This window comes from Lipophrys pholis, assembly GCF_963383615.2.
Source record: "Lipophrys pholis genome assembly, chromosome: 22".
Lineage (NCBI taxonomy): Eukaryota > Metazoa > Chordata > Actinopteri > Blenniiformes > Blenniidae > Lipophrys > Lipophrys pholis.
The window spans coordinates 1423299-1551247 of NC_137644.1; the positions used below are offsets into that span (position 1 = coordinate 1423299).

Genomic DNA, 127949 nt, shown 5'->3' on the forward strand with positions numbered 1-127949 from the left:
GGGACACAGAGAGGCTGAGTTGCCCCCTTCAGGCCAGGATGCAGCTCACTTTCACACTAACACAGGTGCAAAGGAAGAGTTGACCCACAGACTGCAAATCTCCAAGGAGAAACTAAGCTGAAGATCTTGTTTTATCAATGATTTGATCAATTTAAAATTTTAGCTATTTAAGCGTTTTTACTCTTCAATGTAGTTTTTTTAGCTGATCAATTTGAGCAATATTACCTTTTAGCCATTCCAGATTTTTTTCAGCACAGTTTACATTATGTATGTATAGTATTACATTATGACCATCCAAATATTTGTTTACACTAGGATTTCTTCTCAGAAATTGATCCAATTTTTTTTTACTATGAAAAAGGCATCCCTCTGACCCCTTGGATTGTTTTCTATCGCTGCATCCGTCACTGAGGTTCATGGCAGTGGCGGCTCAAAAAGATGAAAACAGCATGAAAAAAATACTTAAATTTTTTGTTGATGTTCATTATAGTGAAATATTTTGGAAATATTTACTCTGCCAACAAAAGTTTGGGAAAGGTTATGTTTTTGTCTGTTTGTATTTGTTGGTATATATGTATGTATGGATTTTATCAACTTTTTGTGAAAACTTTTAATCTGAATTGCATGAAATTTTCAGGGATGATTTGTCATCATCGATGGACTCTTAGATTAGATTTCGGGATCTTAACGGTTTACCACTTTCAAATAAATCCCCAAAAACGGAGTAAAAAAATGTCCCATACAAAGCGGATGGGAGAGGCACTTTATGGAGGAGATCAAAGGAGATCAGCGTCTGTTGCCATGGAGATACTCCGGAGCTCACAACTAATGTCTCGGTTCGTCAAGTATTTAGAAACACCGATGTGAGCGCGTTGACTTGGGTAGTGGTTGGTCTGTGTGCCTGTGTACCTGACAGGCTAGCTAGCATTGATATGAGCTAACGGCTAACATGCCAAGGATGCTAACTCTGTTCTACAAACAAAGGAGTTATTGGTGAAGGTCTGCAGTCTAGCGTGTGCCCGTTCTAGATTACAAAGATTTTATTGATAATTTTATTTAATATCTGTAGTTTGGGTCACTGTGTGCAGACAGTGGTGAAAGATGAAGAAGAAACCATTGGAGCTATTTGTTCTTGAAGCTTGCAGTCTGAGTATGAGTCTTGTCTGAGTGCTATGATGACTCAAATAAATCCTGAATAGTTTGATGCACACCCACAGTGATTTGGCCACACTTTCTTTTTATATGATATAAGGTAGGAGTGATTTTCCATCCTCCTTTTGTGCGAGCTGGCTGTAATATTGTCCTGTCGTGTGTGTGGGACGTGGGAAAGCGGCTGGACCCGAACAATTTATCCGCACTCTTTTCGCTAATTTGTCACCAGAGTGCCCAGATCTCAGCAGCTAAGTTTGAGAAGAAAAGGCTGGCCATAACAGTGAAACTCAGACTCAGGGTGTTATAAATGAAAGTGATCCTCACTAGTAAACATTGTTGAGAGTCTGGAGTGGGTGAAACTTCACAGGACCAAAGTGAAATGTTGTGAGGCTTGGGTAGTGTGTGATGATTCACAGATTCAGCCTCCTGCCCTTAGTTTAATATTTAACAAACAACAACATTGATTCAAACAGCTTGTAAAACGCTTATAGTCGCAGCATCTCATTAATGCCATCGCAGCTTCTCTGACATTGTGTGCTTTTGCTTGTTTTCTGCCGAGACATCTCACCCTCAGTACATCTGTTTGTGCAAAGGTTCACACACATCACAAGATCTCTCTCAGAGCTCCTTCAGCTCGGGTGCAGAAATCTTTCATGAAAATCTGCCGAGAGCAGTGGAACAGTTAATATAAAGAACAAAGGGGACACAGTGACAAATTGGTTTCCTCTAGTTTGACAATGTGTTTAAAAAGTCAACAGGAATATTGTTCTGCCTTCACAATAATAGTAGTAAAGTAAAATTAATGTGAATGTGGAATGTGAACTATTCAGTAAATGATCAGTTGAAAGTAAAACCATGAAAAGGCTGAAGAGACAAAGCAACAGGAAAAGGACTCACACAAAAAGCATTTGAACATGAAGTGAAATGTGTAGAAATACAGCAGCTACTAAGTTAAACTAATATGTTGAAACTAAAGAGCAGCAATCATAAAATAAGTGTTACCATGAAGCGTTTTAGATTTAAACCACCATTTCGCCCAGTCTATATGTCAAACTGTCCTTGGACAAGACACTGACCTATATACCAGTGTGACTTACAGTCCAGGAATGATGGCATGTGAGGATTTGTTCGAGACAGTGCTGCTCAAGTGTAACACACGACTTCTAACATATTGTCTTGCCTCTCAGTGTTGTCTGTCTCCTTGGGGTACCAGCAGGACAAGTTTGTTAAATCAGGTTAGAGGTCCTCCCAGATGTGTGAGGGACTCTCTGTAAGAAATCAAAGTGAATGAGATACTAGGTAGGGAGCTGCTGGAGGAGGAGGAGGAGGAGGAGGAGGAGGAGGAGGAGGAGGAGGAGGAGGAGGAGGAGGAGGAGGAAGACAGGGAGGAGGAGGAGGAGGTGCACAGCCTGGAAACACAAAGAGACAGAGTGAGAGCCAAGGTCAGTCGTTTTATCCTGCACTCAAAAAAAACCTTTTCAACTTGCAGTAATTATTCAGAGTAATAGGAAGTCCTCATGTTGGTACAGGAGTCAGCCATGAGATTATGACCACTGACTGGCTGGATATGAGGCAGCAAATAAACCATTTCTCCTCAAACTGGGTGGAGGAAGCAGAAAAATGGTTTGGAAGAGGGTTAAATTATGATGGCAAGACGAATTGGGTTCTTTTTAGGTGTTCCCAGTCAACAACCCATCAAACGTGGTTCAAAGTAGGAAAAAATGTGACGAGATCATTGGAGGTGGAGTGTGAATGATGCAGGTGGTCCTTCGAGGCATGTAGAGACGTGACTGTCTGTCCATGTAGTCTAAGAGACGAGCTCCTGAAGCTCAAACTGCTGCAGAAGCTCATGCTGGTTTTCATAGAGAGGTGCCACAAGACACTATTTGTTGTGTCATGATCCCCACTGTGACCAGCGTGAACCACGAAAAACACCAAGAATGAACATAAGAGCATCAAAACTGGAGTACAGAAGAATGCAGTATGGTTTGGTGAATTACAGGATACATTTGACGATGATTCTTGAGAACCTGGCACTACTTCATTGCAGAGTATTTCCAACCTGTTTCGAGGAACCCATCGATCATTTCGAGGCGTTAGTCTGGCTTCTGCAATCTGTAGATCTCAATCCATCTGTGGGATGTGATGTCTGATCCATGAAGGCTCCACTCCACAGTTTGACCAGCTAATTTGCTTTAATGTCAACCTGTGGGCGAGGCGGAGGTGTCTGGGTAAGACCAAAACACAGCAGCCTGAACTGATCCCTGCTAACAGGGACAAACTAACTGCAAATTACATTGATTTCTTTCTTTCCATTTGACTTGGTATGAAATTGTCGAACACTCCCAGCATCGTCACTTTATTTTACAGCGCAGTGCCGTATATGAAGTGTGGCTGGTGGTAAAAGTGTTATCGCCTCACACTCTCAACAACTTAGCTGAGCTGTCGCACCTATCCTGACACATTTTATAGGCTGAGGCAGCGCAGGCTCTGACCGGAGACAATGGAGGCTGGCTTCAGACGCTTTCTCGCCTGACCGCAGAAACAAAGTATGCATGTCCGACAGGATGTGTAGGCCGAACCGCTTTCACTGTAGGTGTGAACAAGCTCAAGCGTATATAGTTGCAGAGCACATGGCAGCCGCAAGCATAGAATCTGTGGAAAGGGCTTCTTACTTTTTCTTCTTTTTTTTTATTTATTCACACATAGATTGATTATAGACTAATGATGAAGTGGAAAAGTTTTGTGCAACAGTCCAACACGTCGTTAAAACATGCAAAGCTAGAAAAACAATACAACAAGTAGACCAGAAAGAAAACACATAAAATATACTGGTGAGACAGGTTTGTTTAGATGTATTTTAATATCTTTTCAAGAAGGGGAAGAGTTTGAAGCTGAAACGTTGAAGCTTTTATGATATGAGGAGCTTTAAATCTGATGAAAGGCAGATGGACGTACCAGTTGAAAAAAGCTTTTAGAGACAGTTCATGGCTGGAAGAGTTTTCCAACTGGACTTATTCTTAGAATGCAGGATTTATGAAGAAGTCCAGTTGAGCTGATTCGATGGTGTTATGGTGGAGAGTTATTCAGACCCCAGAGCTGGCTCAGGGAGTCGGTGAGCAAAGGCTCTTTCTTGGTGAGTGAATTGGAATGAGTGGTGGATGAGTGGAGGCCGGGGAGCTGGAGCCGAGGACAGGACAGGGGAGTCCACATACAGCCGAGCAGAGGAGCTGCAGCGCAGGCTGGAATCTGAGAACACGGATCAGCACAATGGGGCCCAGACATTCACAGCATCATTCCCAAGATTTTGGTTTTGCAAAGTTTCTATTAAAAAGAGGATTTCTTCCTCCGTAGTCACTCACGCTTGTCAGGTGAGGCCTTGTTCTGTCACTACGGTCCACGTTAGTGGGACAGCCTGCCAGCGGGCCTCAGAACCACAGTGACTGTCCGTGTTTTTAGAAACTGGCTTTTTAATTTATCTTTTAAGTAAGTAATTTTTTTTATGTAATGAGTGTTTTAGTTCAGTCTCTTTTATTTTTATTTATCGATTCATTTTCTAATTTCTTATTTCTTTTTACCTCGTGCCTCTCCACATGGGGGCCCTCTGCATCGGGAGGTGTGTCTGGGGTGGGCTGTGGCACCTTTCTATGTGGATGGCCCCTTAGGGTGGTGTTCCTTCTCCTGGTTCATCAATGGCCAGCCATTATTACAAGTGTTTTTAACTTTAACTCGATCTGTTCACTGATGTGGGCAATGTGGGTTGGTAGTGGGTGGGCCGGTTATTGACTTGACATTTCTAACATATGATGCCGTAGTGTATGAAAGGTGCTTTGTGGAGATTTGACTGCTACTTTGACGAGTCTCACTTTTTGAAGAGGAGGTCAGAGAGGCAGATGCCGTCGCTCCTGAACAAATTCCTCAGGTCTTCCTGTTGATGTCGCCAGAGAGCCGAGGGTCACGCAACTTCAGATCTGCTGACACGGAACTGAGCTGCTCACACGGCTTGTTCATCGTGACACGCTCCACCTAAACATACTAACACATGCAAATCAAAGGAGGCATCAATAATGAACCCTTTTCTTCTCGCTGTTCCTTCCCTGTTTCCGTTTAATCCCGTGTGTGATGTTTGATCACATGCTCACTGTTCTCCACGAGCCAGATGCCACACACACTTCATCAGCCCACTGAATGGTCTGCTTCTCATCTACTGCTTGTTGCTTCTCCTTGAGGAAAAAGGGAAATCAGTATCCGACTATGATGGCTGTGTCTGCACACTGTGGAGGATGGCTTTTAACCAGCATACATCACGTTCCACCTCAGCAGTCTGCTAACAGGACAAGGTGGTGGTTACATGCTTCTCAGGGACCAGAGGTCCTGGTGTGGTTGAAGCTCTGCAGAAGTGCCGGCTGGATGATACCGGCGTGTTCTGGATCCAGTACGTCCAGCACATCTTAGATCTGTGTTTGAGGAAACAGTCACCCAGACTTTTCAAGAGAAAAGCACAGCTCTACTCAAGTGACTCAGCCTCCATTGTTCTGAAAAACAAAGCAAAGTGTCTCACGAGGGACTTTGCTTTGACTTCTGTCATTGGGAATGACAGGTTATTACCAAAGTATCAGTGAGCAAGTTACTTTTATATTGAACCAGTTACTTTGCGACCAGATGCAGAGCTGGTGTCTCTCCATCGATTTCACAAAATTAATAAGACGAGAGGTTTATTGTGATGAACTATCTTCCAACCTCCCACCGCTAAGAACATTAGCTTTAGCCTGTAGCAATGCTAGTTGTTATTAGCATCAGCAGTCTTAAATAAAGGTCAGCCTCTAGTTAACTCATTCAAATAAATCTTGTGTGTGTGTGTGTGTGTGTGTGTGTGTGTGTGTGTGTGTGTGTGTGTGTGTGTGTGTGTGTGTGTGTGTGTGTGTGTGTGTGTGTGTGTGTGTGTGTGTGTGTGTGTGTGTGTGTGTGTGTGTGTGTGTGTGTGTGTGTGTGTGTGTGTGTGTGTGTGTGTGTGGTTGTTTCAGTTTGTCTTGTGATAAACTAGTGACACGTCCAGCGAGAGCTGGGATCGGCTCTCGCCCTCTGAATAGGATGAAGTGATGTATGAGTTGGATGAATGGAATGGTTTTAGGAATATGGCATTAAAAAACTATTTAAGCCTTACTTTGGTATAAACAAGATGGTTTCACCAGAGGAAGTCAGGTTTGAACACAAATTACAAGTTTCCAGCAAAAAGAAAGTGTGAAGGCCGTTATCATCCTCCTGGGAGCTGTTTTCAACTTTCAGTGGCAAATTTACCTTATTAAAATGGTTTCAGTATAGAAAATAACATTTCAAGCCATATTAGGGCTGTTATTCAAATTAATGAGTCTGTTTCAGGCATAAGGACGCTGCTTTTATTCTTTCTTCTATGTGACGCGTCAGGTTTTCTTTTTTGAATGCAATGGCTGTTTTCTCTGAATCTTACCAAACACAAACTTTTAGATCGGTCTCCATCTTACTACGTCCATTTCCATCAGATAAAGACAGCATACTGGGATTATTTACAACATGAAATAGATGATTATGACCATACACAGAGGATTGTTTCAACATGAAGAACGTAGTTCAGCATGTTCAGTAAGAGAACTTTTAGTTTTTCCTCTTTATATTCCATTTTCAAAGGGATTTCTTGTCAGAAATCAAACCTAAACTCATCTTCGCCCCAGGTGGAGATAGTAAGAACCATGTTCTTCTCTGTGAAAGCACAATCATTCCCACATGTGGGTGAAAGCGCCGGCTCCAGGAAAATCCCAGACCTTCTCGGTGTTGTACTGTTAGACACTGTTAGATGACCCCATGAACACTTTGTTTTAACAAGACAGCTTGTGGCCTTTTGTTGTCCTTGTGGTGTGTTAAATATTTGAAATGACCCCGATGATGAGCACAGCCTGACAGCAGTGGTTGGACAATAGAGTAGCATCACACTGCCAATATAATCTGTTCGAAATGCAAAAGAATGAAGAATTTAGAGTATCTCAAAGGAAATGTTTATTAAAAGGTGTTAAAGTAAAATAATACACTGCGTTGCTGAGCTTTCACACTGGATCCATGGTTAATATGCTGCTGAACTGTGTTCAGCCTCTGTTAAGGCGATGATGGAGCCGGGACTCCATGGAGGAGAATCACCGCCACCTCAGCGGCAATATTTTCCTTTTCTGTGTTTGTTGGGAGCGACTGGAAGCCATGAAAAAAAACTGATCAACACACACACAGACAAAAAACCTCCCCTCAAAATATACAATAGTACTGCAGTTTATGTGATTATGCACCATAATATAATAACAGTACTCATTATGGCGCATCCATGTGAAGTATACGTTAGATTGTGAGTCGAACACAAACAATGAGAATCGTCCCGGCTGCCAAACGCTTCCCCAGAGGCAGCCGAAAGCCCAGAGCTGGCTTAAAACCTGCCAGAGTGAAAAAGCTGGTTATTGGCTGGCAGTGTGAGGACGCGCTCGTTTGATCTACTCACACAATAGATTTTTAAAACAGTTGATGGAGGGAGCTTTTTTTTTTTCCCTCCCTTGCCATTAAAAGGAGGAGATTCTGGCACACAGATATGTGTGATTCATATCTGGGAGACGCTTCACACGTGTATGCACACACACACACACACACACACACACACCCACACACACACACACTTTCTTAAACTTGGAAGCTACTACGTTTTTTTTAAGTGAGTGGCGGCAAAAACATCAAAAGTAACTGCGAATTAATAGGAACCCCCCCCCTCTTTTCTTTCACCCAAAGTTTAGTCAAACTCCAAAGTTTCATCCAGCTGAAGAAGACTGATTTGAAATTAAAGAGGCATAACTGAATGCGGAGGCGTGTTGAAGGGGACGGCTGTCAGACGAACATATGGCTAGTGACTGAGTGGCTAACCAGTGGCCATATGCAATCATCTAATCATGTTTATCGCCATCAAAAAGCTGCGGATGATGATTGGCTCATCTGTAAAGCTGTCTGGCTTTTATATTTAAAGTGTACACCTGAGCATGTGCCTTTGTCGCTTAGCAAGCTGCTGAGATTACTCCCGTGTCCTGTTGGAAAACACAATCACTTCTGTCTCCCTGAACCGAGGGTTCTGCACTGCTGCATGTATGCATGTGACTCTTGGATCTCTCTTTTCTTTTAAAAACTGATTATTTCCTCCCCCCATGGCCAGGGGGTGGCGATCTGTTTCAGAAGGGGGTAAGAAGTGTGCAAACACATGCAAGCAGTGCTATTGTTTGGATGTCTGAAAGACTCCAGGTCTGAGCAGCATTCAGAGTTAGAAACTCACGTGGTCCACGTCTTGATAAACAACATCCACATTTTCACCGGTCTACTGCGGGACAGTTGGGGTTGAGGTAACAAGACAAATCAGAGTCTCGTCACGTGATGACGTTTGGACCAATAACCTTCCACCTTTCCACTTTCAGAAGTCAGCATCACACTGATGATCAATGCTTGCTGCCAACGTCATCCACACTGTAGTGTAAGCAATGGCTCTGAAGTCAACAAGATTTCACATTGTCACAGCAACATTGGGATTTTTTTTAACTAGTTTTGGAATTAAATAGGTATTGATGTGAAGGATACCCGACAGAACTAGTTTAATGACTGGAAAACAGGATAATAATTCATATGACCAAAGATGATCACTTTAGATGTGTTTCATTTCAACAGGATCCTTTCAAGGAATTCAGTCCTCAACAAATTCATACTTTGAATGGAATTTGGACTTTAAATAAAAAGAAGATTTTACTGCTTCGGCTGTTGAATACTTTACTATGAGTCTCATCCAGCCAATCACACACACGTCACACACTCTGATGGCTGCCATGCCAGGAGCCTCCACACCATGGTGATTAAACCAACGTCTCCAGAATGGAAGAAGACGAGACCCCCCAGGACCAAACCCACATGAAACTTCAGGGACTGTTTGTTGACAGGCTTGTGTTGTTGATAGGTACAGAGGTGTTTCTGCAGCTTTGCTCATTACACAACAACAAACAGCTTGTTTTTCTTGTGGTGACAGAAGTATGCTCATGTTTCCTAATATCATTTCAAACTGACCTTTGAGAGTGAAGCTCTGCATCACTCCTGCTGAAGTGACCCAAGATGTGTTTCCACCTCTCCTGCTGCTTTCACGTCGTAGCTTCAAACACACACACACACACACACACACACACACACACACACACACACACACACACACACACACACACACACACACACACACACACAGTGATAATCCATACAAAATCATGAAAATCATGGCTCGATTTTAAGATTTAAAGAGTAGAGGCCATAGAGGTTGAGTGGAGTTGAATAAATAAATAAATAAATAAATAAATAAATAAATAAATAAATAAATAAATAAATAAATAAATAAATAATGCATTGCCTTCCCTACCGGCTGCTCAGGTTTTGAAAGGAGAGGTGCTTCACATGGGAAAGATGAAGCTGTTCAGAACGGCCCTGAGGACCTCCAGGTACATCAGACCATAGTGAGCAGGGTCAAAGTGCTGCAGCGTTTCCCACAGCGGCATCAAGTTCATACACATATGAGAGGGAGAAGAAGCGCACATTACATTCATATTCCAGCGATAACCCTGCTCCTGTTTTGTTTGGCCACCTTTAGCTCTGATTGCCTCGGAGAACATCCCAGAGCAAAGCAGAGCCGGGTCTTTCAAGCACATTAGCAGTGATTAACACACTAACTAAGGAGTGGGTTTTTCTCGGGCAAACATTTTAATTAGAAGTGTTCCCTTTGCCGTTTGCATTCGGACGCGCCACTTAGAACCAATTTATCTATCCTCCTTATAAGAGGATAATACAGAGAAGAGAGCCAGATGGTGACATGCAAACAGGAGAAATATAACACACAAAGTCCATCCAAGATGCCTCTACCTTGTCGTGGAAGAGAGCCTGCAGCATTCTGTGACAGAACTGATTCTGCAGCACATGGACGGGTCTGGGAGTCTGCTCTTGGTCTGGTTCTACGGCTGAAAACATCTGTGAGGTACAAGAGGAAAACAACATTCCAATCCCACCATTTCTGTCAAATTCATGTGATAAAGACGGTTTAAGATGAGACTTTATGGAGCTTCTTGTCATGCGCTGACACATATTGGGAGATTCTTGAAATAAAATCTATTTATTGAGAAATCAGCTGTTAGAAAATGGTATCGTGGGTTGTTCCATCCAACCATGATACCATGATGGTACGATGGATGGACGGGAACAGGATAAGTGGCATAGAAGATGGGTGGTGTGTGTGTGTGTGTGTGTGTGTGTGTGTGTGTGTGTGTGTGTGTGTGTGTGTGTGTGTGTGTGTGTGTGTGTGTGTGTGTGTGTGTGTGTGTGTGTGTGTGTGTGTGTGTGTGTGTGTGTGTGTGTGTGTGTGTGTGTGTGTGTGTGTGTGTGTGTGTGTGTGTGTGTGTGTCCTGAGCACTGAAACCAATTAAAGCCACTGTAAATCTGTCATGCACAATTCTCCAGAGTCGCGTCAGAAAAAGTTGAGGGACGTTTCTGGAATAGATCCGACTGCAGGGCCTCAGGTTTTAAAAGTCAATTATCTCTCTCGCTCATCCAGGGACACAAGCTGACCACCAAGTTTGTGTTGGACTGCCTTGCTTCAGCTCTCTTCCACAGAGAACATGGAAACAGTTGGGCCAGGGGTGGGTTGACTCTGTGTGTAACACATGTTTAAAAGGAGGATTTAGGTTCATGCCTGATGATTTATATTAAATCAGTATGTACTCATTTAAATCTTTTCCCAGCTTTTATTTCTTTGGAATTCTTGTGCGAGTCTGAAACAAAGCCTCTTATTTTCAAAAGGAGATGAAAAAGTGAATTAGTTTGGTGAAAAGTTACGAAGCTGTTAGCATTAGCAGTTACACCTAAGCTTTACACGGTCAGTGTTGCTGCATTTAATAAAAACATTTTCACTTTTGATTGGTTTTAATTAATCTCACTCACAATGAATACAGTTGAAAATCACAGTATTTACAGAGACTTTACAGTTCAGGGCTTCTTTTTTTTTTGTTGTTGTTGTTACAGTTTTAATGTAAAAATTTTAGCTTTGTTTGGGCACAACATTAGCACTATCCTTGTTTCAGGTCACAGATGGTGGATACCACCACAGAAACATCTCTAAAATATAACTGGACATTACAAATTATAGCCTAAAAGCTGGTGTTGCTTCACAGTGAGAATGTTGTGGATTCAAATCCAGAAGAGAATTTTTTGTGTGGAGTTTGCATGTTTTTTTTTGGAAATGTGATTTAAGGTTAATTGTTGACAATAATATGCCTGAAACTTTGCTGACAGGAACCAATGTGAAAATGAAGCTTTTCCTACTTTGTTTGGCTTCTGGGACGTCAAAGAAAAGGTAAAAACCTGAACGGTGCCTTAATATTCCACTTTAAAAGCCACTGTCATTGGTTGTCACATCAGACTGTCCTCCAGGATTTAGTTTCCTTTACAATTCTTCTATTGTCTGCCAATGAGAAGCTTTCCAGCATGATGCTGCCACCACCATGCCTCACAGAGTGTCTATTGAAATACATTGTTTATGTCCATGTGGAAGATATCCGTTACAAAAGTACAAAGCAGGATGGAAATGATGAGATGGAGCTGATATCAGGAGCTAACAGAGCTGGAGTTCAACTGGTTCATATAAAATACCACAAACTATATTTCCTGAAGGTAATTTATGTGGAACTTAAGCTTTTCCTGCTTTTGTTTTGCTTCTGGGACCTCAGAAGAGGCTTAGGCTCCTCAATGTTATTTTAAAATTCCACTTCACAAGACAGGTTTCTCAATGTGAGTGTGAGCTGCTGGTTTGATGTGTGTCGTTACAAAAAGGAGCAGATGTAGAAAACAGACCCCCACCTGTGACGCTCCTCATCCGTCGGGCCGGTGGAGCAGCGGTCCACGACGTGTCCTCTCGGGTCGAAGTCCAACATCTGGAGTGCTCTGAACGCAGTCCTCGGGTGGCATCTGATCTGTGGAGTTCACACACAGTGACCGATAGCAACAGTAACCCCACATGGTGGCGGCGGCGCTGAACCCCTGAACCGGAGAGTTTTATGCTTTACAGGAGAGGTTGGACACAGAAGGTCCCCTGAGCTTCCACATTAAAAACTGAGTTTATTTACACGGTCTCTGATCAGAAGGGAAGAGCAGAACCAGAGTTAGTTCACCTCTTTTTCTGAACCAGTCGTTCACACAATTATTGTTTCGGCTGGAGAAAATGATACACGGTGCCTATAAAGGTTTGGTTGAGCTGGAGATATTTAGTTTTCTTATATTATTACAAAAACAACTGAATAGATCAACGATTTATATTTTTAAAAAATGTGATCAGGAACCAAAACTTCTGATAGAACAAACTTAATAATGAATTCAACTCTGCCGCTACACAACCTGGTTGGGTCATTAAAGCCAAGGTTCTGCCAGTGAAAAGAAGCCCTCCAGCATGATGCTGCCACCACCATGCCTCCCAGAGAGAAGGTGGTGTGTCTGTGCTGATGTAGTCTGTTGTGTCTGTTTATGAATTTATAAGCAAGTCTTAAGTCGTAACTCACAGAAAGAGACACAGTTGTTATCCAGGTGGAAGATATCTGGTAAGAATGTTCAAAGCGAGAGGGAAACGATGAGACAGGAAGTAACTGAGGTCCAGAGCTTATCAGAGCTGGAGTCCAGTCCCTGAACTAGAGGAGAGATCTGGGTCAGAGCTGCTCTGACTTATGTACATGAGTTGACTGAAATGAGGCCAGCCTCATTAAAAATACATATCATGAGACGGGTAATCAAAAAGTGTTGAGCTGCATGAGGCTGAAGTCCGAACCTATTGGAGAAGATGTGGGGTGACCTCAAGAAGAGGATTCACATCAGTACTCCTGAGCATGTTAGAGGCGAGGAGGTAAAATATAAATCATGCTGCTACTGCACACTCTGACTTCTTTTATTCAGACGGCTTAATGCTGAATCAAAGATCAAAGATCAAAGATCAAAGACAAAAACAAGCTAGAGGAAAAACAACATGTATGATTTCATCCATCACAAGAGGAATATTATGGGGTATTCATTCGGTATTCCACCTAATTGTTTCTGCATGTGTTAGCTCATGCTAATATTAATGCTCTCTCATTAAAACAAAAGAGGTTAAACTGCTAAAAAGTAATGCCGTACTGTAGCTTTTACCAGTTTAGGATTAGGAAATGAACGGCATGACTGTTGATTTCATATGTGATGTCACTCTATTCTGCTCGTAGCTTGAGCTTTTAGCTTATTGTGAAAATTAGATCATTGTTAAATTGGCACTTAACAGGCTAGCTTTTAGCTAAAGCTATGAACTGTTTATTTTGCTCTTTAAAGGGGTTATATTATCCACAATTCACTTTCTAATGGTTTTCCAATAGTAATATGCATCCCCATACCTGGACTGACGTCCCAGAAGTGAAGACAGTCTGTCCTCTCTGTCTCTGGCTTGTTTCAGGTTTTAAAAAGTGTGTTGCTCCAACCAGCCAATCAGAAATCAAACCCTGTATAGTGTCATCGGGGGTTTAGCCAATCCCAGTCAAGGTATGCTTTGACCCTCCCACAGGAGCTCTGCTCTGGCACATGGCACCACGAGAGGAAGTACTTCCTCCTCTTCACAAGATGGGCATGTGTGGGCGGAGCCAGTCCAGCTCACACAGACACAGCAGATTCTGAATGCAGCTCCTAAGATCCAATATTCAAATGGAGGAAAATTTAAGAAAAGCTGGATTGGGAGTAATAAACTTTGAAGACAACATTTTTGGACCAACGACACCATGAGGAAGTGTTAAAACTGCGTTTAACATGACCCCTTTAACTCCTATTTCATACTTTTAGCTAAAGCTATCGGCTATGAGCCGACTGTTTATTTTAGAGTCAACCTCTGTTTAATGGAGGAGGAATGACTCCTGAATCCTGAACCAACAGGAAATGATCCTGGCCCTCCAAGTTTCATTTTTGGTCAAATTATATTTTTTAAACAAGCTCCCTTTTTTCAGGTTTATATTTATAAGTTTCAATTATTTTTTTAGAATAGAAAGCAAAGATCTGGGTACTGAGTAGGATAGGTGCCCGAATTCCATTGGATTTGTAAAAAAAATTAAATAAAAAAATTAAACTTTTTTACATAATCTGCACAGTCGTTTTAAATAGCATATTTGGTTTCATCCATTTAAGCTGTTTTAGCTTTACACAGGTTCAAATGGGAGTTTCCTTAGATATTCTCAGAACATTTGACTGTTAACTTCAAACTAATAAAGAGAAAAAGACCTACATTTCAGTTTTCTGTTTTACATAAGCCCAGTATGTTCGCCTATTATTGTGATTTTGAACACAGAAACCTTGACATACTTTTTACTTGAAGCCACTAAAACACTTAAAGGTTTTGTTTCAGTGTAGAAACTTAGAAAATAGATTATAGAAGTATGCCATGATCAGGTTCAGTTGACAGCTTGACAGCTCATTAATTGCTGGGCTAATGAGAAAATTGGTATATGGGGGCTTGAAGAAAATTGGGAAACAACTTTATTAACGCTTCATTAAGTTAAATCCTTATAGCAACCATTGGAAACAAAACAAACAAGCAGAGTACATTGATGAATATATCACATGTTGTGTTTCTATGCTTTGTAAAGCCAGTTAGAACTCCTGCTCTTTATATTCACCGTCATCTCTATCCTCATTGAAAGCTTTGCTGTTCCTCCTGCATGTCGTTCACTCTTCTATAGGTTGAATGTGATCAGCAAAGGAAGGTTTCTAGGAACAGTCGCTGGTGATTTGTAGATTTGAAGCAGAGCTCGTTTCCTCTGCTTCCTGCACCTAAACAAACGCAAAGATTTAAAGTGAAGGGAAATAAAACATATAAAATCTAGAAAAGGGGCATGTTTTGAGACTTTAGTGAACAAAATGTTCATTCCTGTGGAATTACAAAGAGTACAAGTTTGATTTTTTTCTTTTTTTTAATGAAGGTTTCAGCTGTTGTGGATTTATTTACAGGCCTGATCACACTGTTAGTGAAAGTTGGATGTGGTAGTGTTTTCTCTATTTTGCAGTGTTTTATTGATACGGTAATGTTTTCTCTATTGGGTTGTGTTTTCTCTATTTTGTTGTATTTTTGGTATTTTGTAGTGTTTTTTTGGTATTTTGTAGTGTTTTCTGAAGTTTGTAGTGTTTCACACTTCCAGGCCACCGTAGCTCAATGCCAAAGAGTTGTGCAGAGAGGAGGAGGATGCTGGAGGAGCCAAACTGAGGGAAGCTTGTGCTGTCACGCACCCTGCCACGGACCCTAACCATCAAGAATACGTTATGAAATCCAGAATCTGTATAAGGCTTCGTCACGCATCACAACTAATCAACAAGGCTCAGTTCTCAGTTCATTCTTGATATTGGTGGAAGATTTTTTTGGCAGCCAAAAACATGCTTCACAAATACTGGGAATGCCACGCACATTTAAGAAACCTATTCAGACGCGTTACATGTCATATAGATTGTCAGGACTGTGCCACGAATGATGGGGAAGTGATATTTGTGACGCTTTGTGCCTATGTGTAAAGGCAGCATCACTCATTGTGCTTCCATGTCCCTGGTCCGCTCCCCTCCAGGTGGAATTGGGCTGCATGTTGAACTGACCTGAGTTTACACTCCTGCTGAGTTGATGCGTTTGAGTAAAGACAATAGGCGGCTCCAGGATGACGGTCTGGCCCCCGCGATGCAGCAGCTCGCTCCGTAGCTCCAGGGTAACAGCAGAAGAACTAAATTTACCCCTGGTGACTCCTGGGTAATCAGAGTCCTGTGCCGCCCTGAGAAGTCTCTGTGTAATTGCGCTCTGATTAGAAGGAGGAGGAAGGATCCCTCACGTCCTGTTACACTGACATTGTCTTCACGCAGAGACTCCAGATGGCGCAAAGCAGGAACGTAGACACTGACCCCCGAAACCACCATTTCTACTACATTTCCTTAGTTGAATCTAAGAAAGGGTTTTTTCTTTCTTTTTTCCTGTTCCTCCATTTGACAGAAACTTTTTAAAACTCAATCTTTTTTTTTGTAATCTAACAACTTCCGAGCATAACAACTATCTTACGTTTACTCCACCTTTCATTCTGCTGGAATCCAAGAAGGAGAGGAAGAGGCGCTGCACGGCAGCTCATTTAAAAAAAGATCAAATGGAAGTGAATTTATTAAAGGCAGATATAAATATGATTCTATCCCCTTGATCCCCCCCATTCTCCAACTTAGAGGATTCTGTGCTAATTAGAAATGTGTTAAAATCACAAAGGAGGGAGAGAGGAGATCATACGGTATTAATGAACAGAGACAGAGGGATATCATCCAATCCCCATCTCTATCTCCATCTCATCTCCACACACACACACACGCACACACACACAGGCACACACACACACACACACGTTTCAAGTACACTCTTTTTATCTGCCTTTGTTTCGACCTCACTAACTTTGTTTCCCTTTTTTCCTCCTTTTGTTTTTCAGCTCTGCTACAAATACCTTGATCATTTCGTTTTTTATCTCTAATTTCACCGCCCCCACCCCTCTCCACCTTGCTCCCCCCCGCTCGCTCCCGTCCTTCAGCAGTGCCAGCGCTCCATTAGGCAGCTGTGTTCTGGTTGGCGTGGTTGGAGGCCTGGCGCTGAGCCACACTCGCACTGTCTCAGCAGTCCTCGCCAGTCCGTCTGCCCGCCCAGCCCCGCGCTCCTTAATTAATGAAAGCTCTGTTGTTTTTGTTTACCGGCCTGTTATATGTGTTGGGGTCAGCGTGTGATCAGAATATGCAAATTACCCTAGTGGTAGGCTACCGGAAGGTTCTACCCTGTCAGAGGTAATTTACATATAAACGAATCGCCAAACAGAAGTAAATTGTTATTTACGGGTTGACAATTACTGATCACTAGCGGTAGGCCACCAAAGTAATGGATTACTGGAGTAATAGATTACTAAGGTAATGTACCAAGTGTAAGTTATGCAAAGCTATAAAGGTTGATTGGAGTAAATAGTCAGTTATCGGCCAACAGCTTTGAGCTAAAAGGGGTCGCCTGACGGGAGGAACCTCCACGGGGTCCAATCGCGAAGGCGGTCCACCAGTGGCACGACCGGTCAACAGGCGTGACGGGTCACTCCTTTGTTGACAACTGCGGGTCAGTGGCGTGACCTACCGAAGCGCCTGTGGACCCACAGGAGGCGACTCGCTGGAGTAACCGGGGAAAAGCTCAAGCTGCGAAGGCGTCACAAATGGCTATTGACCTATCAATGAACAACGGTACTTGATTACGAGTGATGATTAAATTACGGAGAGCAACCTATGATTCAAGTTATCAATGAAACAAACCTGCGATTTGTAAGTCAATAACTGAGGGGAGGCTGAATTACTTCGGTGGAGTGGACCACCGAAGGTGATCTGCAAGTAATTTAGAATGGATTGTTAATCAAACAAGTTTGGTTATTTATCTAATAACAATCGGGAGTAATCAAGGAGGAGTTGGAATTAATTAAGTAAAGTCGGGGTTTACTAATTAAATACAATGAGTTATTTGAATGAGCTAAACCATTGAAATTGAATTAAATGCAGTTAGGATTATTAATTGGATAAACTTGCGCTTTATGAATTAATAATACTGGATAATTGGATGCTGAGATGCACGAAAACCACTTAAAAATGATTAAAAGCACTCTTGAGTATTAATTGAATAAATTGACTAATTTATTAATTAATAAAGCATACAAATTATCTATCTGCAACAAAAATAAATGAACAATAGCTTAGAGACAATTCAAGTTGTGATTAGGTTAACTGGGTAACAGATCAATCAATAATAGTGCGGGTAATTAACCACAGAAAATGCGATGAAACACTTAAAATTATTTAAAAGCAATGCGGGTTATTCCCGTGGAAAACCTGCATTCATTCGCCAACGCCTCCTAGGTGTGTTAAATTACCCAAAGCGTTAAAATCATTGAAATTGATTTAAACCATTCAAACTATTAATCAATTGAATATTACCGTTACTTAATCAAAGTCGGGGCACCAGCTGAAGTTAGGGTCTTAAACGAAACATCAGTCTTAAAAAAGAAAGTTCAATTAAAATGTTTAAATTATTATTTCTGATTGAAATGATAATCGCAATTTAACTGAAGCAGGAAAGGAAGGCTGTAAATCCGAGCACTGACTGTTACAACCAGCAGTTGTCGCTGAAAAGCACACAAAAACCACCAAGAATCGTTCAATTCAACTATTAAGTGTTTATTAACAAACGTCTATTCCTAAATCATCAATCTATGAATCACATCTAATCAATAAACATCAAGCAAGATCTCATAAAACAACACAATACAAAACAAAGCCAGCTAATAAAGTGTGTGTGTGTGTGTGTGAGTGTGTGTGTGTGTGTGTGTGTGTGTTCGAGTGTGGGGGAGCGATGTGTGTGAGTGGGTGTGTGTGTGTTCGAGTGTGGGGAGCGATGTGTGTGTGTGTGTGTGCGGGTTTGTGGAGCGAAAGGGGCGTGACTTGGTGAGAGGGTAATGACCACGAACGTCCACCAGAGGGAGGTAGACGTCGGCGGTCCGGTGTAATCACCCGATCTGGCCACTAGGTGCGCGTCGGCGCGCGGGGCAGTTGTGATGACTTAATGCAACCACCAGATGGCGGTACGAGCGGTTGCAATTACCCACGCGACTACCAGAGGGCGCCAAACGGCTCGGCGACCCGGCGAGGAAATCGATGTGATTACCCACCCGGTCACCAGAGGCGCTCGGCGTGCTCTGCCTGGGATAGCGTGACGTCACTGAGCTCCGCACGGGCCGTAGCCGTCGGGAGCGCGCCGGATTCCTTGTGGCCGAGAAATCCGAGCCGCAGTGAACTACACACGGTCCCAGGGACGCACTGAAAGGAGGCGCTTGGAGGCAGCGGCGGCCGTACCGTGCGCTGGTTAGTGAACAGGGAAACAGAGGAGAAGAGGAGAGAGAGAGAGGAGAGAGGAGGGGGTGTCTGACTGTGTACACTGACGCGACCGCCTCAGCTTACACGTACAGAGTCCAAAAACGGCTGTTCAGGCAGATATGGACTCTGGGAGCAGAAGCGTGAGCTGAGGATGAGGAGGCTCGCGCGTGCGTGCGATGATTCGCGTGGATGGCCGTCCACGCGTAGACACAAAAGTACTCAGAAACAGGGATCGGCGTCCCAAAGTTACAAGTACCAACAATAAACACACAGCAATAATAATATCACGTTATTCTAATTCCTGCCCAGACTCTAAGCCTTACTTGGTTGGACGAGGGGGAAACGTGCTTCCGTGGCCAGGTGAAATCCGTCGATTTGTGGCCGCGGGCGGTTCTCTGGCGTCCCAGAAAATAGAGACCTGACGTGGACTACGGAGGGGAAACCCGTAGTGTGATCCGAGGGGCGATCAGCAGCTTCTTGCGATGAGGGGGGGAGTGAAGAAGCGATGCTCAGGTCGGTCTGCAGACGAGCGTGCGGTTGCAGCGCGCGCTCGGGGTCCGGAGGATGCAAACAAAAAAAGGGAAGAAAAAAAAAGAAGGGGAAACCAAAAATAAGGGGAATTCCCGCTTTTCTTGAGCTCGTCCAGCGAGGTGAAGAAAATTCAGGCCCGGTCCAGGTGCGTTAACACGAGGCGCTTTGTCTCCTTACGAAAAGGTGCGTCTGGGTTGACGCGATTTCGTTTTGGAAGAGGCTGGATCTCTTCCCGGGCCTGAATTTATACCGTTATGATGTCTTCCGGGCTCCCCGCGGCGTTGGCCGTGGTTCAGCCAATCCACGCGGGGTTGGCTTGCGCGTCACCGGGCCGGTGACCCGGTGATGACGGGATTTTGGGTCCCCCTGCCGTCGAGCTGCAGTGCCGCAGCTAGAGGAGGGGGGACCCGGGGGCCCCCCAGGGGGGGGTCATGTGATCAATGGCGAATTTTCCAGGGTTGAGCACATGGTTTCTTTGTTCTCAAAGAAACGTGGCTCACCCCCCTCCTCGCCCCCCCCCCCTTCCTCATGAGGGTGAGTGAACAAAGGATTTTGGCTCCAACATCCCCCCTTTGTTCCGAAGAGTGGGATGCAGGTCACAGTCTTTGGAGCAAACCTGGGCCGAACAATCCATAGAATCTGTGAACGTCCCCATGTCCTGTGAAACATACTGTCCTTCTCTGTCCACCAGTTCACATGTGAGGTTATTTCCTGAGCAGGCTGGGCTAGTCTGGGCAGGCTAAGGCTAGTCTGGGCAGACTTACTATTTCTATTCTAACTATCTAAGCACACATACATTTCATTTCTTAAGGGTCGTCACCAGTGAACATGAAAGAGGTAGGAAAGGGACAGGAGAGTGAGAAATAGGAAGGGAACGGGTGGTTAGGAAAAGGGTTAGTAGGCCGTGCCTTCACCTCTTGGTTGGGTGAGGGCTGGCCTATTGTGTGTTTGTGGATGGGCCCACAAAACGTGGCGAGACCAGGGTCAGGGAATCCAGTCGGGCCTGTAGTTTCTGGATGTACTTGTACATCGCGTACGCCACTACGGCCGTGATGATCCAGCCACTGAGCAACATTCCGAGCGCTGCCATGCTGATGGGATGGTCTTGGTATGGGTGTCCACCTGCCCGCCTAGGGAAAGTGGCTGAGAGCCCTGTGGGCTTTAAATTGAATTTAATCAATTTGGTTCCCTCAGCCAGAAGCTGGCTTTGGAGGGTGGCATCAATTGTGAAATTGTGCCCGACGAATGCATCCATCATCTCAATCTCCACCTCGTGTCGGTCGGCATCGAGATGATGGAGGATTATGTCGTCAATGTGTACTGTAGCCCCTGGTGGGACATTGAGGAATATTGTTTGATTGGGCAGGGTGAGCTTGGTGGCTATATCATGGCGGTCGTAGGACATGGTCGCTTCAGAATGAGGTGTGTTGACGAGCCATCGACTACCTGCTCTCTCTACTCTGGTCTCGGTTCCTTCATCTTTGATGGACAAACTACCTTGACATTTCTGCTCCGGGGCGTCTGCCCTCAGCCCACATAGATAGTTGGTGACATCTCTAATGAAAGGGTTGCTGGGACAGATCCAGTGAATGTCTTTGGTGTTTGTGCACATGCTGAGATTGGGGACCAGGTAGAGTGAGGGGTTGTCGTCGTGGTAGGCGAGTGTGGGTGGCGTTCGGAGGTGTACGTGTGTGTTACCCTCCCAGAATCCCACATTCAATACGGTTTTTAAACGGTACACATTCTGCTTTTCAATGATTGGTAGGTTTAGGATAAATCCTAACTCTAGGTTCTGTGGGTTCACAGAGATCGGAATAGCACTGCCGAGACTATATGCCAGATGTACCTGTGAAGGTTGTACAACAGTGGTGGTAGTGGTCTTGAGAATCTGTTCAACCAGTGTTAGTGGAACTAAGTACGTGGGGATCTTCCCGGTACTGAGGCTACTCACGGAGGAACTGACTTCTCTAAGGAGATCTTGCATAAGATCCCTGACTATTCGCACATACGTTATGTCCTCACTGACGATACTTGACAAGGTTGTTAAGGCATGCAAGGTGTTATTGATTAAAGCAGAATGCAAGTTTACAGTGAGTATGGTTCCCTGAACCGTTTTGGTCAAGCCTTGTAACTGTTCACTCTGTATTAGGAGTCTCTGTTGGATTTCCGGCATTTCTTCTTCGAGTTCCCCGACATGTCTCTGAAGGGCCTTCAGGCTGACCGAGTTGGCTGCGGAGAGGCCAATCGAGAACAGCGAGCCGATGCCTGCTGCTGCGGAGAGCAGTGCACCGAGGAACCGCTTGGGTCGCTTACCGTCGCTGAGGTCTTTCTCAGTGACCATGAATTTGTCCAACTGTTCAAGCATGTGAACCGTTGCCTGTTTCGCATGCTCGATGGTGTCGGTGGTCTGGATTAGCAGGTAGGCTGAGCGGTTGGTTAGCTCTAGAAGGGGTGTGCCACAAATTGTCAGGCAACGGTCAGAAAAGCACGGTAAGGGTTGAAAGAATGCTTGTGGGCCAAGCATCCTCTGCCCCTTGAGCAGTGCGAGACGGATTGGGAACCCGGCTGTCCGTGCTGGAATTGTGGCTTCCAACTCACTAGCAGCGTGACACGCCTGCGGGATCGTCTGACCGGATGCCATTTGCTCCGGCTCGGTCGTCAGATGCTGCGTGTCCGCGCTCGCCAGTGACCACAAAACCTGGTTCACGGCGTCCAGCTGGACTCCAAGCCTGACAAGGAGATCCGCTCCTATGTGACAAGGAGGGCGGAGCTGCGGGACGACACTCATATAGTGCATGGCTTTCTTCTGCCCTATCTGCACGGAGAGGGCACATACACCAGTTGCTTTGATTAGTGTCTGCGGCGACCCTGCAGCAAGCAGGCGATGGCTGTGCTGCACTTGGACAAGGAGTGCGTTGTGTTGGCACAGATCCTTTAGAAGATCGGCATCAATGGCAGATTTCTCTGACCACAGAGCCAAGAGTGTCTCTGGGACCAAGGTCCCATTCAGGTGTACCCCCCCCACGATGTGGGGATTGTATAGTGGAGATCCATCGTTCGCCAGTGCGCATAGGAATGATGGATGCTCTCTCAGAGACTGATAGCTCCTAGACTGCCGCGACTGCTGGCCGTCAGGGAGCATGACAAGAGGGGTGTTTGAGCCAGATTCTTTGGAAGGCGTACACATGGGATTAGAACTTCTGGACTCGATGGCAGCGTTCATGCTGTCAGAAGAGGGAGGGTCCATGTCTGGACCGATTCGAGTCGGGTTGCGTACTTGGGCCCAAAGGTACCCGCGACGGCAATCGATCAGTGGGGCTAATCGGTTAAGGAGATCTTGGCCAATGAGTAATGGTTCTGTGTCCAGCGTGGTGACATAGATGGGATGCACCAAAGACATCTCTTGGAAAGTGACATCCACCCAGACGCGTTGGGTGATGGGTGAAGTGTCCTGAGTGAAGCTTCTGATGTTAATGCTGCAAGCTTCGACCTGCAGTGGCTTTCCAAGAGACAGCAGAGCTCTCGCAAGCTCGGCGAAGGTGGCTGAACACATTAGGCTTATTTCGGACCCGGAATCTAACAGCGCGAGGGCGTTTACACATCCTCCCACCACCACGGATGTGTAGATGCGGTTGGCGTTCTCTCGGTGCACGAGATTGCCTAAGAAAGTCAGGAACGGCAAATCGGTGGACTGGGAAGCTGTCGTTCTTGAACGTTCTCCCGCCTCACCTGTTTCTCCCCCCCACCCGACAAGGTAAACCTTGTTTGTGGTGGGTCGGGGCCGCCGCTCTAGTCAGGAGGGAGGGGGCCTACGTCCCCGTCCCCTTGAGGGGGGGTGGCGCCCCCTTTGGTTGGACAGGTCCAAGTTCTGTACAGCCTCTTTGATGCAGGTTTGAACCCACTGCTGTAGCTCAGTCTTTAACTGGTCAGCTCTGTAGCGACCGTGGTCCCTTTCCGAACCTTTCATTTTCCACTTTGAATTCGGGTCGGGCCCTTTCTTCGGTTGGAAGTTTTGTTCTGACCTGGCCCATTTTCCACCCTTTTGATTCGGTGGAATACCCTTCTGGCTCTGTTGTCCCCCCTTTTGATTTGGTTGTGCGCCTTTCTGCTCAGACGGAGAGGGTGTACCAGACCCTCCTCCAGCATTCGTTCTGGGTGTCGGCAACTCATCGCCCTCAAGCCTCAAATCCGTGTTTTCCCTTGGCTCCATTTCCAGGACCCTCTGGTCAATGTCAGGCTTCTTACCCGGGCATTGACGCAATTCCCACACCATCTGCGCGTGCTGGCGCAGTTCCTTCATGGTGGGTTTGGCGGTCCTGCAAAATAGAGCCACATCGAACCTCCCACTGTCGTGGAGGTTGTTGACAAACAGAGACTTGAAGGCGTGATCTTCCTCCAACCCCGGTGCATTGCGGCCTTGGAAGTAGGCCACTCGTAGGCGCCTGTAATACTCCTTTGGAGGTTCAGACTTCCGTTGGGTGATCGCGAATGCACCAAACGTTGCCGAAGCAGGGTCATTGTACAATGAATACTCTTCCCGGAGAGCCTGGCAGAGGGTGGAGTACCGGTCTCGGGTGTCTGGCGGCAGGGATTCCATGAAAACATGGACTGTTCTGGACGTTGTTTTCCAGAGAAGCTTTAGCTTCTCCCGCATGGAAGGACGTGCGATGTCGAGGAGGCAGCGTTCAACCTCACGGAGGTAGTCCTCGATACTCGCGTCCTTGTTGCTCGGGTCAAAGCGTTCGATGTCCTTTGCGAGGGATTCGAGCTGGCGGGTCCGGACATCCCACCCCCTCACGGGACTGGGGCCGTCAGAGTCCTCTGACGACAGTTCCCCGTGGACTGCTGTCTGACGCGGGTCGGGGCCGCTAGGGCCATACAAGGGAGGTCTACTGGGGTGTAGAGGCACCCTCCTGGACCCCTGCTCCCGACTGCTAGCGTCGCGTGGGGGCTGCAGATGGGAAGGAGTGGCGGAGTCGTCGAAGCGCACCGTGCTGCGGCTGCGCGTGGGCTGAAAAGAATCACCATCTAAGCTATATGAGGCGTCATACCTCTGCGTTGTGGCGCATGAGGAGTCGATAGTGCCAGACCTCTCTGGCGAAGCCAGATTACGACGACCCCAATTAGGGTCACGTTGCGCACCTAGGGTGGCAGTGTAAAGCTGGTGTCGGAGATTTTCTTCCCTCTCCATGCCCATCGCGATTAGCGACTGAGCTTCTTCTAGGTTTTCCTTTAACTCCTGGATCTGAGGCTCACTCTCTAGTGTGCACTCATCGACCTTCGTCTCCTTATGAGGAGGCAGAGCCCGTTGCTTCTCGGGCTCTGAAGGCTGATCCTCGTCCTTGGAGGCGTCCAGCTCCTGTCGGAGGCGAGCGTTGTCCTTGGATAGCCTCTGGTTGTCCAGACGCAGCCGATCCGTACGCTCCTCCGCCTCCTTTGACTGTAGCTCTGCTCTACGCTGGTAGAGCAGGCTGATCTGGCCCAGGACGTCCGGCACTGTACGTGCCGGCTTGTCCCCTGGGTTGTTGACAAAACTTACCAGCTCTCGGATCTTTTCTTCGCAAATCTCAACGCTGTAGCGTTCGAGATTTGCTTTCTCCTCCAAGGAGAGACGGACGAGGTGGGACACCACGTCTCGTATGGCCGGCTCAGTTAGCACCGGCGGAGCCTCGGCTCCCTGTGCCCGGGAACTCTTACCCTCCATTGAGTGGTTGAGATTTACGCCCGAAGTCAACAACGTTAGCTGTGGTTAACGGCAAATTAGCTTTGCTACTGCACAGGTAACGGCTGTACCTGTGTCTTACAAACCTCTCGGTTTCGTTAATTGCTCGAGCTGCACCCTATCCAAGTTAGTCAGATGCGTCTAACACCTTGGCGAGCAATATTGTTAGTGTCTATTAATCGTAGTCAGAAATCTTAACACAGCGTGTTAATCATGCGTAGAATGCAGGGAAAGCAAGGCACTAACCACTTCACAACTGATTTCACACCACAAGTGACTTTGTTCGACAGTGCTGAAAAAGTGTATCTTGAAAACCAATTCTGGGAGAATAAAGTTAACGGCTACACCTTAAGTGAACGATTCAGGATTATTTTGTGCAGTTATTCGTAACAATGCTGGTTTACAACAGCCTCACACGGGGCACCATTATGTTGGGGTCAGCGTGTGATCAGAATATGCAAATTACCCTAGTGGTAGGCTACCGGAAGGTTCTACCCTGTCAGAGGTAATTTACATATAAACGAATCGCCAAACAGAAGTAAATTGTTATTTACGGGTTGACAATTACTGATCACTAGCGGTAGGCCACCAAAGTAATGGATTACTGGAGTAATAGATTACTAAGGTAATGTACCAAGTGTAAGTTATGCAAAGCTATAAAGGTTGATTGGAGTAAATAGTCAGTTATCGGCCAACAGCTTTGAGCTAAAAGGGGTCGCCTGACGGGAGGAACCTCCACGGGGTCCAATCGCGAAGGCGGTCCACCAGTGGCACGACCGGTCAACAGGCGTGACGGGTCACTCCTTTGTTGACAACTGCGGGTCAGTGGCGTGACCTACCGAAGCGCCTGTGGACCCACAGGAGGCGACTCGCTGGAGTAACCGGGGAAAAGCTCAAGCTGCGAAGGCGTCACAAATGGCTATTGACCTATCAATGAACAACGGTACTTGATTACGAGTGATGATTAAATTACGGAGAGCAACCTATGATTCAAGTTATCAATGAAACAAACCTGCGATTTGTAAGTCAATAACTGAGGGGAGGCTGAATTACTTCGGTGGAGTGGACCACCGAAGGTGATCTGCAAGTAATTTAGAATGGATTGTTAATCAAACAAGTTTGGTTATTTATCTAATAACAATCGGGAGTAATCAAGGAGGAGTTGGAATTAATTAAGTAAAGTCGGGGTTTACTAATTAAATACAATGAGTTATTTGAATGAGCTAAACCATTGAAATTGAATTAAATGCAGTTAGGATTATTAATTGGATAAACTTGCGCTTTATGAATTAATAATACTGGATAATTGGATGCTGAGATGCACGAAAACCACTTAAAAATGATTAAAAGCACTCTTGAGTATTAATTGAATAAATTGACTAATTTATTAATTAATAAAGCATACAAATTATCTATCTGCAACAAAAATAAATGAACAATAGCTTAGAGACAATTCAAGTTGTGATTAGGTTAACTGGGTAACAGATCAATCAATAATAGTGCGGGTAATTAACCACAGAAAATGCGATGAAACACTTAAAATTATTTAAAAGCAATGCGGGTTATTCCCGTGGAAAACCTGCATTCATTCGCCAACGCCTCCTAGGTGTGTTAAATTACCCAAAGCGTTAAAATCATTGAAATTGATTTAAACCATTCAAACTATTAATCAATTGAATATTACCGTTACTTAATCAAAGTCGGGGCACCAGCTGAAGTTAGGGTCTTAAACGAAACATCAGTCTTAAAAAAGAAAGTTCAATTAAAATGTTTAAATTATTATTTCTGATTGAAATGATAATCGCAATTTAACTGAAGCAGGAAAGGAAGGCTGTAAATCCGAGCACTGACTGTTACAACCAGCAGTTGTCGCTGAAAAGCACACAAAAACCACCAAGAATCGTTCAATTCAACTATTAAGTGTTTATTAACAAACGTCTATTCCTAAATCATCAATCTATGAATCACATCTAATCAATAAACATCAAGCAAGATCTCATAAAACAACACAATACAAAACAAAGCCAGCTAATAAAGTGTGTGTGTGTGTGTGTGAGTGTGTGTGTGTGTGTGTGTGTGTGTTCGAGTGTGGGGGAGCGATGTGTGTGAGTGGGTGTGTGTGTGTTCGAGTGTGGGGAGCGATGTGTGTGTGTGTGTGTGCGGGTTTGTGGAGCGAAAGGGGCGTGACTTGGTGAGAGGGTAATGACCACGAACGTCCACCAGAGGGAGGTAGACGTCGGCGGTCCGGTGTAATCACCCGATCTGGCCACTAGGTGCGCGTCGGCGCGCGGGGCAGTTGTGATGACTTAATGCAACCACCAGATGGCGGTACGAGCGGTTGCAATTACCCACGCGACTACCAGAGGGCGCCAAACGGCTCGGCGACCCGGCGAGGAAATCGATGTGATTACCCACCCGGTCACCAGAGGCGCTCGGCGTGCTCTGCCTGGGATAGCGTGACGTCACTGAGCTCCGCACGGGCCGTAGCCGTCGGGAGCGCGCCGGATTCCTTGTGGCCGAGAAATCCGAGCCGCAGTGAACTACACACGGTCCCAGGGACGCACTGAAAGGAGGCGCTTGGAGGCAGCGGCGGCCGTACCGTGCGCTGGTTAGTGAACAGGGAAACAGAGGAGAAGAGGAGAGAGAGAGAGGAGAGAGGAGGGGGTGTCTGACTGTGTACACTGACGCGACCGCCTCAGCTTACACGTACAGAGTCCAAAAACGGCTGTTCAGGCAGATATGGACTCTGGGAGCAGAAGCGTGAGCTGAGGATGAGGAGGCTCGCGCGTGCGTGCGATGATTCGCGTGGATGGCCGTCCACGCGTAGACACAAAAGTACTCAGAAACAGGGATCGGCGTCCCAAAGTTACAAGTACCAACAATAAACACACAGCAATAATAATATCACGTTATTCTAATTCCTGCCCAGACTCTAAGCCTTACTTGGTTGGACGAGGGGGAAACGTGCTTCCGTGGCCAGGTGAAATCCGTCGATTTGTGGCCGCGGGCGGTTCTCTGGCGTCCCAGAAAATAGAGACCTGACGTGGACTACGGAGGGGAAACCCGTAGTGTGATCCGAGGGGCGATCAGCAGCTTCTTGCGATGAGGGGGGGAGTGAAGAAGCGATGCTCAGGTCGGTCTGCAGACGAGCGTGCGGTTGCAGCGCGCGCTCGGGGTCCGGAGGATGCAAACAAAAAAAGGGAAGAAAAAAAAAGAAGGGGAAACCAAAAATAAGGGGAATTCCCGCTTTTCTTGAGCTCGTCCAGCGAGGTGAAGAAAATTCAGGCCCGGTCCAGGTGCGTTAACACGAGGCGCTTTGTCTCCTTACGAAAAGGTGCGTCTGGGTTGACGCGATTTCGTTTTGGAAGAGGCTGGATCTCTTCCCGGGCCTGAATTTATACCGTTATGATGTCTTCCGGGCTCCCCGCGGCGTTGGCCGTGGTTCAGCCAATCCACGCGGGGTTGGCTTGCGCGTCACCGGGCCGGTGACCCGGTGATGACGGGATTTTGGGTCCCCCTGCCGTCGAGCTGCAGTGCCGCAGCTAGAGGAGGGGGGACCCGGGGGCCCCCCAGGGGGGGGTCATGTGATCAATGGCGAATTTTCCAGGGTTGAGCACATGGTTTCTTTGTTCTCAAAGAAACGTGGCTCACCCCCCTCCTCGCCCCCCCCCCCTTCCTCATGAGGGTGAGTGAACAAAGGATTTTGGCTCCAACATATGCTAATCCATGTGAGTGTGTGTTGATTAGTCTGAGCTCAGCAGCTACGAACCAGAGGCAGGTCTGATGGCCATTTGATCACCCTGAGTCCGCCCTCCTCCTCTTTCTAATGACTTTTAAACATTTTCACTCCAAACGCAAACCAACCTATTTCCCCACTAAAGCCTTTAGGGATTTAGCCATCCATCCATCTTTTATACCGCTTCATCCAGTGAGCAGTGTTCAGAGGCAGAGTTTACTCTGGAGCATCACAAAACAAACACACCTACTGGCCATTTTGGGCCCCAGAGGACACAGGTTTAGTCCTTTCTGCAGAGCTTTTCCATCGGATCAGGATTCTGACCACACAAACAGGATGTTTTAATTCAATTCAGTTGAATTCAAGTCAATTATAGTTATTTCTATATAGCGCCAAATACAACATAGACATCTCACAGCATTAAGAAAAAAAGAGACAATTCCATATGAGCAAGTATAGGAACCCTACAGAACCAGAGGAGGAAGAGGAGGAGACCTTCTACAGAAGCTTACTGGATCATAAGGTCACATGGTCAGAGCTGTGGAAGGCAGAACCTTTCCACATCAGCTTCCGTATACAGTACTTGTAGTACTTATACATGATGTGCTGCCCAGCCCATCCAACCTTTTCTGTTGGGGCAAGGTTGAATCATCATCATGTACTTTGTGCCAGGGAAGAGGTACTCTGGAGCACATCCTCAGTGCTTGTCCTAAACCACTTGTGGAGGGTCGTTACCACTCGAGACTCCATCTGCAGCACCGTCAACCAGAGTAAGTGTCACCTACCATCAAGACGAGAGACTGTATTCGTATTCGGTAGAGCTTCCGAGGCAGCCGAGAAAGCGTTTAGATGGCTGTGGATCAAGAGGGACAAGCCGTGGGTGAAGGCTTCTTGGACACCAGCCGGGAACTGATCACTTCCAGTCGTGTCGCCTGGTCCAGGGGGTCCGACGTTGAAGGAACCAACACACCCGATGACGCCAGGTACTATCACTGATGATGTATCTCATCTCCTCTCATCTCATCTCAATCTGGCTGGGTCAGTGACTTCCAGGAACAGGCTGGATGACTACGACAGAGAGCGTGGCAACTGCTGGAAAAACATCTGGCAGCAACTGGGGCAGGAAGGGCCAGCAACCAAACCCTGTAAGACCTTCTACAGAACTGGAGTCAGAAGAGGAGACTTTCTGCTGTTCTAGTTGGAGGTTAGAGTAGTAGTTAGAAAGTAGTAGTTAGAAAGTAGTAGTTAGAAAGTAGAAAGTAGAAACTTACTGTTTTTGTAATGTTAGTTGTTTTGGTTTTTTTAACTAGTCCACTGCATAAATGAACCTAAATTTGACTCATTCAACAGGATCCAAACCTCACCAGAATTAGCATGCACATCATGACTTCATTTATTAAATTTCTTTTTAATAAAATCAAGAAATACACCCCCACAGTGCCAAAATGTGCTCTATAGCGCCATCTAGAAACACTAAAAATGGCAATAGCGGCCCAGAAGAATGTCATAGAGAGCAAACAAAAACTGACTAGTTTGTCTCATCAAGACCTAAAAATCACACACTGACACCCTAAATCCAACAGGAAGTCTGCTAGTTGCCTTTCAAAATAATCGTGTCAATTTTGACCTTGAGCAAACATCATCAGATCAGGATTCTGTCCACACAAACAGGATGTTTTAATTTAATTCAGTTGAATTCAAGTCAATTATAGTTATTTCTATAGCACCAAATACAACATAGACATCTCACAGCATTAAGAAAAAAAGAGACAATTCCATATGAGCAAGTATAGGAACCCTACAGAACCGTTTATCTTAGCTTAAAAGAACTATTACATAACAAAAGAGACCCTGCTGATCAAGAGGTTCACCTCTGGTTCATGGTCTCGTCAACCTTGTCTGGCACAAAACCAGTAACCAACAACTTTTGGAGTAGAACTGCCTCTACATTTCTTTCTCAGCACTCACAACTTTAAAGCTTCGCCCCCTGTACACCAGGGCTGGAGATCCTGTGTCCCACAGGTTTTAGGTCGGTCCCTGCTGTAACACAGCTGATTACATTTGAGGAGCTCCATCCATCCATCCATCAGTGGCAGTCTGAGCACCGTCACCCAGATCACATTGACCCATTAAGAACCTTCCTGCAGGTGGAGAGCCCACAGGAAGGTGGTGAGCCCACAGGAAGGTGGAGAGCCCACAGGAAGGTGGAGAGCCCACAGGAAGGTGGAGAGCCCACAGGAAGGTGGCGCCCGGCATTGGACATGAACCCTCTACCTAGAGATTGAGAGTCTGATGCTCTACCAGCTGAGCTAGCCCAGGGGGCGAAGCTTTAAACCAGGTTGTAGTTCAGGACCAGTTCTTAAATGAGAACCTCCAAAGAACCGGTTGTTTTTCCATTGTCAATGGAGCCAGTAGAGCCACGTCACTGATTTCACCAATGTAGCACTGACAGAGCTCATCCAGGAACCAGGAGACGGACTGTATTCATTGGTTTAGTCCGGGTCGCTCCATCTAGTCTGACCTGAACCTCGGATGCACCAAAGAGCCAGAAAACATAGAGTCTCCTCGTCGCTCTATTGCTGTTTGTTCACGTCCGTCTTGATTTAGTCCAGAGCACTGGAGTGGACATAGAGGGAAATAATAATAATAATAATAATAATAAAATAATAATAATAATAATAATAAAATAATAATAATAATAATACATGAATGAGTTTGGGTCTTATTTTTCACCATTCCAACATTCCATAGTGACTTTCTGCTCCTTTCACTTTATTTCTGGACGTGTCTGAATCAAAAGCTTCAACATGGAGGAATGGAGGTGTAGAATGATAGAACGCTGCTCTACAGCCGTTTCCATGGTAACCTAGGTAACCACTCTGATTAAAGTTCTCTTTCACATGAAGCCATTAAAAGGCTCATTTTAGCTCTAAAAACTCCAAGTTTCATTTCCAGTAGTTTGTAGTTTGTTTAGTAGTTCCTGAGGAACCAGAAGTCTGGCTTCATTAGAAAGAAGTTCTGTGGAGCGTCTCATAGCAGAGCGCCCCCTGCTGCCTCATGCAGACCTCAGCCTGCGGTCAGAAGGTGATACAAGACCTGGAGGTGGAGTTAGTCACTATGATGTTATGATGAAAAGCCTGAAAAAAACAACAATGGAAAACTGCTTCTAATCATATATCTGACACAGCTGACTGCCAGGAGGAGTTCTGCAACAGTTTGAGAACCGCGGCTCCACGATCGCAGATTAAATTATCTTGTTCCCTATTATTATTAACTTCAGGGAGAGACTTATATCGTTCCCACATGTTATTTTTTTATTTTTTTCATATAACCACTCTGGGGCCTGGGCCTCTCTTCCACCTTGTAGGTAGTGATAACTCCAGCGATAACTCCGCCCCCACCTGATGACATGTCAGGCTCTGATTGGCCGGGGCTGTGGCAGTGGAAGGACAAAGAACTGGTGCTAAGGCTGGCCCTGGCTCTGAATTAGAACCTTGTTCTTTCTGGTGGAAATGCCCCCATGGAGGACTTGGACTGAGAAGTCCTTTAACTTTTTGGTTGAAAACGTTTTACCAAGAAGACCAACATCCTGCCCATACTCCCATTCTGAGATAAAAAAAAAAGAAAAACAATTCGGCTGAGCACAGAGAACCTTTCCTTCTGGAATGAATAAAGTATTTGTACTTTATTCTATTTTATTTTAATGTATTCTATTCTAAATTTACACAAAATAATCAGTGTGACAGCAACATAATCTATCTAATGATACACACCAATCCTTCCAGAATACTGTTCTATGGATGATTTAAATGGACTCTGGTACTGAAGGGACCAAACATACTGACACAAGAATCAGAACATTACCAAGAAATTTAAAACAACTGTGATGGAAAGTTTCGGAAAACTGCCTTTGGGGTGGAGATGTTGGTCTTTTATCATGTTTAGATGAGAGGAGTGCTGCTGGACATTTGTTCCCTTTTGTAAAAGATTGAAGGCTGCTGATCACTTTCTAATACAACCAAATAACACAACCCACACAGTGCAGGCTTGATAAATTAGCAAATTAAAGCAGATAAAATGAGTGCGTGACATGAACGAATCCTTCCACTGCTGCGGCTAATTTAGCTGACCGGTTGAAACACAGGAAAACGTTGTCAGTGATTTGTTAAGCATGAAACCACCTCGGCTGGTTAATTAGAACAATGATTAATGAGTAATATGATGCGCTCGCACAGGCAGACTCTCACCTCACCTGTGCGTTTGCATTACATGAATACCACTCAGCTCGACAGCACTAACAGGTACACCAGGCTGACGAGTCGAAAACACACTTTTTCTCATTTCCGATGTAAAGAAACTGTGAGGAGAAGACTGAGACGGAAAGATGAGAGGATACAAACATGTCAGGGAGGCAGAGTTGTCGTGTCATCAACACGGCTTTAAAAGACACTCGAGCTCCAACGTGCTCGCTCTAACCTTTCCTGTCAATATGAATTATGGGAAGGAGACGAGTGGAGGATGTCTTTGAAGCAGGAGAGAGAGCAGAGGAGGGGAAGCCAAGCAAGAAAAGAGAGAAAAGCAAGAGATCAGACAACAAATCACCACAAAGCGCCGGGATGGACTTTCTTTTGTCTGTTGATTTGAGAGCTAATTTCTCTGTGGTTTTGTGGTCCGGAGTCCACGAGGGACTGCTCTGCTGCCGTCACTTACCAAATATTAGCAGGACAAAAGCTCTACATAACCTGACCAACATGGGGGGGGGGCAAGAGGGCTTTCCAGAAGCACTCACGCTGTGGCTCCTGGTAGAAGCAGATTAGCCCGGGGACCCCCGGTTTGATGGAGGCGTCCTCCAGGGAATCTCCAGATGGACCATTCCTGCTGTTGTGCTGCTTCATTCAAGCAGGGCTCAACGATCAGGAAAGCCTGTTGAAATCACGAGATGGAAACGTTGTGACTGGGCCCCACAACACAACTTGGAACTCAGTCAGTTTTCATTCTTTGTTTGGAGAAGTCAGGTGTTTTGGGGGGTTTTCTTTTCATAGAAACCCATGGTGCCTTTATTTTGGAAGGCTTGGAGGACCAACACGTCTGGTCTTCATTGCTCCACTTCTGCTGCATGACTTAAGGCCGGCGCACACTACAGGATAATCAGGTCGATGTTAGTTCCGATCCCCTCCTCCAGAGCATCGGGAGCACAGGCCTGATTGTCTCATGTCTGCAAAAACAATGGTGTGGTTATCCTGTGGGGTGGGGGGTGTTAAGAGGGAGTTTATATGGTCCGATCTGCTCAGAAGGTCTCGGAAGGAGAGATCATAGATAATGAACATGTTCAATATTTGCAACGAGAAACCCTGTAGTGTGTGTTCTGCTCCGAGAGCAGCCGAGCGATCGGTGTGTGAGGTTGTGTGTTCTGGTAGGAAAGCCAACCTGACGAGAACCAACACTGCTGCTGCAGCCAAAGTCAGGAAGGATTGTTTCTGTATTGAAGCACGATAAAGGTTCTCCTCGCTTGGAATCACCAGCAGCAGAGAGGTGTTGTCTATTTAACCACGTTAATAAATTAACTTCCACGCAAAGTTAGAAAAATGTCAAAGCTGGAGAAGCTCCTCTCTCCTGATTGGCTGTGAAATCCATCAAACTCAGATCAGCACCGCCTTTTTCTCTTTGACTGAACACACTGGTAGTTTTTCACCAGGATCTCAGCTGAGAGCTGCGATGTTTGATTTGTAGTTGAAGGAAACAGGATCTGTGACTCGTGGGGAAAAACTGATTCAGGAGCACTAATATATTTTTTACCAACAATTGAACAAAAAGTGTGAGCATGTCAGTTTTTTTAAATCTGTGACTTGTAAAGGAGGATTTGTGCACCTGTAATTAAGAATGTGTGAGTGTTGTGTTGTATTTGTGGAGAGAAAAAACATTCTACAGATACACAACTACAAGTTCCACTTTAACAAGTGTTCAAACCTTTTTCACCAATAAAACCTCCATAGAAAACCCCAAAACCCCAAAACGTGTTTCTTTGTTCTTATCTTGTGTGCTTAAGCTAAAAAAAACTAAACAAAACACACATTTAGGGACTTTAGGGGGTCCGTACAAGATATTGGTGGAACTAATTATTAAAGAATAAATAAATAAAAATTTGTAAATCTCGATTGCTATTTATTAATTCTAAAACAATTGTTACACTATGATGAAGTTAATATAGATGCTTTCTATGGATGGATATTTCTGTCAGGGTCAGTCAGACTCACACACAAAGACTTGAGTTCTCAGGAGACAAACAGATTGACGAGCGGCGTTCAAGAGCAGAGGGAGGTACACGGGAGAAATCCAAACACACGGGAGTACACACGGGAGTACACACGGGAGTACACACGGGAGTACACACGGGAGTACACACGGGGACAGGGGGCAACAAAGACAATCGACCACAGAGACCAGAAGGAGCAGGTTTAAATACATGAGAGGGAAGTCACAGGTGAGTCAAATCAAGCTGATCACACACACACACACACACACACACACACACACACACACACACACACACACACACACACACACACACACACACACACACACACACACACACACACACACACAGAGGAGGACACAGGAAGGGCAAGTGACCGAGACGCAGACAGACGGAGGATTACACAATAAAACAGGAAGTGAAAACTGAGTAAGAGACGTGGACTTGACGAACACACACACACACAAACACGGACCTTTAGAATTTCTAGTATAAAGTTAAGCGACAGATCTGAATGCAGTAGAAAAACATCTACAATGTTGTGATATTTATTGAAATCGTACTTTTATTGTGCCGTCACTATGTTGGTGTGCTGAAACAAAAAAAAAAGGTCTTAAACTTAAATACGTGAAGGTTCTCTGCTCTGAATAGTGTGGCTATAGGATACTAAATAATCATTGCACCTTTAATTATATTGCAGTACTTTTCATACAGGGTCTTAAACTTGATTTACTTGTGGTATTAGTTTGGCCTGGATCCTCTGGTCTAAGACTGTCTCCTCCCCCACATTACTGCTCTTTCTCAGTGTCACTTTATTGTAAAGAAAGCCCCTTGAGATGCAACATCTCGTTTACAAGGGGGACCTAAAAGCAGATTAGATAAACCATTTTTTAATTATTCGTTTACCTTATATATATTTTTTATTTTATTTTATTTCTTTGGTTCGTATCTTGAAAGGCTTCAATTAGATTTTATATGTTTACAGTTTTGTATCATTCTACAACGTTTTGAGGAATAAATGTGTGTTTCTCCTGTGTTTTCAGATTCTTCTGAAACGCTGACTCAGCCCTGCTCACAGCTGCTTTTCAGGAACTATTGATTGAGTGTGTAACGATGTGATCGTGAGGTTTACACGTTAATTAATGTGTCTAAGTATTTCACATGGTACACACAAAGGGTATGTATGAGAAGTCCTGAGTGACGTGAAGCAGCACATCGTTGAATTAGAAATCCAGAGCAGCTCAGTCTTCTTGACACACGCATGTTCGCTTCGCAAATCAAAGTGCAGACAACGATTCAGTCCTGCATATTTCCAACAAGACGGATTCCGACACAGAGATTATCTTAAAATGGGATTAAAGTGACACCAGTAAGACGCCGATCCATCATAAAGAAATCACAAGTCTGATCGGGCTTTGCTGCTGCATGAGTCGCTTTTAAACTCAAATTAAAGTATAAATGGTCAATTTTAAAAACTTTGACAGGTGGCAGATCAGTTCTTTTTCTTTTTAAACACAATAAACTTGTCTGGTGGGATTTCTGAAGAACTCAGAGTTGTAAAATATAAAATAATCTTTTTTCTGTCCATACTTTCCCTTCACCAATGTTTTAAACACATTTAACTGACATGCAATCATTTTCATAGATGATATACAGTAGAACCTCTGAGGAGCGGACCCGGTCAGAGCAGAACCTGTTCTGGGCGGACACGTCACTGTACACGGACACATTTAACTGTTAACACACCGTGATGAGGACAACCCGCCTGACGAGGACAATGGACAGGCTCTCCTGGCAAATTTAAAGCTGAGCGACTCTGAAACGGCCAGAATACCTGGTCTGGACCTGATTATTGGACTATTCAGATGTTGGGGTGGTGTCAGGTGATTAGTCTTGAGATCTGAATATTCGCCGTTTCCCCGCAGCAGAGTGCTGCACTGCTTTCCACATTACGTGTCCACAGACTGTGCACGGGCCGCGGGTGCTACACGATTACACTCCTCTCTGGGCTCGCTTCCTTAATGTTCCATAACGTAACATAACGTAACATAACGTTCCATAACGTAACATAACGTAACATAACGTTCCATAACGTAACATAACGTAACATAACGTAACATAACGTTCCATAACGTTCCATAACGTTCCATAACGTAACATAACGTAACATAACGTTCCATAACGTTCCATAACGTAACATAACGTAACATAACGTAACATAACGTTCCATAACGTAACATAACGTAACATAACGTAACATAACGTTCCATAACGTTCCATAACGTTCCATAACGTAACATAACGTTCCGTAACGTAACATAATGTTCCATAACGTTCCATAACGTAACATAACGTAACATAACGTAACATAACGTTCCATAACGTTCCATAACGTTCCATAACGTAACAATGTTCCATAACGTTCCATAACGTTCCATAACGTAACATAACGTAACATAACGTTCCATAACGTTCCATAACGTAACATAACGTAACATAACGTTCCATAACGTAACATAATGTTCCATAACGTTCCATAACGTTCCATAACGTAACATAACGTAACATAACGTTCCATAACGTAACATAATGTTCCATAACGTTCCATAACGTAACATAACGTAACATAACGTTCCATAACGTTCCATAACGTTCCATAACGTAACATAACGTAACATAACGTAACATAACGTTCCATAACGTTCCATAACGTAACATAACGTTCCATAACGTAACATAACGTAACATAACGTTCCATAACGTAACATAATGTTCCATAACGTTCCATAACGTTCCATAACGTAACATAACGTAACATAACGTTCCATAACGTAACATAATGTTCCATAACGTTCCATAACGTAACATAACGTAACATAACGTTCCATAACGTTCCATAACGTTCCATAACGTAACATAACGTAACATAACGTAACATAACGTTCCATAACGTTCCATAACGTAACATAACGTAACATAACGTAACATAACGTTCCATAACGTTCCATAACGTAACATAACGATCCCCAAACTAAATCCACTTCTGCTGCCCGGCGTTCTCCACCTTTCCTTAAGTAGTTTATGTTTCACTTCAGGAGTTCTGAGCCTCTGGATCTTTATTTGCTTTTATATTGTGATTGTTCAGACGGGAGACGGAGGATCTCCTCACACCAGAACCCAGTAGTTCTGGAGCAGGAGCAGTCTGCGTACAGATCACGCTGTCGACCTCAGAGGGGCGGAGCCTAGCGCACAGGGTGGATGACGACTTTGACGTTACTCGTCCTCTGCGCACACGAAGACTTCCCTTTCCCTAAACAGCAGAGGACATAAACCCACCAGGAGGCTCCAGTCTGGTCCCACCAAGCAAGGAGGTTTTATAGGATTCATACAAGTTGTTTTTTTTATATTTCATTGTATTTGGAACCAGAATGTTTCATTAAAATTTACTTTGTTGAGATTGTAATCATTTTCAGTAATAACTGTTTGATCTTGGAAAAATATAGATAATTCCATTACACACTGTGACCACAACAAAGAAAAACTTTGAAGTGTAAATTTAAAGGTTATTATAGTAATATTTTACCAGTCTGGTCCACTCAGGATGAAACTGGACTGTATGTGGTCCCTGAAGTACATTAAATCTGATTTAATAATTATCTAGTATATATTTTATATACATATGTATATATGTATTTATATTGTATACATCTTGTATTGGTTCAGTTATGTGCTTTTAAATAATCCGAACATATTTGGTGTTTGGTTCCTTCATATCAACTTGTCCTACAATTTGTCCTCGTGACCCGTCCCTCCACTGAGAGGACACCTGTTTTCAGGGGACACTTGCCTTTAGATTTTAGGGCGTCCCTCCATCAGAGGATTTACTGTATTGTATTTACTGGCACTTATGAGGTGAGTTCATCTCTTACCAGGCCTTCTGGAATATATGACGAGTACCTAATACTTTTACATTCATCATGATTTCTTCAGCTTTCTTCAGCACTCAAACCTTTCTGTGTAATCTGTGTATGGATTGCTTTGCTCGAGATATCATCGTGGTATATTGGTACTGTATTGCATGGAATATACACTAAAGTACTATATCTGTCCTAATATCAGACAAGGTTTTTCCTCTGGGTAACACAGCTTCCTTCTACCAACCAACGGCATAATTGCTGACCATTGTTAGTATAACCCAGGTATCCCAAGTATAAAAGATAAAGAATATAGTGATCTGTGTGTGTGTGTGTGTGTGTGTGTGTGTGTGTGTGTGTGTGTGTGTGTGTGTGTGTGTGTGTGCGTGCGTGCGTGCGTGCGTGCGTGCGTGCGTGCGTGCGTGCGTGCGTGCGTGCGTGCGTGCGTGCGTGCGTGTGTGTGTGTGTGTGTGTTGCAGTGATCTTAATTGAATATTGATAAGTGAGGCAAGCACATAGGGTAAACAGCTGTGACTGGTACTTCATCATATGTGTGTGAGCATCACTCATTATCAGGCCCAGCTGCTCCTCCCAGATGAGTCATCAGAGAGTGACCGCACACACACACACACACACACACACACACACACACACACACACACACACACACTGTAATTGACAACAGTTTTGACAGAGATGAAAGTCACTAAAAGTGAACACTCCAGAGAAGGAATCCCTGGCGGCTTTGTTGTTCGTTCAGTAAACAGTCCTCTGAATATTTGATTTATTCCTTCCACCTTTCTCTCCAGCGCAGCTTCCCCCATCCCCTCAGAGGGGTCGCTACCTGGTTACACTGACATCTTCGTTCCGTTGCCTTGACAACCAAAAAACACCATTGCCTTAGCAACGGAAGTTAGACGTGGCCCGTGTACAGGGGATGGCTTTATAAATGAGCGGTTTGTAATGTAAGACTTCTTCTATGTGCACAAAGGGCTTAGTTCTCTCAAATATTGTTCACAAATTTGTCTCAATCTGTGGTAGTCAGCAGTTCTCCTTTGCCGAAATAATCCATCCACCGCCCAGATGTGGCATAACAAGGTGCTTAGTAGACAGCAGGATTATAATCCTGCTGCACAGGTGTGCCTCAGCCTGACCACAATAAAAGATCGTTCTGTAATGTGCAGTTTTATCACACAGCACAAAGCAACAGATGTCACAAGTCTGGAGGGGGCGTGCGATCGGCATGCTGACTGCAGGAACGTCCACCAGAGCTGCTGCCTGTGAATTCAATGTTCATTTCACTACCATAAGCATCTCCAAAGGCATTTCACTGAATTTTATATTACATTCAACTGGCCTCACAACAGCAGACCAGAGGTCTGTAGTACGACGCTGGATTTTCTCTTATCCAGATAACTTCAGGATTAACTCTGGTTTTCTGTACTACGACACTCGCTCACTTCTCACCAGGATAAATCACCACGACAACTTATGCTTAAAGTCTAACCTGCTCCAGAGCAGGATATGTTCTGGATAAGAGGTCAGAGCTCCGCCTCCTGACCAATCAGATCCCTAGATCTCCCTTTTAAATAAATAAAATAAATCCTGGTCTCTGAGGCTCTGAAGGAGGTTCTGGTTCTGGTTCTTGACTTGTTCCAGGTCTGTTTATCTCCACGAGGGTTAATCTGGAATAATGAGGTTCATGATCACACCTGACAGAACGGAAGGAACGTGAATTTATGGAACCAGAACTCCTCCTGTCGTCATGATGATGAATTAATATTCACACACAACAAACTCACACAAGAGAAACTCAGCCTCAGAACAACTGGAGGGAAAATCTAAAGTAAAAGAAGAGAAGTGAGGAAGTTCAGCCTGAAACGTTTCTGCTGGAATAAAGAGAAACTGAGTGATCACGGTGCTGTTCCTTTATATCACTGATAAATTAATCTGCTCTAATCCCACCAAGTCAGCATTAACAAGTCAGGAAGGTTCTGGTTCTGGCTGCAGCAGCAGTGTTGCTTTGAGCTGCTGGATGGGTTTTAATTCTTCATAATCTCAGAGAATAACTGCTCCTTCAGTAATCTGTAAACTGCTCTGCAGGATCTCTCCCTGTGTGATTGGTCAGACGCTGCAAGCTCCGCCCCTTTCATGTGAACGTGCACACCTGGTCTGGGTTGAACCAGAGAGTTGAGAACCTGCTTGGTAGTAAAGGTGACCAGGATCCAGAGTGTCTGGATCAGTCAACCAGGAGACAGAGATCCTGGGTTTGTTTATCACAGTTCGTAGTACAGACCTCGGGTGGAACCACGTCAGCCCAGGACCTCCACATCCACCATGTTCACCTCCAAGATCACCTTTTTTCTGTTTATTACATCCCCGTCTAATTTATCAGGTTTAAATTGTCCATTTCCTGAGATATGAGTAAATTGTGATAGGAAATCTTGGTTCACCAATGTAATTGTGTACTCACTACTGTGCACCATACTGATATTGTGCTTTGTGACAAAATTATTCTTTGTTTGCTTTTTAACATTTTAACATCTGACAAATATAAATGTTGATTTATTGGTTAACTTGAAACTAATCTCCAGTCAATATCTGCTCAGGCGGAGATGGAAAACTAAACCTGAGAGCAGACCTCAGTTGGGTTTGGGACCTGAAGTCCTCCTCTTTTCTAAGGTACTGCAGCTTTAATAACTTAATATCTCTGAGTTGTCCTCAATTGTGGCTTCATGTCTGTTCGATCTAATCCCGACTAAATTGTTTAAAGACATTTTCCCCAAATTAGTACATCAATACTAGATCAGCTCAACATATCTTTAGTAAAAGCTTATGTCCTACAAGCCTTTAAGGCCTTTAAGGTTGCTGTTGTTAAACCTCTTTACATCCAACCTTTCCTTTATTTTCAAAATCCTAGAAAAAGCTGTTGCAAGTCAACTACGTGACCATTTATGAACCAACGACCTTTTTGTCACTTGGGTTTTAGAAGTCGTAATAAAATAGAGACAGCTCATGTCTGCATCGCTCCACACTTGTCCTCCCTGTCAACTCTCGCTCTGTTCGTCTCATTATGTCAATGTGTCTCACCTGTGTCTCCCCGTCCCCGGTGTATATAAACCCCTTTCCGTCCTGTCTCAGTGTCACATCGTCATCACACCTCTGTGTCGTGACGTCCTGCTTCTTTTCCAGTGTTCCTTTGTGTTCCTGGATGTTCTTGTATTTGTACTTCTGCCTGTGTTTTTGGATCGCTCCCTTGGATGATGTTTCCCGATTCCTTTACCTGGATTTTAAATTTATAAATGTTAAATTCCCAAACTAAAGAAAACCAGTTTGAACCCAGTTAAAACTAAAGACCATCTGTTTGAACCGAGTTCAAAACTAAAGAAAATAAGTATAAATCTGGTCCAGAACTAAAGACATCCAGTTTAAACCCAGTCAAGACTAAAGAAAAGCCATATAAATACAATCCTGACAATAGATAACCAGTCTAAACCCAGTCCAGACTACAGGAAGCCAGTCTAAACCCAGTCCAACCTACAGGAAGCCAGTCTAAACCCCGTCCAGACTACAGGAAGCCAGTCTAAACCCAGTCCAGACTACAGGAAGTCAGTCTAAACCCAGTCCAACCTACAGGAAGCCAGTCTAAACCCAGTCCAGACTACAGGAAGCCAGTCTAAACCCAGTCCAACCTACAGGAAGCCAGTCTAAACCCAGTCCAGACTACAGGAAGCCAGTCTAAACCCAGTCCAGACTACAGATAACCAATCTAAACCCAGTCCAGACTACAGGAAGTCAGTCTAAACCCAGTCCAGACTACAGGAAGTCAGTCTAAACCCAGTCCAACCTACAGGAAGTCAGTCTAAACCCAGTCCAGACTACAGGAAGTCAGTCTAAACCCAGTCCAACCTACAGGAAGCCAGTCTAAACCCAGTCCAACCTACAGGAAGCCAGTCTAAACCCAGTCCAACCTACAGGAAGCCAGTCTAAACCCAGTCCAACCTACAGGAAGCCAGTCTAAACCCAGTCCAGACTACAGGAAGCCAGTCTAAACCCAGTCCAGACTACAGGAAGCCAGTCTAAACGCTAACTGCATTAACAGGTTTGTCTCCACCTTGTCGATATTAAAGAGAGACGTTAGAATTGGTTTGCACCGCTGGATGTGCCTCTGTTCATTTAATAAATGCAAATAATTCCATCATCTTTTAAATATTTGATAGTAAAGTCCAAACCAATTCAAATCACTGTTACCTGAGTTTATCTTTCACAATCCCAGGAATCTGGAACGCCTTTTAACAATCGATCTGCAAACAAAAGAGGAGCAGCGAGGAGGAGGAGGAGGAGGAGGAGGAGGAGGAGGAGGAGGAGCGAGGAGGAGGAGCGAGGAGCGTCTCCTGGAGCTGCTGGATGGTGGCATCTCGCTCCCTCAAGCACGAAGCAACTTCTACATCAAAATGTCACCAGAAACAACAGCTGCAACTCCACTGATCCTGAGTGCTTTAAAGTAAACTTTCCACCAATCTTCTGAACGCACACACAGCCACTCACCCACAGAGTGTCTTTAATGAAGAACACACACACACACACACACACACAGAGTGCTGATATTATGGGAGGGAATCTGTGTGGGGAAGACAGGCAGACAGACTGTCAGGCGTGAGCGCTGAGACAGAACAAAGAGGAACAGTGGAGACGATTACAGTGGCGACGCAGAGTGACAGAGGCAGGGAGCACTGATGAAGATGAAGGCAGAGAGGATTACTCCCGCCACACACGTTTGTGTGCACGCCTGATTGATCCAAGCCAAAGAGGAGAAGAAATCCCCCCCATCCAGGGGGCGCCACGGAGCTCCTGTACTGCCTCGCCTCCACTGGGAAACGTCTGCAGGGCCGGAGAGGAGGCTGGGAAATGAAAGTCAGCCGGAGCAGACGAAGGAGGGATGAAACAGGAGTGCAAACAAAAAACGTCTGCTTTAACAGCTGCCAGAGTCACTTCGCCTCCGACCAGTCTCCATGGTGGCAGAGCATCATCTGTCAATGTCAGAACAGCCCCTGGAGGGAGAACAACTCAGATGCTGCCCCCTGCTGGAAGAGAACCCACATAATGCCCTCTCAAACTCAAATCTAAGGCTGGAGACCGACTGCTTCAGGAAAACAGATCCTCCTAATGTACTGTTTTTTCACCAATACCTCATGTTAAATCAGAACAGCAAGAGTCTGAGAGAAAAAAACAATGTTTTATTGAAAATCTTTTTTTTAACTGAATGAAATATCATTTTTAAGGAAGGATATCTGACAATTTACATTTTTACTGATGTAAAAGCTTGAAAGTCTCTTCAAACTATATCCAAGGTTGCACAAATGTTAGCTTTGAAGATAATTCAATTAAATTTTATTTATATAGTAACAAATACAACACAGTCATCTCAAGACACCTTTACAGAGAAAAGCCCATCAGTTCCACATGCAAGCAGAGGAGCTAGTGGAAAAGAAAAACTCCTTTTTAACAGGAAGAGACATGCAGAACCAGACTCACAGGTGGAGAATTTCTTCAAAACCAGACTCACAAGGGGAGATTTCCAGCTGTTCCAGATGGGGTTCAATTAGGACAAACAAAAATGAGTGTAACTGCAAAACCTTTGGGGGCCGTCCACACGAGAACGCCGGTTCAAGTGAACAAGCCTTTACTGGCCGATCATCCACACGAGGCAGGCTTTGAGATGCTCGAAAACACTTTTTAAACACAGGGCCCAGAATGGGGAAATTCTCCTACCCCAGCTCGGCTGTGAGGGGTGGACGGCAAAGACGATCATCTATGGAAAAACGATGATGTCATCACCCCCCAAGGGGTCGGCGATGTCGTCTAAAACCACAACAATCACAGTCTACTGACACTAGCTGGAGGAGCAGGAGCATAGACCTATAGAACTCAGAGTTCATTAGAAGTCTACTTCTGAATTTCTATGTGCTCTGTCTTCTTCTGTGTTTTTGGTGTATTTGGAGTCACAGCGCCCCTAAAGACCTGGTATATGTACTACGCCCTCAAGCCTCGTGTTGAGCCGTGTTCATTGTGACATTTGGACAGAATTCTTTTGGAGAACCCCGAGGAGAGAAAAGATGGTTTGGTCTGGTGTGGATGTGGTCTTGGTCTGTTTACACAATCATGATGCTCGGAGTCCAACTGCCCCTTTTTGATACTTTGATCCCCAGATGGAAGGTGTTTACCAACCTGTTTGACGTGACTAGTGGGGCCCAGCTCACTCCCTGGCTGGGACACAGTAATGGGACTCATGGTGGGGTTGGCTGCTTCCCGGCAGGGTGGTGCTCCAGAGCATGGTACAGTGGGGCTGGATGGGCTCCAGGGGGCAGGCCCCTTCTGAGCCTCTGCCTTGGGATGGGGTCATGGCTCCTGGGCTGGCTAGATGATTCACCGATTGGCACTGTGAGATGAACTGGTCTTGTGTTGGACTCTGGGGTTCCTGGGTGTGTGTGTGGTGGGTCTGCTGTGTCCTCTGGGGCTCAGGGCGCATCTCCTTAGCTGACAGTGGCACAGGTCTGGACACCGCTGGGCACTCCGGCTGGGCCCGCGCCGGTACCTCAAGCTGCGTCCCATTTTGGCCAACCCCTATCTGCGCTGACTCCCCGGGTTGCTGCCTAGTTATATTGGCTCACCCCCGCACGCACACATACCCACGCACACATACCCACGCACACATACCCACGCACACATACCCACGCACACATACCCACGCACACACACATACCCACGCACACACACATACCCACGCACACACACATACCCACGCACACACACATACCCACGCACACACACACACACCATGGTGTGACACTACCCTCCCTGGTCCACTAAAGGCAGTGACAGCCGATATTGTGAGCTTCCACCTTCAGGGACGGCTGGCAAAAAAAAGCCCCCAAAAAAACCCTTATGATGACAACTGATTCTCCGTGAAACGAAGATGTGTACTTTTTTTTTAGCGCATGTTAGGAGGAAGTTTTCATGAATTAAAGTCAGAACGGTTTTAATCGATATAGAGAGTACTGTTAAAGTGCATTAATAGCAAGTGTTTGTTAATATACAGCGTAATACTTACAATTCCTTTTTTTAAATTGGGTGACATATATTTAAATAATGATCTTAGTAGTGCTCTCATATTTATTTATAACATGAGTCCACAACTTTACTTTTAAAAGTGTCTTGTAAGGAAGGGGGGGGGGGGGAGCATTTCTTTAAATTAGGCCATGATTCATATATGTTCGGTTATGCACTTATAGAAAACAAGACATATAAATGTCATATCTCTAGAAAAGTTGTGATCAAATTAAACTTGGTTTGATAGAAAATGCCCTCCCAGATCAGTTCTATGTAATTTTACAACCTCTTTATGTTTCTCCATTATAAACATTATCATACAGTTAAAGTAACCCAAGTAGATGTTTTCACGAGAATACCTCAACAATATTCATGAATCAATGGCACCATCCTGTGGTGAAAGAAAGTTATGATTCTGACAGGACAATCAATCATTTTACTGTAATAGGAAAGACCTTTCTAAGTAACTAAAACAAGTCATTTTACACACTAAGACCAGTAAAATTGCAGCATATTAAAACTCCAAGTAACAAGCACCTCCTCCATTTACAGTATTTCTATTTACTTTTATTTGCTTATAATTGCACATCAATTCTGCAGCCGTCAGTCTGCATCACATTTGATGCTGCATCATGATGCAATACGGCAGCGAGCCTTCACTGTTACATCACTGATCTGGCTTTAGTCCAGATCTTAGATTTGTTGACGTGTATTCTGTTGCGAGGATGAATTCTTTGTGTGGTATTTTTTTAGGTGTAATGGCCAAGTTTAATCCTCCGATTAAAACAGTTTTTTCTGTTTCAGAGGGTTCATTTCGAGAGGTTCTGTACCCATGTTTCATTGTTTTTTGCATGCGTTTGTTTTTGTATTGTTTTTTTCAATAAGTTTGTTAAATTCTTTTTTTGTGGTGAATTCGTCTTTATAAATGCATTTCAGATGTTTATCTGTTCTTGTATGTCGTGTTGCAGTGGGAAGTGTTCTTTGAGTTTGTTTGTATCCTCTATTATTAAACCATGTGGGTAGAATGTCTTTGTTAAATCAATAGTTGTTAAACGCTGAACTATCTCAGGTCTGATTTCCATAGCCAGCCACAGTTGTGGAACATGAAGAATATTGAATTAAAATATCTAACAATATGTTCTCAGAAAACTGTATGACCTGTTAGAGAGAAGTGAGCGACACAGGTAATTGTTTTTTGTTTGTTTTTATGAATCAAATGTGTTATTGTTGTGTTTGTGTTTATAGTGTGTATGTACCACCAAGCAATGCAACTTCTGTGAAGAATAAACCTTGTGGACTCTCAATGACCGACAGTTACAGCATGTATATTCATTTTGAAATGGTTGTGCAATAGGAGCGGCAACATCTGGACAAAATTACGAGGGAAAGAAGAAGGAGATTTAAAAAAAAGACATAACTGTCACCAACATCGAAATTGGGTCACATTTGCCTGCAGTGTGAACATATTCTTAGTTTAACTCACGTCTATTAACCCTTGGATGCATGACCTGTCAGTTATTACACTCTTCCAGGAGTGGGATTAAAAATGACCCCAATTAGAATAAATGAGTTTTTGTAATAAACTTAAGAAATGTCTTTAATTTTGGTTAAAGATGGTGATTTTTAATTATACTTCAGTCAACAAAAGATTGATTTAATTTTTGAGATGCTCATTTATCATATTTTCTAACATTTTATAGCTCTTCATGCCCAAATGTATGGGCTTGATCGGCATGTAATGCAGAAAGTTGGTCCTCCATCTGAACGGCACCAGTTGTTCCTCCAGTGTGATACAATCACTGGGGAGGAACGTCTGCCTGCAGTTGACTAATTAGAAAATGCAATGTGAAAGTAACTAGTGATCCTAAAGCCATTAATGACACTTTTCATCGGTTTTACCAAAAGTTATTCACATCTGAAGCAACACATGACAGAGCAGACATGGAACATTTCTTAAACGGCAGACAGTTTCCCTTAAGTCTCCGATATAGCAGCGAGTCTGAACTTCTATTACAGGAAAAACAAATCATTAGTGCAACAATCCCAATGGAAAGTGGCAGGGTATGTGGCCTAGATGGTCACCCAGTGGAATTTTATAAAGAAATTTGTTAATAAACTTTCAAAGATATTTTTTAGGACACATATTGTCACAAGGGTCACTGCCTGAAACTCTGAAAGAAGCATCCATTATTTGTTTACTCATGCCGGGTAAAGAAAGTTGGATTGTTGTTCATATCGACACATTTCTTTTTTGAACCGTGACGTAAAGGTTTTAGCGAAGGCCCTGACCTCACGTCTAGAAACCTCATCTGAATTTCCGGTTACTACCAAATGACCCTGTGGGGGACGGCACCACAGTGTTTTCACCGTTTGACGGAGACACGAGTCCCAGACGGTCAGCGAGTGCTAGCCAAAATGCTATCCATGCTAACCACTGAGTGGGTGAAGCAGATCAACCAGCTGATCCTGCAGCTTCTATATTGTGGAAGGTTCAAATCTCATTATATGAAATGAACCAAGATGAAATGCTTTCAAACTTGTTATTCTCTATTAGAACTATGAGCTTCACACAGTGGACGACTCTGCACTCACTCCTCTGCTACGTCAGAGATTATTTTGCTTTATGAATTACACAGTATTCTGCCCTCGCAACACATTCTTAGCTTCGTGCAGCTGGACTGATAGTTAACAGCATGAAGAACCGAAGCTCCAGAAGTTTTGTTTAGGATTGAAGTTTTGTCTTTTGTTGTCTTTTCTTCCTCAGTTTTATTTCTTTACACTTGTTTCTCCATTTTAGTCTGTAAGACTAGAACAATAAACAGAAAATGAACATTTGAAAATTGTAGAGTCTCTTGAGTCTTGTACAAAATAATAATCTAAAATCCACAGCCTTTTTGCACTTCTAAACACATTAAATGTAGCTGGATAGATATCAACAAATCCTCTCATTAATCTGAGGCGCTCGACGAGGCCCCCTGCTGGGCAGATTGAACAAATACATCGGCAAAAACAACACAGCCACGAATCTTAACAGAATGTATTACAAACCGTGCTTCCACAGTTACTTTAAAAAACTAATGTAATTACTGATTACTCGTTACTCCTTTAAAAAGTAACTTAGTTACTTCATCAATTACTTGTTTTTAAAAGTAACTAAGTTAGATTCCAAGTTACTTTATATGTCCATCGTCTGGACATATAAATTACAACCAGTTTTGCCAAAAACTCCAAGAGATCCCAGTGCGGAAATCCAAGATGGCGGAGTTACGGCGCCGCCATTCTCGTTCACAGTCACCTCCATCTTGAAATGACGCGAGGGAGCGCGCCCACACGAAGTGACGTGGCGGAACCCACTCGCCAGAAATGACGCAGGACAGAAGCAATTTGCCGGAAAAGACACAAAATGGGACGTTTATTCCACAACGCAGTTCAACGCACAATTATCGTTTCTTTTACGTGTCTTTCATATCTCAACACAGTCGAGGATTGTCTTCTGATAAGGTACAGATTTGCCTTCTTGTCTATATAGAAACGATCAGTTTGTACTAATAAGAAGCAGCAGTTATAATAATGCATTGGTTTGATTTAACGCTTTTCTTGGCACTCAAAGACGCTCTACATTGCATTATTCATTCACTCCATGGTGGTAAACTACGTAGGTAGCCACAGCTGTCATCAGCCCCTCTGACCACCATCGACCACTCACTCTCACACTGCATTCACACAGTTCAGGGTTCAGTGTCTTGCCCAAGGACACTTCAGCATGTGGGCAGGCAGATATGGGACTCGAACCTACAACATTCTCCTGATCGCTGCTGTGCGCATGGTGAACTGTATGATTACCGGGCGTGGGTTTTGGTCTTCCCTGGGGCGTCCAGTCCGGTGCACCGTGTCAATGAGAACCTCCACTTTGTATTTCTCCTCAGAATTATTGTGCCGAACATGTCAAAAACCTGTTTTCTTGCGTCTTCTGCAGTCTCATTGAGAGACACTGGAAGGTTAAGCATTTTAAAATTCCAGCGCCGGCTGTGACGCTCTGCTTCTTCCATTTTTTTATCTTGTTCCGAGACACGCTGATTTACAGCCTGTACCTTATCTATGGTTGTTTTCACCGTGTGGTCGATCCCTTCCATGTTTACTTTATTGACCTTGATGTCCACTGACTTTTTGTTTATGCTTTTTTCAAGAGAGGAGAATTTGTTTGACAGCTCCTGAATGGCCCTTAATATGTCCACATTGGACACCGATTCTTCTTGCTCCTCCGTTTACCAAGACCACTTTGTTTGGTATCCCAACTGGGATGATCATGGCTTTATGAAAATGTTGCTCTCCTCTATCCCAGACTTAGACTCACATTCACTGATATTTGGAGGAGACATGAATTGTGTCCTGGACCCTGAGCTCGATAGATCCAGTCCAAGAGTGATCCCCCCGTCGAGGTCCTCTCAGGTCCTTTCCACATTTATGGATCAATACGGTTACGTAGACCCATGGAGACTCTTAAACCCACTTGTAAGGAATTACTCCTTTTTCTTGCACGTGCGCCGCTCATTCTCACATATCGACTACTTTGTTGTAGACAAAACACTACATACAACTTCAACTTCAATACAATATGCCCCAGTAACAGTATCGGACCACTCCACAGTGATACTAGAATTTCATTTTGCTCTCAGGCCAAAAGAATATAGACCCTGGCGTCTAGATCTTCTTCTATTATCTAACCCAGACTTTTGCAAATACATATCTGAGTCCATCACATTCTTTTGCGAGACTAATAAATATGAGGTCACCCCTCTGCGACTTTGCTTTGGGATACACAGAAGGCATTCATAAGAGGTCAAATTATTTCTTAGACATCCCGCACCAAAAAACTACAAAAATGCGTCAGAGAGAATTAGTGGAACCTATTTCCAATTTAGACAGCCAACTGTCATTTGATCCATCGTTAGACGTCTATCAGGAGAGGACAAGACTGCAGGTGGAACTCCACCTTCTGCTGACACTGGGGGCAGAGCAGCTCCTCTTGCCCTCTCGTGGAGCTATGTACGAGCACGGGGATAACGCCAGCCGCCTCCTGGCTCACCAACTGAAGGCCAAAACAGCCTCTCGTCATATTGCGCAACTGCGGGATGATTTGGGTTCCCTAACTTCTGATCCAGATGAAATAAATAATATCTTTAAAATATTCTATTCAAAACTTCACACCTCTGAATTCTCTGAAGATGAGGACAAGTTATTGCATTTTTTTAACGATTTGGACATGCATCCTAAAATCTCCACTGCAGACCATCAAAAATTGGATGGACCTTTAAATCTTAATGAAATTAAAGAGGCAATTAAATCAATGAATACTGGGAAGACACCGGGACCCGACGGGTACCCGGTTGAATTCTACAAAAAATATTTGGACCAGCTGGCCCCACTATTACTTGAAATGTTTAATCACTCCCACTCTCAGGGTTCACTACCACCCACCCTTACACAAGCTTGTGTCTCTCTTATCTTTAAGAAAGACAAAGACCCTTTAAACTGTGCTTCGTACCGTCCAATCTCACTTCTCTCTGTAGATGTTAAGATCCTTGCTAAGGTTTTTGCCCGTCGATTGGAATCCGTTGTACTCTCATTAATATGTGACGATCAGACTGGATTCATTAGGGAAAGACATTCTTTTACAAACATACGGAGACTTCTTAGTGTCATCCACACACCTCCATCGCTTAACGAACCGGAAGCCGTCGTATCACTAGACGCCCAAAAAGCTTTTGATCGGGTGGAATTTCTCTTTCCCTGCTTGCATCACTTGGGTTTCAGAGATCGCCTGATCTCATGGATCTATTTACTGTATTCTACTCCCTATGCATCTGTGTGTACAAACACCCAGCGCTCAAAATTCTTCCATATTTTCCGTGGTACACGCAATGGCTGCCCTTTATCACTTTTTTTGTTCGCAATTACCATCGAACCACTATCAATAGCCCTAAAGAGGAGCAGCGGGTTTAAGGGAGCCTAGAGGTGGGGCGCAGAACACAAAGTCTCTTTATATGCAGACGATTTGCTGCTCTATATGCGTGATCCCAGGTCTAGTATTGAACGTGTCCTCTCGCTTTTGAACTCCTTTGGTTGTCTCTCTGGGTATAAATTAAACATCCAGAAAAGTGAGGGCTTCCCTCTGAACCAACTGACTCGTGACTTACCAACATCCTCAATTCCCTTCAAATCTTCCAGTGCAGGATTTAAATATCTGTGCATCAATATTACCAAATCTATTAAGTCACTACGGGAGCAAAACCTTACGGCATTGACATTGTTCTGTCCTCAGTGAAATAAAAGGCTAAAAATAATTTCTACACTGTCAGCAGTGGTTTGCTTGTAGTTTATTTTGAAGGCGTAGTCTGTGGTTGCAATGCATTATGGGTAGCAGAAGTCGACAATAGGAGAGAGAGAAAAAAGGAAAAGAGAAATGTCCAACCCTGCTCCTCCTGAGTGTTCAATCTTATCTACACCTTCGAAAGCAATGGTCGTAAGTTGTAATGTGTTTGTGTCCCTGTATAAGTGTTCTAAGAGCCGTTCAGAGATCCTTTTGTAAGTTTTGTTTCTGAGCACGAGCATAGCAATGCTGCAGCTAATTAGCATATGAAAAGAAGTGCGCTGATTAGCCTCCGTGTGAAGCAAAGCCTTTCTGTACGCATTTGTTTCACATTACAAGGTGCTGGTGTATATTTGATATGTGTTATCTCAGTTTCACTCATCTTTTTCTATGAATCTCCGACTTGTAAGCAGTCTGTAATAAAAGGAGCGAGACGCTCAGCTTCCTGGCTCAGGGGAAATCGAGTTTAGCTTGTTGACCTGCGTTCACATACACAGCGTATCAAACACGTAGTGATGACAGTACAGACATCATCTGTCAAATCTGACCTACGAAGATGGAACAATCTACCACTTTCACTACCTGGAAGAGTACAAACTGTCAAAACGAATATTCTGCCGAGGTATCTGTATATTTTTCAGAGTCTCCCACTATTCCATCGCGCTTCGTACCACCGGGCAAATTTTACCAAATTAAAAGAGATTCATGTTGCTCCTCCTCACTGCAAGCTCTGGCATGTTGTCCTCTGCCATTGACTCCGTCCCAATTCTCGTCTAATCCTAATGTCACTGCTACTTTTATAATCTGGGCCCAGACGGGACGTTACTGTGGGTGGAACTCATTGCCCCAGACGACTCCTATTTGCAATAAGCACCTATTTTTACCTGCTAGAATCCATCCCAAATTTAAACTTCTTGAAGAAAAAGGGCTTCAGCATATAGAAAATCTATATTTTGATAACCAGTTTGCTAGCTTTGATCAGTTTTGCCAAATCCAGATGCTGACCAGGACTGACTTTCTTAGACACTTTTATTTTGGTCAGGAGTCACTCCCCTCAATTCCCCCAGATCCCCCCAACCAATGGCGTCGACTTACTGCTGGAGGCACGTGTCCTGCCTCAAGGCCATATTTCCTATTTTAATCATCTTCTGCTGACAGAAGAGCAGTCTGCTATAGAGGGGGTCGGTCTCTCTCATGGGTTCTGGGGTGGGCCCTTGGGAATGGTTCACTGGTCCTGCAGCTGTGCTGGACTGAGCCTTATTCAGTTTAAGGTGCTCCACAGGCTCCATACAGTAAATCAAAACTTTCCAGATTCTCTCCGGATAAATACGATGACCGATGTGACCGTTGCTCACAGGCCCCCTGTAACCGGACACATATGTTTTGATCATCTCCAAAACTGACCGGTTTTGATGCGATATCTGAACGTTTACCTGACAATAAACAAACTGAAACAAGAAAGTGACACTCAAGGCTGAAGAACATATTTGCCACACATAAAGAGAAAACCCATGTATCACATTTTGCCCGAAGACAACTTTATTAATAAACCAGCGAGCAAAGCATGTGAAAGCCATTGAAAGATGTCCAGGAAACAGAGGCAGGCATGTATAAAAAAGAAGGAAAAAAAAAACAACCCCAACAAACTGAAAGTAGAGAATTCTGGCCAGTGGCTGCAGATACCAAGAGAACAAAGAGCGTGCAACTGTAAACAGAGGGCCACACACAATGGAGACATTCACAAATATCTGGTAGAGCACAGCAGAAACTGGTTAATGGTTCACAGACAGTGGCGCTTTTTCCATTCTGCAGTGTTCAGGTTCCACATAATGCTTGTTAATACTTTGATGGAGCAGCGGAGGTGTGAATCATGGACCAACAATCAGGGCTGTAATGTGCATTCTGTACATTCTTCCACTTCTACACAGATCAAAGTTATTTTCCAAACATAGTACCATGAGTTAGAGTGAAGTGGTTTGATCCCGTGTGACAAAAGTAAAACACTTTCTAGGTTCTGTTTGAGCAGAAACTTTGAAGAATTGACAGTGAACTGGTGACAGATGGGTTTTCGACTGTGGTAGGCCTTTGAACATTTGGTCGTGGTTCATAGTTCGCATTTTCACCTCACAGCGACAAGATCATCGCTTCTATTCTGGGATTTTTTATTTATTTTTGATGTCTGTGTAGCTTTGCTGTCTGGAATGAGTCACTCCCACCATTCAAATACATGTATATCTTATGAATTGGTATCAATAAATTGTAGGTGTGTGTTTGTCACTTTGCTCTTCGATGAACTGGCATAGTGTCAACAATCACAGTCAACTTCCACCTGAGCTGGATTAAGTTATAGAAGATGAATAGAATGACTGGTGGAACCTCTTGACACATTCGAAGGACTATCTCAATTCAGCTTACAGATTAGATGTAAATGAAAACAAATTAGACAACATCTAAAGGTTCTCTGCAGCCTTCAGAGGGAATATTGCCAGTATATTTAAACATGCAAAAGTATCACAAAATAATCAGTATTTTGGAATAATCAAAGTTGGCGATTGGTTCAGGAACTACAGTCTTTGCACAACGTGCCTGGTGGAGGTCTGAGAACTGCAGAGCATCAAATGGACTATTAGAACTGCAGTAGTCGGCCATGTTATTGTGTGGTCTGGAAATCTGTATGAATTTGACTCTTCTAAAACACTAAAATGCAATGTTGTAGTTTCGGTTTGAAAGAAACAAAAACATTTATGAACAATTTAGCTTTTAAAAAAACACCCGGCCATATATTAAAAAACCACCCTGAGGGCGGTGGACCAGAGAGCTTCCACTTAGTGAAGAAATGTGAAGCTGTGGGATGTGATGGAGAACCTAATGTGTCTGAAAGTCCAAACTGAACCCCATACTGGAGCGCTCAGCAAGGTCCCGAGCCAAGAAACACAAACAAATGGTTTTCAAAAAGAAGGAATACAGAATATTCTAAACAAGACAATCTGAATTTTAACCTTATTTTCTTCCCCAAGTAGATCAGCAATATTTAGTAGAATGCACATTTAGTGTTTGAAGGGTGATAAAATGTTTTACAGTTGAATTTAACCCATAAAAGTCAAATATTAAAATCTGTAATTGCATTAAAACGGTGGCATTTCCTACTTCTAGAAGAGTGAATTTCATATTTCTGAAATGACACAACGCTTCATTAAGTAGGGGCTGATGAAAGTGCATTATCTGTCTTTAATCTAGCGTATATAAACCTAATAAGTCTAAAACAAGACATGCTTCTCAGAATGGTTTCTATTCATTCTTTCTTTTTGTACAATTTTTCACTAGATTCATTGTTGTAGCCACATGGAGTGAGTCACTTTTACCAGCAGGGGGCGAACTAAACCACCAGTTGCCTTGAGGAAATGCAATTGACGGTTGATTCAAATGTAAATTGCAACTTTCTCCGATAAATTAGATTATGGAAACAGAGGATTATTGTCTGGATGTTGAGGTTACACATTTATTTTCATCCCATGGTCACACTCAGTAATGTTAAACATAGTGTCGGTGATGGTGGCTGAAATTCTTGCAGCACCTTGATCCAAGAGTACATTAAAAGAGAGAGAGAGAGAGAGAGAGAGAGCGAGAGGGAGGGAGGGAGGGAGGGAGGGAGAGAGAGAGAGAGAGAGAGAGAGAGAGAGAGAGAGAGAGAGGGAGGGAGAGAGGGAGAGAGAGAGAGAGAGCGAGCAGTGAACTTCCATCTGTGAGCGGGTTGCTGGGTTGTGTATGACTTCGACACTGACATCGTCCTCTCAGTAGTAAAACTGACTGAACTTTCATTCGGGGGTTAAAGTGAAGAACAGCCTGTAATCTAACTATAATCTCTACAAACACTGGATATGTGCAGATATTAGTTGCTGTTATACACAAAGACACACAAATCAAAGCTTTAGCTATAACTTTGAGATCATTGTTCTCACCAGGTTAAAGGAGGTTAACAGTGACATCTGCAGGGTGTTTTTCTTTTCTTCTGGTTGAAAGTCTCATTTTGAATTGGCAGGATTAAATCTATGTTTCATCCTTTGCTGGATTTATTTCATTGTTTCTACACGTATTGCTATAATGGGCTCCCTTTGATACCAGGTGTCAGAGTCAGTTCAGGTTTGAAGGGATACTTTCTGCAATAATTAGAAAATACTCAGTCAGAAGTAGTCATTACAGTATTTTCTGGATTATAAGTCACATTTTTAGTTGCTTGGTTGGTGATGTGAGTCGTATTAAAATATATAGGAGCATGCCATCTGGGAGAACAGACAGCAGCTCCAGTACCACCAACAAAAATCCACTAATACTGTATTCAACTGACAGAGCAACAATAACATACATGAATATTAGACTGAAAATAATTTGATATGCAGCCAGTCACACCTATTTTCCTTCTTTATGATGTTTTTTTTTTACAGATTCGATTTACAGTATGAAAAATATAGTATACTGAAAAAACAACCAACATTAATCCCGTATCCAGAAACATGAGGATGTTTGTTTCTGTTGAAGAATGTGTTGACGACTTACACCTCCAGGAAAACTCGTGATATCTTGATAACAACGTCTTTCTTTTTCATGTTTGTGCAAAAATGGTTCCAAAACAACATAAAACCCTGAATAATGGATTGGATCTGGTCTGTGGTGGGCCGAGAGGATTCTCATTACTGTGTGGCGAGTAAAACCAAGCAGGACCCGACTCTTCACTGCACCTCATTCCTGAATAATCTGTACGTCTCTCCAGACTAAATAAGTGATTTTACTCTGTCCAACAACTTCTGTCTATTCACACAGACCCACATTGGAGTTGTTTGAAATGGCAGTCAGATAGACCTTAAATTCTTCAGAGCTCTTTCTGCCTGTTCAGAAGAAGTACACTCTTCTTGAGGGTAGCGATATACCACCTAGTGAGGGTGTCTCTGTGATCCTGGTCGGTGGGGTATTATCGTCTTGTCGAGCCAATGGATTTAAGCGATGGTTAGTAATTTAGTAGTCAGTTTTCAGTTTTTAAAAAGTGAAAGATACCAAGACATTCATGTTTCCTTTTACTTTCTCAAGTCTCGATTGTGAGTACTCAAGCAAATAACTGAGCGAAATCCTGTCGGGAGCCGAGTGTCGGTAGGCTGTAACTGGAGTCCATCCAACAAAAGGTATCGTCAGAGCAGCTGAATGAGGGACTACAGAAAACACCTCGACTGTGAATGTTCAGATGATCATTTCTGGTCTTTTCCTTGACTGTTCGCCTGCCATTTTTAATCTGTCTATCCTGTTAACCAACCGACCAAGCATTAAAAGTTAAGGAAGAGATGCTACAGACGAACACCCCAACAAACATTTGGTCAAGAACAAGTCAAGAAAAACCTCAAGGGTCTCAAGTAAAGATTGTAGTAGGTTAACAAGAAGCATTGACTAGAAGCAGTGACTTGTGAATCCAGTGTATTTTTCATGACAAATGTCTGCACATGACCGTGTTCTGACCAACATATAACCCAACGTGTACCTGTACCTGTCCACGCAGGTTTGGGTTCACCTTCGATTCAGTAAACTCCTAAAAGATTGAAAGCTGTGATTTCCAAAGTGTTGACTTTGACCGAACGGAAAAGTCTTGAAGCGTGATCCCGCTGTCGGACGGCACCACTGAATGAGAGCAGAGCAGGCTTTGGCAGGAGGTGAGCTCGGAGACGGAGAACAGGAGGCTGTATTGAAGCTCTCACAGACCAAAGTCAAAGGTCAGGTCAGATTTTCCCATCTTCTGTCTGTAAACCGAGTCAAACTTGTCGTTCATGGACACCGTGAAGACGTCTTTCCAAAGACCCACGCGTCCTGCAGGAAGACATTTCAGACCATCAGAGGCACGTTCACCCAGCTCCTTCTCTTTTCCCCTCTTCTGAAACCATCATGTCTTACTTATGACCTGGGAGCTGCGCTGACTCACCGGCTGTGGTGGATATGAGACAGATCAGACTGATTCATGTCAGCTGTGTTTAACCTAAAGTAGACCAGACAGCACACTTGGATGCACTAAAAGAAAAAAAAAAACAGATGGAAAACCAGGGAAACTTCATACATAGAAATCAGACGAGGAGAGGGGGCACAAAATCAAAAATTAATAGAAACTCTGGAACAAATGTGACAACATGCGTATAAAACTCAAAAGGGGTGAAATTAAAATAGAATGAGTCTGTGGGTTCAGTTCACACTCAAATGTGTACAAAAACATATGAAGAAGATGAATATTGAAAAGTATACTTTTTCCAAAAAGCCTGATAAAGTTAGCTCCTAACACACACACACACACACACGCTAACAGCTACTCTTACTGCTAGCAGAGCTAGCATTAGCTACTTTGTCGTAAGTGTGCCAAAACCTAGGACTAAACGAAGTACCATAATAATAACTAGGATATACAATTCTGTTTATATTCTAGTTCAAATGATATGGTTGGAAAACAACATTTCTAGAGCCATTGTGATAAATCCACTGGAAACATTAGCGCACGGTGCTGTGAGGGAAAGCTGCATCTTCTCCAGCGTTGCCAGATCTGACTCACTCTTTCCAGCCCAAGTACATCATAAAACCCGCCCACTTCAATAAAGATGAACCCAAATCTCATTCTGTGTAGAAACTCATGTTAAAACCATAAAAGTAATAATAATAATAATCCTTACATAGCACTTTTTTCTAGGAGTCTCAAATCTCTTTATATTCCATTATTTATTCATTCTATACTCGATGGTGACAAACTCCGTATGTAACCAGAGCTGCCCTGGGGCAGACTGATGGAAGCGAGGCTGCTGATCTGTGCCATCAGCGCCTCCGACCACCACCAATAACTCACTCTCACAGGCAGTTTGGGGTTCAGTGTCTTGCCCAAGGACACTTCAGCATGTAGACAGGGGACGACCCATCTGCCAATCGAGCTATGCAGCCCACTATATGCATAATAAAGAACACGTCATTAAGACACAACTGCACTGAATAAACAAAGAAAAAAGGTAACACAAACACACTCCCCACGAAGCCCAATTGGGCGAAAACTGGCCCAATCTGGCAACACCAATCTTTTCCTCGAGAGGGGCATGGAGTGGGCATAGAGTAGGCATGGGGTATGCGTGGAGTAGGCATGGAGTAGGCGTGGAGTAGGCGTGGAGTAGGTGTGGAGTAGGCGTGGAGTAGGTGTGGAGTAGGCGTGGAGTAGGTGTGGAGTAGGTGTGGAGTAGGCGTGGAGTAGGTGTGGAGTAGGCGTGGAGTAGGCGTGGAGTAGGTGTGGAGTAGGTGTGGACAGACAGAAAACAGCCTGTTCTCAGTAGTTTACTCGAGGGACTTTTAGACTGGCTGAACTTGAAGAGCAAGGCTGGATTTGGAGAAATACACTGAATACAGTGTCGTTGGACCTCGGACATCTGAAACATGTGAAATTGTTGAAAAGCTGTATAATATGAGACCTTTAAAAAATGTGTTTTAACAAAAACTGTTATCACTTCCCCATTTATTCCTCAAGAATGACAGAAAAACTGTTAAAAAAGATATGTTAGGATAGTCTTTTCCTCTACCCTCTAACTCTCTGGCGCCCCCTACAAGGGAAACGCCCCACACTTGGTGGAACCAGTGGATTAAAAGAAGTTATTTTGTAATGGCTTGCACACTGAAAGGTTCTCTAAAAAGAGATGTGCGTGTTTTCTGTTTAAAAACAGGGTGAATTAGTGTGAAATCGATCCACATCATGGGACACCAACTGTGAAATCAGAAATTTGAGGACAGCAGATAAAAGAGCTGTTTTGAAGACACATTTTGCTGTGCAGAATCCAATCACCCACACATTTGCGGAGGATCCGCTGTAAACGAATGTCCCTCTGGGATTAAGAAAGTATTTTCTATTTGAGTTATCACCGAGCTGGCTCCTCTTTCTCCTCCTCCTCCTCCTCCTCCTCCTCCTCCTCCTCCTCCTCCTCCTCCTCACCCCTGCAGACGGACAGTGCCTCGGAGTTCCCACACTGCTCGATGAGCTGGTTGCAGCTCTCCACCAGCCCCTCCAGTTGGGCCTTGTCACAGGAAACACCCAGAAAGCGAGCCAGCTGCGCCACCAGGGTCCCTGGATCCTGCACAAAGTGGAGGCATGTCTTTAAATCTGCACTCAAGATACTCACTGAGTCCATATAATCTGTGTAGCACGTATGTGGGACACAGCAGGAGGGACATGTACAGTGCTGAACATACAATCTGTTAAATAAATATGTAGGTTATCAGTTGTGTGCACAGACATGTGAGTTAAAGTTTAACCCATGACTCTTTGCTCTGCAGGTCTGAATCTTCTGTGTCAATAAGTGATCCTTGAAACAGCTTTATTACAAGTGAGCTGGCACAAATTTCCAAATATAATATATAATATTCAAATCAACTTTTAAGATTTCTTTTGTTTGTTTGTTTTTGAGGGGAAAATGAGAAAAGTTGCTCAGGCTTTAATCCATCTCTTGCAAAAACAATTTTAAAAATTAGATGAGAAATATAATGAAGAAATGTTATATCGAGATAAACATACATAGAAAATGACAAAGATACTGAATTTAAATACTTTTTAAAAATATATTTACAGATAACTCCCTCATAAATGTACTAATTAAAAGCCAGCAGAAGCTAACAGCTAACATGATTAATAACACTTTCATCTTCCTTTCATGTGATAATCAGCTTTGACTGCAGCCACACTTAGATTTATTAATGTATTATGGTTTAATATGTTTACAGATTTGACAAAAGAAGATAATTAGTGAGACTGCCTTCTTTAATTTCCTTATTTTTAAAACTTCCTGCTCAAGCTAACTGGATTCTAAAATAACTTCATTTAGATGTTCAATTCCATTCAACTTTATTTATAAAGCACCAAACACAACACAGTCCTTTCTAGGAGGTTTTAACAGAGAAAAGAGAAAAACCCAACAAATCCTCATGAGCAGCAGATTAATTTGTGACTGTGGAAAGAAAAACTCCTCCAACAGGAAGAAACCTGTAGAAACCAGAGTCAGAGGTGGGGGGGGGGGGGGGGGGGGGGGGGGTAGAGGAGAGGAAAGGATAGGATAGACAGAGAGATAGATTGGGGGGGTACAAACCTTGGTTTGGGTGGGGAGAAAGAAACACACCCTGGTTCAGGTTAGGATACAGACCCTGATTCTGGGAGGAGGAGGTAGAGAGAAACAGTCCTAACTGTAGCTTTAATAAATAGAAAAGTCCTGAGTCCTTTGGGTTTTGTTCAGTATCGGATCAGAAAGTAGCTCAGTGGTCTCACTGATCACGGGCCCACACTCATTGGGCCAGTTTTAGTTTCCTATATCACAAATATAATTTAAATTCACATTTCTACTTGTGTTTATTTGCTTTATGTAAGAACAATATTCAGTCTGTCTCATCTCTATTTAGATCTTTACTTTAAGGTCTCATTTTCACATTTAAAGTAAGCTTTGAGAAATGAGCCAAAACATCAAAGCTATGGTAATCAGAGTATCCTCATATTAAATCCAAATATAATGTCCTCAGCTGGTTTTCTGAAATCTACAGATTGAATATCCTGGAGAGAGGAATCTTCTCTCATATGGAGAAAACCACAGGCACTCATGTGGCAGGCATAAATGATTCATTCTGAGAAGCTTTTTCTAGGAAAACCTTATCTGAACCGCAAAACATATCTGACTCTTGTAAACTGATAAAAACAGATGATGTAAAAAGAGACCTTTACACAGCAGAGATGGAACGGAAATATTCAAAGTAGATGTTTCAAAACCAGCTGCAGAGTTTTCTCCTGGAAGTCGCTGTTTTTTCTTCTTTAACTAACTTTAAAGAATCTACTAATTATAAGCAATAAATGAACAATTGATAGCAAGTAAGAAGTTTGATGTGACATATATGTGCCGACCTATTGGCTCTTAGTTTAACGTTTTCTCATCATGACTGAAGCTGCAGGGGTTTTAATGCCTATTTACATGGATTTCAGGTGAAAATGCTAAACTTTTGTTGTGTTTTGTTTGTCCGTTTATACAACAGTGGTGCTCGGAGCCACTGAAAACACAACTTTTAGGAAACGGCTCCGCAGGTGGAACCTTTTGAAAAAGGTTCAGGCTCCGTCTCCATGTAGTTGGTGGAAATAGTTTTACTGCACATGTGCACCGTGGTCATGCTAAATAGATCGTCTGCACATGCGCGAGTAGATTAACAATGACGGCGGCCCCCAGAGTGTCATGACTCCCAGTCCAGATCCTCCTGGGATTTGATAGTTTTATAGTTGAGAGTCACTCCCATTGTTTATATTTATAAGGGATCCACCAATACCACTTTTTTAAAGGACGAGTACAAGTAGGAATATTAACATTTAGCTACTTGCTAATGCCGAGTACCTATATGAATACTTGCCATAAAGCCTAATTCATCATCCATATGCAAACAATACGCAAAGGCTCTGCGTTGCTGCGAACCACCTCTTGCATGGACGCTCCATGCACTTCCTACAGCCTTGAAGGCTCCAGAATATGACTGCATCTTGTTGGAGAATTGATTTATATTGATTTAAAACTAACACATTTATGCTTTATATGCTAGTAAAGCTGTAAAGGGATCTTAGGTAATATTAGGGTCAGAGGCATTAGCCCCCTTTAGGTGCAGTCTGCGAAGGGTTAATACTATAGAAGAAGCTGCTGAGGCTCACTATGGTCACGCAGTGGAAAACTAACAGCCTGCTGCTGCATTGCTCAAAATCAGATATGAAAGCTAACCTACACAATATCATCAACACAAAAGAAGTTATTCTTTTCAGAGAAGATAAAAACACGTGGCTGTAATTGTGATTAAGTTGCTGGTGTTATTCAAAGTGTCTTTCGCCCTGTTGATATGTTGGTAAAACATAATTTACAGCCTGTCTTAGGGGCCTTTCCCACTGGGATAGTCTGAGACTCGGTTCACTTGGGAGGGGAGCTGAGAATTCTCACACCATCATTTGTTTCGGTTTACTTCCCAGCAGCACTTTGGGACCGGATCAAACCGCCTGGAAAATATCACGCAATTACAACAGCTACTCGTTCGGGGCCCGAAACAAACATTGACCAGAGGAAGTAATAAAGAAGCACGGCTCAGTGATTGGTCCGCACCGGAAGCAGAAGTCCTGCCGCTTTAGCCAGCGGTGGCTAGGCTCCACCTCTGCCGGCCAGATATTTTCAAACTTTTTCTTTCTGCCTCTTCTTTTTCTGACTCGTGCGGTTAGTTTTATTTGTTTATTACCCAGAATGCATTGCACTCTACGTCACATCCTCTCACCCCATCCTCTCACCCCATCCTCTCACCCCGCCCACTGTAACGATCGTTTGCATGAAAACTGAGATCCATGTTTTCAAGGGGACCAGTGATCATTTGTTAGATCTCGTTCAGAGATCAGGGGAGCTTTCAAAGACACCCAAACGAAATGTTCTTTCTTGAACTTACTTACTTACTTTTGTCATTCTCATTAATATCAAAAAATTTCCAAACCATGAACATCTTACTTACTTACAAAGGCTTCTTATACTGCATTTCTGCATGGTAACATGGTTTTTGTAGCCATGAAGTTATTGAGGGGTGGATTGAGTCAGACCAGCACTAGTGAAGGCTGAGGTCTGAAATGCACGGCCGCCACTGGATTATACAATATTAATTCATCAGCAATATAAATGGACGGCACTGTGATCGGTCAGTTTCACTTTATTCCAGCAGAAACGTTTCAGGCTGAACTTCCTCGCTGATCTTCTTTTAGTTTAGATTTTCCATCCAGTTGTTTTGAGGCTGAGTTTCTCTTGTGAGAGTTTTTTTTGTGTTGGATTATTAATTCATCACTGCGACGGTACAAGTAGTTCTGCGATCTATAAATTCATGTTCCTGCAGTTCTGTCAGGTGTGATCATCAACATCATTATTCCAGATTAACCCTCGTGGAGATAAACAGACCTGGAACAAGTCAAGAATAAAAACCTCCTCAAAGCATCAGAGACCAGGATTTATTTTATTATGTTAAAAAGATCTCTAAATTAATTTCTCATCTCCGCTCCGCTGCAGCTCAGCGCTGAACCTGCCCACCAATCACCATCAACCAGGGTTAATCCTTGAAGTTATCTCGATAAGAGAAAATCCAGCGTCGTAGTACAGACCTCTGGATAAACTCTGTGTCTCCAGTTGCATCTAAATGGGGGTAGGCGGATATTTACATCACAATTTGTGATGTCACGTTTTTTTCCAGGATTCTGATTGGCTATCATGGCTTCATGCTTCTCATTACACTGCCCCCTACAGGTCTGGCTGCTCATAGCACCTCTGAACCAGGTGTATATCTGGGTCCGTGTCAATGAAGATTTCTTTTTAAACGTTTTTAAATGGGAAATATCCATTTGTGTAAAACCTGGGTACGTGTAAACGTGGCCCGAGTGTGTCACGTCCCTGTCTGCATCTGCCCCTGTTTGTCTCACCTCTCGTTTTAATGTGTCCTATCGTCTTCTTACCCTGCTGAGCACTCATGTGCAGCACCTGTGGTCTCCCTGCCTTCCCTGTGTATTTAAACCCCTCTCCCTCTGTTGGCTCGTCTGGTCATTTCTAATCTCCCTGCATTATGTTTGCCACTTGTTTGGATTTTTACCCTCTGGAGTATTTTCTGAATAAAAAGTGTTTTTATGGAAGTTTGAGTCTGTGTTTGGGTTCATCCTTGCACGTCGTGGTTTTGTTTGTTGTGTTGATTTTATCTTGAATACTGATGAAACGGCAGTTTTTACCACTTTACACCAAACAAGATTCATCTGCTTAACCTTTAAAATGATGACAAATTGCTCATAAAGTTTACTTATAGTTTAACTATAACCAAACCGTATCATTTAATCATTTTTGTGTTAAACAATTACAACTGAAATGATAGATAGAATGTTATTAGATTATATTATTACCATTTACCATCAGGACCAGATTCTATTTATGAGTCTGTGTAGAGAAACAACAATACCTTGTACATGTCTTCATATTTCAAGAAGAGCACATTGCAGTCCATGCGATGTTCCCAAAACTCCTGAACGTGTTCAAACCAGGAGCCGTATCCCACTGAGGAAGAAAAGGAGGAGCATTGTTCCACATGTTTTCAGATGACGTCATGAAGTTTTACAGAATATCTGATCCTGAGGAACTCGCTACACGAATTACTCCAGAACAGGAGAAAAGTCAGGAGGTCTAGAAACCTTCGAACTTACACTTGTCGTTCATGAAGCGCCGGCAGAACTCCTGGAAGGTTCCCCGGTAACTCATGGTCCTGAGCGAGCGGTGAAACTGGTAGTAGGACACCACCAGGTCCTTTGGGTTTCGAGCCATGTAGATCACCTACAACAGAATCACATCTGTACTTGGGGGCTGGATCAGCTACGGGAGCTTTGTACAGCACTGCGGCCCAAACTGCTGAAATGATCACACTTCTGATTCTGTAGTGTTATGGCCCTTTTCCACTAGAACCTACTCGGCCTGACTCGACTCAGCCCGCCTCACCTCTTAGGCTTTTCCATTACGTATCAGAACCAGATAGATCTCTTGGCACGCTTGACTTGTCCCCCATTCACCTCATGAAATCCTATTGTAGCCATAACCCAGTTATTCATAATACAATGCAAATCTGGAGGCAAATAGCAAAAGAATTCAAACAGGGCCTTGTCCTTTATGACGCCTATTCCAGCTAACCCAGCACTAAAACCTATAACTACTGATGCTACATTTGATCGCTGGAAAGAAATGGGGCTACGCAGAGTTGGAGATTTATGTCTTCAGGGAAGATTTGGTTCATTCCATCAACTTAAAGAAAAATACAATTTAGTTGCAAGTGACTTTTTTAGGAATCTAGAAATAAGGAGTTTTGTAAAATCTCATATCCAAGAGGATAAGTTAGATCAGCGTCTGCTCGACTGTGTTACTGAAAAACACCCAGTCTCATTCATTTACGATAATCTACAGGCATCTTGTCAGATTGATGTGGGTAAAATAAAGTCAAAGTCTTTTAAAGGCTTTTTGTGTATTTGTTATTTATTTTTTGTTAATGTCTCACATGTCTGTCTATGTTTGTGCCTTTTTCTTTTATGTTCAGTTTTGGCAAAACAAAGCTATAACATCATTGGATCCAATACGTAACTGTTCCTCGGCTTCTTAATGAAAACATTTTGAAACGTGTTAGTACCAAATACCAGGTACTTTGGTAGTACCTCCTCGCCCAAGGTTCCAAGCAAGCTGAGGCGAGTAGACAATGTGGTGTCGGCAGACAGCAGGCCACTGATTGGCCGGTGGGTGAGGACACAGATCTGTCAGGAGAGCGGTTTGTTCAACCTGCCATTTTTAAAACCCAGTCACCACAAAAACGCTTCACGAACTGAGCTGGATGAACAGAGATCAACCCAGAGGAGCGCGAGGGGCAGACATCTCTTCTAGTGGCTGACCAGAGGATTCAGCGGGAGGGAGACGGTGCACCCAGCTACGATCAGGAGGTCACCGGTGTTTCGGATTAACTGGTTTCCTTGTTAACTGGTGACTAACTTCCTCAAGCGTCATGTGCCACGTCATATATTAAAAACCTGACCGAAATCCATAGCTGTTCTGGCGAATGCCATTTAACTGCATTTCCATTCAAGTTTAAAGTATAAAACTGTTGTTTCACAATAAAGGTTGATGACAGTAGTGATCCACAATTTGCAATAATAATTTGAGCTGATATCCAACACAACGCTGTAACTCCACCCTTCAGATGGATGCACGCTCCGCAACAAGGGATACAGATTCTATCGGGGGTGATCACTTTTATGCATGATGGGGAATAGCTCTGGCAACTCTGCCCACACCGAGGTAGCACCATATGTTTATGGAAAATGGTTGAAACCGAAGTGAGGCGAGGCGAGTAGTGATAAAAGTGTGTCATGGAAAAGCACCATAAGAGAAGCTGTGAACTCCAGACATTGAGCTCCTGTCTTTGTCTCTCTGTCCCTTTTACCTCCTCAGAGAACTTCTCCAACTCTTTCCTGTCCTTGTTAACATTCACCCTAACACTCACCCCCCTTTAGCAACCGACCACATCACAGCAGCTCCCTGGACAAGTTTGATCAATACTCCTCTGACTCCTCCAATACATTCTTGGAGATTTTAATCACTGCGATCCTGAAAAATCCCTGAAAGGCTTTAAATGGTATATGTTATGCTCCACCCACCAGTAGAAGACACTTGATAGATGCAATGGTTCCATCCCCTTCCTTTCCCAGGCTCAGGTGATCGCCTCACCATCCTGCTTGCTCCCTGCCTACACCCAAGTCATCAGGAAAATCAAGAATGTGACCAAGACCATAAGCCAGTAGACCGGTGAGAGCATAACCACTTACCAGAGATGTTTCGAGTCCATTAACTGGAGCACCTTCCTTTCCTCCTCTGATGACCTCAATGAACAAGTGGAGGTAGTTTCATCATACATCAACTTCTATGAGGAATTATCATGCCCTCCAAGATTCTCACCATCTTGCCTAATAATAAACCCTGGGTCACCAAGGAACTAAAGTCCATCATGAATAAGAAGAAACAGATCTTCTGTGGGACAGTGAGGCAGAGGAAAGCGGTCAAGCGGGCCATCAGGATTACCAAGCTCAACTGCAAGAACAAGAGTGGAGGAGAATTGTTCTCATGGAAACTTCTGATCAGCTTGGCAGCGCCTGAAGAGACTGCTCGCTGTGGACTCGACCACCAACAGCAACCCGGTTCTCATCCCTGGCAGCACCCCAGCATCTCTCCCCAATTAACTTAATCCCTGTCATTCCAGATTAGAGCCCAACTCCACCCAGCTCGCGGACATCAGCTCAATCCTGAAACCTGGTGACCCCCGCATCAACTCCGTCCCCACAGACATAGCAGGATCCCTTCAGAGGTCGAAGGCCAACAGCACACCTGGTGCTGATAACGTCAGTGGCTGGGTCCTCAGACACTGTGCCCAACAGTTAGTGTTTTCCAGAACCTGTTCCAGATCTCCATTGGCACTAGAATGGTCCCCAAGTGGTGGAAACACTCCACTCCCATCCCAAATCCCAAGAGGAGCCTCCATAACCTTGAACAACGTCCGCCCAGTGCCACTCTCCTCCCCGGTGATGAAAGGATGGAGATGCTTATCAAACAACATATTGTCGGGCAGGTTAGCAGTTATTTAATAGTTATTTAATGGACCCATTCTGTTGTTATTGTTGCTGTGTTATTGTGTTATTGTTGTCTTTGTAGTCGATGTTATTGTATTCGTGCTCCGGAGCAGCGTAATGTCAGTGAGTGACGTCAGTTAACGTGTTGTTAGTTGGTTGTTAAATGGTGCTCATGGTTCACTGTGTGGACAGGCCAGCTCGCTGTTCTGTACCCGACCTAGAGACCAGAACCCAACCAAAACTTTGGACTCTGATGTATACAGCTGTTAAAACTCTGTATTCACCTGTTGAGTTCACTAAAGTTCCTGAACGAACATTCCTTGTTGTGTGAAGTACTTTCCACCCACACTAAGAAGACGGCGCTAAACTCACCAACAAGGCTGAAAGCACAACAACATTCTCACCCTGATCAACTCACAGCTCAACCCAAACCAATTTGTATAGCAAAGGAACAGAGATGATGATGATGCCAAAGACTTCATCATCAACACATTCACAAACACCTGGAGCTTCCAAACACATCAACCAGGCTGCTGTTTGCAGACGTCTCCTCCACCTTTAACACTTACAGAGAGACTCCACCAGAACTTCAACACGAGCAGTCAGCTCACACTCTGGATCTTAGACTTTCTCACTATTAGAACCCGACAGGTCCATAATAACAACAACCTCTCTGACCTCCTCACTACCTCCACAGGGTTGCACGTTCTCTCCACTGCTCTTCATACTGATGAGTGTGGATCCAAACAACCTAACTGTCACCTGGTGAAGTTTGCTGATGACACAGTTCTCCTGTCCTTCCTGTCTTCCCCCGTCTTTTTCACAGTGATGTACCTCAACTTCCACTTTCTCACAAAGCAGGATATCACTACATCCCATTGGACCCATTTAAAGTGAAGGGACTGCCTCAAAACTGCAAAACCATCAACAGCAAAGAGAAACACTCCAAAAATATCCAATAATGTCACTGGTATTCTTTCACCTGTCCCCCCCTGATCACCAGGTAAACACTTATACAATATATAAAAGGTTCTTTCAGGAATAAAATTCAATAACTTCACTCTAATGTACTGTAGACCAGTGAAACTCTGCCCAACCATCACGGTTCGCGCTCTCGCCTCACAGCAAGAAGGTCGTGGGTTGAAATCCAGCTGGAGCCTTTCTGTGTGGAGTTTACATGTTCTCCCTGCATGTGTGTGGGTTTCCTCCGGGTACTCCGGTTTCCTCCCACATTCCTAAAAAACATGCACTGGGGGTACCTGAGCAAGACTCCCGGTCCCCCCCCCCCCGAGCGCTGCTCAGTACAGCTGCTACCGAGGGGTAAATCGGTAAGAAAGAAATCTCGTCATTTCACTACATGTTAGTGACTGTGGTGGTTAACACTGTATGTGACAAACAAATAATAAATAAAATAAGAAAATGTGTCCTGCTGATCATACTACAGCGATTAGACTAGATTAGCTATTAGCTATTTATTAACAAAATAAATTTTTCATAACTTTAAGGATGGAAAAGAGCCATTGTTTGTGTGTTGATAACATTTCATGTAAGAGTTATTGATGCCAGAAGAGTGTCAGCTCAAACTAAAAAGAAAGTTTTTCTCTCATTGTCACGACCACATTTCTTATTCGATCTTTTATTGAAGATCAAAACGTCGCTATAGGTCTTCTGCTTCATATAACATAAATGAGTCTCCCTATCCGGGTTTTTACAAAAATGGATATTTGTCCCTCTATGGTTGCAAAAGAATGTTCATTGAGATGGATTGCGTATTCACCTGGTTCAGAGCTAGTATGAGCAGCCAAACCTGTAGGGGGCAGTGTAACGAGGAGCATGAAGACATGATAGCCAATCAGAATCCTGAAAAAACACGAATTCAAAAATTGTGACATAAATCTCTGCCTATTCCCCTTTAGATGCAAACGGGGAGTTTTTCTAAATCTCCACTGTGGCTGGAGTTTTCAGGAATCATTGTTTGTGGTGACTCGTAGCTGGATTCATGTGTAAAGGTAAGGCTGAAACGCAGAGAAGTATCACCATTTCTAAATACCCGGGTATGTGTAAACATGGCTTTAGACTGAATGAAAGTTTACTACCTCTCAGAGAAACAAGAAATATTTCACCTTTGACACGTTACAAATTGTGGTGACTTATACGTTCAGAATTTTCATTAAATGTCACAAAATGATGTAGCTTGACTGCAGGAATAGAAACGATCCTGTCAACCTCCATCAAAATCCTACGTGTCCTTTCTTTTGCTTCTAGCTCATCAACTTTAGGGACTAAATGTACCTTTGCTGCCGTATACATCCCACCTGTCAGCTGATGCGTTCACAGATGTTATTGTATTTTATATATGGAAAGACCTAAACTAGCAACTGCCATAGTATATAGAAAGGTCCTGTGGGTGTCTCAGTCTGTCTGCACACTGACCTTTCCCTCTCCGTTGTGCATGGCTGCAGGGAGGAACCGGTAAGGAAGATGACTTTTGATCAGGCGAGGAGAAGTCAGTTCCTGTGAGAACAGCAAAGACAAATCAGCTCTTTTCCACTTTGCTCAGATGATTGAACAAGGACTTGTCATGATAATGCAGTCAGAGTAGATTCATTCATTACAGGAGCATTCTTTTGGAGGCAGACATCACCAAACCTCACCATTGGGGTCAATGAATGGTACTGGGAAACTTTAACATTTGTGATCCAAACACAATCAGAAGGAATCATTTGTGGATTTAATCAAGAAATGCAGAAAATAGACTGTTTTCCCCCAAATCGTACCAATCTTGTCAGTCACAAAGTACTCAGGTTTCACACTAAGAGATACAAGGTAATTCTTCCTTTATACGATAAGAGACAAAGATCCATCGCAGGCTGCAACTTTCTCTTCTGTTAGAAAAAGTTCTTTCTGGTATTGTAGTGCATTACAGATGTGTAATCTTCATAGGCTGTGTAGTCAGGTCAGTCTGCACTTCCTCAGTCGAAGGGCAGACTCATCTTATCGATGCTCACCACCTAAAACTATTTTTAAACGCAGCTCTTGTTTCCTTCTCTCTATAAAAAGCTGAACTGTTGAAAGAAGATTTGGACAACTCTGGGACATCCTTAGATCAGGGTTGTACTATGGCTTGTCTCTCTAGCTGCAAGAATGTTATTAAAATATTTTTTAGATCCTCTCATTTCCCATCACATGAAAGTTTTTGTTTGAGGTATTAGATCAGTATTGGTATTGTCGATAACAGCATTGGTTTTACTTGTTCCTGTATGGTGAGCAAAATCATTGATATCATACATCACTAACAAACGGTGTCTCTACTGGGACAAAAGGCAGTTCGGCCCACTTCTCCATCACTGTACCTGTATGATGTCCAGCCCGGGTTGAGGGTATTCCAGCACCGGCAGCTGCTCATCAATGTTCATCAGGCCGATCTCATCGGGGTCGGCCCCCTGACTCACGAGATACACAACCTCCTGAAGTAGACTGGTGCCTGCGATGGTGGAGACGAAACGGAGAGTCAGAGGTACTTACATGTGGACATGGAGGATTAAATGTCATTTATATACTGTATGGGAGGTTTTGTGTAACTTCTAATACAGAAAATATGGTACCTAAATTACAATCGAACCCTTCATAACACAGAATCCCAATGAGGCCATAAATCAATGTTTTGTAAAAACACTTTGGTAACTATGCTGAATTAAAGTCTGAATAGTTTATTTTTTTACATAAGGTTGCTAAAAATAAAACCTTATCTATTTGATCTTGTTGATATTTGTGTGTTTCACTCAGCAGCAGGATCCATTACAGCTGTTTTGGAGGACTGGTTTGCCAAATGAAGTCAGAGGGCAGAGCCCTGAATAATAACACATTTACAACAGACAGAGTGTCTCTGAGGGACTGTGGGTCTGAGCTGCCTCCAGCTGACTGTGAAATCAATCAAATTTCCATAAAAAGTACGATTTTTGTCAGCTATCCCAACAAAGTTGTCTTTTTTTATTTATCATACTCTATTATCGGGTTTTCTGAGAAAACTTTCAAGTCACAAGTACCACTGGTGAAATAACTGCACTCATGAAAGAGTTCTCCTCTGATTTGTACATGATAGAAGTACAGGTTAGAAAACTATGAAGCTGGTGACTGCTGAGGATTTCTGAGTCAAAACACTATGAAGAAAACTGAAAATCAAGAGTAAGGTTCATATATCAGTGCTGCTTTTGCACTGAAAGTTAGTTTATTTCATTTGGGAGCATAAGTTTAGAAATATGATAATTTAATCTCATCTAAAACGCTCAAATGATCCCTAAATAACCAAATACTGACATTTCAGGCAGCTACTTTCTTAATATAACAACATGGTGGAATTGTACCAACCAAAAGTACAATACTTTGCCAGTAATGTAACAAAATAGTTTCGCAGCCATAACAACATAACAAATAAACAGCCTCAAAATGGCTAAAATGACCAGCTAATGTCTTTAAATGAGCTGAAACAGGTGAAATCACAGACAAAAAACAGCTTTAAAATTGCAAAAAACAACAACAAACAAAGTGTTCAACTAACCATCTAAAACCACCTTTGAAACAAATGACAAACTAAGACTAACTTAAAAGTAGCAAAAATGTCCAACTAAAAATAATTTTGAAATGGTTAAACTGGCCTGCTAGAAAAGATACGAAATGGCCAGAATAACCAGATCATTCTACATTATAAAAGTCTAAAACTGTAAAAAACTCTAAATGATTTCAAACTCAAACAAAAAGCAAAAGTAGAGATGCTGCAGACTCAGTTGTGTTAATTTTAGGCTCAACCTGCTGGAATCTCTGTTTCTAAACCCGACTAACTCATGATTCATTATTCGTGGTGAAGTTTGCAGGAGGAAGATGCTCTTATTCAAGAAGTCGTGGCAAAAACTGCTGAAAACTACTGGAAGTTTGTAAGTTTCCTGCTGCTTACAGCTGCTGAGGCACCATAACTGCCGTGGTTACAGGTTATTGTTAATGCCACTGAGAGTGTGAAATCTTTGATTCGCAGTGAGTTAGTTAAGATGCTTCTTAAGATTAAACAAGGGTTCTTTGGATTTGTGATATGGATGATGCTAAATTCCCCCTTCCTGCAGGAAGGTTCTTAATGGGTGCAGTGTGATCTGGGTGACGGTGCTCAGACTGACACCCCCACCACCCGGGAACAGAGAAGAGGGAGAAGACGGATGGAGGGATGATGCTAAAGCTAACAGTTGGCCTGGTGAGAGACAGCAGCTCTGCTTTCCCAACACAGAAGTAGAGAACTTCTCCTCAAGCTCAACTGCAAGAACAAGAGTGGAGGAGAATTGTTCTCAGGGAAACTTCTGATCAGCTGGGCAGAGCCTGATGAGAATGCTCGCTGTGGACTCGACCACCAACAGCAACCCGGTTCTCATCCCTGGCAGCACCCCAGCATCTCTCCCCAATTATCTTAATCCCTGTCATTCCAGATTAGAGCCCAACTCCACCCAGCTCGCGGACATCAGCTCGATCCTGAAACCTGGTGACCCCCGCATCAACTCAAGACTGGAGAGGAATACAAATACTTGGGTACTATCTTTGACAACCAACTGAGGTTCTCCTCCAATGCGGAGAGGTTCCTAGGAAGCGTCACTAGAGGATGTACCTACTCAGAAAACTGAACTCCCTTTCTGTCAGCAACAACCCTCCATCACCTGATCACCCTACCGGACAGAAACCACCTGCTCAACATTGTGACGGTGTGTGATAAGATGATTGGACTTCCTGCTCACCACCTGAGCACCATGTACGAGCTGCAGGCATGCGGCCTGTCTCGTCGTATCCTCACTGACTCAACACACACTCTGTTTGTGGAATATTGTCTCATGTGCAATTTCACTATGTCCTCATCTGCAATAACAACTTTTACTTCTGATTTTTACTTCTAATTCCACAGTTTTAATTGCTGCTGATTAATATACTTGCTGTGTTTTTATTCTTTTATTTTTCCTTCATTGTATCTTTATTGTTGCACATAATCTGCTGTTTTCCATTTCCTACACTTATATAGACACTGCTGGATTAACGATCTGTACTGCTCCTGGCAGCAGGCCTGCCACTGCTCTTGTCCACCCACCTTTTGTTTGTGTATTTTTGTCTCTTACTCTTTAATAGTGTGCCGCTCTTTGGCCAACGTATTGCCCCACGGAGATATATAAAGTTTTTTCTGATTCTGAATAACTGTAATTGGACGAACGGACAGGCAAACAGATGGACAGACGGACAGACCAGCTTTATTTATATAGCACTTTAAAACAGCTGTGGCTGAAGCCAAAGTGCTTCACATAGTAGACTAGTAGTAATTACAATAACAGAGTAAGCAATAAAACAGTAGAATACAGTAAAACAAATGATAAAATAGATAGAACACATGATGGAATGGAATAACAAATAAGGAGATCAGACAAATAAATAAAAATAACTTCCATGTGTTAAATAATAACATTTTTCACATGAAAAACAACCACAGATGAAACAAACTGAGTTAGTGTCAAATTGGTGTCAAATAGTAAAGAAGCTTTCTCCGATGGTGAACTTCAATATATTTATCCAGCCAACCTCGTGGCCCTCGCCTCCTCACAGAGCTTCAGCCAAACTGTCCACCACCCAAGATGAGTACAACATTTGGATGGAGTCTGCTACTCTGATGACACAATTTGATCCACCGCCGACATCCAGAGCCTCTTTTTTACAAGGGTTTCCTGTAAACTGCTGTCATGCACCACCACCAGAGGACGATTCTGATGAAGACGGAAGAAAACAGTCGAAACATGTCAAAGGTATGTTGTGAAGACTTTCCTGAAAAGACGGAAGCTAAATACTTAATCTGTTGGCTGACTGGTCCTCGTCATGAGGAGCAAGTATGATGAGTTAAGTCATTCAAACATCAGATTTATCTTCAGTTAAACTGGTGTGTGTGCATCATGAAGCCACCTTGAGCGTCCTCATCTGGAGGTTGTTGTTGATTCATAGTGAGCACGCTGCAGATCGCAATGCATTGTGGGGGTTCAGTGCCTCCAGGGAGTCTTAACTGAGCGTGAGGCTGCTGTCAAAACAACTTGATAGCCGCCTTTGTGATGATAGTCCAGCTACATATCTCCCGCCCCCTTCCTGGTAAAACAAGCTGGGCAGCCAATAGCACGGGAGCTCTGCAGCAGCATGCGGCTGTGCACGTGCTCCTGTCCCTCTGCAACAGAGGAGGACAAACACAGGGTGCGTAGGGACTCATTCACACACTGACACATTTGTCTCCTTCCACAGAGATAAAAAGTGACATTAATAAACTATACTGAGAAACTGAGCCTGGCAGACGACTGCAACCAAGACGGTGCGTGAATGTGAAGGAGCTTTCAACTCTCCTCTCCAGTGACCTTCACTGTATCTCTAATTCTTATCCTCAGAATAAAACTGTCCATATTTCAGATGGCATGTATTTGTTATGTAACTTCCACGGAACTGACACAGAACTGATAATACGGTACCTAGGAGGGTATAAGCTCTGGGCGTAGGTAAGAGGCAGACTGGGAGCTTGGAAAAAAACCTTATAACGGGTAACATGACCACCTTTAAAATAGTGAAAACAGCTGAAAAGACCAGCTAAAAATAGTTTTTAAAAATAGCTAAAACTGCTAAAATAGCCACCTAAAAATGGCTTTAAATGAGTTTTAAGAGCTCATATGTCTTTAAATGGGCAAAAACAGCCAAAGTGACCAGCTAAAAACTGTTTTAAAAGAGGTAACGCTGCTGAAAGGCCCTGGTCAAACAAGCACTCGTCAAACAAGCCTAAAAATAGCTTAAATGACCAGCAAAACAAAAAAAAAGGAAAATAGCTCAAATTCCCCCAAACCGGCTGTCCACTGAATATCTGACATAAGTATGTAGGAAACATGACTCCACACTGACCCATCACACAGCCATCTCTTATTGCTGTCCATCGACTCGCACAGCTGCAGAAAAGTTGCATTTTTCGACCAATGATTTTCTAAAACATCTTAAAAATCTCAACGTCATTACAGTGAACACATAAAACCAAAACGCCATAACGGTCTGCAGCTGTCACTGCAAAAGGTGTAATTTGGGGTCATTCTGTGCTCCCTCAAACTGTCTCTGATGTGAAGGATATGGACCAAATGTCATCAGTGTCTGCAAGGCCCCTTCTACCTCTACAGCTCTATAGAGCAGCACAGGCCTCATGAGGAGGAGGACCAACATATAAAGGTTTGTTTGTTTTGTTGTCTTTGTTTGTTTGTTTGTTTGTTTTTTTAAAGACAGTTTTCTGTAAAAAGTGAAAACCAAACGCAGAAACCAAGAAGACAACCACAGGCAAAATCATATCAGCCAGAATATTAAGACCAGATGTTTAGGTAGGTTCTAATTTCAGTGCAAGACAACCCTGACCTCTCGAATGTCAAACTCTTGTAGACGCTTCATTTCTTCATCTCATCCAAGAACATGCCAGAACTGGGAATGTAATCTTGAAGGGTTCTTTAGTCGTGAGAACCAGTTGATACCAGCCTCACTGAGTGATAATGGACACCTCCACACCTCACAGAAGTCTCAACTGGCAGAAGTTCTCCAGAATCAAGTCACCATGCCCGAGACAGAACCTGAGGCTGATGCAATAACCATTGATGGATCAGCATTCATCAATGCCATCCCTTCATACCAGGCAGGAATAATCTGGGGGCAAGAAACTGTTCAGGAGCCAGAAACTGACAAGCTTGCACATTGGGGGTGGACGAGACACTGGGACGGTTAAGAGGACGACACCCCCACCAATAGCAGCATGTTGTCAGCAGTTGACCAAGTGAGGCTGCAACAGAGAATGCAAAGGCAGATGTAAATGCTACCGCCATGGACTTACATGTACTGTTCTCTGCAGCTGCATTTGTGAGAAGCAATAATAATTGTTACTGTTTACAGCGCAAGAATTTTTACTGCGACACAATTTCTGTTCCAGATACTTGAAGCGTGTCTTGTCCTTAAGATGCATAGTTAGTGGACGAGCCATCAGTGAGCAGCTGATGTATATTTTCCAGGCATGGTTTTGATTGTGACACAAACATGATCTCAGATCTCCTCCAGTCTCCGTCCATTTGTATTATTTATGTTATTAAAATCTGTTCCTTTCTCGTATATTTGTCTTTAATTTTTATGTTATTTTTGGCAGCCATCTTGAAAAAATGGCGACCATCTTGAATTCTCAAGTGCCTATTTAAGCTGCAAAGTCGTCATGATGGAAATCAGATATTTGATGACCAGTATTTGTGTTATTGTAAATGGAATTGGGAGTTTAATTGAGCAAATACAAGTCTTTCTATGAGAAAACTCCATTCTGCATTTTGGCAGCCATCTTGGATTTTTGTGTGGTAAATCAGATAGAATTTAAGACCATGCCCCAAAGAACAACTGTGCCCAGTTTGATGCTTGTATCACCAAATGCATGATTTTTCCATTAATCTGCCTCGCTAATTATTCATCACATGTCCCATGTGTTGAACTCATTCCTCCTTCAGGGAACAGAAGTTATAGACAACATTTAATTTGACACTCTGATCTGAAGCAGTATGTTCCAGGTTCCCTGTGTAATCCAGGACCTCCAGGAGCCCCGGGACCACAGCTTGTGAAACCAAATACAGCTCCGCTGGATCTCACTGAGGCAGGACCCGTCAGATCCTCATGTAAAAACATACAACTCCATGTTTGGACATTTGTTTTACTGTAAACAAGAAACAGTTTCAGTTGTTTTTTTAACTATTTTAACAGTACCTCTTTAGGTTCCCAGGGCGGCGAGTTTTCACTGCAGCTTTCTCCTCCAATCTGAAAGTTTTATTTGATCACTATTATGGGATCTAATGAGACGGTCCTGTTGTAGACCATCACACCTTTCTGTTCCAAACTGCAGTGTGCAGAGCTCAGAAGTCATCTGAGAGGAAGCAGCTCACTCTGGTACACTGGGGTTTAGTACAGGTACATTCACTCTGTGCTATGTAGCACACACACACACACACACACACACACACACACACACACACACACACACACACACACACACACACACACACACACACACACACACACACACACACACACACACACACACACACACACACACACACACACACACACACACACACACACGTACTGCACCCATCTGAATATTTCATTAATTCACTGAAGCATCACATTGCTCCCACTCAGTCCAAAGATTCCTGAAATCCTTCTTCCACTTTGTGAGCTTGTTTTATTTTTCTGCTGTGTTACAATACAACTTCAACCTTTTATCACAATATCCAATCACAGCTACTGTTACAGTAACTAAATCCCACTGGAATTACTGTGATTACAGGTTTTACTCCCAAATAATGAAGCATATCTGCAGTAGAATTGTATTGTAGCTACAGATTTAGTAATAAAAGAGGAATTTGCCTTTGTTGTGTTTTAAAGGGTCTTACAGTGTTTTTATTATGTGGTTTTCTGATGCTTAGTGTCAAAACTATAAATATAGGTGGTGAGGCTGGTGTCACAAAACAAGCACTTGATACTGCATTTATCAGCTCTGGGATATTTGAAGAGACGAATAACCAGAAGATTATTTTCATATTTTATGTTTTCAGTATTTTTTCATCTTTTTCTGAACACCAGCTTTGACTTAAATGTAATTTTAATATTTTATTCATGTGTATTATAAAATCCCGGCGAGCTCAGTAGGTAGAGCATGAGACTCTCAGTCTCAAGGTAGAGGGTTCATGTCCCCCGGCCAGCTCAGTAGGTAGAGCATGAGACTCTCAGTCTCTAGGTAGAGGGTTCATGTCCCACGCCGGGCGCCACCTTCCTGTGGGCTCTCCACCTTCCTGTGGGCTCTCCACCTTCCTGTGGGCTCTCCACCTTCCTGTGGGCTCTCCACCTTCCTGTGGGCTCTCCACCTGCAGGAAGGTTCTAATGGGTCAATGTGATCTGGGTGACGGTGCTCAGACTGACACCACCACCTCCCGGGAACGGAGAAGAGGGAGCAGATGGATGGATATTATAAAAGCATCTTTAAATTCTGTTTAAATTAACTTAAATTTGGTAATGACTCTCAGACACGGCAGTTTGATAAGCGGTCAATGAGAACCACTAAATCACATCATGTAATGTTTTTTGTTATTAATCCAGTTCTTGTCTCGACTTCTTCTGATTTATTATCTTTTTGACAATCATCTGTGAGAGATTTTGAATGGTACCAAGCTATTGGTCATTTTAGCCACTTTTAACTAAATAAATGTAAATATAACACAGTTTATCATTGCATGTGCTGTTAAGTTTTGGTCATTTCCAATAAAAATGGGGTTTATGATGCAATAATTAAATTGTGTGAGCTGCAGTTTCTGATATTTTATGATGTATGTTTAACCACTTTGGCTGTTTTAACCACTGCTTGACTTATTATAACTGTTTCATCTGTTATTTGTTGTTGTTTAGCTTTTCTTTAACCACACTTTTTAGTGTTTTGATTTTGCTTGGTGGTTTTAATCATTTTATGCCCGTTTGAGCCATTTCAGCTTTTTAGACACCTTCGCTGTTGTTTGGTGATATGATGCATAATTTAGTTAACACACTACTGTGCTATTTAAAAGTTGATTTAAAAGGTCAGATACGAGATGGGAGTGACATTAATAATCTGATTAAAATATCTATTGATTCAGTGAAGGCTCCAGGAAGACGTCCTCGGGGGGCTAATGCAGGCCCCTGCTCCTGTTTGGCGGATTGATTGTGAGCACTGGTTATCATATCCAGGTTTTAACATGTGGACGGTACTTGTCCCCAACAGTATTTATTAATGTCGCAGATTAGGAGCTCAAGTCACATGACCAGGCCCACCCAGGCCACAGCAGCGGCCCCGCATCCTGCACGTAAACACCAGAAACACTTCCACAACGGCGAGGAGACCACGCTGGATTAAACACGTGATCGATGTTGTTACGTCTGACTCATTCATCGGAGTCCGTCTGATTATGAAATCCAAGCTGCATCTCATAAAACCCGATAAAGGCCCGGACAGGAGCGATATAAACACAATCCGACCGAAGGAAACGAGCGAAATGAGGAATGAGAGGGATGCACGTTGTGGATCTGCTCAGTCTGCGTTATTTGTGTCATAAAAGTTATATATAGGGAGGTGAAGGCTGCAGAGGCGCTGCCGCAGGAGCGGGACGCGCCGTGCGTCGTGACGCAGCGCCTCGGTTACCTGACTTCGGGTAGGTGACGATCCAAATGTCGCTACTTCTGAGGGAGAAGTTGGCGATCTCCTCCATCTTCCCTCTGCAGAAGGGCGGCAACCGCACTCCATCAAACTCGAAGTATTTGCTCTCAAACTCGATCGGCGTGCTCGGCGTGTCTGCCTCGCTCTCGGCCATCCTCGAAACCAGCCGCCAGCGCACGGACAGGAGAAGGCACACACCCACGAGAACAGTTTGCCTTCCGAAGTGGAATCACAGGGGACGAAGGGTGAGGAGGATGCTGGTGGTCGCTTCTGCTCGGGTCGGGATGCTGCGAGTTGATCCGCAACAGCCAATCGCGCGGGGGAGAAGTGATGTCATGCGCGGTCACGAGCCCCAGCATCAGGACCACTCATCAGTGCGCGTACCCGCAAAGGTTGCGTGATTCACACTGTATTATTCATATCGGACCGGACCTGGCGCTGTAATCCTGGTCTGGTCCAGGTTTATACTTCTCTTCAGTGGCTCCCTGCAGATCTTTCTCTCATTCTGTTGAGTAGAAGGACTGGGACTGTGTGGAACAGTGAATTGATGAACTGTGAATGAACAAAACACAAACGTGGAAATCTCAGTAATGAACTGTGAAATCACATTTTGTTTTGATATGTTTCCAAATACAAAAAGCCATGGTGTGGGTATCTTTATAGCCACTTTAACCCCAAACCACTTCTCACACTCACTTTTGAATGGACGGAAACTCGACAGCATGTTCCAATACTTCATAAAACAAATAACGCCATGGCACCTTTCAGAGAGACTTTTATTCAGTGCAAACAATTTTTTATTTTTTATTTCTCTTCATAATGTTAGTTTACAGAGCAGGACTAATGCTTGTAAACAAGGTTTATCTTTATTTTGAAGGTTCAATGGCTTCATGACTTTTGAAAAATGATCATTGAAAACTTTACAGCTTTAAGTCGTCAGTATTCCCTGATGATTCCAAACCTCATCAGGATTTCATTATTAACAAACTCTTTCACAAGTGCTTTACAAAAGACATGTATGAGAAAACCATCTTCCTCCCACTAACTGATGTAACTTCATCTGACATCCAGTTTCCCTTTAGTGAGCGCAAGATGCTCTCACAAAAGGGAAGCAGTATTATGTCAAATTAAGAGGAAGAAAATACATTGCATCACTTATAAATTAGCAAAACCTCCACAGCAAAACATTTTAACTCTTAAAAAAGACAGGAAGTTATAGAAAATGCAAAAATAAGAATAGGATAGAATACAATACAATAGTAATTAACTCTTCAAAGAGTTAAATCATAAGAAACTGGTTCATTGTTAATTAAAAGGACAGGGGGGGGGGGGGAAGGACTATATATGTTTTAAATCCCTTTGATATAAATGTTCTAAAGTGATATTGGGATGATATTGATGGAGCCAGTCGAAGCAAATCCTTGTTCCATTTATACAAGTACTGAGAGCCTTTGCTGTGAAATATCTGTGAATTCATTCTTTTAAAACATCTACATTTTTGGTTTTCAGTACATGTGCAACTTTTATCTTTCCGAATGCAATAATAGTTTTACAGCGGTGTGTTGAGCAACATGTTTTTAAAAGGCTCAGAATGAGAAATATTCACACATAACAACAAAGATGTAAAATCCAGGGCAGGAGCCACGGGGAGGCGGTACTTTACCTCCAGTGATGTAACTGATGGCGTGTGTGACCCGCCCTCACTCGCACCTGATTGGCTCTTTGCAAAGCCAAGTACAATGATGGGCATACAACTGTCCAATCACGTCTCATTCTGCTTGATGTTGCATTTTTGGAACTCGGAAATTATAACGTCCAAAAAAAAAAGTACTTTCCAAGTTTTAAATTTTACTTTTAAAAAAAGACTAAATGACGACCTCACGAAGCTGAATTACATTTGAAGTTGAACGGATCGCATTTCAAATCCGTGAAATTAAAGTAACACTTTTTGGCTTGACTATTGGGAGTGGCCATAGTTCTGACAGCACATGCATGCATCACTTTCCATATATTGCAGTTTGTTCACTTATTGCTGTTATTCGCCAGTCGGTATCGAGGACCCGGCAGCAGGAGCCTCGTCCCGTCTCCCCGCCGCTTCCTCCGTCAGCCCGCTCGGTCCCCCCGCCGGGGCATGCCCCGCAATGTTTGACTTAAACGACGGCTGGAACCTGTCTTTCGCCGGGTGCGGGTTTTTGGGGATTTACCACATCGGAGTGGCCAGCTGCCTCCTGGAAAAGGCGCCGTTCCTCGTCAAGGGGGCCACCAAGCTGTACGGGGCCTCCGCCGGAGCTCTGACCGCCACGGTGCTCGCCAGCCAGGCGTCGATAGGTGAGAGAGCCCGCTGGAGCCCGGAGCTCCGCGGTCCCCGCGAAAACCTACTTTTAATATGCTAAAGAAGGTTGTAATGATCATTTCTTTTCTGAATATGTCCAACTTAACTATGTTTTAGAACTTTGATGAGTTTAGCTTCTGTATATTGCATATAAAATATATAAACAAAACGTATATTACGTGTGTGTGTGTGTGTGTGTGTGTGTGTGTGTGTGTGTGTGTGTGTGTGTGTGTGTGTGTGTGTGTGTGTGTGTGTGTGTGTGTGTGTGTGTGTTTAGTTGAGAAGATGCTGGATAGGTCTTAGTATATGAATATTATAAAATTATTTTAATTTCTTTTTTTATTTCAAACTTTTTACAAATAAAAGACAATAAGACATTAATGCTAGTAATAATAATAACAAACATGACTGGCTCACAAAAATATGATCATATTTCACCCGTCCTCTCTTCTCTGCACTGGCTCCCAGTGCAATTTAGAATTGATTTTAAAATTCTGTTATTTGTTTTTAAATGTCTTAATGACCTTGCCCCTCGTTACCTGTCCGACCTGCTCGTGTCGTACTCCCCAGCACGTTCACTCAGGTCAGCTGATCAAGCGTTGCTTTCGGTCCCCCAGACGCATCGCAAACTCAGAGGAGACCGAGCGTTTTCTGTGGTTGGTCCCAAACTGTGGAATGAGCTTCCTCTGTTCATTAGACAGGCTGAACTATGGAATGAGCTTCCTCTGTTCATTAGACAGGCTGAACTATGGAATGAGCTTCCTCTGTTCATTAGACAGGCTGAACTGTGGAATGAGCTTCCTCTGTTCATTAGACAGGCTGAACTATGGAATGAGCTTCCTCTGTTCATTAGACAGGCTGAACTATGGAATGAGCTTCCTCTGTTCATTAGACAGGCTGACTCCCTTCATGTTTTTAAATCACATCTTAAAACACGCATGTTCTCTTTGGCTTTTAACCAGTGTTGAAGTTGACTTTTACTGCTCAAAGTGTATTCTGTGCTGCCACTGTATTGTTGTATTTATAATTGTATTTTTATATTGTTGTACAGCACTTTGGTCAACTGAGTTGTTTTTAATAGTGCTTTATAAATACATTGGATTGGATTGGATTGGAAACATAATATCAATAATCAATAACAGTAATAACAATAATGTATATTTGCTGTCCGAAAAGGAGTAGGAAGAAACAACATGCTTATACAGCCCTACCACTATCTTAATTATCCTGATTAATGATATATATATATATATATATCACATATATTACACTAAAAGCTACTGAATATGTATCCTAGTATTAATTAGTTATAAGATAAATATTTCAAATGAGAGAGGTAATATATTGTTGTAAAACAACATTTTTATGAGAATAAAATGTGTTAATTGTGTGCTTCTGTGAGGTGAAGAGCGTCTCTCAGATCCTTGTATCTGCAGGAGATTAGATGTCCTCTATCTATCAGGTTTGAAGGTAAACAGGAGGTTAGGAGAGGTCATCTCTGTAAGAGGGAGCCGGTTGATATGTCTGCAGCCTCTGATTGGATGGCGTGGAAACTGTCTGGTCATGAGACAGACATGTCTGAGCACGTGTGGAGACATCCTTTCAGTTTCACCATTGAGTAACTGTGAGTCCAGGACGACTGATAGGAGGCTGGGCCGATGTCCTTCCCCTGCCCCCTGACCTCTGTGTTTCCTCTTCAGAGAAATGCTGCGAGGACGTGATCGAGGTGGCCAAGGAGGCCCGGAAGAGGAACCTGGGCCCCCTGCACCCCACCTTCAACCTGGTGAAGGTGCTGCGTTCAGGCCTGAGGCGCGACTTGCCCTCTGACGCTCACGTCCGAGCCTCGGGGCGGCTCAGTGTGTCGCTGACCCGCGTGTCGGACGGGGAAAACGTGCTGGTGTCAGAGTTCAGCTCCAAAGAGGAGCTCATCCAGGTGAGCAGGGAGGCGGAGGAGGTCTCATAGACGGTCTGCTCCGGTTTAACCCTCCCCTCTGTCCTCAGGCGCTGATCTGCAGCTGCTTCATCCCCATCTACTGCGGGTTGATTCCTCCCTCCTTCAGGGGAGTGGTGAGTACCATCTACAATCAGCATGTTTATTCCATCTGATGGACTTTAGCAGTGATCTCATTCACTATCGCGCGTTGCCATGTGATACACAATGACAACTCACACAGCAGGATACAGAAATATGCATGTGGATCAGGTGAGAGGCTGGCGCCCCGTTCACACAACAACGTTCCAAGTAACAACTCCTCATTTGTTTCAAGAATGTTTCCCATTTCCACAGCAAAGGCAGAGACGCTGAAAACAATAGTAGTAACTAGGGACGTTCCGATCACACTTTTTTGCCCCCGATACCAATCCAATTTTTCAGAATTGAGTATCGGCCGATACCGATACTTTCCCGATCCGATACTCACATTACTATTGCAAAGATACTCAACAGTGTATTTTTGGAGTAACTAAGATGTCTGAAGCTAAAAGTACTATTGGCAGAAGCTTTGTTTACCTAGAACTTATTGTAAAATTCACTTATTGAATCAGAATTCTTCTCTTTCTCTTTAGTTGTTGTTGTAAACTGAGGAACATCCACACAACGAAAAAACGATCTTTGTCCTCCCTGTCCTTCTCCCAACAAACCGTCCACACCTCACTATGAACACGGCTCAACACGAGGCTTCAGGGCATGTAGTACACATGCCAGGCCTTTAGGGGCGCTGTGACTCACCAAACACAATAAAAACGCAGAAGAAGACAGACCACATACAAATGTAGAAGTAGACTCCTGCACATAAACACATAAACCACTATATGTAACTCTAGTTTTATAGGTCTATGGCCCCGCTCCGCCTGCTTCTAGCTTCTGCAGCTCCACCCGAGCTTCTAGTCCCTGATTGTTCTGGTTATTAGGTGACGTAGTGGTTATTAGGTGACGTAGTGGTTATTAGGTGACGTAGTGGACCGCGGTTGTTCTTTTTTAGATCAGCGGGGTGATCGGCTGGATTTGCCGATCCCCGATCACTAACAAATCACTAATATCGGCCCCGATCAGATATCTACCGACCGGATCGGGACATCCCTAATAGTCAGCATGTTGGGCCATAAAGTGGTGCTGTTGGTTGTGTTTGTCATGAAATCACACATGCATGCAGAGAACAATATGCTATAAATGTTTATACAATAAAATGGACCCAACATTCGTATGGACGTCAGGAGCGTGAGAGAAAAGTTCCACCTTGTGAGATGGTTTGAAAACGTGATGGTTGCAGCGGCTCCGCTGTCACGTGACCTGACCCCCAAAATGCGACTGAAGTTTTGCGGTCACTCTAATTTAGTTGTTTTGTAAATGGGCCCTAATTCTCCTCTAAGAAGAGCTTGTTAACTCACCGCAGAGTTTTCTGGAGATCAGCAGGTCATTGCTTCCTGGCAAGGCAGTTAAAAACATGCTGAATTATGCAAAATGCTGCAAACAGTTTTTTGGGATATTTCACAGTAATAATTTGTACCAAGTGTTAAAACAATGCTTTTTTTTCCTTTTTAAACTTTACCAGCACAGAGGTCTCCAACACGAGCCCAACTGGTTGACTCGTCAGTGTTTAACTGGTAAAATGCACATTTATTTCTCATAATATTGCAATTATCCAATAATACAATAATAGGTACAGATATTCTTGAATATTGGATTGACGCTAAAGCATTTATACTCAATACTCAAAAAGTAAATGAAGAATGAAGTCATTTGAATTATACTTTGACATCAAATGACGGGACACGTCTGGCCTGGACCTGGAGTTTGACCCCCCATGGTCTAAATGATGTCATTTGTCCCAATATCTTCAGTAAAAGGTTCTTATGGTAATAGTTTTCTTCTTGTTTGCTTTGTGGAATTATTAACCAAACAAATAAGAAAAAGTAAATATAAAAGCTAATTAAATAATTGTAATTCAAGCTGGTTTGGACTTTAAACTATTAAATTATATAAAATACCATTAAAAAGTTGTGATTATGATCAATTCAGCTCTTCTTGCCAAGTTGGAGTACACCCTTACCAAAATCAATATTAATTCAGCTCTTCTTGCCAATATATTTCAGTTTTAGTTACTAATTTAAGAGTAAAAAACAGGAAATTAAAAAGTAATTTCAATTTCTGAATTATTTTTTATTTTAAACAATTTGTTGACGTCCAAAATGTTTTCATTAATACATTTCAGCATTCTTCTTTACTTAATTCATCAGAATCACACAAACACAGATTAATTAAGCAGTTGATGGTTTAAAGCTTCGGTGTCAAACACAGGGCTTAAAGCTGCATCCTGGCTCATGGGATGACTTTAAAAACAACAGTAATATTTCCTGCCGACGGCTCAGCATTAGCAGACGTAATGCAACACAATGCTGCAGTGAATGTTAGCGAGCGAGCGGCTAACAGCGGTGCTAGCATCACAGCCGTTGTGTGACACTGAATCAGTGAAAGAAAAATATCTTTTTGACATCTGGATCTAAAAATACAATGAATTATGAGAATTTGTTCCTTATTTTTTTTTATAAAGAGGAAAAACAAGCTGCAATCAGAATCTTAAAAAAGCCTTGAAGTGGTTTCATTTTACACTTGTTCACACTTCTAAGTCTAATCTGGGAAATCAAAGAAGTAGAATGCGATTCAAGCCTGAATGGAGGCTGTTGTCTCCATTCTGGGGTCAAAGTTCATGCCGGTGAGTTCAGTAAGCCGCTGCCAGACTCAGCTAGACGGTTTATGTGCTCCGAGGTACTCACACATACATTTACATTCTGTACATTGTGTACTTGGAGCTGGAGCTGGAGCTGGCTCCACGCCAAGTTTCAGTGTGACTCCCTGGCTGCATGCATGCTTGAAATAAACCACCTCAGCCAGGACCTGTTGCGTAATTTAGCTCCTGTGATTTATGAAACATAAAAATAAGCTTTGGAAAACGGCTTTGTGTATAAGTGGGCGTGTCCATCTGTCTTTAGCTTGAATTAGAGACTGAAGGAAGCTTCCTGAATAGTTTTGTTCACCTCTGACGAGTGTTATTGTCAATCAGGCGGTGGATATAGAAAGAAAGGGGGTCATACACACTTGTTCGGTTTAATTGTAGTGCTGCTCACTGTAGTGTAAATAAATCTTCATCATGATATAAACGTGTGCAGTTTTTGCAAAATTGATGTTTCCCTTAGTTCGTCCTCCACAAACTCACTAATAGTGCAACTGATTCCATTTAATACACAGAAAATGTGACATTATCTAATGAAAAACACATTACAAATCAAAATCACTTCATTTGTCAAAGAAAGAATGTAAAACAATTTAAATAAAAACAATCAAAAACATTTATAACACTGCAGAAACTAAAGCACAATATTAAAAAAACATTGTTCAGTGTAAATTAGAAGAGAAGGAGGACTAGTTTAAGTTTTCTTCTGAAGTGTTTTTTATGTCTCACAATTATTGTACATAACATGTGTCCAGACTCATTAATGTCCAATAAACATGTGGAATGTTGTCTCTTATTTTGACAATACTTGAGTAGACAAAATATGAAGAGGCTGAAACGTCCCACTCAGCTGATTTTGTCTGGTGTTTTGTGTTGGGAGACAACAATGTCAGTGAATAGTGTCCACCGCTGTTCTACAGATATGTGGAGAAGAAAATACTTTATTTCAGTGAATTGTCTCGTTTGCTGCAGGAGGACAGAGAACAGAGATGGTCTACAGGTTACAGATACCAAACAGAGACCAGTAGCGTCAATAGGCGTTGGGGGATTTTATTAAAATTTAAGCACAAACCAAATGGAGAAAGTTCTTGAGGCTCGTCTGTGTGACAGCTTGAGCTGCTGAAGCACCTCGCAGAGCAGCGCCGCCTCCGATTGGACCTCCTGTAGGTAGAGTTCAGTTCCATCTTTTTCTCTTTTAAAAAGAATGTGGATAATTTTAGTCAGTTGGTTGTTTGTTGGATCAGTTAGTTGGTTTATTAGTAGGTTGTGAAGGCTGTAGGATAGATGCTCAATTTGTTTTTTATTAGTTAGTTGGTTTATCATGGGTTGGTTGGACTGTGGGTTACACCCATGGTTGATGAGTTGTTCAGTTGTCCCTGGTACACAACCCAGGATTGTTCAAAGCTTCACAGATTTAGAGACACTTGATGATCACAAAAGACAGATCTTCCTCTTCTGATGTGACAGTGTGATGTGACTATGGAGCTCACCGCACACTAACTGATTCTTCAGCAGAGTATCAGGCTCTTCACCATAGACTTCTATAAAACTATATATATATACAGTAGGTCTGGGTTCTTCACGCTCAATATTCCAAATCTCACATAGTCAAACGTGACTTCAGTGTAAAACACGGCCTGTACATGTAAACAAACATCTTGCCACAAATCAACCTTTGGCCTTTGTTACGACTTGGGATTTTCTTTTATCGAGGTAACTTCAGGATTAACCCTGGGATTACCATACTGCGAAGCAGGTTCACTTCTTCCTGGGACAAATCACCCCGGTACTCTGATGTTTAACTCCAGAGCCGAGAGTGAAAGCGCCGTCTCCTGATCAATCAGATCTCCTGGAAAATGACCCGTCTATTTTTAGATCATCCTGATTGGTGCACGGATTGTACCGCACATGTAGGGTACTCATGCTCAGCGGAGCGGAGGTTGAGTTTTTTACTTCCCAGGAGGTTTTTGTTGCTCTGCTTTGCCTTCAGAACCTCAGATTGTCTTTGGCGGCTGACTAAAGATCCTTTCTTTTTATTTAGACACGATTTGACACATTCTGTGAGCCATGGTTTGTTATTAGGGGACACTTGAACACAGTTCCATGGTGTGATCATGTCCTTACAGAAAGTCATATAGGAGCTTGTGACGTCCACCAGAGCGTCCACATCGCCTCCACAGGACTGGGTGAAGTCTGGACATTATGAACACTCCTGCAGGGAGAGCATAGTCCTCTGACCACATTTCAGAGTTCTTGGTTCTTGTCTTCTCCCTCTTTAAAAGAGTCTTGTCGATGGCAGGAGGGGTTCAGTTATGATCAGCGGATCCCAAAGAAGGAAGAGGGAGGGATTCGTAGGCGTTTCTCACTGATGCATAACAAAGATCTAGCATTCTGTCCCGTCTGGGAGGACAGGACACGTATTGATCAAAGGTTTTCAGGGTTCATTTAAGGCAGACGTGGTTAAAATCACTCATTATAAAATTTGGGGCGTCGGGGGAGAGCGACTGCATTCTCTGCACTGCTTCTGTGATGGTGCTGCAGGCGGAGGTGGCAGGAGCCCTCGGGTGGATGGAGACTGTGGTGATAAAAAGTTGGTGGAACTTACGGGGGAGGTAAAACGGGCGCAGTGACACTGAGAAAGTTCAGTGTCGGGGTGCAGATGGGCTCTCTGACAGTCACAGCGCTGCAGTAACGTTTGTTTACATACCCACACCTGTGTTTCCCCGTCACCTCCGAGTCCCGGTCCAAACGAAGTAGAGCTCCAAGTCCGTGGCCTGACAGGTCGGCTCCCTGGTCCTGCTCTGTCAGCCAGGTCTCAGTGAAGGCCTCTACACAGCAGTCCCTGAAGTCCTTCTGGACCCTCACCTTTCCCTGGAGTTCCTCCAACTTGTTCCTGAGGGACGGAACGTTTCCCAGGATAACGGAGGACAGGGGAGTCCGGCTGAGCTGCTGTCTCCTCAGGCGTAGTTTGACTCCTCCCTGTCTCCCTCTTTTCCTTTTCTTCTTGTCACTCGTCCAGTTAAAATCTCTCCGTCTGAAATCCGGTAGCTGTGGGGTGACGTCTTTAACCCCATTTGCAAAGTTCAGCTGTAGCAGCTCTTCACATGAGTAAACAGTCCTCCGCTGGCTGCCAGCCCCACTCGCCTCGCAGGTAACAAGCCAGCACAAAGTCCAATCACCACGGAATACAAGGAATCCATGGTGTTATCTTCAGTCAGTGGAACATAGAGCATCTGTAATAATGAGGTTGATAATAATGGTCACGTCTGATATAACTGCTGAAACAGGAATTTATGGAGCACACATCTCCTCTGCTGTCACGGTGATGAATTAATATTTCAACAGAAAACACATTCACACGGGGGAAACAGCCTCAAAACAAACTGATGGAAAATATCAATGAAAAGAAGAGTAGTGAGAAATAATAAAGTGAAACTGAGTGATCACAGAGCCGTGCAGGTCCGTTTATATTGTCCAATGAATTAATATGATAGACTCTCACAAAGTCACACATTAACAAGTCGGGGGCTTCCTAACTTTGGCTGCAGCAGCAGTGTTGGTTCTCGTCAGGTTGGCTTTCCTACCAGAACACACAACGTCACACACCGATCGCTCGGCTGCTCTCGGAGCAGAACACACACTACAGGGTTTCTCATTGCAAATATTGAACATGTTCATTATCTGCAATCTCACCTTCCGAGACCTTCAGAGCAGATCGGACCATATAAAATCCCTCTTAACACCCCCCACCCCACAGGATAACCACACCATTGTTTTTGCAGACATGAGACAATCAGGCCTGTTCTCCTCCTTACTATAGTATGATAAAACAGTTAGAAAAATGTATGTACTTAACTGGAATGTGCTTCAACTGAATGTAAGAAAGAATGAATATTAATGTTTTAGTCCTTAGTGGTTTTGTGGTATTATCACTTTGTTATAAATATTGGTTATTGTGGTCATTGTCAGGTTATAACCTGATGGTACTCTGATAAGCTGTTACCTTTCTTTTAGAAAAATAACATGAAGTCGTCGGTGCCTTCTGGTGGATAAAGTCTGTAAATGGTTTCTTCCTCCTGCATTTCATTGTGACATTCTTCAGGTTTTAACCTCAATGTAAGGATGTGTTGGGGTCAGCGTGTGATCAGAATATGCAAATTACCCTAGTGGTAGGCTACCGGAAGGTTCTACCCTGTCAGAGGTAATTTACATATAAACGAATCGCCAAACAGAAGTAAATTGTTATTTACGGGTTGACAATTACTGATCACTAGCGGTAGGCCACCAAAGTAATGGATTACTGGAGTAATAGATTACTAAGGTAATGTACCAAGTGTAAGTTATGCAAAGCTATAAAGGTTGATTGGAGTAAATAGTCAGTTATCGGCCAACAGCTTTGAGCTAAAAAGGGTCGCCTGACGGGAGGAACCTCCACGGGGTCCAATCGCGAAGGCGGTCCACCAGTGGCACGACCGGTCAACAGGCGTGACGGGTCACTCCTTTGTTGACAACTGCGGGTCAGTGGCGTGACCTACCGAAGCGCCTGTGGACCCACAGGAGGCGACTCGCTGGAGTAACCGGGGAAAAGCTCAAGCTGCGAAGGCGTCACAAATGGCTATTGACCTATCAATGAACAACGGTACTTGATTACGAGTGATGATTAAATTACGGAGAGCAACCTATGATTCAAGTTATCAATGAAACAAACCTGCGATTTGTAAGTCAATAACTGAGGGGAGGCTGAATTACTTCGGTGGAGTGGACCACCGAAGGTGATCTGCAAGTAATTTAGAATGGATTGTTAATCAAACAAGTTTGGTTATTTATCTAATAACAATCGGGAGTAATCAAGGAGGAGTTGGAATTAATTAAGTAGAGTCGGGGTTTACTAATTAAATACAATGAGTTATTTGAATGAGCTAAACCATTGAAATTGAATTAAATGCAGTTAGGATTATTAATTGGATAAACTTGCGCTTTATGAATTAATAATACTGGATAATTGGATGCTGAGATGCACGAAAACCACTTAAAAATGATTAAAAGCACTCTTGAGTATTAATTGAATAAATTGACTAATTTATTAATTAATAAAGCATACAAATTATCTATCTGCAACAAAAATAAATGAACAATAGCTTAGAGACAATTCAAGTTGTGATTAGGTTAACTGGGTAACAGATCAATCAATAATAGTGCGGGTAATTAACCACAGAAAATGCGATGAAACACTTAAAATTATTTAAAAGCAATGCGGGTTATTCCCGTGGAAAAACTGCATTCATTCGCCAACGCCTCCTAGGTGTGTTAAATTACCCAAAGCGTTAAAATCATTGAAATTGATTTAAACCATTCAAACTATTAATCAATTGAATATTACCGTTACTTAATCAAAGTCGGGGCACCAGCTGAAGTTAGGGTCTTAAACGAAACATCAGTCTTAAAAAAAGAAAGTTCAATTAAAATGTTTAAATTATTATTTCTGATTGAAATGATAATCGCAATTTAACTGAAGCAGGAAAGGAAGGCTGTAAATCCGAGCACTGACTGTTACAACCAGCAGTTGTCGCTGAAAAGCACACAAAAACCACCAAGAATCGTTCAATTCAACTATTAAGTGTTTATTAACAAACGTCTATTCCTAAATCATCAATCTATGAATCACATCTAATCAATAAACATCAAGCAAGATCTCATAAAACAACACAATACAAAACAAAGCCGGCTAATAAAGTGTGTGTGTGTGTGTGTGAGTGTGTGTGTGTGTGTGTGTGTGTGTTCGAGTGTGGGGGAGCGATGTGTGTGAGTGGGTGTGTGTGTGTTCGAGTGTGGGGAGCGATGTGTGTGTGTGTGTGTGCGGGTTTGTGGAGCGAAAGGGGCGTGACTTGGTGAGGGGGTAATGACCACGAACGTCCACCAGAGGGAGGTAGACGTCGGCGGTCCGGTGTAATCACCCGATCTGGCCACTAGGTGCGCGTCGGCGCGCGGGGCAGTTGTGATGACTTAATGCAACCACCAGATGGCGGTACGAGCGGTTGCAATTACCCACGCGACTACCAGAGGGCGCCAAACGGCTCGGCGACCCGGCGAGGAAATCGATGTGATTACCCACCCGGTCACCAGAGGCGCTCGGCGTGCTCTGCCTGGGATAGCGTGACGTCACTGAGCTCCGCACGGGCCGTAGCCGTCGGGAGCGCGCCGGATTCCTTGTGGCCGAGAAATCCGAGCCGCAGTGAACTACACACGGTCCCAGGGACGCACTGAAAGGAGGCGCTTGGAGGCAGCGGCGGCCGTACCGTGCGCTGGTTAGTGAACAGGGAAACAGAGGAGAAGAGGAGAGAGAGAGAGGAGAGAGGAGGGGGTGTCTGACTGTGTACACTGACGCGACCGCCTCAGCTACACGTACAGAGTCCAAAAACGGCTGTTCAGGCAGATATGGACTCTGGGAGCAGAAGCGTGAGCTGAGGATGAGGAGGCTCGCGCGTGCGTGCGATGATTCGCGTGGATGGCCGTCCACGCGTAGACACAAAAGTACTCAGAAACAGGGATCGGCGTCCCAAAGTTACAAGTACCAACAATAAACACACAGCAATAATAATATCACGTTATTCTAATTCCTGCCCAGACTCTAAGCCTTACTTGGTTGGACGAGGGGGAAACGTGCTTCCGTGGCCAGGTGAAATCCGTCGATTTGTGGCCGCGGGCGGTTCTCTGGCGTCCCAGAAAATAGAGACCTGACGTGGACTACGGAGGGGAAACCCGTAGTGTGATCCGAGGGGCGATCAGCAGCTTCTTGCGATGAGGGGGGGAGTGAAGAAGCGATGCTCAGGTCGGTCTGCAGACGAGCGTGCGGTTGCAGCGCGCGCTCGGGGTCCGGAGGATGCAAACAAAAAAAGGAAGAAAAAAAAAAAGGGGAAACCAAAAATAAAGGGAATTCCCGCTTTTCTTGAGCTCGTCCAGCGAGGTGAAGAAAATTCAGGCCCGGTCCAGGTGCGTTAACACGAGGCGCTTTGTCTCCTTACGAAAAGGTGCGTCTGGGTTGACGCGATTTCGTTTTGGAAGAGGCTGGATCTCTTCCCGGGCCTGAATTTATACCGTTATGATGTCTTCCGGGCTCCCCGCGGCGTTGGCCGTGGTTCAGCCAATCCACGCGGGGTTGGCTTGCGCGTCACCGGGCCGGTGACCCGGTGATGACGGGATTTTGGGTCCCCCTGCCGTCGAGCCGCAGTGCCGCAGCTAGAGGAGGGGGGACCCGGGGGGCCCCCCAGGGGGGGGTCATGTGATCAATGGCGAATTTTCCAGGGTTGAGCACATGGTTTCTTTGTTCTCAAAGAAACGTGGCTCACCCCCCTCCTCGCCCCCCCCCCTTCCTCATGAGGGTGAGTGAACAAAGGATTTTGGCTCCAACATCCCCCCTTTGTTCCGAAGAGTGGGATGCAGGTCACAGTCTTTGGAGCAAACCTGGGCCGAACAATCCATAGAATCTGTGAACGTCCCCATGTCCTGTGAAACATACTGTCCTTCTCTGTCCACCAGTTCACATGTGAGGTTATTTCCTGAGCAGGCTGGGCTAGTCTGGGCAGGCTAAGGCTAGTCTGGGCAGACTTACTATTTCTATTCTAACTATCTAAGCACACATACATTTCATTTCTTAAGGGTCGTCACCAGTGAACATGAAAGAGGTAGGAAAGGGACAGGAGAGTGAGAAATAGGAAGGGAACGGGTGGTTAGGAAAAGGGTTAGTAGGCCGTGCCTTCACCTCTTGGTTGGGTGAGGGCTGGCCTATTGTGTGTTTGTGGATGGGCCCACAAAACGTGGCGAGACCAGGGTCAGGGAATCCAGTCGGGCCTGTAGTTTCTGGATGTACTTGTACATCGCGTACGCCACTACGGCCGTGATGATCCAGCCACTGAGCAACATTCCGAGCGCTGCCATGCTGATGGGATGGTCTTGGTATGGGTGTCCACCTGCCCGCCTAGGGAAAGTGGCTGAGAGCCCTGTGGGCTTTAAATTGAATTTAATCAATTTGGTTCCCTCAGCCAGAAGCTGGCTTTGGAGGGTGGCATCAATTGTGAAATTGTGCCCGACGAATGCATCCATCATCTCAATCTCCACCTCGTGTCGGTCGGCATCGAGATGATGGAGGATTATGTCGTCAATGTGTACTGTAGCCCCTGGTGGGACATTGAGGAATATTGTTTGATTGGGCAGGGTGAGCTTGGTGGCTATATCATGGCGGTCGTAGGACATGGTCGCTTCAGAATGAGGTGTGTTGACGAGCCATCGACTACCTGCTCTCTCTACTCTGGTCTCGGTTCCTTCATCTTTGATGGACAAACTACCTTGACATTTCTGCTCCGGGGCGTCTGCCCTCAGCCCACATAGATAGTTGGTGACATCTCTAATGAAAGGGTTGCTGGGACAGATCCAGTGAATGTCTTTGGTGTTTGTGCACATGCTGAGATTGGGGACCAGGTAGAGTGAGGGGTTGTCGTCGTGGTAGGCGAGTGTGGGTGGCGTTCGGAGGTGTACGTGTGTGTTACCCTCCCAGAATCCCACATTCAATACGGTTTTTAAACGGTACACATTCTGCTTTTCAATGATTGGTAGGTTTAGGATAAATCCTAACTCTAGGTTCTGTGGGTTCACAGAGATCGGAATAGCACTGCCGAGACTATATGCCAGATGTACCTGTGAAGGTTGTACAACAGTGGTGGTAGTGGTCTTGAGAATCTGTTCAACCAGTGTTAGTGGAACTAAGTACGTGGGGATCTTCCCGGTACTGAGGCTACTCACGGAGGAACTGACTTCTCTAAGGAGATCTTGCATAAGATCCCTGACTATTCGCACATACGTTATGTCCTCACTGACGATACTTGACAAGGTTGTTAAGGCATGCAAGGTGTTATTGATTAAAGCAGAATGCAAGTTTACAGTGAGTATGGTTCCCTGAACCGTTTTGGTCAAGCCTTGTAACTGTTCACTCTGTATTAGGAGTCTCTGTTGGATTTCCGGCATTTCTTCTTCGAGTTCCCCGACATGTCTCTGAAGGGCCTTCAGGCTGACCGAGTTGGCTGCGGAGAGGCCAATCGAGAACAGCGAGCCGATGCCTGCTGCTGCGGAGAGCAGTGCACCGAGGAACCGCTTGGGTCGCTTACCGTCGCTGAGGTCTTTCTCAGTGACCATGAATTTGTCCAACTGTTCAAGCATGTGAACCGTTGCCTGTTTCGCATGCTCGATGGTGTCGGTGGTCTGGATTCCGCTTAGCCTTCCCTCAGTCAGCTGGGGGGGCTTGCGGATGTGGTTGCGGTATACATCCCAGGGGTCTAGGCGCACGTAGAACCTCTGGGTGTATAAGCCGCACCGGGTGATGAGAAGTCCAGGCGACCCCTGAAGGATGATGCCCGTTGGGGGGCCTGGTTCAACTATCACCATGGATGAGGTGACTCGGAGGCTGAGCAGGATGCCAAAAATCCAAGGGAGATCCATCCTGGAACAGATGAAGCGGAGAGATTGTTCTTGGGGGGCTCCCCACTCAAAGGCCTTGTCTTTGCGGAGGAGTTCTGTGAGGGGTCTGGCAATGTCCGCATAATCCTCGATGAATTGACGGGAGTAGTTGCAGACCCCAAGAAAGCTCCTCAGTTCTGACACATTAGTTGGGGCTTTGATGTCTTGGATGGCGCGAATCCTCCCCGCTTGGGGTTCGATTCCGTCAGCGCCAACTGTTAACCCCACGTATTCAACCCTGGTACGGCACCACTGACCTTTGCGAAGTGCCAGTTTGGCGCCTGCCGCCAGGAGCTGGTTCAAGACGTGTCTTATCTCGGCTAAATGCTCCTCAAAGGTGCAGCTTCTCATGAGGATGTCATCCACATAGATGAGGTTGCCTCGGGCGGCGGCGTCACTCATCGCTTTGTGGAGGAAGATGTTGAACTCAGATGGTGAGTTTGAGTAGCCGAATGGGCACCGGTTCCAGGTGTACTGGCGGTTGCCAAAGGAAAAAGCAAGTTTGTACTGGTCAGATGGATCCACTTTCATGGTCCAAAATCCATTTGCCACGTCGACTGTGGAAAAGAAACGAGCACCTTTTACTTTGGCCAGCTCCTGATCCAGGTGGATCATGGGCCAGCGAGAAAGAGGAACCTGTTTGTTCAGCGGGCGATAGTCGATGGTAAGCCGCCATTTACCAGTGGGTTTTAATACTGGCCAGATTGGCGAGTTGTACGTCGAGTTGCACTCTCGGATAATGTTCTTCTCTCGCAGTTTGTCAAGGATCTCCTGGATGGATTCATAGGCAGCCAGCGGGATTCTGTACTGGCGTACGAAGGATGGTGGCGCCATTGGGTCGGTAGGAATGCGCACTAGGTGAAGGTCTGTAACCCCACAATCATGTGCATCCCTAGCAAAGATCGCTTGAAATTCGCGGAAAACATTTCTGAGTGCTTCTCGTTGTTCCCGTGTCGTGAGAGCATCTGCTTTTTCAAGTTGCTGCTCAATCTCTGACTCAAAACCAGAGTACGGTTCCTCCGGTGCAGACCCTGGCTGCCCACCGGGGTTCTCAGCACTTTCTGGTTGAGTCGCCAGCGCGTACACTATCATGTCACCTTCGGTGCTGAGGGTTGAACCACAGATTGCCTCCTGTGCGAGGGCTTCGTGACGAGCAATGGTGATCATGCGGGTGGGGAACGTGTACAACACCTTGTCGAGTGTCTCGTCCCTGATGAGGGATGGAGGTAGGTCGCCAATGACGGGCACCCTGAGCTCGAAGTCGTGAAATGAGCTGTCGACCAAGACGCCTAGTGGTTTTCCCGCATTCACCTGAACCGGATTGTGGGTCAGGTTCTGGACTAGCAGGTAGGCTGAGCGGTTGGTTAGCTCTAGAAGGGGTGTGCCACAAATTGTCAGGCAAAGGTCAGAAAAGCACGGTAAGGGTTGAAAGAATGCTTGTGGGCCAAGCATCCTCTGCCCCTTGAGAAGTGCGAGACGGATTGGGAACCCGGCTGTCCGTGCTGGAATTGTGGCTTCCAACTCACTAGCAGCGTGACACGCCTGCGGGATCGTCTGACCGGATGCCATTTGCTCCGGCTCGGTCGTCAGATGCTGCGTGTCCGCGCTCGCCAGTGACCACAAAACCTGGTTCACGGCGTCCAGCTGGACTCCAAGCCTGACAAGGAGATCCGCTCCTATGTGACAAGGAGGGCGGAGCTGCGGGACGACACTCATATAGTGCATGGCTTTCTTCTGCCCTATCTGCACGGAGAGGGCACATACACCAGTTGCTTTGATTAGTGTCTGCGGCGACCCTGCAGCAAGCAGGCGATGGCTGTGCTGCACTTGGACAAGGAGTGCGTTGTGTTGGCACAGATCCTTTAGAAGATCGGCATCAATGGCAGATTTCTCTGACCACAGAGCCAAGAGTGTCTCTGGGACCAAGGTCCCATTCAGGTGTACCCCCCCCACGATGTGGGGATTGTATAGTGGAGATCCATCGTTCGCCAGTGCGCATAGGAATGATGGATGCTCTCTCAGAGACTGATAGCTCCTAGACTGCCGCGACTGCTGGCCGTCAGGGAGCATGACAAGAGGGGTGTTTGAGCCAGATTCTTTGGAAGGCGTACACATGGGATTAGAACTTCTGGACTCGATGGCAGCGTTCATGCTGTCAGAAGAGGGAGGGTCCATGTCTGGACCGATTCGAGTCGGGTTGCGTACTTGGGCCCAAAGGTACCCGCGACGGCAATCGATCAGTGGGGCTAATCGGTTAAGGAGATCTTGGCCAATGAGTAATGGTTCTGTGTCCAGCGTGGTGACATAGATGGGATGCACCAAAGACATCTCTTGGAAAGTGACATCCACCCAGACGCGTTGGGTGATGGGTGAAGTGTCCTGAGTGAAGCTTCTGATGTTAATGCTGCAAGCTTCGACCTGCAGTGGCTTTCCAAGAGACAGCAGAGCTCTCGCAAGCTCGGCGAAGGTGGCTGAACACATTAGGCTTATTTCGGACCCGGAATCTAACAGCGCGAGGGCGTTTACACATCCTCCCACCACCACGGATGTGTAGATGCGGTTGGCGTTCTCTCGGTGCACGAGATTGCCTAAGAAAGTCAGGAACGGCAAATCGGTGGACTGGGAAGCTGTCGTTCTTGAACGTTCTCCCGCCTCACCTGTTTCTCCCCCCCACCCGACAAGGTAAACCTTGTTTGTGGTGGGTCGGGGCCGCCGCTCTAGTCAGGAGGGAGGGGGCCTACGTCCCCGTCCCCTTGAGGGGGGGTGGCGCCCCCTTTGGTTGGACAGGTCCAAGTTCTGTACAGCCTCTTTGATGCAGGTTTGAACCCACTGCTGTAGCTCAGTCTTTAACTGGTCAGCTCTGTAGCGACCGTGGTCCCTTTCCGAACCTTTCATTTTCCACTTTGAATTCGGGTCGGGCCCTTTCTTCGGTTGGAAGTTTTGTTCTGACCTGGCCCATTTTCCACCCTTTTGATTCTGTTGTGCGCCTTTCTGCTCAGACGGAGAGGGTGTACCAGACCCTCCTCCAGCATTCGTTCTGGGTGTCGGCAACTCATCGCCCTCAAGCCTCAAATCCGTGTTTTCCCTTGGCTCCATTTCCAGGACCCTCTGGTCAATGTCAGGCTTCTTACCCGGGCATTGACGCAATTCCCACACCATCTGCGCGTGCTGGCGCAGTTCCTTCATGGTGGGTTTGGCGGTCCTGCAAAATAGAGCCACATCGAACCTCCCACTGTCGTGGAGGTTGTTGACAAACAGAGACTTGAAGGCGTGATCTTCCTCCAACCCCGGCGCATTGCGGCCTTGGAAGTAGGCCACTCGTAGGCGCCTGTAATACTCCTTTGGAGGTTCAGACTTCCGTTGGGTGATCGCGAATGCACCAAACGTTGCCGAAGCAGGGTCATTGTACAATGAATACTCTTCCCGGAGAGCCTGGCAGAGGGTGGAGTACCGGTCTCGGGTGTCTGGCGGCAGGGATTCCATGAAAACATGGACTGTTCTGGACGTTGTTTTCCAGAGAAGCTTTAGCTTCTCCCGCATGGAAGGACGTGCGATGTCGAGGAGGCAGCGTTCAACCTCACGGAGGTAGTCCTCGATACTCGCGTCCTTGTTGCTCGGGTCAAAGCGTTCGATGTCCTTTGCGAGGGATTCGAGCTGGCGGGTCCGGACATCCCACCCCCTCACGGGACTGGGGCCGTCAGAGTCCTCTGACGACAGTTCCCCGTGGACTGCTGTCTGACGCGGGTCGGGGCCGCTAGGGCCATACAAGGGAGGTCTACTGGGGTGTAGAGGCACCCTCCTGGACCCCTGCTCCCGACTGCTAGCGTCGCGTGGGGGCTGCAGATGGGAAGGAGTGGCGGAGTCGTCGAAGCGCACCGTGCTGCGGCTGCGCGTGGGCTGAAAAGAATCACCATCTAAGCTATATGAGGCGTCATACCTCTGCGTTGTGGCGCATGAGGAGTCGATAGTGCCAGACCTCTCTGGCGAAGCCAGATTACGACGACCCCAATTAGGGTCACGTTGCGCACCTAGGGTGGCAGTGTAAAGCTGGTGTCGGAGATTTTCTTCCCTCTCCATGCCCATCGCGATTAGCGACTGAGCTTCTTCTAGGTTTTCCTTTAACTCCTGGATCTGAGGCTCACTCTCTAGTGTGCACTCATCGACCTTCGTCTCCTTATGAGGAGGCAGAGCCCGTTGCTTCTCGGGCTCTGAAGGCTGATCCTCGTCCTTGGAGGCGTCCAGCTCCTGTCGGAGGCGAGCGTTGTCCTTGGATAGCCTCTGGTTGTCCAGACGCAGCCGATCCGTACGCTCCTCCGCCTCCTTTGACTGTAGCTCTGCTCTACGCTGGTAGAGCAGGCTGATCTGGCCCAGGACGTCCGGCACTGTACGTGCCGGCTTGTCCCCTGGGTTGTTGACAAAACTTACCAGCTCTCGGATCTTTTCTTCGCAAATCTCAACGCTGTAGCGTTCGAGATTTGCTTTCTCCTCCAAGGAGAGACGGACGAGGTGGGACACCACGTCTCGTATGGCCGGCTCAGTTAGCACCGGCGGAGCCTCGGCTCCCTGTGCCCGGGAACTCTTACCCTCCATTGAGTGGTTGAGATTTACGCCCGAAGTCAACAACGTTAGCTGTGGTTAACGGCAAATTAGCTTTGCTACTGCACAGGTAACGGCTGTACCTGTGTCTTACAAACCTCTCGGTTTCGTTAATTGCTCGAGCTGCACCCTATCCAAGTTAGTCAGATGCGTCTAACACCTTGGCGAGCAATATTGTTAGTGTCTATTAATCGTAGTCAGAAATCTTAACACAGCGTGTTAATCATGCGTAGAATGCAGGGAAAGCAAGGCACTAACCACTTCACAACTGATTTCACACCACAAGTGACTTTGTTCGACAGTGCTGAAAAAGTGTATCTTGAAAACCAATTCTGGGAGAATAAAGTTAACGGCTACACCTTAAGTGAACGATTCAGGATTATTTTGTGCAGTTATTCGTAACAATGCTGGTTTACAACAGCCTCACACGGGGCACCATTATGTTGGGGTCAGCGTGTGATCAGAATATGCAAATTACCCTAGTGGTAGGCTACCGGAAGGTTCTACCCTGTCAGAGGTAATTTACATATAAACGAATCGCCAAACAGAAGTAAATTGTTATTTACGGGTTGACAATTACTGATCACTAGCGGTAGGCCACCAAAGTAATGGATTACTGGAGTAATAGATTACTAAGGTAATGTACCAAGTGTAAGTTATGCAAAGCTATAAAGGTTGATTGGAGTAAATAGTCAGTTATCGGCCAACAGCTTTGAGCTAAAAAGGGTCGCCTGACGGGAGGAACCTCCACGGGGTCCAATCGCGAAGGCGGTCCACCAGTGGCACGACCGGTCAACAGGCGTGACGGGTCACTCCTTTGTTGACAACTGCGGGTCAGTGGCGTGACCTACCGAAGCGCCTGTGGACCCACAGGAGGCGACTCGCTGGAGTAACCGGGGAAAAGCTCAAGCTGCGAAGGCGTCACAAATGGCTATTGACCTATCAATGAACAACGGTACTTGATTACGAGTGATGATTAAATTACGGAGAGCAACCTATGATTCAAGTTATCAATGAAACAAACCTGCGATTTGTAAGTCAATAACTGAGGGGAGGCTGAATTACTTCGGTGGAGTGGACCACCGAAGGTGATCTGCAAGTAATTTAGAATGGATTGTTAATCAAACAAGTTTGGTTATTTATCTAATAACAATCGGGAGTAATCAAGGAGGAGTTGGAATTAATTAAGTAGAGTCGGGGTTTACTAATTAAATACAATGAGTTATTTGAATGAGCTAAACCATTGAAATTGAATTAAATGCAGTTAGGATTATTAATTGGATAAACTTGCGCTTTATGAATTAATAATACTGGATAATTGGATGCTGAGATGCACGAAAACCACTTAAAAATGATTAAAAGCACTCTTGAGTATTAATTGAATAAATTGACTAATTTATTAATTAATAAAGCATACAAATTATCTATCTGCAACAAAAATAAATGAACAATAGCTTAGAGACAATTCAAGTTGTGATTAGGTTAACTGGGTAACAGATCAATCAATAATAGTGCGGGTAATTAACCACAGAAAATGCGATGAAACACTTAAAATTATTTAAAAGCAATGCGGGTTATTCCCGTGGAAAAACTGCATTCATTCGCCAACGCCTCCTAGGTGTGTTAAATTACCCAAAGCGTTAAAATCATTGAAATTGATTTAAACCATTCAAACTATTAATCAATTGAATATTACCGTTACTTAATCAAAGTCGGGGCACCAGCTGAAGTTAGGGTCTTAAACGAAACATCAGTCTTAAAAAAAGAAAGTTCAATTAAAATGTTTAAATTATTATTTCTGATTGAAATGATAATCGCAATTTAACTGAAGCAGGAAAGGAAGGCTGTAAATCCGAGCACTGACTGTTACAACCAGCAGTTGTCGCTGAAAAGCACACAAAAACCACCAAGAATCGTTCAATTCAACTATTAAGTGTTTATTAACAAACGTCTATTCCTAAATCATCAATCTATGAATCACATCTAATCAATAAACATCAAGCAAGATCTCATAAAACAACACAATACAAAACAAAGCCGGCTAATAAAGTGTGTGTGTGTGTGTGTGAGTGTGTGTGTGTGTGTGTGTGTGTGTTCGAGTGTGGGGGAGCGATGTGTGTGAGTGGGTGTGTGTGTGTTCGAGTGTGGGGAGCGATGTGTGTGTGTGTGTGTGCGGGTTTGTGGAGCGAAAGGGGCGTGACTTGGTGAGGGGGTAATGACCACGAACGTCCACCAGAGGGAGGTAGACGTCGGCGGTCCGGTGTAATCACCCGATCTGGCCACTAGGTGCGCGTCGGCGCGCGGGGCAGTTGTGATGACTTAATGCAACCACCAGATGGCGGTACGAGCGGTTGCAATTACCCACGCGACTACCAGAGGGCGCCAAACGGCTCGGCGACCCGGCGAGGAAATCGATGTGATTACCCACCCGGTCACCAGAGGCGCTCGGCGTGCTCTGCCTGGGATAGCGTGACGTCACTGAGCTCCGCACGGGCCGTAGCCGTCGGGAGCGCGCCGGATTCCTTGTGGCCGAGAAATCCGAGCCGCAGTGAACTACACACGGTCCCAGGGACGCACTGAAAGGAGGCGCTTGGAGGCAGCGGCGGCCGTACCGTGCGCTGGTTAGTGAACAGGGAAACAGAGGAGAAGAGGAGAGAGAGAGAGGAGAGAGGAGGGGGTGTCTGACTGTGTACACTGACGCGACCGCCTCAGCTACACGTACAGAGTCCAAAAACGGCTGTTCAGGCAGATATGGACTCTGGGAGCAGAAGCGTGAGCTGAGGATGAGGAGGCTCGCGCGTGCGTGCGATGATTCGCGTGGATGGCCGTCCACGCGTAGACACAAAAGTACTCAGAAACAGGGATCGGCGTCCCAAAGTTACAAGTACCAACAATAAACACACAGCAATAATAATATCACGTTATTCTAATTCCTGCCCAGACTCTAAGCCTTACTTGGTTGGACGAGGGGGAAACGTGCTTCCGTGGCCAGGTGAAATCCGTCGATTTGTGGCCGCGGGCGGTTCTCTGGCGTCCCAGAAAATAGAGACCTGACGTGGACTACGGAGGGGAAACCCGTAGTGTGATCCGAGGGGCGATCAGCAGCTTCTTGCGATGAGGGGGGGAGTGAAGAAGCGATGCTCAGGTCGGTCTGCAGACGAGCGTGCGGTTGCAGCGCGCGCTCGGGGTCCGGAGGATGCAAACAAAAAAAGGAAGAAAAAAAAAAAGGGGAAACCAAAAATAAAGGGAATTCCCGCTTTTCTTGAGCTCGTCCAGCGAGGTGAAGAAAATTCAGGCCCGGTCCAGGTGCGTTAACACGAGGCGCTTTGTCTCCTTACGAAAAGGTGCGTCTGGGTTGACGCGATTTCGTTTTGGAAGAGGCTGGATCTCTTCCCGGGCCTGAATTTATACCGTTATGATGTCTTCCGGGCTCCCCGCGGCGTTGGCCGTGGTTCAGCCAATCCACGCGGGGTTGGCTTGCGCGTCACCGGGCCGGTGACCCGGTGATGACGGGATTTTGGGTCCCCCTGCCGTCGAGCCGCAGTGCCGCAGCTAGAGGAGGGGGGACCCGGGGGGCCCCCCAGGGGGGGGTCATGTGATCAATGGCGAATTTTCCAGGGTTGAGCACATGGTTTCTTTGTTCTCAAAGAAACGTGGCTCACCCCCCTCCTCGCCCCCCCCCCTTCCTCATGAGGGTGAGTGAACAAAGGATTTTGGCTCCAACAGATGTTATTCTCATTTCCTGGAGTGTTTGGAGGAAACTACCAGTCCTATAATCCTTAGATTTCTTGGAAAAGGTTTGTCATGTGCTCTGGAAGTTGTTGAAGCTGTACTGTGTGCCAAAATGTCTTTGGGCAAAACACTGCATCTCCTTCTCTCAATGGAGCTCTTGCAGGAGCTCTGCTCCTAAAGTTGCAGTGTGAATAAGAGTGATTATGTGGAAAGCAGTGAAACTGCAGAATCGAAATAAATGCCGGGTGTCATAAGCTCTATGTACCACATATAGTAAAGCTTACTGTAGTTGTTTGTGGCTGCAAGGCCGCGGGATGAATGAGTCCTGAATGGATTATGACCCAAACATTTCCACGTCTCAATAAAGTTTCTGTTATCAGTTCACTTCCGTGGACTCCAATTTCAGTGATAAGTTCTCATATTTAGGTTAAATAGTTGGTGTCCAGAGCAAAGTTCCTCATTCAGTGGTTGACCTACTTCCTGTGGCTTCGTAATGTTTCACTCAACTGAACGGGATTTCACAACAGGCTCCTCCAGCAAGGTTCCTTCGTTGTCCACGGCGCCTTCCTTTCAGCATGTCTGACCCAGTGTCTGCAGTCTGGAGTTACATAAATGACAGCAGTGGGACACACAGAAGGCTTTATGCAGACTGTGGAGGAAGTAGGGCTGAAGCGGTTGAGGAATACTCCCCTGTGCCAAGTCAGGGTGGCTCAATTGCCCGGTATGTGTTATTATTGCTCCACCCGCCTTTCATTTTATGTATATCTATTTAGTGAATTAGTTTATTACTAAATTGCTGAACTGAATGTTTCTTCTGAACCTTGGTGCCAACACATTCATTTAATGTCAATCCAGGGATGGTAACGCTCGCAGTACAGGTGCATTAGAGGCAGGCAACACGGGTGTTTGTTCTTCTACCCAATGAACTTTAAATAACTTAAATTGTAGTTGTCAAACAAAAATGAATTCAGCTGAATCTTACTGAAATGAAAAACAAGCGCTTGTTTGTTTTTTTAAACACACTGCAAAATAAGATATAGGAGGAATTAGACAATTTAGAAAAAACAAACATTCTCATTGAGCCTGTTAAGAGAAAATAGTCTGTTTATTTATACTTGGGTCATGTCCTTGTGCACAAGAAGAAATGCCTTTTTACTTTCTGTGGTTTCAGACAAGATTGGAGAGGTATAACAATACATCCAGCTGCAGTGGAAACTCTTCGATGGTGTACTCGTTGTGCAAATGCGCATGTACTTGCAGGCGACTTAAGAGAGGACAGGAAATCTGCACGGGTTATCGCACCATTATGGGAGTGGGTCTGCATCGGAGTCCATGAGGTCCTCCTGGAGGACCTCCTGGAGCGTCTGCTCGGACTCTCCTGGAGCGTCTGCTCGGACTCTCCTGGAGCGTCTGCTCGGACTCTCCTGGATATGATTGCAGAGGTGGTTGACTGAGGCTGTAGAGGCCAGCAGGTCTTCATGGGTTTTCTTTTTAGCCGCTGTTTGCACCGAGGACGCCTGTTGTCCAGCAGCTGATGCGCTGGCCTCCATGTCTAATATTTATTCAGACAGCGCCCACTTTGTCTCCTCTGTGACACCATCATAATTGTTGCCCTGATATCGAGGCTCCAGCAGGCAGGCCTTTGTCAAAGTTATTTGTTGGTCAGCTGGTGTGTGCTTCTCCTCGAGAACATAGCACAGCTTCCGCTTGATGTTCAGGTCAGAGTAGTGTCTTCGTCCAATTTTAAAACATCTTCTGTGAGGAGTTTCAGGACAGGTTTAATGGATGAGACCGTGAAATCGCATGACAGCAGATCCGTGGATTCAGCCACGGGCTTTAATGCTTCGTTCACCAAGACCAAAACTGCACTTTCCTGCCAGCGAGGACTGAGATGCTGATGCCAGCGATCATCCAGAACAGTTTTGTTATGGTATTTGCCTCAAGGCTCAGTCCACCATTTTGTGTTTAAGTATGGAACTGAAATTGGGCTGGCTACACCTGCTTAGTATTTTTCTTTAATGAATAAGCTGCAATATAAATTATCATTCATTTCAGCGTATTTTATTTCTAAATGAAAAACATTTTTTTGTGCGATCCTTCATGCTTGCCATTGCAATTGTCACTGCCAAGTGTAAATTATGTCTGAAGCAGTTCAGCCACATCCAGCTCAATATTCTCTCTGGTGGGGTGATGTTTGCCCCCATGTCCATTGTTGTGCACGCCAGCTTCTTCTCATCCAGGATGATGTGTGATTCTGGGGCATAAACACTGTTAAAATGGAATTGTAGAGGCCAGTCTATGGTCAGGTAATGTACAGTTAGACTCATGTAAGGAGTCATATTTACACTTGACCTCATGTCAGTGGTTGCAGAGAAATAGTCCACATTTCTGAGCTCCCTCTAAACCGCTGCTCTGACTGTATTTTACATTTTCAGGATAGAAGTTTCTGAGAATTAGGTTTTCCTTTGTAACTCCTGTTGCTTGTCAAGTTTCTGAAGCCAGGACCTGAATATTGGTTTCTCCACCATGGTAAACTGCACCATCTCCTCCACCAGGTACTGTGTAACAGCGTCAGTTAGGTCTTTATCAGTCACTGTCAATGTGCAAAAGGCTTGACTGACTCCGAGCTATTGGCGAGCACCGACACGAGTTGCTGCATGACTTGGTGTGTGAAATGCTCCCAAAGGGGCCAAGTTACTAGGTTTTGGTACAAGTCAACTGCCATCGTCTCTCAGTCAACGTGAGGTGTGGTGAGATCGGGTCACGTTTATTGGGGATGATGGGCCACCATGCACCGTTGCAGGCTTCCTGGTATCATGGGAATTCCTTTTTGTGGTTGCCGCGGAAGCTCGAGGTCACGGGTGGGCAGTCCTGGTCCTCGGGGGCCGCAGTCCTGCATGTTTTCAATGTTTCCCTGCTCAAACACACCTGAGTTCTCATGATGAGGCTCTGCAGAAAGCTGGATAACGAGCCAGTAACTGCTGTCAGCTGTGTGATGTGAGGACACATTGAAACCCTGCAGGACTGCGGCCCTCCAGGACCAGGAGTGCCCCCCCTGCTCTAGGTGGAAGTACTGCAGCTTGAACTCTGGACAGGCTGATTCACTCCATCTGAACTCCTCTCCACAGCGTTACGTGGACGGAGGTATCAGCGATAACATGCCGCAGTCGGAGCTCAAGAACACCATCACCATCTCTCCGTTCTCCGGAGAATGTGACATTTGCCCCCGGGACAACTCCACCAGCTTCCATGAGCTGCGTTTCACCAACACCAGCATCCAGATGAACCTGGGCAACATGTACCGCCTCAGCAAGGCCCTGTTCCCCCCAGAACCAAAGGTAGGAGCCCCCGGGGTCAGGGGACTGACTGGTGTTCTTCACAGTTCAGAGGACGGGATGTTTTTAATACTAGAATAGTCTAACTGCTGTTTAAAATCAGTTTTTCGCCTTTATAGTTGTGAAAAAAATGTCATTGACACTCACACTCTAAACCAGGGGTTCTCAAAGTGTTGACAGCTGAGGGCCAATTTAGGAACCAAACAAATGACCTGGTTGCAGCTCCACAATTTACATTTATTGGTCTGCAATCAGTAATGTGCAATAAACAAATTTTAAATAATAAATGACGCTCAAAATTTTCGGGAGGGGGGGGGGGTCAAACAAACAAAAATACAAAAACATGCAAAATCAAAATCTGTATAATAAACAAATCTGAATACAGACACCATGTTTGATTATTTGAAGACGTACTCTCTTCTCTTGCATCATCACCTTTCAATTCATTTCCAAATATGACATTTCCATCGCTCTAATGTGCACCAAACCTCAACATGCACCACGTTCCCGTGTGCGAGGGTGTGTGAGGACTGGTTCAACGCTGCTCGCTGCTTTCAATCTGTCATTGAAAGGTATTTTCTCATCCACAGGTCCTGGCCGAGATGTGTCAGAGCGGTTATAAAGATGCTCTCCGCTTCCTTGAGGACAACAGTGAGTACCCACACACACACACACACACACACACACACACACACACACACACACACACACACACACACACACACACACACACACACACACACACACACACAGTTCCCTATGTGTCTTCTGATTTCCTGACATTGTGTTTCGTGGCGTTTCAGAGCTGCTGATGCTGGAGCATCCCTCAGCCGGCCTCGCCCTGTCAGGTGACCCTAATACCTGCTGCTGCACCACCACCGAGTCCACCCGGGAGTGGGTCCTGCGGAGGCTCCACCTTCTACACAAGCAGCACTGGTGGATGGACGAGCAGCTCCATCTGCCCACACATATCAAGAAAGGTACCGCACCGTTACAATAATTAAAACTACAGATCCAGGAATCAGAGACCGTGTTTGACTGTTCCTCTGTGTGTGTGTGTGTGTGTGTGTGTGTGTGTGTGTGTGTGTGTGTGTGTGTGTGTGTGTGTGTGTGTGTGTGTGTGTGTGTGTGTGTGTGTGTGTGTGTGTGTGTGTGTGTGTGTGTGTGTGCTAGTGTTCTGCCAGGCCTGCCAGGACAAGTCGGGTCTGTATGCGAAGGTGTCCGGGACGCTGCCCATGAGACTGGCCTCCTATATGCTCATGCCAGCCACGCTCCCTGTGCAGTCGGCTTACTCGGTGGCCCAGAGGTGAAGCAGCAGCTCACTCTCCACCGACAGCAGCTCACATGTATTCTGATTACTTTCTCACCATGCCCGCTTGGCCACACCAGATTTGTGGAGTGGATTCCTGAGGTGCCCGAAGACGTGCGCTGGCTGTTCAGTGTGGCGGGCGACGTGTACCGACAGGCCTGGAGAGGACAAGCTGGACGTTCAGAGAGGTGGGAACACATTTTTAGAACGATCGTCTAACATGAGTGAAAGAGTCGATACACCAAACGAGCTGCAAAGTAAACAGAGGCGTGCAACTGGAGCAGCATTCAGGCTGAGACCCCAAAAACCAAGTGTCAGCTGAGAGGAGGCTTTTACAGTCATTGCCCCGAAGCTGTGGAATGATTTGCCTCTGTCCGTCCGACAGGCCCCTTCCCTGTCTGTTTTTAAAACAAAATGATGATGTCATCACCAAGGTTGTGAAAAAGCCCAATAACTCATTGTAATCAGGAGTGTTGGAACTGGGAGGAGCTAAACCCTGTAAGACGCCGGCCCTCCAGGACCGAGCTTGGACACCCCTGCTCTATAATCTGGATGTTAGTGGAGGAAGATGCTCTATAATCTGGATGTTACCTGCTGTGGCTAATGCTAACGCTACTTACAGTTTCCAAACACGAACATGAACATGTGTTTGTATTTATGGTCATCCTCCTGTGTACAGTCTTCCACCCTGTTAATAAAAGGTTTTGACTTCCACAGCAAGCCGCGGCTGAAGAAGTGTCTGAGCGAGCCCCCGCTGCATCCAGTGAGCAACCCCCCCGCACACCAAGACCTTCCACCGGCCCTCTCCTCTCTCGATCTGCACGGCAATTACTGGGAGATCCCTACCTCCAGCTCATCCTCATCCTCATCCTCAGCCCACCCGGCCTCCCTCGTCTTCCCCTCCTCCCCCCAGCAGGTCTGCTTCTTCGTGGGCTCACAGGACCAAGGTCAGAGCCATGACCAGCCCTGAAAGCACCTCAGACACCCCCCCCCCCCCCCACCCCCCCCAAGACTGTTTCACACTCCGAGCAGCACCGAGCACATATGGACCAGAGCTGGAGGTTCTCTCAGGACCTGGAGGCTCCATCAGGACTAGAATGTTCCAGGACTTAGAAGTTCCAGGACCTCTTTTAAAGCAGAACCTCAGCGGCTTGTTTTTAATATTAAGTGTCGTGTCGAATTCACAAAGGCTTTTACATGTTTTTAATGACCATTTTAACCTTTGCGGTCTTAAAAGTTCTTCACTTCTGTGAACAACACGCACACACGCACGCACATAAACTGGTTTAGATGGTTAAGATGGCCTTTCTCAAACCATCTAGAAACTGGACTCAATCATTCATGAGTCCCCTGAAATGATGTGTTTGCACACACACACACATACAGTCGCTTCCTGTCTGATGAAGCTGATGGGGTTGCTCCATTGGATTAATGCACCAGCAGAGATTTTGGACCGGGCTCCCAGTTTGTGACTTTATGCCTCTTTGGAGTCGATCACCAGACATCGAGACACAAACAGGCTTGAAAACGGTCAAAACTAACCCTGTTCTGATGGTTCCTTTAACGTCTCCTGGTTCTTCCTCAGTACGTCTACTCTAAGGTCCTGTCCACACCAGCCAAAACTATCTTTTCACTCCCTGTCGTTATTAGAAAGTTTCCCGGCCACACGGCATCGGTGCAGGAAATATCTGCGTCCATTCAGCACCTTAAAAACGACTCAAAACGACGTAGTGCATATGCCAGACCTGTAGGTGGCACTGTAACGCTGCCACAGAAATACACCAAAAATGGAGAAGACGCAGAGCATGCAAAAATGGAACAATCTACCAATTCGACGGTGCCTTATTAAACCAAATAGCTTCTGCAGTTTGAGCTGAAGCATGTAGTCCACCATTGTTCTGAAGTGACGTGGCGAAGATTTTTAGATCGAGAGGTGAAACGACGACATTGTTTTCAGCGTCTTGTCAATGCTGTGGTGGCATTTTCAAATTTCTCCACGCTGGAACTCATTTTCAAAACAACGTTCTCAGGCTCCTGAACACAACGCAGCTACATGAAGCAGCATTGTCGTGTGGGCCGCTCCGGAAACCAAGATGGTGGCTTTACTGCCCCCTACTGCCCCCAACTGCCCCCAGCTTCTGGGTGAGCCACAATGTAGTAACTCCCTGCTGCATTCTGAAAATTCTTTGTAAATAAACCATTTTGTAATTTATTTGCACAAAAGACTGTTTTTCAAAAGTACTAAAAAAGATCAAATCTTTTTTGATGGTTGAAGTCTAAAAAAGCTAAAAGTGTTCTTAAGGGTGGAAAGGAAACAGCTAAAATGGTTAAAGAATTCTAAATGAACGATAATAAAGGTAAACAAACAAAACTGGAGGCTACAGAAAGAGAAAAGTTTTAAGAGCTAAAAATGACTAATGTGGCCAATATTACAGAAGCAACAATATCAGCAAAAACAGCTAAAAATGTAAAACTACTTTTCTAAATTTTATTTAAAAACCTTTAAGAATGCATTAAAATGTAGTTACCTCCATGTGGAAAAACCTTCTTTTTAACTGTTATGTGGCTCCAGACGAGGATAAAATGGTGAAAAGTAGAAGCAGTCAGCCGAGTTTGTAAAACAGCTTTTAAAAAAATTCCTATGTGGCTCTGATAATTATGTTACTCATGATACACGTGGGCAGTTTTTACTTTTTGACAAGAGTAAAGATGGAAAAGAAAAATGAATATAAGTTTGTGATCTGAGCCCATTCCACATATTTGCTGCCTCTTTTCGGTTAATCTAATGACATGTCACTTTAATGGAAATAAATGTGAATTCTACTGAGATTAAACCATTTTAAACTGAATAATCCCTGTTTCCTTTATTGGAATTAATGGAAGTTTTGTTAATGTGATGCAGTGGGGAAAAAAAGGTTGTGAGATCGAGATTAACAAGGAAAGGTCCTAAAGGAGTTAGTGAAAGGAGTTAGGATGCTTCCTAAAGGAGTTAGTGAAAGGTGTTAGGAGGCTTCCTAAAGGAGTTAGTGAAAGGAGTTAGGAGGCTTCCTAAAGGAGTTAGTGAAAGGTGTTAGGATGCTTCCTAAAGGAGTTAGTGAAAGGTGTCAGGAGGCTTCCTAAAGGAGTTAGGGAAGGTGTTAGGAGACTTACTAGAGGAGTTAATGAAAGGTGTTAGGAGGCTTCCTAAAGGAGTTATTGAAAGGTGTTAGGAGGCTTCCTAAAGGAGTTAGGGAAGGTGTTAGGATGCTTCCTAAAGGAGTTAGTGAAAGGTGTTAGGAGGCTTCCTAAAGGAGTTAGTGAAAGGTGTTAGGATGCTTCCTAAAGGAGTTAGTGAAAGGTGTTAGGAGGCTTCCTAAAGGAGTTAGTAAAGATGTCAGGAGGCTTCCTAAAGGAGTTAGTGAAAGGTGTTAGGAGACTTACTAGAGGAGTTAATGAAAGGTGTTAGGATGCTTCCTAAAGGAGTTAGTGAAAGGTGTCAGGAGGCTTCCTAAAGGAGTTAGGGAAGGTGTTAGGAGACTTACTAGAGGAGTTAATGAAAGGTGTTAGGAGGCTTCCTAAAGGAGTTATTGAAAGGTGTTAGGAGGCTTCCTAAAGGAGTTAGGGAAGGTGTTAGGAGACTTCCTAAAGGAGTTAGGGAAGGTGTTAGGAGACTTCCTAAAGGTGTTAGGAGGCTTCCTAAAGGAGTTAAGGAAAGGTGTTAGGAGGCTTCCTAAAGGAGTTAGTGAAAGGTGTTAAGAGGCTTCCTAAAGGAGTTATTGAAAGGTGTTAGGAGGCTTCCTAAAGGAGTTAGGAAAGGTGTTAGGAGACTTCCTAAAGGAGTTAGTGAAAGGTGTTAGGAGGCTTCCTAAAGGAGTTAGTGAAAGGTGTTAGGATGCTTCCTAAAGGAGTTAAGGAAAGGTGTTAGGAGGCTTCCTAAAGGAGTTAGGGAAGGTGTTAGGAGACTTCCTAAAGGAGTTAGGGAAGGTGTTAGGAGACTTCCTAAAGGAGTTAGTGAAAGGTGTTAGGAGGCTTCCTAAAGGAGTTAGTAAAGGTGTTAGGAGACTTCCTAAAGAAGTTAGTGAAAGGTCTTAGGAGGCTTCCTAAAGGAGTTAGTGAAAGGTGTTAGGAGACTTCCTAAAGGAGTTAGTGAAAGGAGTTAGGAGGCTTCCTAAAGGAGTTAGTGAAAGGAGTTAGGAGGCTTCCTAAAGGAGTTAGGGAAGGTGTTAGGAGACTTCCTAAAGGAGTTAGTGAAAGGTGTTAGGAGGCTTCCTAAAGGAGTTAAGGAAAGGTGTTAGGAGGCTTCCTAAAGGAGTTAGGGAAGGTGTTAGGAGACTTCCTAAAGGAGTTAGTGAAAGGTGTTAGGAGGCTTCCTAAAGGAGTTAGTAAAGGTGTTAGGAGACTTCCTAAAGAAGTTAGTGAAAGGTCTTAGGAGGCTTCCTAAAGGAGTTAGTGAAAGGTGTTAGGAGGCTTCCTAAAGGAGTTAGTGAAAGGAGTTAGGCGGCTTCCTAAAGGAGTTAGTGAAAGGAGTTAGGAGGCTTCCTAAAGGAGTTAGTGAAAGGAGTTAGGAGGCTTCCTAAAGGTGTTAAGGAAAGGTGTTAGGAGGCTTCCTAAAGGAGTTATTGAAAGGTGTTAGGAGGCTTCCTAAAGGAGTTAGTGAAAGGTGTTAGGATGCTTCCTAAAGGAGTTAGTAAAGGTGTTAGGAGGCTTCCTAAAGGAGTTAGTGAAAGGTGTTATGAGGCTTCCTAAAGGAGTTAGTGAAAGGAGTTAGGAGGCTTCCTAAAGGAGTTAGTGAAAGGTGTTAGGATGCTTCCTAAAGGAGTTAGTGAAAGGAGTTAGGAGGCTTCCTAAAGGAGTTAGGAAAGGTGTTAGGATGCTTCCTAAAGGAGTTAGTAAAGGTGTTAGGAGGCTTCCTAAAGGAGTTAGGAGACTTCCTAAAGGAGTTAGTGAAAGGTGTTAGGAAGCTTCCTAAAGGAGTTAGTAAAGGTGTTAGGAGGCTTCCTAAATGAGTTAGTGAAAGGTGTTAGGAAGCTTCCTAAAGGAGTTAGTAAAGGTGTTAGGAGGCTTCCTAAATGAGTTAGTGAAGGTGTTAGGAGGCTTCATAAAGGAGTTAGTAAAGGTGATCAAGGTGGTGAGGCAGTCAGACTTTCCCTTAGTGACGTCATAATAAAGCGACGGCGGCTCTAGTTAGTGACGTCTGCCTTGGTGGGGAAAGAACTACAAGTTTCTGAAAATGGACTACAAAAAGTGCATTTCTACTACTCTCCTTTGTGCCTCTAACCGCTGATATAATCTCAAATCCCTCAAGGTTTGAATGTAACTTAAAGGAGAAAAGACTTTCAGGCTATGAGGAACTAAAGTCAAACTAAAAGAACGTCACATTGTAGGTCTGTGAAGAAAAATTTAAAAATCAACCAAATTGAATGCAACTGGTCCCTCTGGAAAGAGCAAAGGAAATGACACCAAAACCATTCAGATATCTTAACAAAAAGGAATTTATAGGCAAAAGAAGTTTACTAATTGATGCAATTTTTAAGGTAATTAGTGCTCAAATGTGTGAGCAGAAACAAAACCTTTCACATAAAAACACTTGTAGTTTCTTAAATAATCAAGATATCTCAGTGAAACCTTCAGGGAAGGTGTATCTCTGGGGTGCGTGGACCTTAGGGCCATTCCATTTCCCTTACGATATCGGAAAACGGAAACCATCTGATTTTCGTTTTCCGATTTGATATTGGGAGACGAAAAACAGGAGACGGCTTGTCTCCTGTTTTTAGTTTGGAAAATGAAAATCGAAAAAAGGAAATCGGGTCGTTTCCTGTTTCCTGTTATGTGTTTGTTAAACAAAAATCGGGAAATAAAATACGACCGTAATTCTTTATTTCAAGTTTGATTTGCAGGAAAACCCAGAAGTCGAGTCTCTTCTTCGTTTGATTGGACAGTAAACAACGGCGTTGCTGCCCCCTTCAGGCTGCCTGTGAGCTTTGAACTCGCCCACCAGTTGATTTAGATGTTTATCCGGCTGCTGCAGTTTAAATTAAAAAATATATATATTTTTAAATACACACGGTGCAAATAGATTTAGTGGAGAGGGGCGAGGATTTATTAATCGTACCTCCTCCTGCTTTTCACACACGTTAGCTTTTCTACTGCAATGTATGCTTTTTCCTTTTATTTCTGTTTGAAATGAAACAAAAAATTAAAAAATATAATCTTACTTTTGTTGTTATTTGAAATAGAATGGAATAAATGTATCATTATTTCATATCCCAGGTGTTGGTTAAATATGTTGTTATTGATTCATTGAAGTCATGAACAAACCTTGTCTTAATATTGAGCCGCTAAACAGAAAAAAAGATTTAAATAAAAAATAGAAATCCAACCTTTTTTCAACTAACTTGATTGAAAGAGCAAATTCTCTCAATAAGAATTAATATTTTGTTAAAATCACACGTATTTTCCTTTGCTTTTTCATTCCCTGCTGAGACAGAGGAGCTGCAGAGCCTCCAGAAAGGATGGAGGGACGCCACTTGCTGGCAGGAAGGACTCAACCTGGCAGACAAGATCTGAGACACAGAACCTAGCAACCCATCCTGCAGACTGAGGAACTCTTGATCCTGCCACTGTGTCAGGCAGAACTTTATTTTATAGTTGACTCGGTTTTTTATCTACAAAGTTGTCAGGAGAATTTCCTAGTAAAAACCTCAGGAGACAGAAGACACAGGAAGTTTAAGACAATTTATTACATTATTCTTAAATGAAAAGACAAAGTCACAGTACAACCTTGGAAAGAAACAACAAAAGTCATACATACATGACAATGATCCTTTGCTGAAGGAACCATCAGTGGTTCCTAGGCTGAAGGAGGTTCTAAAGGAAGCATCAGTGGTTCCTAGGCTAAAGGAGGTTCTAAAGGAAGCATCAGCGGTTCCTAGGCTAAAGGAGGTTCTAAAGGAAGCATCAGTGGTTCCTAGGCTAAAGGAGGTTCTAAAGGAAGTATCAGTGGTTCCTAGGCTAAAGGAGGTTCTAAAGGAAGCATCAGTGGTTCCTAGGCTAAAGGAGGTTCTAAAGGAATCATCAGTGGTTCCTAGTCTAAAGGAGGTTCTAAAGGAAGCAACATTGGTCCCTAGGCTAAAGGAGGTTCTAAAGGAAGCATCAGTGGTCCCTAGGCTAAAGGAGGTTCTAAAGGAAGTATCAGTGGTTCCTAGGCTAAAGGAGGTTCTAAAGGAAGCATCAGTGGTTCCTAAGCTAAAGGAGGTTCTAAAGGAAGCATCAGTGGTTCCTAGGCTAAAGGAGGTTCTAAAGGAAGCATCAGTGGTTCCTAAGCTAAAGGAGGTTCTAAAGGAAGCATCAGTGGTTCCTAGGCTAAAGGAGGTTCTAAAGGAAGCATCAGTGGTCCCTAGGCTGAAGGAGGTTCTAAAGGAAGCATCAGTGGTTCCTAGGCTAAAGGAGGTTCTAAAGGAATCATCAGTGGTTCCTAGTCTAAAGGAGGTTCTAAAGGAAGCAACATTGGTCCCTAGGCTAAAGGAGGTTCTAAAGGAAGCATCAGTGGTTCCTAGGCTAAAGGAGGTTCTAAAGGAAGCATCAGTGGTTCCTAGGCTAAAGGAGGTTCTAAAGGAAGTATCAGTGGTTCCTAGGCTAAAGGAGGTTCTAAAGGAAGCATCAGTGGTTCCTAAGCTAAAGGAGGTTCTAAAGGAAGCATCAGTGGTTCCTAAGCTAAAGGAGGTTCTAAAGGAAGCAACGAGCCTCCTTTCTTTTGCTTATTGAGGATTCGGACCGTCCTCATCATGGCCGCCACACTAAAGACTTCCGGGGTTCAGGAGAAGTGGACAGAGAAGGAGACAGGAGGGACAATTCAGACGTACCCATAATTCCAGGTCAGGGACACCTGGGGAGGAACTTGTGTGATTGTCAGGTAGATAACAGGTACTAGCCTAGCATGCTAGTTAGCATGCTAACAAGATTTGTTCAATTGAGCTGATGATTGGGGGGTGGCCTGAAGGGGGGGGCTCGCGTTAAGGATCTCTAGCTAATTCGCCGGGTCCCGCCCACTTTGACCCCACCCTAGGGTTCAGGTTACAGGACCAACCCTGGCTGAAACTGGCTAATGTGTGTTATGTTGGGAAGCTAACATGCTAACATCAATCAGCGCCGGGAGGCAGGCACAAACACTTCTCTGGAGTACTACTCTGGAATTTTCTAGTTTTCGCTTCCATCACTGGGCCTGCAACATCGACAAGCTCCTTTTTTTAGAACACATGTAAGGTAATAGATGATTGACCGCCGTGGGCACTGCTTGAAAGTTCATCCTCACGCCTCTCTCTTTGGTTGGTGGTGTGTTCTCAACTGCTGATGACCTTTAGACAGGTTAGTCCTGTCGTGTCTCGAATCGGACCACAAACACCTTCTGGTTCGTCCGTAGAAGAAGAACTCAAGCAGAGTCAAAAATGACCAAAGTCAAAGATCTTCCAAGTCAAACAAAAGTGTTTATTGTCGACACCAACAGGTTAAACACCGTGAGTACACCCCGGAGTGACCTGACTCTATCCCTCTGCAACCCGACCTTTTATACCCAAGGGCTGGGGGTAGACTCTACCCCTGATCATCACCCCAGCTGTCATTACCTCATCCCTCATCAAATTTCATATCATACTTTGTGGGACCAAGGTGGTGACCTTGATTCCCAGGCTTCCCAGAGGGCCTTGGCACTCGTCCCAGACACCTGTTGCTACATAGACACACAACGAACTCAGAAGCAGGCAGGATGCCACTTCTGGACGTTTGCATGAAATGGATTCCAACTTGGAGAAGCTGGGCGCCCTGAGGGGACGCTAAAATAAAGAAATGGCCACAGATTTGGATTTAAACTCGCTGGAGACCAGAGACTTGTACTCAGAGTGCTACAAAACAAGACACCCTGACCTCAAAACATCTCTAATCTTCATTGGATTCCCATGACAACCAGAGGTTGTTTACATTCTCTCCTAGGATAAAGACGCAACAAAGGCTCTGCCCCCCACCTTGCCCTTATCTTCACACCCTTTCCCCCCAAGGAACTATCTCTGACCAGAACTTATCTGAGGTCGTCTCACATCATCAGAGGCCGGACGGACTGGAAGGAGGAATAACTCAGAACTGTCCCCGCCTCCGCTGCCCCCCCCCCCCCCCCCCCCCCCCCCCAGCGGTTGAGGGTCTCTTCGCGGTCGCGCCGGAAACTGGCTGCGTAGCAAATGGGAGGCTCATGATCGACTGGGGGTAACCTCTCTCCTGCAACCCCCCCCCCCCCCCCCCCCCCACCCCACCCCGTGGAATCCTATGTGCTCTGTCTTGTGACATGTACTATGTTGTAATATGCTGGATGCTAAATGTGCTGAGGTGTTTTTTCTTATATTCCAGACTTTACTCTAAGGAGTACTGTCTGCAATGTGACTTCTTTTTTTCTCCTCCCTCTCCCAATGTTGTCTTCTTCTTTCCATCTGTGCTTGATGTAATTTCGTTGTACTGAAAAGTAGAATGACAATAAAATGAATCTTGAAATCTTGAATCTTGAATCTTGAATCATTAGGATACACATTCTATGCTACACACTCGTGTCCTTGACCCGTACCAGAGGTGGCAGTTGGAGCTGTGCTCCTCACTCAGCCAGCTGGTAGCCAGCAAGGGAGCCCTGAACACAATCAGCTGGGGAACCCCACTGGCCTTCCACCTGGCCCAGCTGAACGGTTGACCCTACAGCTCACAGCTCCACAGCACCCTCTGCTGGTCAGATGCACCTTCTACAGCTCAGCAGTACGTTCTACAGTCCCAAACCAAAGGTAACAAACACACTAATGATCTGGAACCAATTCAGGAAAGCTTTTGGTCTGCACACACCATCCTGTCAATCACCAACTAACTGCAGTCACCTCTTTCCCCCCTCAGGTTCTGACCAGGTTTTCGGTACCAGGTCTGATGGAGGTTTGGTGACTGTTGATGACGTCTTCAGTGACGACATCTTTTCTTCTCTCACTGACTCGGCATTGAAATTCAACTTGCCAGGTCCTCACCTATTCTGTTTCTTTCAGATTAGACATTGTGTGAAAACTTTCTTCCCCATTTTCCCAATGGACCACCAGAATCGTTGTTAGACCAGGTCTTGACTCTCAGTATTAGACGGAAAGGCCTTATAGGAACCATATGCAATTATATCTACAGTCTGTCTCCAAACCGTCTGAGCTCTCTGAGGTCCACCTGGGGTCAAGACCTCGGGATCCCCTTATCTGGTGAAATCTGCCAGGAGATATTAAATAGTGTTCACACATCTTCTATTTGTGCAAGACAGAACTTCTTACAGTGTAAAATTTGCATAGAGTGTATTTCAATAACGCTAAACTGGCATGTCAGCCATAGTTTGTCCCAGTATTGTTTGATGTTTGGGCAAAACCAAAATATATGTGTGTGTGGTCTACTACATCCATCTCTCCTCATGATCTCCAGCATGGCTGCTGGGTTGAGGTCACTCCCCTCTTGGTTTTAGCAGTAATAAAATATCTAATCCCATGTTTCCAGGTAGATTCTCTCCAGGTCCTGGAGCTCGAGGACGTTCACTGTGTTTTACACGTAACAATACATTCTTCGTCTGAGGTGTGTTCTCCAAGCTCCTTCTCCCATTCCTCTTTGATATAGAGAGATGAAGTATTTCTTGTGGGACTTTAAACCTTTGTATAGAGCTGAAATGACGATGATAGTGATCATGTTTCCTGCTGTAGTTTCTCAGAGCTCTGCAGCTGGCCTGGTTCAGTCCTGGTCCACATTGAGGTAGAACCTTTATCTGCCCGTTGCTGTGACGCTTCATCATGAGGAGCAGGTAGAAATCCTGGATCCTGGAACACAAACCAACACAAAGTCTGTCTCTCTCCCTCTAACTTAGATTTCTCCACCACTGTCTTCTGTATGTCAGTTGAAGTTTTGATCATAGGTTTACTTGATTATCTAAATGATCCATTAAGCCTCAGTCTGCTATTAAATTCTATTCTTCTTTGTGTTTCATATTTATTTCTAAACTTTCCCATGTTGCTGGGTTTCCCCTCATGCACCAGTATATCAGGGCTCCATTTGTGCAGCGTAGAAATATTCTTTGAAGACGGGTAGTGCCCGTCCTCCTTTATCTTTTGGGAACTGCAGAGTTTTGAATCTGATCCTGGGTTTCTTTCCTCCCAGATAAACCTCGATATCCTGTCGTCCCATTCTATCAATAGTTTTTGTGGAATCATCACTGGTCGGGATTAAAGAGATTTAGAAGCCTCGGGAAAATATTCCTATTTATTATTTCTATCCTGGAGCTGAGATCCAAGCAGCCAACTGACCGTCTCTCCAAGTCTTTCCTGATGTTTTGATTTATTTCGCTGTAATTTGCTTCGTACAGTTTATCTATTCTTTTTGTAATATTGACTCCCAAATATTAGATTGGTTTCTCATTCCACATGAGCTTGTATGTTTCTCTGATCTCCTGTTCTGGGGAATAATTCATTAATAGAATCTGTGCTTTTACTACATTCATTTTATGTCCTGAGTCGTTTCCATAGATCCACAATAGTTTCATTGTTTTTGGGAAAGTTTCATTGGGTTGTGTTAAATATATTAATGTCATTAGCGAATAGTTTATGTTATTACTTTATGTTCTTCTGCTCGGATCATCTGGGCGAATGGTTCAATAAACAACGCAAAGAGGCTTCGTGATAACCAGCAGCGCCGCCTCGTCCCTCGGCTCACTAACCTCAATCCTTTTGTCAAATTTCTATTGATTTTTATCCTTGCTATATGTTCTTCATATATTGATCTAATACACTTCACTGATTTCTCATTAAATCCAATTTTTTCCAAGACTCAATAAAGAAAAGACCAACTCACACTATCTTTTTCTGCATTTATACTTGCTAAAATCTCTCTTCCTTTGTATATATAAACTATGTATATATGTATATACTCTATATGTAAACTCCTTATGTTATCTTCTGCTCGTCTTTCTTTAATAAATCCTGTTTGATCTTCATCGATCAAGTCCTGCATTACATTTTCTAATCTCTTAGATATTATAGAGGTATAAATCTTATAATCTACATTCAGTACCGATATTGGTCCGGAGTTGGTGCAGTATTCTTTATTCTTACCTGTCCCAAGACTATAGTTAAATAACTCATATAGAATAGGGGATTAACTCCTTTTTAAATATTTTATAAAAGGACGTCAGGTCCCGGTGATTTCTCAGATTTAGTCCAATTAATTGATTTCTTCTCCTGATATTACTGAAGTCAGCATTGTGTTCTGGTTTAAAGCTGCTGCTGGGGGATCAAAAAGGTTCTCATGTCCAACCTCTTGAAACTGAATATTTGTGTACTCCTCACATTTTGATTTCCCAAATATATTTCCACTAGAAGTCTAAATAATAATTATATTAAATAAAAACAAAAGCATGATCGGAGTCAATGCAATGTAAAACGAACTGGAACCTTAAGTTTTAGTTTTTAATGAGTCTATTTGCAATATTCCAGTTAAATGAACTGAGAAATAATGAAAAGCTGCGATGTTCACGATAAATCAATCAATGCAGGGTTAAAGCTTGAGCTCTGCCAGACTTCAGACTCAAACAAACCTCTAAACTAAAAACTCACCAATCCCAGCTCAATGACGTCCTGCAGGATTAACCTTATGAAAATGTCCTGCGCTTGTTTAACATCTTCTTCTTGTGTTTACTTCGTGATGGATTAGTGACAGTTCATCCTGACGTGGGAGAGGCAGCATGGAGGAGTCATCTATTTATTTATTTTATCAGCAATTTGAGAACAATAAGATGCTCGACTTCTATTATATAATCCCAATTTGTAGTATGTCACATTGTTTGTGTTCCACCCTCAAGTGTTAGAAACCAGCCCCCCCCGTGGCCCCTTGTGTGAGTGAGAGGCCCTGGTTGACGGGCGGGATGGATGCTTTGCGCATGCGCGGTGAGTCAGCTTCTCCAGCTTCCTCATCCTCATCTTCATCAGGGAGGATGATGGAGGATGGAAAGGAGGACTCTCTGCCTACTGACGACGAGTCGGACCAGACGACCGCCGACAACACGGTAACACCTCCTTTATACATCGCTCCTCCGCCGTCCCCGTGGCGTTACTCCGCCGTTACGTTACTCGTTACGTGTTTGGAGGAACCGGAGGAAACGGGTTTTAACGAGGTTTTAGAGGCTAGCTGTTAGCATGGTGGTTCATGGTAGCGTCTGTCGGAAGCTCAGGGGCGGTCCTGCTCAGGACAGGGGCCGCAGGCAGGGAGGGGACACCCTGAGTGGAGGGGGCACCCAACACATACACACACACTGGGGTTCCCCCTCCTGCTCCAGCTGCCCCGCTCCACTGGATCTGGTGACACCAGTTGTGTTTCTTGGTGACTTTGTAAATTTACTGGGACGAGGTACCTTATATATATTTATATATTTATAGATTAAGGCTGGGACGACACCATTTTGTCACCATTCGATGTTAATCCCGATTCTTGGGTGCCGATTCGATTTAAATTGTGATTCTGTAGTGACGATTGTCATGATTTTGTCCCTTATCTAAACATTATTGACTCCTTCACCCCGAGAAATATGTTAGTTACAAAAAACAACGCAAATCACATTCAGTCATTCACTGATTTATTATTTGAACAGAAAATAATTACAAAATAAAACCTCCATCTGAAATGAGGTAAACATGTAGGAAACAACACATTTGTACAGAACATTTGGTAAACCGACCTGGTTAATGTTCATGCAGCTCGTGCAGCTGGAACAGCAGCTGGTCACCATACCCAGGAGTTAGGCTGCTCCGCTGAGAAGTGACAGCGTCTCCAGCTGCAGAGGACACGTTCAGCAGAAACACTAGTCCCTGGTAGGCTCAGCTTGTCCAGCCTTGGAAGGAGAGGACACTCATCCTGAGGTTCTGTCCACCAGTCCAAGGCTTTGGTTTTTTCAACAAGTGGCAGGAACTGTTGTGTTGTAGTTCTTCAGCTCCTGTTCTGCAAAGTGAACAGCAGACGTCTGTGGTTGGACCGGAGCTTGGATCACATCTCCAGAAGTAACTCCAGAAGCCAAGTAACTCAGCCAGTGCTCCTCTTTCAGCAGTGGGGGACCCACCTCCTCTAGCTGCTGGGGCACCGTGATCCTCCTGCTCCAGCCTTTCCTCTGGTTCCTTTAATAAATATAGCACAGTAAGAGGAAAAATATAGTAACACACAAATTAAAGGTTTCACCTTTGACAGCTGCAACTTATTTCATTTAGTAAGGTTATATTGAAACACACTCAATTTATCCTTCTCTCACACACACACACACACACACACACACACACACACACACACACACACACACACACACACACACACACACACACACACGGGCTACTCGATTATAGAAAAAACAATAATCATAATAATCCTCGTCAATATTTAAATCACAATTCTTTGTCAAGCAAAAAAAAGTTAAATATATTCTTTAAATGTAAATAAAATCCTGAAATCAAGTGTGTTTAATTTTGCACGTGATGTGTCATATATTAAACAACTTAAAGTTGGTATTAATAATAGTTTTTCTGATGTGTGCCACGTTTTATTCTTTATAGATTCCCTAAATCGTCGAAGTTTGTTTTATTTAGCAAATGAAACGTGTGTCATCAAAAACTAAATTAATTAATTAATAAAAATATGTTATTATTGTAATCATTGAAATCGTAATCAAATTTTGATTAATTGCACACACACACACACACACACACACACACACACACACACACACACACACACACACTTACTTTTATAATTAGTATTTTATATTTTATTAACCTGGTGTTCATGAAGCTCAGTGGCTGCAGCTTTAGTGACCATTCTTACAAGTGTTCCTTGCTTCTCCTTTTCCGCTGCCGGCCGCCTTGCTTCTTGCCGAGCTTCACGTCCGGAAGGTGACGGTCGAGATGAGCGGCGATGTTAGTTGTGTTACCACAATCAGCTACACGTCCAGAGCAGAGTCTGACTCTGCACACAGCCTTTGTCATATCCAACTCTGTTTGCCCCGGGATTCAGCCAAACCCAAAGTATGCCCATACTTTAGATTTAAAGCGTACAGATGTGGGTTTAATCTCCGGTGTCGCTCTGTCCGCCATCTTTGTCTGCTTAAAAGGAAATCATAGCTGCAGCTCGTCTTCCTCGTGTGTGCAATCACTTTTTGGTGCATTAGTGCCACCCAGCAGTCGTTCACGAAAATGTGAAAAATACAAGAAAAAATAGAAAAAAATCGATTCTGGGAAGAAGAATCGATTTTTTAAATCGGCACCCAAAAAATTGCGATATATCATAAAATCAATTTTTCTTCCCACCCTTACCTTTTATAATGGAACTTTAACCTGAGGACACATTACTGAAACGCTGCACTGCTAAGTGCATTAGACAGCCCGTCTGACTGCCCATGCTCCATCTTAAACAGAAACCGAAGCTATGAGCTCATATCATTACACCGATAACCTGTTGATCTGTTCTTCGGTGGTGGAGGACGAACCCACACTCCTGGGCAGGATGGAGATCTGCGTGGCGGAGGCCGAGAAGAGGAGCGGGAAGAATGCAGTGGGCATGCAGGAGACGTTCACCGTGTACCTGATTGAGACCAGGTGAGTCGAGCATTGATTGGATGGAGCGGCTGTGGGCGTGGCTGTGGGCGTGGCTGTGGGCGTGGCTGTGGGCAGGGCTGGGGATGGTCTGATGACACTGATGGATGATGTGTGCAGGCCGCTGGATGCCGTGACAGAAGGTCGCAACCCGGCCCCGGACTCTTTGTGGAGGAGGTACAGCGATTTTGAACTGCTGCGGAACTACCTGATCGTGACCTACCCATACATCGTGGTTCCCCCTCTGCCTGAGAAGAGGGTGAGTTCGGGGTCCAGCTTCTGCGTGCTTTGGACCTCCGATCACACGATTGAAGCAAGAGAAACCAAAGCATCGACTCTCACTAAGGAATAAGACGTGTTTTCTGTGTTTCCTGCTCGCAGGCAGAGTTCGTGTGGCACAAGCTTTCTGCAGACAACATGGATCCCGACTTTGTGGAGCGCCGGAGGGTCGGGCTGGAGAACTTCCTGCTCCGCGTGGCCTCTCATCCAGTCATCTTCAATGACAAGATCCTCCAGCACTTCTTGACGGAGGTACAGCAGCTCGGTGCGGCTTCACTCACTGTTCCTCAACCCAGAGTCACCCCACATTTGTTCTGTGCTGCAGGAGCACGGCTGGAAGGACGTGGTGTACGACACCGGCTTCCAGGCGAAGGTACTGCACCTTTCTGGAGCTTCTCGTATCTGTAGCTGTCAGTGAGGATGATCTCCACTACCCTCAGAAGTGTTGTGTTAGTAACTGATTACTATTTTCATACAAGAACTAGGCCCATAGTGATACTGATACCAGTATTGAGTATCGGGATACTGCACGGAATGACACCAGCTGTCTTTCATCTGGTCTCACAGTGCGATGTAGGATCACTGATTTAGAGCCGAGACCAAAGATATCGTCACGATTCTCCCACGACTGCTGTATTTCGTCAGAGATGGCCAAAGATCCCAGGCTGTGTACCTCAGGCCTTTGTCTTTAGTCTCAGGTCTTCAGTTTGTAGTCGTAAGCCTTGGTCTTTCATCTTAGGTCTTCAGACTTTAGTCTTAGGCTGGCTAGAAAAGATTTTAGCAATCTTATAAGTTCACAGCGAGCTGCACTGTACGACATGAATCTAATAACCTTCGGCAAGACATGAAGTTTGCTGTGTGCAGATTGCACGATACTGTGTGTTGATCGCACGATGAACAAGAAGCTGAATCTCAGCCTACGATGGACGTGAGTCGACGTGAATGTGAAAGAAACAAACGTCATCAGTGAGCGCCATCCATCCACCGACTAGGAAAGCATGGACAGAGCCCTCGCCATTGTTCATGTGTCTGGAAAGATATCTCACCTAAAGACTAAGCTTCTGCTGCCACAGCTGCTCGGCTGTTTTCTTTCTTTACATCATATACTTTTTGACGTGTTGTGCCATCGTAGCCACCAAACATCTGTTTGGCTGATCAAGACCTGGTTTCC

General features: G+C 44.4%; 3 protein-coding genes across 4 annotated transcripts in view; 2 read left to right on the forward strand and 1 right to left on the reverse strand.

Moving 5' to 3' along the window:
• Window positions 1-56827: 56827 nt before the first annotated feature.
• sult4a1 (sulfotransferase family 4A, member 1) lies at window positions 56828-81618 on the reverse strand. The gene is made up of 7 exons (XM_080492209.1): window positions 81303-81618; window positions 72388-72518; window positions 71468-71548; window positions 66083-66209; window positions 65842-65936; window positions 60803-60941; window positions 56828-58665 (listed from the first exon to the last, which is right to left on the reverse strand). The coding sequence occupies exons 1-7, from the start codon at window positions 81469-81471 to the stop codon at window positions 58553-58555; spliced, it is 855 nt and encodes a 284-aa protein (XP_080348335.1). The 5' UTR covers window positions 81472-81618; the 3' UTR covers window positions 56828-58552.
• Window positions 81619-83360: 1742 nt separating this feature from the next.
• pnpla3 (patatin-like phospholipase domain containing 3) lies at window positions 83361-113705 on the forward strand. The gene is made up of 9 exons (XM_080491720.1): window positions 83361-83645; window positions 85350-85582; window positions 85651-85716; window positions 109343-109552; window positions 110140-110200; window positions 110353-110529; window positions 110723-110855; window positions 110939-111046; window positions 111576-113705. Exons 1-9 carry the CDS (start codon window positions 83459-83461, stop codon window positions 111826-111828), a joined length of 1428 nt encoding a protein of 475 aa, XP_080347846.1. The 5' UTR covers window positions 83361-83458; the 3' UTR covers window positions 111829-113705.
• A 10112-nt stretch (window positions 113706-123817) lies between these two features.
• The window catches only part of LOC308127452 (sorting nexin-4-like), an 11313-nt gene continuing 7181 nt past the window's right edge, over window positions 123818-127949 (forward strand). The window contains exons 1-5 of one of the 2 annotated variants that reach the window (XM_080492506.1): window positions 123818-123933; window positions 126387-126502; window positions 126620-126758; window positions 126881-127030; window positions 127104-127151. In XM_080492506.1, coding sequence (XP_080348632.1) covers window positions 123862-123933; window positions 126387-126502; window positions 126620-126758; window positions 126881-127030; window positions 127104-127151 — 525 coding nt within the window. In that variant the 5' untranslated portion in view covers window positions 123818-123861. The remainder of the gene's footprint in view (window positions 123934-126386; window positions 126503-126619; window positions 126759-126880; window positions 127031-127103; window positions 127152-127949) is intronic. The other variant, XM_080492507.1, reaches the window with a different exon arrangement.

Coding starts and splice junctions, on each gene's coding strand:
- sult4a1 (XM_080492209.1), bottom strand. CDS start 81,471: ATGGCCGAGAGCGAGGCAGACACGCCGAGCACGCCGATCGAGTTTGAG. Junction 60,942..65,841: donor AATATGAAGACATGTACAAG/GTATTGTTGTTT, acceptor CACTTTGTGCAG/GATCCAGGGACCCTGGTGGC. Junction 58,666..60,802: donor GGCACTGTCCGTCTGCAGGG/GTGAGGAGGAGG, acceptor GTCTTCCTGCAG/GACGCGTGGGTCTTTGGAAA.
- pnpla3 (XM_080491720.1), top strand. CDS start 83,459: ATGTTTGACTTAAACGACGGCTGGAACCTGTCTTTCGCCGGGTGCGGG. Junction 83,646..85,349: donor CGCCAGCCAGGCGTCGATAG/GTGAGAGAGCCC, acceptor TTTCCTCTTCAG/AGAAATGCTGCGAGGACGTG. Junction 109,553..110,139: donor TGTTCCCCCCAGAACCAAAG/GTAGGAGCCCCC, acceptor TCTCATCCACAG/GTCCTGGCCGAGATGTGTCA.